The 137,494-nt window shown below is 39.5% G+C and overlaps 6 protein-coding genes across 10 annotated transcripts in view; 3 read left to right on the forward strand and 3 right to left on the reverse strand.

Annotated features, from left to right (window-relative positions):
• Window positions 1-6,340, reverse strand: part of LOC131233129 (protein LEAD-SENSITIVE 1) — a 9,496-nt gene extending 3,156 nt beyond the window's left edge. The window contains exon 1 of one of the 2 annotated variants that reach the window (XM_058229734.1): window positions 6,157-6,340. In XM_058229734.1, coding sequence (XP_058085717.1) covers window positions 6,157-6,188 — 32 coding nt within the window. In that variant the 5' untranslated portion in view covers window positions 6,189-6,340. The remainder of the gene's footprint in view (window positions 1-6,156) is intronic. The other variant, XM_058229733.1, reaches the window with a different exon arrangement.
• A 31,758-nt stretch (window positions 6,341-38,098) lies between these two features.
• On the forward strand, window positions 38,099-43,646 carry LOC131232761 (probable serine/threonine-protein kinase WNK6). The gene is made up of 7 exons (XM_058229237.1): window positions 38,099-38,756; window positions 40,481-40,518; window positions 40,656-40,883; window positions 41,291-41,511; window positions 41,608-41,765; window positions 41,873-42,275; window positions 42,765-43,646. The coding sequence occupies exons 1-7, from the start codon at window positions 38,658-38,660 to the stop codon at window positions 43,526-43,528; spliced, it is 1,911 nt and encodes a 636-aa protein (XP_058085220.1). The 5' UTR covers window positions 38,099-38,657; the 3' UTR covers window positions 43,529-43,646.
• Window positions 43,647-51,402: 7,756 nt separating this feature from the next.
• Window positions 51,403-53,752, reverse strand: LOC131233510 (protein yippee-like At4g27745). Of its 4 annotated transcripts, none has more exons than XM_058230244.1 (4): window positions 53,657-53,752; window positions 52,757-52,818; window positions 52,333-52,455; window positions 51,403-51,880 (listed from the first exon to the last, which is right to left on the reverse strand). In XM_058230244.1, exons 3-4 carry the CDS (start codon window positions 52,423-52,425, stop codon window positions 51,653-51,655), a joined length of 321 nt encoding a protein of 106 aa, XP_058086227.1. In that variant the 5' UTR covers window positions 52,426-52,455; window positions 52,757-52,818; window positions 53,657-53,752; the 3' UTR covers window positions 51,403-51,652. The 4 variants fall into 4 exon arrangements, with proteins under 4 accessions (XP_058086227.1, XP_058086228.1, XP_058086229.1 ...); XM_058230245.1 differs by lacking the exon at window positions 53,657-53,752 and adding an exon at window positions 53,064-53,099; XM_058230246.1 differs by lacking the exon at window positions 53,657-53,752 and having other exon boundaries at window positions 52,333-52,450; window positions 52,757-52,958.
• Window positions 53,753-74,631: 20,879 nt separating this feature from the next.
• LOC131232626 (calcium-binding protein KIC-like) lies at window positions 74,632-75,164 on the forward strand. The gene has a single exon (XM_058228995.1). It carries the CDS (start codon window positions 74,724-74,726, stop codon window positions 75,108-75,110), a length of 387 nt encoding a protein of 128 aa, XP_058084978.1. The 5' UTR covers window positions 74,632-74,723; the 3' UTR covers window positions 75,111-75,164.
• A 1,418-nt stretch (window positions 75,165-76,582) lies between these two features.
• LOC131232524 (serine/arginine-rich splicing factor RS31-like) lies at window positions 76,583-83,558 on the reverse strand. Its single transcript, XM_058228816.1, has 5 exons — window positions 83,301-83,558; window positions 80,577-80,689; window positions 79,694-79,926; window positions 76,943-77,209; window positions 76,583-76,808 (listed from the first exon to the last, which is right to left on the reverse strand). The coding sequence occupies exons 1-5, from the start codon at window positions 83,404-83,406 to the stop codon at window positions 76,778-76,780; spliced, it is 750 nt and encodes a 249-aa protein (XP_058084799.1). The 5' UTR covers window positions 83,407-83,558; the 3' UTR covers window positions 76,583-76,777.
• Window positions 83,559-101,025: 17,467 nt separating this feature from the next.
• Window positions 101,026-109,511, forward strand: LOC131232967 (oligopeptide transporter 7-like). The gene is made up of 7 exons (XM_058229508.1): window positions 101,026-101,163; window positions 101,243-101,748; window positions 101,848-101,945; window positions 105,634-106,203; window positions 107,088-107,343; window positions 107,734-107,916; window positions 108,665-109,511. The coding sequence occupies exons 1-7, from the start codon at window positions 101,127-101,129 to the stop codon at window positions 109,277-109,279; spliced, it is 2,265 nt and encodes a 754-aa protein (XP_058085491.1). The 5' UTR covers window positions 101,026-101,126; the 3' UTR covers window positions 109,280-109,511.
• Window positions 109,512-137,494: the final 27,983 nt, after the last annotated feature.

The following is a 137,494-nucleotide window of genomic DNA, read 5'->3' on the forward strand; positions in this document are numbered from 1 at the left end:
TCGTGCCGATCCGACCATTGGATCTTGTCGATTAGGCTATCGGGTCACCAGATCTTTTAAATCTGGACCCTTTGGATTCTGATCTTGCATTCTTTATATTTTTTGTTATTTTTAGGAGTTATTTGATGGATGAGATTGATAATATATATTTCAGTTTTCTTATTTTGGATGATGAGCCACTTTACTTTAGTGAGTGGCATAGTTGTAATTATGCTGGATTTTAATTTCAAATTTTTAATTATAAAAACATATGGAGGACGGAGTTCAAACCCTAGTGGTGTTATTGAGAAGAAAAAAGAAAAGAAAAGAGTGGAGCTCCCTTGTGTGAAGGAATTTTCCTCCTTATTTTCTAGCGTTTTTTTTTTTTTTTTTTGGTTAAAAAAAAAACCCTCCCTTCCAATTAAATTGTGGAAGGATAGAAGCTTGTTTGGTGGTGGATTCCAAAGTATATCCTTCCTCTTCCTCTTCTTCAAAAGGTATTCTTCGTTTTACATCCTTCCTCTCTCCTCTTCGAAAGATATTCTCTTCTTCTCTTGTCTTCTTCTTTTCCCTTCCATTACAACCTTCTAAACCCTAGATCTTTAATTTCTTATTTTTCCCAATTTCTAAAAACCTTAATTCCAAAATCCTCAATTCCTAGGAACCCTAATTCTCCATATTTTAGATTTTTCCCTTCCTAACCCTAATCATAAAACCTACTAGTAATTCCCTTGAGTGTGAAACGTGCCTACGCTAGATTGGAAGTCCCTACTTCCAACTGAGCCACTCTTGAACTATTTTATATTTTCATACACCACGTATGTGAAAACCTAGGATCTTCATGTTATAAATCTGAATTTTTGAATATATTATGAGGATATGTTTGATTTTACATGTTGATTGTTGAAATTAATGTGTAATTGATCTCTCATCATGCATCATAGGATAGTTTCTATCATCCTGCATCAAATTTGGTATCAAAGCCCATAGGTTTAGCATAGGATGTTTGTGTTGCATCTAGGTTAGAGTCACATCTACGGTTAGTAGAGCATTCGTTGCATATAGGATCATATTGCTGAATTTTTGTTGGAGTATCCTATTGTTGAATTTTCAGCTAGCATTACCCCTTATACCATTGCTGAAATTTCAGCATAGTAATCTCAAGTTGTCACATTGCTGAATTTTCAGTTTGTAATTTTCAGATACACTTTTGCTGAATTTTCAGTTTGGCACCGTCGGATTACTATCCTGCTGAATTTTTTCAACATATGATTTGAGGAGAGCAACTTGCTGAAATTTCTGGTTAGTGTGTCTAGCGTGATCTCTAGGTTAGTACTATCATTGTCATCACATTGTCCTAGGACCTAGGGTTTCCTTTAAAATGTCCTTATGTATGCCCACTCATTCAGGACGTGGTTTTGGCCTACATCCCACTATGAATCTAGAGCAAATTGACGAGGCCCTTAACGCTATCAACAACCGTCTGATGGCTATTGAAGCACACAATAGGACCACCACAACTTAATTGACCGTGATCAATGCACGTGTCAATTGACTTGAAGCCTCCCTTCAGGCAAACCCTGACACTCGGGAAGATGTCTAATCACAAGTCAGGGATCAAGTTGAGACGGTGTCACTTGCAATTATTAGCCGTGCCTTAAGCCAAATTGTAGAAAGTGATGATTAGCGCAGGGATTCAATTTTCCACACTTATGCCAAGTGTGGTGGCAAAAACTGCAAGGTGATCATTGACAGTGACCGTTGCATCAACGTGATGTTTGCTCGCACCGTGGACCGCTTAGGTATGTTAGTCGTTCCTCACCCTCAACTCTATCGAGTCTCATGGGTTGATGCATGGTTTCTCAGCGTTGTCCTATTCTCATCCAGTTTTGTTCCTATATGGACACGTTGCAGTATGATGTTTTGCCTACGGATATAGGCCACATCATTTTGGATAGGCCTTGGTTATATGACATGGACGCAACACTATTCGGTCGCCCAAATACGTGTTCGTATCTATATGGAGGTAAAAGGATTGTCTTGAAGTCTCTCCCATCCAAAAGCATCCCTTAAAAGGAGGACGTCAAAACATATGGTCCTGAAAATGTGACGAAACTCCAGCTTGAGTCTTTTCCTATAGTTAATGCCAAAGAGTCTGAAAGAGAGACTAAAACTGATTTGACGTTATATGCCCACGTGGCAAGTGAGGTCACACCTGAGGTTATTATGAAGATGCCACCTGAGGCTACACCTGGGGGTAGTGTAGAGTTACCATCTGAGATGAGTTCGGTATTGGAGGAGTCCGATGTTGTTATTCCAGAGGGCATACCGGATGAGTTTACACCCATGCGAGACATTCACGCATTGACTCTACCAAGCCTTCATCACGATCAAATGAGTACTGGAGAGGAAGTGGATTTGGAAAGACAAGTAGATGAGCCTAGGACCCCTATAGATTGCATAATATGTGTTCCATAGGCCTTCAGAGTTTGTATATGCAACTACACAACATACGCATGACTTGCATGTGAAGATTAGAAAAAGAATCAATATAAGTAATGAAACATACAAAATGATTGCTGACTCACACCATAGGTTTAAAGAGTTTGTTATGGGTGATGAAGTCATGATTAAAATATGTTCAAAAAGGTTTACACACAGAACCATAAAAAAATTACAAGCCCGCAGTGATGGACAATATAAAATCTTGAAAAGACTGAGTTCGAATGCTTACTTGATAGATCTTCCACCTAACATGGGTATCAGTTCCACATTTAATGTGGAAGATCTTGTACCATTTCATGGAGATTCCCCTAACCCTCACATGAACTTTGATGATGATACCCCTGACCTGTCCCAAAACCCATGGCCATTACTTGACCCCTCTTCTCAACCTTGACCATCCGTATCATCCATACCTATGAGAAGGGAGGAGATGGAGGATATCTTAGATGAAGAAGCGGTTTCCACACGACATGGCGGTTACCAGGAGTACTTTGTCAAGTGGAAGGACAGACCAAAATCATACAGTACGTGGATTACAGAGGCAAAGCTTCAGCAACAAGACCCGGATTTCCTCGAGCATCACTGCAATTTTATTTTGCCAGAGGCGAAATCTCCTCAGCCGAGGGGAATTGATGGGGGCATTGGAGGACCTACTCGGATGTACCAGAGATGGAAACGACCACCCACATTAGCGCAGCTTTCTTTGCGGATGGGAGACGAGTTCCAGATGAGGCCCGCTCGGCCATTTTGAAGACCCCACATGCATTGGACGTGCATCAGGAAGACCCCACCTTGGGATTATGCATGTGGGTTGCTTAGGAGATCATTTTAGTCATAGGATTTCTATTTCGTATCGATCCGACCGTTGGATCTTGTCGATCAGGCCATCGGGCTTTTGATCTGGACCCCTTGGACTCTAATCTTGCTTTCTTTATATTTTTAGTTATTTTTACGAGTTATTTGATGGTTGAGATTAATAATATATATTTTAGTTTTCTTATTTTGGATGATGGGCCACTTTACTTGAGTGACATAGTTATAATTATGCTAGATTTTAACTCCGAATTTTTAATTATAAAAGCATAGGGAGGGTGGAGTTCCAACCCTAGTGGTATTATTGAGAAGAAGAAGAAAAAAAAAGAGTGGAGTTCTCTTATGTGAAGGAATTTTTCTCCTTATTTTCTAGGATCTTTTTTTTTTTTTGTTTAAAAAAAAAAAACCCCCTCCATTCCAATTAAATTGTGGAAGGGTAGAAGCTTGTTTGATGGTGGATTCCAAGGTACATCCTTCCTCTTCCTCTTCTTCAAAAGGTATTCTTCGTCTTACATCCTTCCTCTCTCCTCTTCGAAAGGTATACTCTGCTTCTCTTGTTTTCTTGTTTTCTCTTCCATTACAACCTTCTAAACCCTAGATCTTCAATTACATATTTTCTCCAATTTCTAAAAACCCTAATTACAAAATCCTCAATTCCCAGGAACCCTAATTCTACATATTTCAGATTTTCCCCTTCCTAACCCTAATCATAAAACCTACTAGTCATTCCCTTGAGTGTGAAACGTGCATACACTAGATTAGAAGTCCCTACTTCCAACTGGGCCACTTTTGAACTATTTTATATTTTCATACACCGTGTATGTGAAAACCTAGGATCTTCATATTATAAATCTGAATTTTTGAATATATTATAAGGATATGTTTGATTTTACATGTTGATTGCTGAAATTAATGTGTAATTGATCTCTCATCATGCATCCTAGGATAGTTTCCATCATCCTGCATCAAATAATGAATGTCAAGGATAAATTAGTGTAGCAATTGAGGATGGCATTGCAATATCTGGATAGTCCTGAAACACGAGGGCTTCATTTGGATGTGCGAGTTGAATTGTGGACATTCAGTTTATTTAAGAGTAAATAACCAAAATAAAAAATGATGTTTCCTAGGCCTCAAAATTGCAAGTGCTGTAGTTGCATTTTGGAGTTCATACCCTCAACATGAATGCTGAGAAGAAAATCACCATTTGACTATTTCCATTTTATTAGACTAATAATTGCAATTCAATTCAATAGAGCATCCAAACACACCCTAGAAGATGGCGTATCAACCCTAAAAGGGTAGCTAATTCCCTGTGCATTTACATTGTTGTTTAGTTGACAATTCCCAACAACAAGTACAGGTAAGATTTCCAAGATCAGGTCTTAGACTACTTTTGAAACAACTCACAAATAGCTCCACTTGTACAAATAACAAAAATTCCCAATCATCACCCTGTCTCATGATCTGATCATGATGGCGAGGCAGTATGGCTGGGTGGTGAGAATACTATCCCACCAGCTAGAAACCCCTAAATGGGTGGCAAGAAAAAAAATTCTGCTGTTCAGGGACATCCTGCGATATTGTTTCAGATTTTTGGGAATGCGCAAGGGATAGTTTGGTCTTTTCCTTGTGTAATTAGCTAGGTAGTTGGGTGATTAGTTATTGTTCTCAAGGTTAGTTGAGAATTAATTTTGATTAACACACTAATCCCCAAGATTAGTTAGAGAGTAGTTTTTGTAACGAGTATTTGTTTTGGTTGTAATTTTAATTGAATTGAAGAAAAGAATGATTTCAAAGAAAGCTTTTCCCAAGCCACTTCTCCTCCTTGGGTGGGTTTTGGGAGAGGATTTTCCCTTAATTCCTGCAAAATTTCCCTAATTTCCCTTCCCCTCTTTGATCCCTTGGTCTGTGAAATTGAGTTTCCTGGCTTTCGTCATCAATCGATCCCGAATCTACATCAGATAAGTGAGATCAATGGCCGATTGTTTAATTTACAACAATATAAAAGTTCCCAATTAGCAATTCTAGATAAATCTCTATTGAGAAAAAAAAGAAAAGAAAAGAAAAGAGGAGCAATAAATCCAGCTGATCTACACATTTCTAAGCAGGGGCGGGCCCTCATATGGCACATGTCGCTTTCTGGCCAGCAGTGAATTTAACTTTAGAATTGCATCTGTTCAATAACAGTGTCGGTAAGATGGGAAATAGATCAAGATAGGTAACTGCCCCTTGACAATATTTACCTAATAATACGAAATTGACCCATTGGCGATATTTACCTAAACATTCCATTGGAATGTAACATAACCAAGTTATCCTTTCCCTCAAACACATAACCATGCAGGAAAAAAAAAAAAAAAAGAAAGAAAGAAAAAAGAATGTCTCAAATTTGAAGGAAACCCAAAACCCCATTGATCAGAAAAATTCCTATCTTGCGAGGACTGATCAAGGAATCAAAATTAACAGACTTGCAAGCAAGATAAGAAAGGCATCAACACCACCATCAGAACAATTAAAACAAAAAATAAAATTAAAAAATTAAAAATTAAAAGCCCAGAAAATCTCATCAACCCAAAACACAAATAGTTAAAAGGCATGCATTAAAAATAATAAATAAATAAATAAAACCCACTTGGTAAAATTCCGGCATTCGCTGACAGAAGCTAAATTCAGTCAATAGAGAAGACAAAACCAACATTTCCCAATCATTCCAAAACACAAAACCAACTACATTACATCTTAAATCCGTACAGTTAAAAAAAGGAAAACCCCAACAATTGAAAAAAAAAAAGAAGAAAACCACCGAGAAATGAAATTGAAAGGAGAGAAGGGAAATGTAAGGAACAGTAGAAATACCATGGTGAGAGTAAGTATAGACAGCTCTCCATGTGTAAATGTGGTCTCCTGCTCTGATTTCTCCTCTCTCTACCTTGTTTGACAGCAGACCCCTCATTCCATTCATTCTCTCTCTCTCTCTCTCTCTCTCTCTCTCAATCAAGAAATGAAGAAGAAGAGAGAATCCAAGAAGAAAACAGCATTTCCCAATCTGAATGTACACTTGTTCCACAACTACCTTGTCAAGTAGGTGAGGAATTTTTGCAAGTATATACACGCGTTTTCAGTTCTGACGACTTGGGTGCATTATTCCGTAATCCAGACCGTTGATTCTATTGCTCCCACCGTTGATGGAATATTGGTCAAAATATTTCTTCAGATAATGACCTTTATTAACAATCTTTGGAATCAAGATAAACAAACGGTTGATAAAATAGAGAGACTACAATGAACCGTAGTTGAAATGAAAATGGTCCCAGTACGGGTGGTCTAGATCATTGACGGATCTATGGTCTGGATTATCGATTATGGTTACCTATTGAAATAGAAACTCGTGTGATATGTGGAACGATGCACGACACGTGACATGTAAATTCACACTGGTGTGTTTGGTTGTGATGATTGGGATGCCTTTCTTTTTTTCGCTTTTTTAAGAGCGCGACTTCGCTGCGACCACGGAACCGGCTTCGTGGATGCGACCCTGAGCGTAGGGACCACCTGTATGTATGCATTTTATATCCACGCCGTCCATTGGCTTTTTCAGCTTATTTTAAGGTATTTTCTTAAATATCAAGTAGATAAAAATTCCAGTTGGACCACTTTAACGGAAACACTGTTTATTGAACGCTCACCATTAAAAGGAAGAAACAAATATCAGCTTGGTCCAAGACTAGTGGCCCAAAGGTTTTTTAATGGTTGATAACCACTGTTTCCTTGTGTTGTAGTCCACCTGACATTTTTATCCGCTGAATTTTAGGAAAATTCCTTTAAATAAGCTGAAAAAATCGATGGACGGCGTGGATATATAATTCGTACATCGAGGGTCGCTCCCACGTCGCCGATTCCGACTCGCTGTCAATAAGGAGCTATACGACATCTCGACGCATTGGGGAGCACTAACGCGACGCACCCAGTCTAGAGCCAATGTAAAAACGCCACGTGTTCGTGTAGAGGCTAGGACCAGCCGTTAAGAGTCGATTATTAGGTGTTACCTGGGTAAGGGCGCGTCTTCGGTGGATCCCTAACTGTAAGGCCCATTTTGATATATGTAACTTACATCCACGCCATAAATCTGTTTTGAAATCTCATTTTAATAAATCATCCAAAAAATGAAGCATAAAAAATCTCAAGTGGATCACACCACAGGAAACAGTGATTATTGATCGTTAAAAATTTCTTTTGGGCCACAGAAGTTTTGGATTAAGCTGATATTTGTGTGCTCCTTTTATCTAAGTCATTATTACTTTATCAACAGGTTGGATGGAAAATAAACATTCGGGTGGCCCCAAGAAGTTTTTAATGATGGTTTCTCAACCATCACTATTTACAGTGGGGTGATCCACCAAGATTTCGATATGCTTCGTTTCTCTGATCATGCCCATAAATTGAGATTTAGAAATGGATGGACGGCGTGGATGTAATTAACATACATCAAGGTAGGCCCCACAGTTAGGGATCCACTGAATGGATGGACCGTTGATTTGTGGACCATTCCTTAGAAAGTCTAAGATGTTCCGATCTTGAAGATTTTTGAGGCACCGACGCTCATCGTCTTCTTATATCAGATCAACAGTTGGGATCACTGAACGTTATCCTAGATCCAACGGCTATACTCCCGACATATCCTATTACGGGATGTATCTCTCTTTGACTAAATCCCTTGGACTTTTTATGGCCGACGCTGACAGGCATTTCAAAGTCCCGTTTCCTTGAACTGCACGGTAGGTATAGCCAAAAGGGGGTTTGCATGGCACCGATTCCACGCGAGTGGAAAGCTTCGTATGGATCACTCCCAATGATCTTAGGGCCCGTTTGGCCGGGTGGATTGGGAGGGATTGAATGGTATTAGGGTGGATGGTATGGATTTCTAGGTAATGATGGTGTTGTCATTGGATTGTCTGGAGATCCATGGGATTACTATATCCCTGGATTGCTATATCCAATCTGTTTGGCCCGCCCTGCCAATCCTGGGATTAAGCCTTCTCATCCCTTCCAATCTTTCAAACTAAACACATCCCAAGCAAATTTGAAAGAATTAGGTTGGATTGGATGGGATTTAAAGGTAATGATGATGCTGTTAATGGATTGTCTTAAGATCCATGGGATTGGGATCAGATTACTAACTTTGTTTGGCACTCCAGGCCAATCCCGAGATTTGACTTTCAATCCCTTCCAATACCATCCAAGCCCTTCCAATCGGACTGGCCAAACGTGCCTTAGGGCGTGTTTGGCCGGGCGCTGGATGTGGATTAGGTGGGATTAGGAGGGATGAGATCGGCAATATCCCGGGATCGGCATGACGAGCCAAACAGATCCGGTGAACTTTGTCCTGGGATACGAGCAATCCCATGGCTCTTAAGACAATCCACTGACAATCCACTGACATCACCATCATTACCTTAACAGTGATCCTAGCCCTTGGTTGAATGGATTGGAAGGTAAAATCCCAGGATAAGCAGGGCGTGCCAAACAGACCCGGTAAATTTCCGAAGGATATAAGCAATTGCATGGATCATGAGACAATCCACTGACACCATCATCATTACCTTAAAATTGATCCCATCCTACCAAATCCCATGGGATCGGTCCGGCCAAACACGCCCTTAGGGTATGTTTGGACGGGTTCATCCCATGGGATTAAGTTGTATCAAGGTGGATGGCAGGTTATAATGGCTGCGTCAGTGGATTGCTGGCAATCTCACGGGATCCTTATATTTAGGAATCTACTACCGGGTATATTTGGCTCTGGCTAATCCGGGATCAGGCCTGGCCAATCCCTTCTAATCCATTCACCCAAACATGTCCCATGATAAATGGGATTAGGAGGCATTGGATGGATTTCAAAGTAATGATATCGTGATGATTATTTCCTTTTCGCACTGTCCAATGTTTGATTTGATAGCTAACTTTTTGAAGGCCAAAATTAAAAGGTTGCAAAATAATTGTGAGTCCCACCGTGATGGATGTCGTTTATCCACACCGTTCATCTATTGTGCCAGCTGAATTTATGGCATGACCCAAAAAATGAGGGATATCCAAAGATGTGGCGGACCATGCTATAGAAAAAAGTGAATCAAACACTTACCCTTAAAAACTTCTAAGGGGCACTATTTCTTTTGGTGTGGGCAAGTTGAGTGTTGGATCTATATAACTTTTCATGTCATAATTCAAAATGTTGTGATAAAAAGGATGGACGAAATGGATATGTCATATACCTTACCGTGAGATTCAAATATTTTAACAAGCACTTTTGAACCGATATCCAAGCAGGAAGTCCAAAAATTTTCCTCATAATTACCCGTTGTACGTATTTACACATGCATTGAAAAATCAATCTCTAATCAAATAAAGATTTAGTATTTGTCAACGGCGCAGATTATTTAGGTGAGCCTACTAGGCCAACGGTTTGGATCAGTCCCATTTGTCTGGAATCTGGGACCAGGGTTGCCTGCGACAGGAAGCTATGTGGGGCCAACCATGTGATTTGTGAGAAATCCATTCCGTCCATCTGTTTCCCCTGATCATGTTAGGCAGTGGGCGCAAAATTGAAGCAACTGGGCCGCACAACAGAAAATGTGGGTGGGAAATGCCTACATTTAAACCTCCCTGTATCCAAGAATGAATTGAAAATACAAAAATATCAGCTTCATCCAAAGCTTCATTGTCCTTTGTGAATGTTTCAGCGGTAGACATTTCTTACCCTTTTTCCGGCGTGTGGCCTACTTATTTTTGGATTTGCCTCATTTTGTTTCTTTGCCCATCTCCTAACATGATTTGCCAAAACAGATAGACGGATGAATTTTTCACGAACATCACGGTGGGCCCACCTAACCTCGTTTGGCATGACCCTACTGCAAAAGTCTTTGGCAGGTAACGGGCGTCTCGTCCTGCTAAGAATATGAATGGTTAGGTCAACTTTTGAATGGTGAGAGATTTTTAATCATTAAATAGGATAGTTTTGTTTTTGTTTTTTTTTTTTTGAAATCCTACCTTTAGAACGAGGCTCATCTGATAGACGGTTTGGATCATTGAAAAGAACACCAATCCAACAGCTAAAATTTAATCTATCAAACCTTACAATAAATTACTCCCTGCCGTGAAGGGGGTTTGTTTACCTGAACAGATGATGTTTTACATAGACGGAATGATATAATATAATACAGCTGGGCCCTATTCCAGTTTGACACACAACCCCATGCCTCCACTTTAGTATTTGTTTAGCTTCGATCTTATGAATGGCATGGACCCCACATCCATGGGAGACGGTAGATTGGAGCCGTTTACCAAGTGGACCCAACCATATTGTTGGCTAATAGATTACAAAAAAATTAACACGTATTTGGCTGGAATCTGGTTGTCAGCGTCGTGTATGTGTGTACGGTGTGCAAAAGCTAAATATGGCTTAAATTGAACCAAACACCTTCTTACCCATGCGGTGTATTAAACTGATTAAAATTGAATATGTGAAAATCAGTCATCTATCCAGCCGGCGATTAGAGCTGGGCATTGAGTCGAGTCGGACCAAGTTGGGGCTGACTTGACTCGATCCGGTTTTGAAATAGGCTTGACCCGAACTCGATCCAATATGATACCGAGTCCAGCATGCCTGACTTGATCCGAGTTCGGTCTGGCCTAGACTGATCCGGACCGAGTCTAATCTAGTCAGAAGTACCGAGTCGGATTGAGAGATGAGGGAGGGAGGGAGTGGAGAGGAGAGAGAGGAGGAGGAGGAGGATCAGGGTGGTGGTGGTGATGGGTGGTTGCCGGGCTTGGAAGACGAGGATGAGGGAGGGAAAGAGAGAGGTCGGGATCGGGTCGGGGTAGGGTTAGAGAGTTGGGTTGAGTTGGGTTTCGGATCGAGTTTCGGGTCGAGTTATTGGGTAACTCGAACTCGACTCGGTTTGATTTCGAATTGGGCGAAGCTTACTCGGTTCGGACCGACTCACCCATTCAGTTCGGGTCGAGTCGGACGAGTTGAGTTAGCCAAATCGAGTCATCCCATGCCCACCTCTATCAGTTATTACAAAAAATCAGGTGATTTGTGGATGGAAGATTCATCTTTTTGATTTTAAAAAAAAAATAAAAAAATTGCCTTTTGAGTGAAAGGACTTTTAATTAAGCACATAATAACTTATATCATTCAACAATATAATAATACGGATAGAAGATGAGATAGGGCCGAAGCTGATAATATTAAATTATTAATAATATATGTGTAACTATAATCGACTGAAAGATATAACAAAAAAACAAGAAGGAGCACGAAAGCTGAATCATTTACTTAGCTGCTTTATGACAAGATAGACTGTCGCTGGGAACAAGTCTATTAGTCGCATGGTTAGGCTTTGTTATCCGAGATAATCGTAATTCATAATGAAGGGTGGACATTTATTCCTCACACGTGCGGCTAGCTTCATGACTAAGCAGTCGTGGTAGTGCCCGCCTATTTGTCATGCAAGTCCAAATTCTAGTGGATCTTTGACAATCCATTTATCGCACAACTGAATTTTATAGGTGAGACGGTCGTTAAGAACAATATCCCATTAGTCACCCAGCCGCGTACTTGTAGCCGAGAAGGTCAGTAGGGTGATAGCCTATTCATCACTTGGAACTAAACTATGCAAGTGAGATACTTGCAAAAACAATAATCCGTTCATTTTTCGGAACCTCTCTTCGTATACGAGGCTACCGTGATTAAATTAATTGTTCATTACTTTGTTAGGCTTCGTGTGAGTGATACATCCGTGGATAATGATAATCTGGTCATGGTAGAACTGAACTTCGTGCGTGAGGCAACCGATAATATCTTTCTATTGGTCATACATTCAAAATTTTTGCATTGGTCCGGTGGCGAATCCATATTTTCTGCAATGTTGCGCTAACTAGCAATGAAAGAGCTAGATGGAATATAAACTAAAATAGTTACACATGAGAAACGAAGGATAAGAAATGTACAGCTGAAAAATAGTATTTAATTGTATTAAAGTGGTGTGGGCTCGAAGCAACAAATGTCGCCAATTATATATTTCTCTTAAAAAGTGCTCTATATAATCTTCGCTTGATATACTCGGTTATGTGTGGAAGCGGATTGGCTGGTATACATCACACCAGTTATATAGCTACTCTATTTACGTAAGCAAGTTTTGTAGGTCTAATCATGAGGTATGTGTTATATCCAAATCATTCATCCATTTGGTGAGCTTGTCTCAAGGCTTGAAATGAAAAAATAAGATATATCTATCTATCTAGAGGACCACACTGCAAAAAGCAGTGGAGGATTGAACGCCTACTATTGAAACCCTTTTTGGGGTCAATGTAGTTTTGGATCAATATGAAATTTATTTTCCTCTTCATTCAGCTCTTTGTGACCATATGAATGGATGGAATGGAAAATAAATGGTACGGTGGGCCCTATGAATTTATTAACGTTGAAAATCATTATCTCAACTGCTATTTGTGGTGTGGTCTAGATGATCTTTGGATATGATTCATTGTTTGAATAATACTCTGAAATGATCTCTAAAAATAGAAAAACGGTGTAGATACGATGAATACAACACTGTGAGGCTCATATAACTTAGATCTCCTTTGAACCGTTCGTTAAACTCGGAGCCCGAGGTGTGTCAGTGCTCGTCTTTGCAGGACAGGTACGCAGCTAGCTGCTGTGTGGGAAACCAGTCAATCGGCTTCCGTTATGCTTCTATCTTCGGGGCAGTTTCTCATCCCTGGGCAATTGGCCAATAATCAGCTCGAGGTATCATTTCACAGCCTGTCATTCAACTCCTTAATGGTAGGGCCTTTACACGTAACCATGGTCTCTTGTCCATCACATCACGTATCAGCTTTTCTAACATTTGGTCGAAAGCGTCACATCAGGTGCAAACAAATGTAGTTGGGCTGCGCATACAGATTCAAGGAAGCGGATTGGCTGGTGTAGCAAGCACCGGCAGTATAGCTGTGTATTGACGCCAGTAAATTTCGTAGGTCTCATCGTAAGGTATGTGTTATATGCTTGATACGAAAAATAAGACAGATAAGCAGCGAGGGATTGAACGTCTACCATTGAAGCCCTTTTAGGGCTCATTTGGCCAAGGTGGATTGTAAGGGATTGAATGGTACTATGGTGGATGGCATGGATTTTTAAGTAATGATGGTGTTGTTAGTAGATTGTCTTGAGATCCATGGGATTGTTCTATCCCTGGATTGCTACGCCCGGCCAATCCCGGGATTAAACCTTCCCATCCCTTTTAATCCCTCTAACCAAGCACATCCAAGGCAAATTTAAATGGATTAGGGTGGATTGGATGGGATTTAATGGTAATGATGGTATTGTCAATGGATTGTCATAAGTCCATGGGATTGGGATCAGATCACCGACTATATTTGGCATGCCCTACCAATCCCAGGATTTAACTTCCAATCCCTTCCAATACCATCCAATCCCACTGGCCAAATGGGCCCTTAAGGGTTATAGAAGTTTTGGATCAATATGAAATTTGTTTTTCCTCCTCATCTAGGTCTTTGTGACCTTACGAGCAGATTGGATGGAAAATAAACTTTATGGTGGGCCTATGACTTTTTAAACGGTGAAAATTATTATCCCGCTTCTATTTATGGTGTGGTCCAGTTGATCTTTGTAAACGATACTTGTTTTTAGATAATTCTCTAAAATGGATGAACAGTGTGGATGTAATAAATACATCCTTATGGGGGCCATGTAACTTTAATCTCCTTTGAACCATTGGTACAACTCGGAGCTCGAGGAGCGCCATCGCACGTCTTCGCACGACACGTACCTACACCAGCCATATAGCTAGTGTGTGGTACACCAGCCAATCCGCTTCCCAGATTCAATGGGTGGATTTTAAATGGATGGTGACAAAAAATATTAGTTAATGGTTGAAAATCATACCTAAAAAGTAGTGGAAAGAAATAGCTAGGTTTTTCAATTTTGAGTGGTTTTGGAACCATGGGCCACCCAAAGAAGATCCCACCAGGTGGACGGCCCGATTCTACTCTCTCCAGCTATGTGTATGATGGAAGGGGTCACTCTCATATTATGGTAGACTTCGCTGTCATTTCATTTCCTACCCTTATGGCGAGATCAAACGGATCATACGATAGATCTGATTGATCGGATGGAAGGTTAACATTTCAAAATGACAGGAGAATCCGAACCTCTCCATTTGTGGCCTATAAATACGTTGTGAAGAATAGAAGTACAGCAACGGTCCACTTTCAGCTGAAAAGGTCCCAAGATTACTGGCTAAGATCTTCCAGAGTAAGATTTTCTGGAGCATGGTCAGTCCGTGGAGGTATGCAGCGGAGGGCTGGTTTGGATTTACTTCGCCCTACTTGCCAGAAATGACAACCCAAGAACAGGGTGCGAGGCCTCTAGTCCAGGACATGTGGTTTCTCTTTTTTATCAATCGGGCGGGTCTTATTTCAATTTATTTGAATCATAAGAAGAATAGAGGTAATATCTATCTCTAAATATTAATCCAACTCTTCCATGAATCTTCAGACCAGTGGGGGTATGTGGTGGTCATTCCCTCCATCAGCACCGGAGATCATGACCATAGTGACCAGTTACAGGTGAGGATTTGCTTAATGGGTTCCAGCCCTCTATAACGTGGCAGGTACATGTTGATGATTGCTATCAACAGGCCAGGCAAGGCTCATCCATGCCGAACCTGCAAGATGAAACCTAGGCCCATGAAATATTCCTGAGCACGGGTGCAAATGGGGGCAGATCAACAAGCAGGTTATTAGACTGACAATTACTGGTCCTTGTCTAAAATCAAAGATTCATGGGCAGGTTTGGGTTCAAAATTTCAACCTCAGGTACTAAGTCGATCAGTGTTGGGTCATTATTCTTTCATCAGTGGTAGACCCAAAAGAGTTTCAACATGAGGTCATGAGGTCATGGGTTCTAAGTACCATTGTAGAGAAAATCCCCTTCTCCTTTATTTATTTATTTTTTATTATTATTATTTTTTATTACACATGCACACATACCCCACAGACTTACGCCGTAGTGGAATTTCACCATCTATAGGTACTCAAACCCTTGACCAGGTGTTGAAACTCCTAAAAGTCTACCACCAGAGGAAGTGTAAGGACCCCTGTGAAAATCCACTGAGTATGGGCGTGAGTGTGTGAAAAAAAAAGAAAAAAAAGAAAAAAAAAGATCTTAATCCTCTTAAAATCAACCCGCATAGGACTTTGTTTTTAAATGCATTCAATTGGGTCATATGAACCTTTCCCAAACCAAATAAAAAGTAGTTAATAAGTTTTTTTATTCATTTGAGTTGAGAGTACAATAATTGTTCACAGCTTCTTTTTTTTTTTCGTGAGATGTGACTACTCACCCTCTATTTGTGATAATCAGGACTATGAAAATTGTGGGCTTGTTGTCAATGAAAAAGAAGACACCAACAGTCATACTAATTGGACAACCTTAATTGTCCCATTATACTTACTAAATTTGGATAGTTAAATATTTTATTCTTTATCATCAAAATTGACAACTACCATCATTTGGATTCTTTGAAACACTATGAAACTCAATTGGAATTTCTAAAATCGAGCTAGCTCAACCCAAACCTTAATCATGGGCTGAATGAGACAAGTGTGGGTCCTCCTCTACTAGACCTGACCCCTTAAATAAATGGGTTATCTACTTTTGACTTGGAACTAACTCAAACAAAACCCAAATTTAATGAGTTGGGTTCAGATCCAAAATTCTAACCTGATTCTTAAGTGGGTCAGATAACCTGACCAATTTCCACCCTTGTAGCAGTTTTGTACAATCCGGGCCTAACCCTGGCACCCCACTTTTGAGCATTAAGTATGCCCACCATGAATTATATATGATAAAATGCCCTTACACCTATATGGGCTAGGTGACTCTTAGTCATAGCCTTAGCCTGCCCTATTAATTAAACAGGCTTAAAGTCAGGCCTAGGCCCAGGCCCAGACCAAAACCCCAATAGTCTTTTTTTTTTTTACACACGCACACACACCTCACACACTCATGCTGGTGGAATTTCACCACCTATGGGTACTCGAACCCTTGACCGGGTGTTGAAACTCCCGAGAGTCTACCACCCGGGCAAGAGTAAGGACCCAAAACCCCAATAGTCTAGTCGAGCCGTGTGATAGTCTATCAGTAGGGCTATCAATGGGCCTGGCCGGCTTTAGACTTTTGGGTTGGGCAAGTAATTAAGTTATGTTTAAGCACGTGATTTTAAGCCCATGGGATTGGATCATGCTTAAAAATAAAAGCCAAATGGTTTTAGGCTAGCTTGGCCTACTCTGGTCTGGCCAATGCCCTCGTATCTCTAACATATATTATACGCATTTGTTATATATTACACATTGTTGGTTTGGAATTCAACCATGTGGTACATGTATGAGATTTGCAGATATGTTAGAATTGATTTGCAATTCAAATTAAACCGAATGTCATTGACCCTTGGTGTCGAGATAGAGTAGTGCTTGATTGATTGGTTAAAAGGTTATCTATTCAACCAATTGCTAAGTGCATTAATTAGGCGATTTGTGGAGGTTGGGGTGCTTCCCATGAGTTCCCCCCCACCCCAAAAAAAATAAAAATTTAAGAACTTTCAAATGTGCAACAATTAGATAATTGAGCAAAAATAAGTCGAAGATAAATGTGGAAAAATGAGACTTATCATTAAAACGTGATCACCAACTTGACTAAGAGTAGTGGGGCACTTTGTTGAGCAGCACGCTGATGAGCAAGGAAGATGCAACACTAAGAATTACAAGCTACTGTCAACCTAATATATGAGCATAGATGGACAATTCCCAGGACTATTATCTTCCTTTAAATTTGATACACAAGCGCATATAAAAGAAAATTCTTACTACTAGTCATAGCTACTGGTTATTATTAAGTTGGTCCTGCTTAATGTAGAGATGGACTAAGCCAATCCTAGAGATTAAAGGTTCCACAACTGTTGAGAGGTAGAGAAAGCTATATGTCCCAAAGGATTGGATAAACCACATTGTGCTTGATTGATTCTTGAGCTACTGTGTTTTGGATTGACGATAGGATCATTTACTTGTATTCTCCTATGTTATTCATAGACTACTTAATAAGTCATGAGAATAATCATTGCCTGTATGTCAACTCCCTCGTATTGTCATTGTAAGCAAACAGTTACCTCCACTCATTCATGCCAGAATTTTTGCCAAGTGCATTCTTAATTATCTTGTCAATAGTTTTTTATATGTGCTTTAATGTTGACATAGCATTAACAATTACAAGCCCTTATCTCCAAATCACATAAGTAGTGTGATTCTTTGTCAATCGGCTCAGTTATGAGTTATCTTTCATATATTTGGCACATAACATGAAGATATCATATATGCCATGTGGCAATATCTGCACCATTAATTTGAAACTGTCGAATCTTGTCCTAATACACATGAAGATCGTCAAAGAATCATCAAATAATATATATCATAAGTTATATTTACTATATATGTTATTGATGGGGCTCATATGTGAGTTCTAGCCAGTAGTTCAATTAAAATGAATGGTTAAGAGGCATGGATCTTGCTCAAGTTTTAATGTCTCTATTTTATTTGAGTTTAAATTAAGTCTCTATTTTATCTTTACATATTTGGCAGGACTAAGTCGTCATGGACTCGGCTGTGCTGATCATGGGCAGCTAAACAGTCATGAGGACTGAGAATAGCAACGCTTTAAATGTATTTGGACATGGACTGGGCTCGGGCCAGCCTAGAGAATTTTGGGCTGGGATTGGGGAGCATGGAGTCTAACCCAGCCCGGCTGGTTGATTTTATTTTATTTTTTTGAAAGATGCCCGGCTGGTTGACATCTGTACCTATCAACTATCGATAGATTACCATTTCACCGAACGCCTGGAAGGTGGGTTTTCATCTTCATCATACAGATTTCTAATGCGATTCCCACAAGGAAAGACTGAAGAGCTTATCATGGCACACACGCCAACTTGCCTCATGTATGCCAGATCCAGGCCATTCATTAGATGGGTCTCATGGTGAACATGCTCTGGTACAATGATCAGATGCGTCCGCTTATCAGCTTTTCAACACGTGTATGGAATGGTGGAGCACTGGAACAGGAATTACCTCCCTCTAATATAATATACGTGGCAAGGTGACATTTCCATCCGAACCGTCCATTAGTTACCCCTGCTGTGGATGGAAAGCAGTTCAAATGATCCTGGCCATACAATCAGAGGCCTCCAAAGCGATGGTAGAAAACGAAGAAGACCGACGTTTATGCAGAAATTACTGTTTAGGATTGTCGAAAAAATGTGGTTTTCTTTTTAATACCCTAGTCCATCGATGATAGGTCCCATTGGGTGGATGGTCATATCGATTGTGAGAAAGAAAGTGTGATAATTTGTTTCGACCATCCCATCATGTGGAGCTTACCATAGATCGTCCATCCTTCTCAAAAGTCACTCTAAATAGATTATTCCATGCAACTGATCAATGGCTACAAAAATAGGCAGTGCACATTTATCTTAATAGAACTCATCTGTTTGGACCATCCAAGATGTACAACACACATATGCAAGATGTGGAACGCACCTATGATATATGCTCAATCATTTATTTAGATTGTCCATCCAAAATCCCTGGCCTTTGATTGTACATCCTCTCATTAAAAAAATAAAATAAAATACTTTGATTTGATGATTCCAGCTAAATGATGGATATAAAATGAACTCATGAGCTTGTTTGGATATCTCTAGGTAAATTACTTTTTCCACTTATGACAGTAGATAAGTAATTTATTTCAGATAAGTAAGTTCGGTTTATAATTAATTATAAATAATTTTTTAGTATTTAAAGTTGCTTAATCACTTTAGTTTAATAAGTAAAAATCAAGATAAATTACTTACCATCCAAACACCCCATACTACTTGTCCAATCTCAAATATAATTAATTAATTAATTATTTATTTAGAATTAATTAATAAGTAGGAATTAAGATAAGCTACTTGAGGCATAAGTAACTTTTGATCCAAATGCCCTTATATTAATTCATCCTGTTTCTAATATAAATAATTATTTTATTATTTAAAATTATTTGATTCTTTTAGTTTAATAAATAAAAATCAAAATAAGCTACTTAAGGCATAAGTAACTTATGATCCAAATGCCCTTATATTAATTCGTCCTGTTTCTAATATAAATAATTATTTTATTATTTAAAATTATTTAATTCTTTTAGTTTAATAAGTAGAAATCAAAATAAGCTACTTAAGGCATAAATAACTTATAATCCAGACACCCTCATACTAACCCATCCAACTCCGGTCTATTCACAAGTCACTCGAGTCGGGGTGAATCAGCCCCTCACGGCCAAATTTGGATTGACCTAGCCCTCTCACTCTATGGTATTAAACTAGATTGATTCTAACTCGATCAACTTGGACGAGTTAAATGGGACTTGGCTTAAAACCATGGCCATGCCATCTTTGCACAGCTAACTTGCCACATGTGTTGAATCCCTGTTATGAAAACGGTATACCCAATTAAATACGTAAGTCGTGAACTCCTTAGTTCAAAAAATGATATTTTTCCATTTAAGAAAATTGAGCAAATAATCATACTGAAGATTTAATGCAAAAATGCAGTCCTTATATTTTTAGAAAGGTGGAGTTGAGCATTGTGGGCCCATATGGTGTGTGTATTCTATCTAACCCGTCCAAAAAGTGCACCCCACAATGATGAGCATTCAACCCGAAGATCAGACTGATCCAATGATCCAGTGGACCACACATGAAATTGTATTGGGAAGTGTATATTGTTTTCCATGATGTGGGCTAGCTGGTGATTGGATCTACAGGATTTTTGGATGGTATGATAATCATGGTGGGATGAATCTATTGGTTCGGTTGGATGTTATATACACACAACGTGGACCCCACAATTCTCGATTCCACCCAAAAAAAAAGAGGCAAATTTGTGGTGCTCATCCCAACAGTCCCTCAGCTTTCGCTCCTAGTTTTAATTTCATGAACTTCCCAGTTCATTCCGAAATGAACATGTGACTACTCAATTTTGGATGTGAACCGTTCAGTTGGTGGCCCCTTCTATGGATGGCCCATGAAACAAAAACCACTCTTTTTGAATCATAACATCATCTTATTAATAAAAGTTTTCCTTGGATGTGGACCATTGACCATTTTGCTTTTCATCAAGGCCATAAATTGACAGGTTTTTCTTTCTTCCGTTTGATTCATCTCATTCCCAACATCTAATAATGCATGAGAAAAACGTGAACTTAAAAACCCTTCTTATTCTTCTCTCTCTGTAGGTGCATCGAACTTACTTTGCTACGTTGTACATACGGTCACTTGGTTGGTGAATCAGGACAGGTGACCCTTTTTACTGTCCATTTGAAGGTTGTGAAGCGCAAGGCTAGGATTGTGTTCCGAGTAACTTTTCTATCTTGTAGCCATCAACAGAAGCGCCCACAAGAGGAACGGCTCAGATTCAACAACCGTACTGCTAGGATTACGGTGAAGGGCTGGAGTCAGCGGACGGGGATTGCGTGGTGACCCTGACTCCACTACCCTCCGTCGTGGACCTAGCCCACCAGATTTGAATAGGTCGCATGCTGATGTCAGAGATTGGTGAGGATATGGATGGCGTGCAACTCGCTTCCGGTAATCGGATGCTGTGAGGAGCTCACAGAGATACCCGTGACAAATCCACTCCGTCCAACAGTTTTGCTATACATAATAGATATGACTGGAAACTAAAAACCAGGCAGATCCAAAACTTGTAGGCCATACCAAACGAAACAGAATAAGGATTGAACACCCACCATCGGAAACTTTGCGGGGGCCTCAGAAGTTTTGCATCAGTATTATATTTATGTCTACAGCTTATCTGAGTGGTAATAACCGTATGGACGGCTTGGATGTCCCTATCACCATATAATTCATATCCAAATCCAATTTAATGTCGAAGTTTTAACAATTGTCAAACATGCTTTAAAAAAGGATATGGATTAAATGGGAGTTAGATTAGGCGGCATGATATTGTCAAAAATAGCCCAATCCTTTGTGTGGACCACTATCCTCACCTAACGCATTGGAATTAGTTTAGAAAAGGGTCATATTTGAAAGTTATTTTAATAAATACAGGCATCACTGACGAAATTCTATCTTTTGACAATAACCTATCACCCAATTAAGCAATCAAATTCTATCACATTGGATCACCATACAATGGCATCCCAAGTTAGCGTCCTTGTCACAATATATTGGTTTAAAGAAATTGTACAATCCTCAGCTGAAGCATGGGTTTAGTATCCTGGAACTTCAGCTTGTACCCATATGGAGCCATGGCTCAGTAATTCAGATCATTGATCTGATGGGCTCCATGATGGATAGACCACGACCCAAAAATATTCCAGATAAAACCATCCTAGCCCTTCCATCAATGAACTGCACACGTAGAGGGTTTTTTTTTTTTTTTTTTAAAGCGTAAGTTCATATAAGTGGAAAAAGAAATCAAAACTTTGGCATGCCAAGATCTACCAATCAAGGAGATTTTCGTTCAATGATCTTCCACGATGGGGCCCATGGAGCACGAGCCTGTCCGACTGGACTCTGGATTCACAGGTCAAATGAAGGCTCTCTATGATATCATAAAAATAAACTGCTTGGAAATTTGAAAGCCGTCCGGATTCTAAAACGTTTCTCATCTCTGGTTAATTCAGCTATGTTTGCTGTCAATTGACATCGTACTAGTAATGGAAAAAAAATAATAATAATAACAATTCATGGATCATGACAACTTCATTAGCAGTTTGGATGCGTGACGTCACACGTACCTTAGTTGACATCCAAGATTATGCTATGGATAGCACATAACTCAAAAGTCCTGCGAATGGGCTAATATTAAATATCTAATTAATTAGCTATTTGGACCATTGTCTACTGTTGACTAGATAATATCTAAATATCTGCATCCTATGGGCTGATATGCTCATATCTTATCAGTATTTGGCTGGTATTATAAACTATACAGATTGCATTGGCCCAATCTAATAAAATTGCATCGTATTAACCTATATCATACAGGCCTATATGAGTTATATGGGCCCCAATATTTAGTGACTTATGGGATCCTCAAGATTCCCATTTCCATCTGGGTTCGAGTTTTTCTCTCTCTTTTTTTTTTTTTTTTTTTTTTTTTTTTTTTTTTTTTTTTTTAAAAAAAGAACCATTTGGGGCAATTTCCAATCAAATCCTTGTTAGAATTGAAGATAAAAACAGCTCATTTTAGATCAAATTGACAAATCAAAGCCTCCGTTTCAATTTCAGGAGAATCAGGAAAAAAAAATGTAAAAATTGTTTTTTTTTTTTTTCTCTTCTAATAAATCTAACTGTGTAAAGGTGTCGAATCAAGCTCATAACTCAAAATTGACCATTTCATGTTTGATTTAAGTTTGATTGCAAATTTTTTTTTTTTTTTTTCATTTTTCATACTTTTTTTTATTTCAACGTTTTTCCTTAAATATTTTAATCTTTCTTTATAATTTTTTAATTTACAAATCAAACATGAATAACATGTTGTAAATCTAGATATAAAGATTCTTGTGTATGAATAATTGTTTTGAAAATTTTTTTTTTAATGTATTTTGAGCCTTTTTTTATCATTTATCATGCATCTTTGTTTTCTCTTTCTTTTTTTCTTGGGAGAATGATAAATTTATACATTCTACAATTTACAAATCTACAATTTATATGCTTCAATTTTATTTTTAATATATTTTCAGTCACTTTTGTCATTTTCGATATCTTTTTCTTTTCTTTTTAATCAGTTTAGGAAAATGATAATTTATTTTATTTGAACACAGATTTATATTCTTTGAACATGGATTTACTATCCTATGTACCATAATTTTTTTTTAATGCATTTTCAGCTATTTTTATAACGTTTAGGGCATTTTTATTTTTTTCAAAAACTAGTTTGGGAATAGTGGAATCATAGTTGGTACTGTCTTGCTAATTTCTATACAGTATTACTCTCCCATTCTTCCTTTGTCTCTTAATCTTAAGTCTATGCATCTCTACCTAATTATTGAATTGCGTATATCATTTTTTTCTCATAAAATTTATACACACATTAATGAAAAATACAATATATTAATTAATAACTAATTATATTATCAATATATCATATTAATTTTTAATATATATTAATAATTTCTCACCCAAAGACTAAGTGACCGATCAAGACAACATTCTTTCCAAAAAATCTAATATAACATTATTTAAAACACACAAAACATTTTAGATTTTTATATATTTTATTTTTATCGATATAGTCCAATATCAATTCACAACAATGTATTTTGTCAGTGTTTTCGGGCCCATGTGTTGTATTTCATGTCTTAAATCGAGTCAGATAGAGGGTCTATTAATGCCATCGACAATCTGTTCGATGTCACCTTCAATGGCATCGAACAATGCTCGATTTTATCGATATTTTTCGAATTTTCTTCAATTGGTCGCTGGACTAACTAGGCATTTTTTCGATGCCATCAATGAGTATTCGATACTATCGACGGGATTAGTTCGATGCTATCGAGAATTTCTAGAAAATCATGTTTTGTTTCTGAATAGTTGAGATGTTAGTTCGATGCCATCGAATAATTAGTTTTGATGCCATCTATAAGTGTTTGATGGCATCAACAGATTCTGCGCAGATTTTTCACAAAGCTGCGAATTTGCAGGATTTGTTTATGATTTCGTTTGAGATTCTTTTCAAGGCTATATATATGTGTGTAAACATGATTGGGAGGTATTCTAAGCATTCCTAAATCGTCATAAGGTTTTAAAGGGTATAACAAGGGGGAGATTTGTGGTTGTTTGAATCAGGTAAGTTCTTTCTCTTTGTAATTTCTGCTTTCATAGTGATCATTTGTCGCTTTGTGCCGTGGTTTTTTTCCAAAAGAATTTTTCTACATTATATCTACGTGTTCTTCTTCCTTTTGCTTGGTGTTATTGGATAACTATCCTTGATTCTTCTGTGTGCTTCCACGGTCCCTTAACAAGTGGTATCAGAGCTAACGTTAAGGCACATGCTTGAATATGAAGGATCAGTATCAATGAGAAACATTAAGTATGATATTGAGAAATACTCGGGTAAAAATAATTTTGAGTTATGAAATATTAAGATGATTAGCCTATTAACTAAGTAAGGCGAAGATGGGGCTCTTGAGGAGCAACAACCATTATGAGTGATGAAAACTAAAATACTCTTGATAAGAAGGCCTTATCCTTTATCCGATTGTGTCATATGGATGAGGTTCTCTACAATGTTTTGAGGGAGAAAATCACAGCAAGTTTAAGTTTATGGGCGAAGTTAGAAGACGTTTATGTAAAAAAGTCCCTTGAGAATCACCTACACTTGAAGCTAAAGTTGTTCAAATTCAAAATGGCAGAGGGTAGAGATGTGGAGGCCCACGTTAGTAGTCTTAATAAGTTAATTTGCAAATTGTTAAACATGGAAGAAGTGGTTAAAGATGAAGATCAGGTATGTATTTTGTTGAATTCTCTTCTAGTATTGAATGAGTTATTCAATGACTCATTGTGCACCGATAAATCTTCCCTAAGTGTGGACACCGTTATTTCATCCCTTCAAGGGAAGGCTATGAGAAAGATAAACGGTAGCATATGAATCTCTTATGATGCACTGCTTACGAGAGGCATGAATACTGAACAAGATATAGGATCTTTAAGGTCTAGATTCAAATCCAAGGGCAAGGGCAAGGACAAGTTAAAGTTTTGGAATTGTGGGATAACTGGACACATGAAAAAGGATTGTACAAATCCTAAGTAAAATAAAGAAAACTCAGAGGCTTCTTTCAGGGAGGTCGATATTGTCACATTTGATGAAGAGACAAACACATATGAGGTGTTGTCTGTGTCTATGATCGGACAGTTGTATGATGATCGTAAAGACGATTAGATTCTTAACATAGGAGCGTCATATCACATGACTCCTTATCAAAGTTGGTTCGCCAGTTACAGAGAGTGCAATGGTGGATATGTCTTTATGGGCAATGACAATGCCTTTAATATTGTGGTTATTGGTATGGTATGCATCAAGATATTTCATGGGATGGAGCGTACCTTGATTGATGTCAGGCACGTTCTTAATTTGAAGAAGAATTTGATTTCTTTCGATATACTTAAGCCTATAGGGTGTAAGTTCACCGGTTTTAATGATGTCCTTAAAGTTTCAAAGGCACACGTGGTTATGAGAGAACAAAGGCATAGAAACCTTTACAGGTTGATTAGGAGTACTTCAATAGGTGGAGCGGCAACGGCTGTTATGAATTTCACGTCTGCATATATGTGTCATGTTCGTCTGGGCCACATGAGCGAGCGGGGCATGGAGGTACTTTCTGATTGTTATTTGATTCCAGTTTTTAAGAAATCTGATTTAGATATATGCGAGCATTATATATATATATATATATATGGTAAACAATTTATATTATCTTTTAAATCGAAAAACATGTATGTAAGAGAGTACTTGATTGAGTGCACTGATGTATGGAAGTCACCACTAGAGGTTTCCATTGGAAGGTCATCATAGTTTTTCGCATTCATTGACTACTACTCTCGGAAAGTTTGAGTTTACTTCATGAAACGTAAATTCGAAATTTTTACCATATTTAGAAATGGAAGACAATTATGAAAAAACATTTAGAGTGAAAATAAAGGTTTTGAGGACTGACCATGAAAGTGAGTTTACTTCCGCTGAATTCAATGAATATTGTAAAGATGAAGGGATCACCAAATACAACATAGTGCGCCACACGGCCGAACAAGATTGTATGGCTGAACAGATGAATTTGACTCTCTTGGAGAGGGTTCGATGCATGTTAAGTAATGCTGGGTTAGGCAATGGCCTATACACTGAGGTCGTTAACATGACTTGCTATTTGGTGAATCGGTCCCCTTCTACGACAATTAATTGTAAGATCCTAGAGGAAGTATAGAATAGTTATAAGATGGACCACTCAGATTTGTGTATATTTGGTTGTGAGGCTTACTCTCATGTACGATCAGTTGAGAGAGATAAGCTAGACTATAGAGCTAAAAAGTATATCTTTGTTTGTTATAGTATCGGTGTAAAATATTATAGGTTATTCGATAAGGTCACACATAAGGTCATCAGTAGATGTGATGTCAGATTCGATGAAAGTTACATATTTCGTAAGAATGATTAAGAGGAGTAAGAGAAATCACAAAAGTTGATTGTAGACGTCCAGATTGATACAAATGATACTCAGGCAGAGACAGATGCGCAAACAGAGGTAATGAGCAGGTGGAGTAGCCACTTGTAAGAAGAAACCCACCGCGTGATCGCAAGTTACCAACAAAATATATAGACGACTCTAATATTATGTATGCCCCCATTACAGATGAGGAGGACTCGTCTACTATTTAGGAGGCTCTTTGTGAAGCTGATGCAAAAAAATGGAAGTCGGTTATGGATGATGAGATGAACTCTTTGTACAAGAACCACACATGGGAGATAATGGAGCTTTCAGTGGGTCAAAAAGTGATCAGATGCAAGTGGTTACTCAAAAGGAAATATAATAAATACAAAGCGAAGCTGGTGGCGAATTGTTATGCTCAAAGAGAATGAATCGACTTGACAAATATATTCGTGTCAATGGTTAAGCAGGTGTCTATCAGATTTGTATTGGTGCTGGTTGCCCAATACGATATCGAGTTGGAACAGATAGATATGAAGACTGTATTCCTGTACAGGGAAATGGAAGAGAAGATCTACATGAAGAACCAGATGGCTATGAAGTTAAAGGGGCAGAGAACAAAGTTTGTAGGTTAATGAGGTTATTGTTCGGCCTGAAACAGTAGCCTAGGCAATAATATAAAAATTTTGATTCTTTCATGTTGAGTAAGAAATCTATCAAAAGTGAATATGATCACTGTGTCTACTACAAGATACTGAGTGATGACAAATTTATCATCCTAATATTGTATATTGATTGACAGTCATGATATGTCTGAAATCGACATACTGAAGACTCAGTTCTTAGGGACATTCGAGACGCAAGATCTTAGTGTTGTAAAAAGATTTTTCGGCATAGATATTCATAGAAATATAAAGAAGAGCAAGCTTTGATTATCACAGGCAGAATTGTAATACTCTGAATTTTCAGGGGCCGTGCAGGAACTCGGCTCCCGAATTCCCAGGTGCCACGGGTGCCCTAATGGGCTTCAAATTTTAATTACATTTGGATGATCTCATAAACAATAGAGAGTTTAGCAAGGCATGAAATATAAGTACGTCATAAAGCAGTATCAAGTACAACTAAATATAAAAATATCCAAAACACGAATCCAAATCATCTAAATAGGGAACTAGTCACACCCATACATGGCCCAAAGTGACTAGAGGCTTGGCCCATACCCTGCGGTAGCCAAACCCAAACTAGAAGGATCCGTCGAAAGTCTGGGAGTAGGGAAGCTCCTCTTCCCTATCCATGTTCACCTCGCTCGGCTCGTCGAGCACCGTCTCACCTGCATCTAGTAAATGGTCTGGTTGGTGTTTTAAAATACCGCCTCAAAGTAGGAGTGAGTAGCTAACTTAGTGGTTACTATTGGCCTTAAGTTACAACAAGCATCAATTATATGATGAATTTAATGAAAGACATGCATTCATATATCCCTAACTAGTCTTATTAATGCATATGCATGTATTATAATATGATGTATGACCTTACAACAACACTCCCTCGAGCAACTTCATCCACTATCGCGCATGACCAACATTCCCTCATTGCGACCTCAATTGCCAAGTCGTCAAATCCAGCTAATGTAATGCATGAATAATGTTAGCCGAGTATTTAATTAATTCTGTTCATCTAACAGATTGAGGAAACTGGTACACCCCACGTATCATTGCCCTCAACTGGCTGCGAGACCAAGGCCCCTCAATGTGCGAGGTCAGGACCCCACGATCCTTGATCCCATTGGGTTTTCCATCCTCGATTTCAAGCACATGGGGAGTGCTGAGAAGAGGGATCGCTTGCGATCACTACAGGGAGGCTCGTCACCCTAACGTAGGCTGACAACTCAGACACAGTATCCCATTCCACCATGTCCGACTCTCGAGTCAGTGGATCGGTTTCAAATAATTATCAATAGGCTTCAGTGGTTGAAGGGTGTTCTAAGTTCCATACAGGCATGAGCAAACATGGTTAACAAATATGGTTAGTCAGTAAGTGAACTAGACCGTGCGAGTTCAGGCGAGTACGTGACAGATGACATTGAGTACAAGTAACTCATGTAGTCCAACTACTGTCGCCCACTTGCATCCGCCCAAATTCGCTAGTCTAGCCATAAGATAGTCCTACCAACGGGACCACCTTCTCCCACCCCAGTTCCCTGACCAACCCAGTGGTTTGTGACATTCAATAACACCCCCAACGAATCAGAATTTATCATTTAACACAAGTGATGTCATGCACTCATACATTGAACATATAAATTCAGATTTTTCTACAATTGCAACTATTAACAATAATATGAAATAAATGTGTATGTGTGTTGTGTGAGGTTAACGAAGAGAACAAGAGTTACACATCATTCATAAAACAAACATATAACAAGGATTTATGCAATCATGCATGCCACAAGAAAGGTTATACTAGAATCGCATACGAGATGAATATATTATACCAAATCAAGCCTAATCATGTTGAAGAGCAAATAAACAACACTCAATTATGTCATAGAATTTAGTAAAATCATATATGGGATGAACATGCCACACCAAATCAACCCAATCATGTTGAAGAACAAATAAACCACACTCATTCATTTCATGGAATTTAGAGGGACCTATCATGTAGGGTCTTGGCTAGGCTCTCTCTAGATTACTCAAACACTTCATCCTAATATTAATAATCATTAAGCTCATAGTAAAATTGGTGTTAGGCCACCTAAGGATAATAGTCTGTACCTTATGACAAAACGCTCGATTCACAGCGCCCGTAGGGTTATGGTGTTAGGAAATCATCATTGAAATGCCTAATTAAGCATACAAGCTTATAAGAATTAGAAAGAATTAAACATAAGACCTAAACTTACAAATATAACTCAATACTTACCTTCAATCGTCGCCAAATCGACACTAATGAGGGATAAGGTTGCTATAGAGGAGATGAGAGGTGAAGGTGCACAAACCCTCATGCTTCCAAGCTTTTCCTCTCTCTTTCTCCTATTTTCTCATCTTTCTCTCTTTCTCCCTTTCTTTCTTCTAGGACAAATTCGTATGGGGAGAGGGGGTGCTCAAATGAGGCCATTTTATAATGTCAGATTTGGTGTAAATGGCCCTAAGGGTTGGGTTTTTATTATACTAGCCCTATAGGAGGGTTTTTCTAGCCTTTAGGGCCACTACGGGGTGTACATATTGATATTCACCATAGGATAATTAGCCCTAATGATGATCTACGTATGGACATGTTCGACCCGTCATTTGGATGTGTCGATCGATAGATATGATTAGAAGTCTGCTCAACGGTCACCAATAGTCAATCGGGGCCGCGATTATACAGATATGAGCAGAAAAATATCCTTACTCCACTTGTGAAGTTTGGTCATAAATCGATGGTCCGAAATCCTCAACTTTGCATAAGAGTGGACAACCCAATTCACTTAAGTTTCAGCTTTTTTCCTTTAGGGTATTTGCACTTCTCATGCACTCGTCCTTTGGCTCAAGTTGAGTGGTTCTAGACATTACCCAAGTTTGACTCCCACGATGGACGTTAAGCCCAGTGAGATAGACATTATTCTATAGCTTTGGAATAAGTGGCCCACCAATGAGCGATCTAGAGCTTGTTCAAAAAATCGAGGCGTTTCTAGAATGAATTAGGTATTGAGATTTCTCGTGGGCAATGATTAGGGTTTGGATTAACTATGTTCATAGTTTGACCTATTTATAACTAGTGAAAGTGGAGATTTGGTCATGATTACTCTAAACCGTAGGTTTTAGGCTAAAAGAGTAACGGGGTTGATTTGGTTTATTAGTCAAGATTCGAGTCTTATCTGACTCGGCTTTGGTTAGATCTTTAATCTAGTTATAATTGTTTTGATTAGTTAGCGACGGGTTGGTTAGATTTGGGCCTTATGTGAGTAAATCATGGGGCTAAACTTGATGTTCAAGTGATCGGGCGGATTCGTTGGCTTCATACGATTGATTAATCGGACTTGTGCAGTTCTTTACTGGTACCACCCGTGTATAAACTAACATTGAGTGCTAATGGTCAGTAAATGATAATATAAGTAAATTACATAAAAAAATTTAAGAATTTTTGAAAATCCAAAACAGTGAAAAGCTAGGACGTTACAAAAATACTTTGAAAAGGTGTTGATCGAGTATGGGATGGATCAGGCAAAGCCAGTGAGCTTTTTTCACGCGGCTTAATTCAAGCTTTCCTCAGAACAATGTCCCAAAACAGATGAGGAAAAGTAAGATATATCTCATGTGCCTTATTCGAATGCGGTTGACAGTTTAATGTATAATATAGTCTGTATGAGACTGGATATTTTCCAGGCAGTCGGTGTTGTAAGCAAATACGTGATGGCGTAAAAGGAAGACAGAGTGTGCACGAGAAGCATTGATGGAGTTATGTTGCAAGACTTAGATAAGAGAAAAGGACAAGAAGCTACATGTTTGATTATTGAAGATATGATAGAAATTGTTGTATTTGATGTTTTAAATCGAGTCAGATATAGGGACTGTCGATGCCATCGACAGTCTGCTCGATGTCACCTTCGATGGCATCGAACAATGCTCTATCCCATCGATATTTTTTGAATTTCTTCAGTTGGTCGCTGGACTAACCGGACACTTTTTCGATGTCATCGATGAGTGTACGATGCCATCGACATGATTAGTTAGATGCCATTGATGAGCGTTTAATGCCATCGAGAATTTTCAGAAAATCATATTTTGTCTTTAGACAGTTGAGGTGTTAGTTCGATGCCATCAAATGATTAGTTTCGATGCCATTTATGAGTGTTCGATAGAATCGACAAATTCTACGTAGATTTTTTGCAAAGCTACGAATTTACGAAATTTGTTTTTGATTTCGTTTGGAATTCTTTCCGAGGCTATATATATGAGTGTAAATGGGATTGTGAGACATTCTAAGCGTTTCTAAATCATCCTATGGTTTCAAAGGGTGTAACAAAGGAGAGATTCGAGGTTGTTCGAATCGGGTAAGCTCTTTCTCTTTGTAATTTCTACTTTCATAGTAATTATTTATCGCTTTGTGCTGTGGTTTTTTCGCAAAAGAGTTTTTTCACGTTAAATCTTTGTATTCTCCTTCCTTTTGATTGGTGTTATTGGATAGCTATCCTTGATTATTCTATATGTGCTTCGACAGTCCCCTAACATCATGCGACCATCGATACTGATATTTGGAACCACGTGTAGGATCATGGAAACGATATGTTTTTTGGGCTATGGCCCATCAATGGTGGGGACCACAATGTGGATAGCATAGATCCATGTACATGTTGATAGTGGCATAGATGCACCCAGGTATCAACATGACAAGACATGGAAATGCCCATAGATGTGGCTTGTGGCCATTGTTAAAAGAAACGAGCTGCATGTTCACATCAGCCGGCATCCAATGGCATCAAATGCATGGTACAAATTGCAACCGAGCATCTAAAATGATGCTTTATACAGTGACCCATCTATGCTGATCAAGTGGCCCCAATTGCATCTGGTATGCCGCAAAGTGCATCCAATCATCTTCAACTCCACGTTGAATCTTTTGGGTATACCTACAACAACCTTATCCCATGAATATTCAAATTTCAGACTACTTTATATATTGAAACTATGTAGGTGTCATCTCGACCATCCCACATGTGACCATGCTCACTGATCCAAACCATCCAACTAATAGTTGTGGAATGACCAAAACAAAAAATCACACCACTGAATGGTTCCATGGGTTTTTATTAGATGATTGATCATAGTTCATGCAAGTGACGGGATCTAACTTACTAGCGATCACTAACCTTACAAGGCAATGGCCCATAAAAGAGGTGGATGATTCTTTTGGACGGTCCAGATTTGTCGGCGTATTCACCGATCAAATGATAAGAACGAACATACACCGAATCTAGTTCTATAAAAAGTCATGATTCTGCTACGATCCGTCCGGACATATTGCCTTCTTGTCGACGTCGGGACCATAGCCTTTGGATCGGGTTCGTGTTTCACTTATCCAAACGGTTTACATGATGGGTCCCACTCCTGTGAATGGACAAGGAACAACCGTTGAAAGAGACAGCCATAATAATCAAGGAATTCATTATCATATATTGGGAGTGGGTTGGGTGAGGCCTGGTAAACAGCTTAGTAGGTGAGGCCCTAACCGTGGGGCCCACCTTGATATATCTGTTGTATATCCACACCATCCACCAGTTTTTCCTTCGTATTTTAGAGTGTGGTCACAAAAATGAAGCAGATCCAAATCTCAAGTGGACCACAGAACATGAAAAAGTGGTTATTAAACAATCACCGTTAAAAAATTGATAGGACCCACTGTGATGTTTATTTGCTATCCAACCTTTTGATAATGTCATGCAGATCTGGATGAAGAGCTTGATCCAGAACTTTTTAGCTGCTAAGAAGTTTTTAATGGCAGGCATTCAATCCCTATTATTTGGTCCAATTTAGATTAGGATCTACTTCATTTTTGGGATCAGGCCTTAAATGATCTAAAAAAGCTGATGGACGGCGTGGATATACAACACCTACCTCAATGTGGGCCCCACGGTTAGGGCCTCACCCGGTAAGCTGTTACCCGGCCTGACCTAATCCGCTCCCTATAAAGTTGGGATCACACTCCGGATCCAACGGCTGTAGTCCCGACCTAAAAATAGCAATTCGTCGGGACGCGTCGAAGCGAATCTCTTGAATCATTCCGTAGTTTAGGAATCTCGTGACTACGAAGTAGGAGAGGCCATGGTGGAACCATCTCTGTATAGCACACGGTAGTCTGATCTATTAATCGCAGCCGTCCATCTAGTGGGTTTTAACATGGATGGGATATGTTTAAAAAATCACACCTGTTTAACATCCAATCTATGAGCTACTTTCACATTCCCTTACCGACTATCTTGACGGTCTACAATTTTGTTTGGTACCGTTACTTCAAGGGAAACTGATCAGATAGTCAAGATCATTAGATAAATATCTATTTTGGACCATATTCCATCAATAGGAAGGAAACCAAGATGGACGGTATAAAATGTTAGGAAACATTATCACTTATGCTGTGAGTAGATGGATCTACCATATTCCGGGTTTTGGCCGGCTCTGTGGACCCCTAAATTCCGGATCCATGGGACCAAAATATATGGACGCGGATTTCCCGGGAAAGCCTTTCGCAGGACGTTCCTGCGCTGGATGCTGGTGGGTCCACCTTGATGTTGATGAGAAATCCACACCGTGCATCCGTTTTGAAAGATCGTTTTAAGGCATGCGACTAAAAACGAGGTGGATTCAAAACTCAAGTGGGCCGCACGGGAGGAAATAGTGGGGATTCAGTGATCGCCATTTGAAACAATCGTAAGGCCACGAAGTTTGATATTTGGCTTTTTTTTTTTTATTATTATTTTATCCCAGTGGTAATGACCCTATAATATAAACGGTTTGAATGGCATATAAACATCAAGGTAGTCCTGTATGGCCCACTTAAGTTTTGGATCCACCTCTAGGATGATCTAAAATGAGCTCTCAAGATGGATGGACGGTGTGGATTTCTCCCAAACATCACTGTGGCCTCGCATAGCATTCCAGAGCCGTAACTTACTGCGAAAGGCTTTCTCATGAAATCCGGGTATCGAGAGAATATCCCACGCGCTGTCACAATAGTACCGTATTCTGGCGCAGCAGGTAAAGTCGTACTCATGCACACCCGTGGACACCGGAAGCGGATTCCATCTGCTTGGTGGCCGGCGCCGTGGAGCCCACCTTGATGTATGTATTTTATATCCACGGCGTCCTTCTGTTTTTCTATCTCATTTTAGTGGATGAGCTAAAAAAAAATAAAGTAGATAAGTGTTAAAGAGGACTATGTCACGGGAAATAATACGGATAATGACTCCCACCGCTTAAACCTTTCTAGGATCATCGTGATTTTTATTTACCATTTAATCTGTTCACAAGGTCATACAAAAAAAAAACTTAAATACCAGCTTGAATCAAATATTATGTAGCTCGTAAGAAGTTTTAATGATGGGCATCTAATCACAACTGTTTTCCCTGGTGTGGAAACTTGACCATTGGATATGGTTAATTTTTTTGTCTTATGCCCTGAAATGATCAGGAAAAACGGTTAGACGGTGTCCGCAAAACAAATACATCACGGTTGGCCCCACAGTGGGATATCCCTGCCCCACGGCGGACGGAAACGGATTGGCTACTCCCCCTGACATCAGCCAATGGCAGGTGGCCGGTGCTCTGTGGGCTCACCATGATGTATGTGTTTCATCCATGCTGTCAATCTATTTTTACATATCACTTTAAGGTTTGAGACCAAAAATGAGGTATATCCCGATCTCAATTGGATCACATTATAGGAAACAGTGTTGAATGAGCCTCGGCCATTAAAAACATTTTGCAGGCCATAAAAGTTTTGTATCAAACTGATTTTTGTTTTTTCCCTTCATCTGGGCCTGTATGATCTAATAAACAGATTGGATGTCAAATAAACAGTACAGTGAGCCTTAGGAGGATTTTAATGGTGGATATCCAATTACTATTGTTTTCATGTGGTGTGATCCATCTAAGATTTATATACCTCTCATTTTTAGGTTCAAGCACTAAAATGATCTTTAAAAATGGATGAACGGAATGGATAAAAGACGTACATCATGGTGGGGCCCACAGAGCACCGACCACCAGCGACGGGGCTGGTGTCTGGGGGAGTAGCCAATCCGTTTCCGCGGCGGACGCTATCCTCTAGCCTTGAATACGTAAATGTGAGGTCCACGCATGCAGGTTTGTAGTTTGTACAAGTGACTCCCAAAAGATAGCCATCCAATTTTTGGCCTTCTTCATTCTGGACGTTGTACTTTGTTCTTCACGATCAACGGGCTAGAATGGTTTGATTGGGTCCCCGGTCACATGGGCGCCCATCAGATCAACGGTCTGGATCACTGAGCCAAAGTGTCCCATGTCCACATCTTCAAGGTTCTAAACACACGATGTATATGTTGAATACCAAATATACAGATCGTATGAGTAACGGTCGATGAAATACAACCCAATAACCACGTTGCTTGGACCATCCGGATCACACGATCAGTGGACATCTACTTGCTGGATTTAATCAGTGGTTTGGATCTTCTTCCCAGTATGATTTTTGTCTTAGATTCTATACAAAATGGACGCGGATTGCCTACTGACGCTGCCAGAAGGGAGGTGGCTGCTAGACAATGCTGCGTGGCCTTACCATGTTTTATCTACTCCGTCCCTCAATTTTTCCATATCATTTTAGGCCATTATCCCAAAAATGACACAACTTTAGTGATTGAATGCCTATCATTAAAAACTTCCTAAGCCCACTGTAATGTTAAATTTCCATCCAACTTGCTGATTATGTCACAAAAACATGGATGAAGGAAAACACAAATATTGCCTTCATCCAAAACTTGTGGCCCCTCGAGAAGTTTTTAAGGGTGGGCATTCAATCACTATTGGTGTGGTCGACATGAGATTTAGATCTAACTCTTTTTTGGCTCAATCCCGAAAAATGATCCGGAAAATGGATGGACGGAGTGGATAAAACACATACATCATGGTAGGGCCCACAGAGCACCGTCCAGTAGGGCAATCCGCTTCTATCCAAAATGGGACACGCAATCTGGTGAGTTTGTAGCAATGTGCATGCATTTTACAATTTACACGTGTATAGTTGGTATGTTTCGTATCCTTCCATCAGCGTGAATTCCAATCTAAACAAGGCCCACACAATTTGGATAGTCCAATCTCTATACACGTGTGTCACGGGTACGCTAGACATCTCACCACCATTTTCGATGAAGATTGCCGCTGAATCACCGTATTCCGCGCTCTGCATTGATTAATGACAACAGAGATATAGTTTTGGTAGAATACTTCCTGACGTATTGCAATGAGACACGTCCGCCTTTAGAATTTTAAGTTATTGTCATCTTACAATGATCCAGACCGTTTATAATATGAAAATGGCTTGGATGGGTGTCATAAGAAACTTCGAGCTACTCTATTGGAATATTTTTTACTTTTTACTCATCTACTATTTCTCCTTCAATATGGACCGTCTCATTGACATTTTAAAATCATCGTAAAAAATATCTTTTCTCGAGACTTATCTTCATTATCCATCATCCAATGTGAGGAAAATCACATGAACAGCTTAGATCATTGAAAAGATATCAAATCCAATGGTTAATGTCTCAACGTATTCTTTTGCAGTAAGTCCGGACGTATCTTAGCAAATCTCACTGAGATATTTCATCGTACCATACGAGGAATTATAATAGGATCCTCGACGTACTCGGGTTTTCTAGTTGGGACGTGATTCCACGAGTGCCTTTCGTGTGAAACGGCGGGGCACGTTTCAGAGATCCAGGGGCACACGATTCAGAGATCCGGGCCGTTTATCTAGGGCGCATTGTGAACAGACTACATGCAAAAAGAAATAAAATTAGGAAGTCCCAAGTTAATCACACGTGTAAGTTGAATTTGAACCGGTGGTTTTTTAATCGTAGCCATCCAATTTCTCGTACTAGTTTGACTTGTCTGATCTGCGGACCAACATTATTTAGTTCGTTAGATGAACGGCCAGAATCTTTGACACGTGTACCATTCACTTTGATGTCTAACACCCTCTCACATGAGGGCCCTCATTGAATGATGACCCTCTCACCTTGGCCATTGATCTTAGATATCTGTGGATAAGATTAATGTGAATCGTTCGAATTCTACAACTTTAAAGTAAGAATTATCCCATGGATTAGATTTTTGAGACATCCTAGATCAACGGTGTGGATGCGGGTTTCGGATCACCCAACTTAAGTATTACTTGTCAGAATTCAAGGCTCGAGTATACCTGTAGAAGGTCGAGGACCTATGACTCCCATGCATGCCCACTCCTTTTATATTTCGGGGTCCTATGTTTAATCCCTCACCATTCAGGAGACCCTTTCTGGCACAAAACCGCTGATAAGGAATTATTTAATACAATGTTATAGTATAGAAATCCATACACCTACACGTATATACTGTATGATTATCAAATTTTTTCACCAATCCAATCCGTTAAAATGGTGGACCCTACCTATAATAGAAAAAATTTATTAAAATTGATTTGAAATTGAACATCCTTATTTAAAATTTGAACTGTTTCCGTCAAATTTATTGACACAATCGGTAAAGTTTTTCTCTTTATTTTAACGTGAAATTTTGTTAATGAATGATCCATGATGGGCCCCACTATTTTGATGGCTGGGATTAAAAAATGTAGGCCATGTGTAGATGCATGCGTGCGTATGGAAACCAGGTCAGGCGCATCGTGTGTCTTTTTCTCCTATTAGAACTTTCCCATATGAGGAGACCTCTCACCGTACAACTGTTTGTCTTTTCCTTGTTTTTCTCGCATCTGCATCCCACAATCACCCAATCACCCAAACAACCTTCTCATCTCCACCAAATCTTCCATATTTTCTACCCCATTTCATCTCCCTCCTTCAATTTGGTTTTCTGAGCATTTCGCAGAAACCCTCTCTCAATTCCCCCGCCCCCCTTTATTTTTTTGGCTTTCTTCTTTTTCTTCTTGAAAGATGAATTAGGACTAGGCCTTGGATTCTTTGGTTTCCATGTCCTGAAATCTCTCTTCCTGCTTTTGGGTTTCTTGAAGAAATGATTTTCAAGATCTGGGTCTTGGGTTTGGTCTGAGTATGAGAGGATTCCAATCGATGGAAGGTGGGGTTATGGATTTGGGGCCACTGGGGATCTCAGCCGTCGAATGCCGGTTCCGTCTTCGGTCGGCGTTCGATCCATTCTCAATTGCGTCAGAGACGTTTTCTGAAACGGGTCGTCTGATTCCGGTTAGAGGAGTCTGTGGGCGGCTTTGAAGCCGGGGAGATTTGAGCTTGATTTCTTCTGTTGGGGGAGCTGTTTGGATTGCCAGGATGAAGGGGTTGTTATTTCCGGAGAATGGTTTTCCGGGAAAACCGGAATCTTCCGATCTTGAATACGTTGAGACGGATCCGACCGGGCGGTATGTTCGGGTATGTTTTCCTTCGAAATTCCTGTTTTGGGGTCTTCCTTCTTTTATTTCTTTGGAATTGCTAACATGATGAATTTTCTTCATTGAGATGAATATGGCGAGCACAAGGCTTTCTAAGCCTCTGTTACAATCTGCATGTATCTGCCTAATATATTCCGGTCGTCATAGTATATGATAGGCGGTGTAGTTGATAACTATCTAAAACATCACAATGCAATGACTGATATATCGTTTTACATAATTAAGCTATTAAACTGTTTAATTTGAATATAATTACATTTAGTGATTTATGTATTTTAATTTTGTAAAACATCAGTCGATGATAATGGAAAATACATTTTCTTGAAATACAATCTCTTTATCATTTGGGTTTCATTTGAATGCTACTAGATTTTCTTTTTGTCGAATAGGCATTCTTTGATTGCTAGCCACCATTCAAGTATAAGTCTCTTGCAATTTTGGCTGGTTTGATGTATTTTCTATTTAGTGGGCTGCTAAATTGAGTTTCCGCACCTTCTGTAAATTTGCTCATTGTTGTTTTCTCTTGATTGGTAAAACTTAATTTTTTGTTTTTTTCAATGATTGTATAGTTGATTTAATCATGATAGAATGTGTATAATAGCTTGTTTGGATGTCCATCTAATTTCGTTTTCTCCTGTAGTATAATATGGATTATCGTATGAGACAAGCTTTGATATGATGGCAGTGTGATGGATGATGATACACGGCACCTAAAAATTAGGTAGATATTGTTTATGTGGCATATGGTTAATTCAAATTAATCTGTGCCAATTGTGGTTCCAAGATTAGATGAATCATGAACGAAAAATACACTTGTTCGATAATCTGACTATCGAATTGGTGGACTTTGATTGGATGGTTAAATATGAAAACATCCACTCGTCCCATTTCAAGAAGCAAGTAGCAAGTGTCCGTGAGTCAGAAGTTCGGATTGTTCAACAAATTTGATTTCAGGACTAACTTATCAACAGTGGTTTTCCCAGTTTAGTTGATTTAACTTGAATTAATGTATATGCTGAATGCATAATTTCTGGCTGCCAGAGTATCAAGCATCATAAAACATGAGTATTGTTTAATTCTCCTTGTAATAAATGCTTTATTGTTTTTGCAATCACATTATCTATTCGCACAACACTTGTTATGATCTTCTTCCAATTCCTTTGCTTCTTTAATGGAAAACTTTGTTTCTCTTTTCTTTTCTTTTTTCTTTTTTGGTTATTATTGTCATATACGAAATGTAATGCTACATTCTTTTATAATTAAATTCATTGATTGAGTTATATATTTTTTATTGGCTTTGTAATCACTCTTGACCTTTTGTTGAGCATGTGTTAATTTTCTACAACTTTGTATCTAGAAATTTTGTTGTCTTTGAAAAATGTAATTCTCTGTTTCTTTTTTCAAAATTAATTCCATGATCAGGTTTTTATGTTGTTTTTTACTCTATAATCACTTGACTGTTGTTGAGTGTAAGTGTATCCTAGATATATTCGTCATTTTACTTCACAAAAATCTAGGATACAATATTCATCATCATATGTGGATCTTTTTTCTGTTTGCAAGTGGGCTACTCATGATCTGGATTATCTTTGTTTTGCATTAATGTACACTTGTATTTGTTTCTCAATGCAAGAGTGCTTTGGTCGTTTTTTGCTTTCTAGTATTGTTATGTTGCAACTGATCATCTTGTCTATTTCTGATCAGTATACAGAAGTTTTGGGCAAAGGAGCATTCAAGACTGTGTATGCTTCAAAGCCTCTTCCTTGTGGTTTATTTGTTTTTGTCATAAGAAATTTTATTTATTTTACGAGAAGCATGCTGGTAAGATGTTTCTTCCATTTTGCTTATCAACTTACTAGTTCCCATAATCAATATGTAGTTATAAGGCATTTGATGAAGTGGACGGGATCGAAGTCGCTTGGAACCAAGTGAATGTTGATGATGTGTTGCAGTCACCAGAAAACCTAGAACGATTATATTCAGAAGTTCACCTGCTGAAATCTTTAAAGCATGAAAACATTATCAGGTTCTTTAACTCATGGGTGGATGATAAGAACAAGACTGTTAACATCATCACTGAGTTATTCACTTCTGGGAGTCTAAGGCAGTAAGTTTCATTCATCCTTTTGCAGTTCTTATGTTTCCTTTGGTAAACAAGAATGGCAATAGCAGCATGGCATGTGAGTGTAGCATCCAAGCCGCTACCCATCAGTTTTCCCATTGTCTTGATGCCCCTGATAAAAGATCAGGTTGGTCTCATCTGCTGGGTACATTGTTCTGTGGACCTTTGTTATATTTTTATAAATCATCCACTTCTTTTCTGGACATGTGGCCCACTTGATGTTTGGATTCACCTTTTTCCCGCTAGGGCATCAACGCCGTGGGCCCTTTCCAATGAGCCACTTGAATCTCACACATACCCGTGCACTTCTGTGAGTCCCGTCAGGGTAGCCCTTTTTTTTTTTGGTAAAGCTTGCTAGCGATTTATGTATAATTTTTACACTCTGTCATTAGATACCGTAGGAAGCACAAAAATGTTGATATGAAGGCTGTGAAGAGCTGGGCAAGGCAAATTCTTCGAGGCTTGCAGTACCTTCATGGTCACAACCCACCTATTCTTCACCGAGATTTAAAATGTGACAACATTTTTGTTAATGGAAACCATGGGGAGGTCAAAATAGGAGATCTTGGGTTGGCCATCATTATGCAGCAACCTACTGCTCGTAGTGTCATTGGTAAGGATAGAACTTGTCCTGTAGTTTGAATGCACTAGTAATGCTAACGCACTAATTTGTGTCATACCCATTTTGGTCTTACACTTGTTTTCACAGGTACACCTGAATTCATGGCTCCAGAGCTTTATGAAGAGGAATACAATGAACTTGTTGACATATATTCTTTTGGCATGTGCATGTTAGAGATGGTGACATCTGAATACCCATACAACGAATGCAAAAACCCTGCACAGATATATAAGAAGGTTTCCTCTGTAAGTTAATTTATTGGTAGCTCGAATTGGATATCTGTTGGTGATGGATGGTTTAGATATCTCTTGGGCTGTATTGATTTTTCTCTTACTTGTACATTTGTTTGCAGGGAATAAAACCTGCTTCACTTGGAAAGGTACAAGATCCCCAAGTAAAACAATTTATTGAGAAATGCCTTCTTCCAGCTGCTGAAAGATTGCCTGCAAAGGAGCTCTTAAAAGACCCGTTTCTCCAATCTAACAATCCAAAAGAGCCTGTTCGGGATCCAGTGCAGCTACCCAATGTTGTGCCTAGAACAGTGAATTTACCCAAGTCTGGGCCTCTCTCCATGGAAATAGATTCTGACTACAAGCAGGTTTCTATTAGCACTAGTACGGAAACCAGCAATGGAACTGCACATGTTCCATGTTTGGAGTTTCAGAGGATCAACAGGAATAACAAATTCAGCTTGAAGGGGGAGAAAAATGATGACAACTCAATATCATTGACCTTGCGAATAGCTGATGAGCATGGTAAGAAATTTTATTTGTACCTCTATTTATTTATGGGCTTGCTGCAAAATTTGCACTTATAATTATTCCCCTGTTGTGGAATGCAAGTGCTCCAAAGCATTTAGCAAGGCAGACGTGTGTGCGACCCAGTACATGCATCAGCTAGGGCTTAGGTGATTGTTATCTAGCCTAAAAATCTGGCCAGTCCACTCATCATGTGGGCCACATAATATGTTGGATGTGAACCATTATATTTCTTTCGACCATTAATACATGTGTAATTCACTTGATGAGTGAAGTGACAACATTCTTTGGCCAAAAAACATTTACCATGTGCAATGGGGCTTGTTGGGATGAACTACTGAATTTGAATTTGAGGTCATGGAACCTTTATTTAGCATTCCTCTAGCTTAGTTGTTTTATGGTCTAAATTTCTGTATTTGGGTTTTCCTAGCATTCTTGTAGCTTGGTTATTTTATGATCTAAAATTTTGAATTTGGGTTTTGACAGGTAAAGTGAGGAACATTCACTTTCTATTTTACCTTGATACTGATACTGCAATCTCTGTGGCTGGTGAGATGGTCGAGCAACTTGATTTGTCTAATCATGACTTGACATTTATATCAGCGTTCATTGATTTCTTGATTCTGAAGCTTGTACCTGGTTGGAAAGCCTCAGTCAACCATGCTTTGAGCGAGCCGAATCATGATGGTCTCTCTCAATTTAATGTTGGGAGTTTAGTCAAAGGTTCTGTAAAACATGATGGTGAAGTTCATATGCATAAAAAATCATATGTGGTTATGTCTCATGGTAATTCTCCTCCAAGTTCAGCTAATGGGGAAGATCAATATTCTCAAGCCTCAGAGGTCTCGGCAGAATATGATGGAATCATAGAATGTGGAGATTACGGGATCGCTGAATGCCTGGGTGGATATGTCTCAGAGATTGACTTGGGAATTGTAGATTATTCCAGATTTAAGATGGAAAGAAACATTAGTAATGTTGGTGAGAGTCTGTCTCCAAATGGATCTACAAAGAACATGGAGAGACCTGTCTTTATTCAAAGTGATCTTTCGTGCTTTCCGAGCATGGCAAGCAATTCCTCATGTCTATCTTTAGCAGACAAAGATCAAGACGATGAGCTGAAGTTGGAGCTTGATGCAATTGAGTCACAATATCAGCAGTGGTTCCGTGAGCTGTCGACGATGCGAGAGGAAGCGGTAGAGGGTGCAAGGAAAAGGTGGTTGGTTAAGAATAAGTTAGCCAATGCTTGATTATTTGGGATTTGGGTGATCAATTTTCTGACATTTACTTGAATTATTGTTTCTTACTCTTATAACATTCCATTGTTGCTTTGTACTTTTGAGATCTTCCCCAATTATGAGTGTGTTTGGTTGTCTTGACTATGCCTGTTAATGGGGTTATTTTACTCCAAGCTATAGGAAAAGAGCCTGAATTCCCATTTCAGGAAAAGGGCAGAATTCCCTCTTCAATAGTGGTCAGCCCGCCTATTTCATGGCTGAGAGTGCTCTTCCAAATATTACTCTTAGTTACTTGATGATCTTTTTCATTGACCATCATGAACCTATCTGATACGCAATATTAGCTTGTGTAATACGTGACCATGAACATTGACTAAAAGCATTTTGATGTGAAAAGTTGCAATTGTCCTGCCTGATTGTGGTCTATCTACAATGTTAGGCGGGCTAGACAGTTTAAATCCTGAATTCTCCTACCTGACTTGGATAATAAGGAAATTGGTCCCTTGTATAATCAATCAAGGTTTAAAGAATTGTCTGAAATTGTTGCCCAGTCCATAGACTGACATATTTGTGTTTGGCTGTATTGGCTGTGTATGATATGATAATCATCGATGCACTGATTTTAAACCTCTTTAATCAAGTTGGCTTTCCCCCTAATACCCCTCTGGGATCAAGGAAATGAAATTCATAGATTTGCCTCCAACTTGGATTCAGAAAACTATTAAGGTCCAAGCTTTTGTAATCCAGCTTTAAATCCATGGAGAGGGATGGCTTCCCAAACAGAGAAATCTCGTAGTCTCACTGTTTTGGTAATCAGGCATTAAATCCATTGGTGGGCAATGGCTTCCCAAACGGTCTTTTCTGAGATGGGTACTTTCTTTTTCTCTTCCAATTTTTGGCCCTGTTTGGTATACGCCTGCGTAAGCCCATGTTTGCCTCTAGTTGCATGAACCATGTTGTATTTGAATGGCTGACCGAATGAATTAGATTAGTGCCATTTCTTCTCCTTTTGTTCCACTTTTACGTTCCGGTCAACACCAATCTGTCAATGTTTAGTTTCATAAATACTGGATTTGGTGGCCCCTATTTGATGTGTTTGGGAAAATGGCCACTTAGGTGGTGCCTTGGATGTGACATTTTCTAAAGTGATCCGCATGCCAGGTTTGAAATGCCACGTCATTTCTTTTACTTTTAATTTTGGAATTTTTACCAAAAAGACCCAATGCATTTACAATGCAAGAGAATAGCCGCCCATTTCATTTTCTACTTTTTTAAGGTGCTCATCATGTGGTAATTCAGCCTACTTTGTTCATTTTCTTCCTTGGCCTACTATTTCAATTTCAATGGAAATACATTAACTTCAGCTTGATGCAAACTCTTTGTGGCCTAAATAACTGATAATGGTAGTCATTTACTCTTAATTGTCTCCTTGTGATGTGGTTCACCTGTTCTATGAACATGGCTCATTCTTTAGCCCATAGCCTTCTATGAAATACCGACTCCAATGAACAGAATGGATTCAACACATACCTGATGGTAGGCTCCACAGACAACATCCTTGTGGTGTTAAGGGTTAGAGCCGTGATTGTCATGTGTTAAGGGTATAAGTTCTTATGGGTTAAGGGTTCAGGTTCTTATATGTTAAGAGCCTGTTTGGGAGCATAAATTTGGAATCCCCTTGATTCGGAATTTGAAATCCTCATGTTGTATTTGGCATCCTAGATTCAGAATCCCCTAATCCAAAAGTAGCTATGCATGGTATATTTACAGAGGTTTGAATTTAATTATTAAATCAACACTAATATATCTAATTAGTGTATGTAATGCTTGACACAATGGTTATAATAAGTTCATTGAAATATATGCTTTGCCTGAAAATGATGAAATTCCAAGTCTCGAATGGTCATAAGCACAAGATCACATTCGAGTGACTAACCAATGATTTTTAACTGTTGATTTACATGGACAATGTTTGGATGATATAGATCATCTTATTAAAGTAATTATAGTGATGCAATTGATAATCTAATTGTTTTGGGATATCATCAATAGAGGTGTACACGAGTCGAGCTTGTGCCAAGCTCGACTTAGCTCGGCCACTAGTTGACCCCAGCTCGAACTCAGCTCAGCTCGGTCCTCGAACTTGACTAGCCAGCTCGGCTTAGTTCGGTTAGTAGCTTGGGCCAATTTGAGCTTAGTTCGAGCCAAGATCGAACCGAGTTCGCCTGTGTAGCATTTTCACAAACACATGGACTGCACATTCAAATTCTCACCGTATGTAAAACAACAGCAACAGTTTTATAGGTATTTCATCAAACACCTTGTAGGCAACGTCAAAATAAAGAAAAAAAGGGTATTTCTTTCATATACATACCTTCCTTGCACCAGCCGACACTTCATTGAGTCATTTCATCAAACACTTGGTGAGCAACATCAATATCAAAGTAACCTAGTCATTGAACTGGTTCAATCTGAGTTCAATTCGAGTCGAGTCGAGCTTGGCCAAGCTTGAACTCGGTTCGAAATTTTTTCGAGCTCAAAAAATCAGGTCGATTCATCTTGAACTCAGTTTCAAACTGAGTTCATGTACAACCTTAATCATTAGTAGGCCAGGTGCCCAATAGATTAATAGTATAGTGACACTTATGTTACACATGCAAGAGCTCTTGGAAGGATTTTAAACTCTTTTTAAGGGAATTTGAAAAATCTCATTTACTTTGTGGTGCCAATCATCCCAAGGGGTTTGAAATCCCTTCAAACCCTCCCAAAACGGCAGCAAGGGTGGTAGGGTTTTGGACAACATCCGTGGGGTCCACCATGAGGTATGTGCCAAATCCACTCTGTTCATTTTCGTTGGAAGTTCATGAAAGGAAATAGTCTAAAAAATGAGCCACATCCGCCGATCATGTGAACCACACCTCAACGAAATAGTTGGCAGTGAACAACTACCGTTATCAGTTGTCGGGTTATATGAGTCAGAGAGAGATTGTATCAGCGTAAGGTTAGTGTCTTCCCAAAGAAATGGTAGGCGACAACGGAATGAATGGATTCGATTTGTCTTTTAGTAAGCCCAATGATGAAGTGGTGGCCAAGGGATTGAAACTACGAAGTTTCTCCCTTACTCAACCTGTACAAGCGTTGGACTCCAAGCAGGACATTTTTAACTTTTCAAATTTCAAGTAACCGTCAGAGGGTTAAGAAAAGACTTTGAAAAGGAGAGCTAAAAACGTAACTTAGGATCATTTTGGTAAAAAAATCTTTTATTTTTAAAATAACTCGGGTGTCCCCACCTCGGAGAGCAGAAATGCTGAAATGCTCCAGTCTCCATCTACACCTAATCGGGCTATTGAAATCTTGATTTTTCTTCCTTCTTTTTATGCCAGCCGCCCATATTCTTATTCTTTTTAGGATGTACATCAACAACCAATTTCTACCATTGTTATGATCTGTACACGTTATCTCCTGGATACTTCTGATCTAAATAGTGAATACTTCCTCACCTTCGTATACTTGGCTAACGGACAGTCTGATTCAAACACTAGCCTATCATTGGCGAAAGTGGAAGTACATCAGATTTTATTTGTCATGTACTTCAACAATAAAAGGATACAATGCAACATATTACTCTACATAAATCCAAACAGGCCCCAAGAACATCCATATGTCTATGGATTATACAAGGATCATCACACTCCATACCACAGCAGGTCTTGGTCTGGCCATTAAAGAAAAAAAAAAGAAAAAAAAAAGATGACGTGGACTAATATAGGGGAAGATAGCTTTCGCTCAGTTCTGTGCAACTCGGCAAGCGAATGGTGGGAAGCCAGTTCACCTACCCGTGGGGCCCATGGTGATGCCTGTATGGTATCCAACCCGTCCAGCGGGGTCACCCCATCAAGTGGACCATTGCGTGAATTTAGACTTTGTTGGGTGGCTGTCCATTGCTTTATGTGGTATGACCCACCTGGTGATTAGATCGCTTGATTTTCATGGCGTCTCATTCTCATGCTAAATGACTGTTTTGGACGGTTGGATGCCACACAGACACAGCTGCAGGCACCACACTGTAGTTGCACGAATTTCTTATCTACAACACTTGAAGGAGAAATGCAATTTTCAAGAATCCATTTTAGGGATATGGTCGCTATTTTACCTTAGAATCTACACCAATGGCATCCAATTTGGGCGGAGCAGATCCAACCTGAGGTCAGCCCACTACGATGGGTCCCACCACGGTCAGACCACTGAAATAGTGGGGATAGGAGGAATGTACCTATCTCATTGGGAAACCTTTTGCTGTCCAATCCCAACCTTGGCCAATATTTTTTTTTTGACTGTCCATTTGGAGCTCCCTCTTCAGATGATTAAAACCATCCAATTATGAGAATTGTTTTTATAACCATCCATTTTCCTTGTACAAGTGTGGCCCACATGATGAGCGGACTGGCCTGGTCTATGGGTCAGGACATGTTAACGGTCAACCTTACCGAATGAATTGGCCCAGATGTGGCATAGATTCCATATGGAGGAATTCACCTCTTCAATCTCTTCTAACAATTCTCACGGCTTAGATACGTAAATTACAAAATGACATAGTCAGATGTTTGTGGATAAGGATAAAACATCAAAGGTAATACCAGATGGGGCCCATGTGATGGGGCATTCTTACCCGTTCTACATTCATTAATCCCTTTTGGCGGCCATGTCTTTGAAAGATGGGAGCCAGTGAAGAATACACTTCTTTGTGGAATGAGAGGTTGCTGGCCAAAAAACCCACGGTTAAAAGACTGACTCGGACCGGCTCGTCTGGTCTTGAGTTTAGTACTCCTGAGTTGGGGGTGAATCGAGCCAACTCGGCTAAGTGGGGGTGACTCGTTGTAACGAACCAGATTGGGTTCGTCCAAGTCAAGGTCGTCTTGGATGAGTGACTTGGGACTTGGCCAAGTCTTAAAACCATGATTAGACCACAGCTACGGTCTATTGATCCGCGTGCTAGTGAAACTCACCCAAAGGTTGCATTGGAAGTGTGATCCTAACTAGCCTACTTTTGGACATATAATGTACTCAATAGTCCAATTTCTACAAATAAACATCGGTTAATCGGAAGTCGGGGTTGTCTAATGACTCTAATTTTGCAGATGTGACCAATTTACAATGGGTAATTATCCTATCCAATCTCATCTGTTATCTCTCCATCCTTCGTTTTATAAATTGAGAAAAATATCCTTGGAGGAATGTAAGTGATTACGAATACAAGAGACCCTAAGAAGAGAAGATTGTGTCCATCTAGCCTGTTTCTTAAACGATCTAAACCGTAGATCGAAATTCAGGACCATTTATACTGAAGAATCAAAGGGGTGATTAGACTCACCTGCTCCAGTAATGGTTAGGTAGACCTTTGGAGCTGTGCCGTTCATCCTTAGCTTTGTGGAAGTCCCATATCATGTAGACCGTTGGATCCTGACAGCTCACTCTTCCGCACCAACTTTCACACCCCACCTATTTTTTGTGACTCTGATTCAGAGATGCAATCTCCTGAGCTTGGGAATTATGATTTTAGCCTCAAAGGATGAAAAACCTCTAAACCTACCCGATAAATCTGACCAGCTTGCCAACATCTAAAATCCAAGTAGGTCTAATCATCCCTAAAAGCATTCCTTCAGTCTACCCCTTCCTAGCGCCAGCCTCAATAACACACAAAATCACTAGCCAAGGATCACCATGACATCAATGTCTGGGCCACCCACATGAACATCTTCCTCCTAGAAATGCCTCAATCATACCATTCTCTCTTGTATGTTTAATCTGGATAATGACAGTAAGCTAATCAGCAAGCCATACATCTGTGTACCAGATTGTTTTCCTAGTCAAGGCATTTCCAATACCAGCCCATCAGCCGTTGCCTATAGTATTCAGGTACTTCAACAAGCTAAAATACCCATCCCTAAGGGTTAGGAATGCCCCCCTCTTCCAGTTTTGAATTCCAAACTAGCGAAATGGTGAACTCTAGAACTGGTAGTTACCTAAAGCTAGTAGATGTGGCATGTGCAATGAACATGGAGAGAAAATGTTTGCAAGATGCAGGAAAAAAAGGAGTGGAGTGGACTGGAGTGAAATGAAATGGTTTGCAGGCGTGGGAGAGGGAAGGATAAACAGTTTTATGAAGGTAATGGAGAGCTTCACTTTGTAAATTACCTAAACGCTCCTTTATTTTGGTTTAAAACCCTTCCCATGTCCTTCAATAACCTATAATTTTATGAAATCGAAAACTATATCCATGAAAATTTTTGCCCCTTGCCCATTGCAACTGTCATTATACATAGTATAGATTTATAACCAATCATAGTAAGTTCCAATATCTGCTTCAAATCAACTCCTGCTATTTTATGCCCTCTTTTGAATGAATGCCAATAGCTTCTATTGGATAGTATGAGATTTCAAATTTCAAGGGTGTGTTCAATATCATATAATTGGAAACTCCACTTGAAAGTATCACGTCAGCTCGTCCTAAACCTGTCAGGAGTTGAGTTGATATTAGATGGGCTGCAGGATATAGATCTTGTTTGCCGAGCAATCATGACAATTCCTACCTGGAACATGAGAGGCGTCAGTATGCTAAAGCTGACCCAAATAGCTAGGATTAGGCCAAGATGATGATGATGATGATGCTATGAATTGAGCAAAAATACAACTTCAATATTGTTAGGGAATGAATTAACATGACAATAACCCTCCATTTCCATACACATATCCTGAGAATTTGGATTTGATGACCCACCCAACCCAATCCTTCCCATACTCAGACAACCATATCCATATTCGTCATGGAATCAAATTCTAGAGTATCAGTCTTAGATGAGAGTAACTTAGTACAGATACATGGACTTTCAAACAGAAACATTTAGAATAGAATGAAAATTGAAATGGAAGAAAAGAACACAACCAGAGCATGTTTAGAGCAATTGCACTATTTTCGATAGACAAACAAATTCATGTCAAACATAAAAGTCAGGAATTTCGCAATGAAAAAATAGGTGTTGGGAGGAGAGTAAAATTCACAGTTTTACACTAGCTATTACTATGAGAAACAGCTCCACAGTATCAAAGTCCTAGAAGCAACCGGTCTACAATGTTTCTGAAAGAAATTTCTATTGCCATCTTTTTCATCATCAAATGCATCAGAGAATCATATCAACTTGGAAAATGGCATACATGTTCCTATGAGAGAGTGGTATATTTCTCATCTTTCATAAAACACTTCAAATGTGTAAGCAACTGAACTGAAAGCTGGACAGTTTTTCATAAAAGTATGACAAATAGACTATTCGCATTTAAATTGAAAAAAGAAAAAGATCAAGTGCCGACCAAATACTATGACTTACTGTGCTTCTAGTTGCATAGGGGCAATTGGGAAGTTCAATCAGTTGATCTTGGCTGTTCATTTGGTCCAACCCATTCTTCATTGGCCATAGAGGAAAACTCGCAAGGATTGGAGAGTTCTCGCTCTGATTAAGAACCAATAAAATGGAGGGTCAAGATTGTTTATGGAAGTAGGTGCAATCAACAATTGGAACCACCTGTTACTTGGGACCCATTATGGATTGCTTACAGTAACAAAACTTTGATCAGATGATTGAAAGCATCACATCCATGGCAGGGAAAACTGATGGCTACAAAAGGTGGATAAATGGACAGGATCATCTTATCAGTGTGATTTTTGCATGGTGGCCATTGAAGCACAGCAGAGACCCAGTGGACAGTCAACATCAATTGATTGGACAATACACATCCACATGCAACCAGGAGCACTATAGCTTATATTGCTCTCAAAGCACTCAAATGATTCTCATCTATGTTCACGGGCAAGAGAAGTAAACACACTAAAGTACACAAATTCATAACTTTCTTCGATAGCAATACCCCCAACTTCATTCACATAGAAACCAATGATGTCTCCACTACACAACTTCCAAATTTGCCATGGCAACAACCATGCACAATCAGCAACAGCTGAATCTTTCAATTGATTGAGATGTATGTACAAGATGAAAATATGGATCCATCGACACACTTACATCAATAAGGAACCAAGCACTTTAGAATTCAAAAGGTTTGCCGCCGCCAGGTATGGAGGAGCTACCAATTTTCCTTGACGATCTTCGACTTCTCGAGTATGAACTTTCCTTCTTTGTACTTCTGTGTTTCCTCATAAGCTCTTTCATACTTCCAACCCAACACCTCGCGGCAATCACAACAATATACATCAGCAACTGTGTGCAGTCCAGTCATGAGGTGCCTGTCTTCTTTTGGCCCTATAACTATGTTCATTGCATGCGAAAACAGAAAGGCTCGTCCGTTCCTCCCCTGGAAAAAATCCAGAAAGCAATTGCAATGTCAATGGCAATCTTTGACAGAGCACAAGAGCAACCAAAAAGGACCCATGCTTGATTGAAGCAAAATACAAATAAAACAAACATGAATATGATTGCCAACCAACAAATAGCATTTTCTTTGAAAGCACATCAAATTTATGTTGAATCCGTTTTAATCATAATTTTTTTTTTTTTTTTGGAGGCATGAAAGTTTTATCGAAGTGTAAGAGAGTATCAAACTGTTTCTTGCTTTCTTTCTATATTGAACTTAGACTTTCTGCTTTTCCTCATTAATTCAATGTGTTTGGATGCCCTATCAAATTGAATTGAAAAGGAAAAAGGAAAAAGGAAAAAGGAAAAAAATCTAGGAACAGTCCATGACAGAAGATATAAAACAATTCAACATATTATCAGAACGATGTAAGAAGTGAGTAAGATCCTCACCTGAAATGCTTTTGAAATGACATCATCGTGAAGCGAAACATTGTTTCGGCAATTGCAGCAACTATACAATCGAGGTCCCACCAATTCCGCCATTAAATTCCCAAATTCAATCCGTTCTCTGTTCTGAAAATCAACCTCGCACAAACACAAGCAATCACCAAACCAAACAACACCACCCAAAACAATAATTAAAAGAAAAAAAAAACAAAAAGAAAAGAAAAGAAAAGAAGAGAGGACACAATTGAAAATCTCTCTTAAAATCACTTTGAGAAAGGGGGAAAAGAGATCACATCTTCCTTCTCTCACAGCAATAACAGAAACCAAATGACAGCCAATAAAAGAATAAGAAACCCAATTCAAAAAACTCTCTACGCAACAAAATTCAGCTAAAAATGCTTTAATAATAATAATAATAATAAATCACATCCTCCTTTATGTGCTACCAAATGAAAACCGACTGCCCGTTAACCGATCTTCACCCCAATTCTGCTTGCAGAGATCAAACGCAAAGACATCAAGTGAATGATTAGAGAAAGGAATAAACATAATATACAGCATTTATATGATTGAGTAAAGGCTCTGTAATTTAGATATTAAAATAAATAAAAAAATGAAAGGTGATAATGACAGGTTGGGTAGAAGGAAAGTAAAAAATAAAAAGAAAAAAAAAAAAAAACACTTTTACCCCCAAAAAAAAGAGAGAAAAAAAGGATAATATAAACAGCCAAGACCTGAACAAAACCAATAAAACATTTCCAAATATTTTAATGGAAACGGATGAGGATCTGAGCTGTAAATAGATACATACACACATAAACATACATATATATAGGTCCAATGTTTTGTTTTTCTGTGGGCCACTATCCACACCCATTTTCTGAGAATGGAAATAGTGCAAAAGTGTACTATTCCAATCCAAAAAGTGGGAAATTTGTGTATGCATATCAGTCAGGTGGGTGGGTGTAAAAATATCAATACCCTTTTTTCTACTGTTGAAAAGGTTTCAGTAGAATTGAAGATAGGAAAATTGGAAATGAAAAGATTGAGAATTCAGGAATGCCCTTTATTCCTTGCTTGAATATAGGCAGTATCTACACCACCCTTTTCTGTTTTCCGTAAGCGCACTTTGCATTTGAGAATTGAAATACAACAAGTGTACTGTTTCAATTCCCAAAATCGGAATTGGGGCTGCGGAAATAACTTGAGGGGGTGTTCCTATCAGTCCCAATTTCCAAATATAAATATTTATTGTATAGAAATTAGAATATATAATAATACTGCAGTTTGATATTGTTTGCAATGCAGAGGGAGAAGTGTTTTCTACCGACGCTCGAAGAGGCGAGTGAGTCGCTACTGAGTCACTGACGATCAGCTCTTCATACATCGCCGTGGGGAGCTTATTAATAGGGCTGTAAACGGGTCGGACTTATCCGTATCCAATATCGGGCTTATTAGGAGCCGGGTATAAATTGGATAGTCGGGTAATCGGATATCCAACTATTAAATTAAAAACCTAAGAAAGAGATTTTTTTAATTGAGTAAAAATCCTATATTTGTATCTGATTTTTTTTAGTTAAATACGTGTGGTAATCAAGTAAATAAATATCCATTGTCAGCCGTAGGCATAAAGATCGGATGATTGCAACCGTCCATCTTTTTAGATTTATAGTATCTGAGACCTACTAGAGGGTGGAAATCCTCTGCAACATTGGTTTACATTGCACAAAAAATCTGAGCCCTACAAGGCCCACAAGTTGTATATGCATAGTACTCACCATCCATCGAATTCTACCTCTGATTCCTGGTCCTAATGGAAAACCAGTAATATGCACTTTTAAGGTGGGCCACATCACAAGGAACAAGGGAGATAGGATGTCAATCATAGGTTTGTGTGTGAACCCACCATAGTATGTGTCTTCCATTAACTCACCAGATTAAGTGAATATATAAAAATCAGCATAATCAAAATGTCAGGTGGGCCACACCATGTGAATATACAAGTTTTAAGAGAAATTTTACAGCCTGTTTAGTTTTTGAGGAATTCCGGTGATATTTTACACGGAAATATTAAATTTTGTTTGGTTGATATAGTATTATTATTTTTTATTTTTTTTAAAACTTGAGATAAGTTTAAAACTCTGATTTTATTGGCAATATTTTAGTTAAAAAACAGTTGGGGACTGGGAATCCCTAGGAACAAAAAACCAACTAAAATTTATGAAATCAATCTTAATTTTTATAAAAATTAGGAATTATTAAGCTGAAATATATAAAGAACAACAGCCAAACCTCCCTTTACATTGCTCCCATTGGTGTGACTCATCCAAGTTCTTTATCAGATTGATCTTTTCCATGTACGGTTTAAAAGGAGATCTGACCTGGTGGACAAAGTAGACATGTGCTGGCAAGTCCCGTGAAGCACAAGTGTTTTATGTTCTCTATAAAACAGGTGTTGTATGTTATTGCATGTGTCAAGATAAAATGGCTCTATGGTGGCAGCAAGCAGTTCTTAAAATTTTGTTATTTTTATCATCAAAGCCATTTATATGATTGAACTTGTCATGGATGGAAGGTAGGACTTGTCATGGATGGAAGGAATACCACTAGAGAGTTCTTAGATTTAGACTACTTCAAACCTGAGATTATGTTACTATTTTCCTCACATGGTTGTCCTACCTGAACTGGGCCAAGGCCTTCTTAGCCTGATTATGACCAGTCTAGGTCGGTCCACCTTGGTTGGGTGCCCTAGCCCATGGTGACTCCTGCCTCAACTTACTCTTTGTTATTTGTTTCCAATGAAGGAGGATTTTGAATAGTCCACGCGTCCATAATATATATGGCCATTCATCAAGAGGTTCGCTATTGGATCCCATTGACCTAAAAATTGGGTAATTATCGTAATTAAATAGGCTATGCATACATGAAAATGGATGGTTAGAAGGAAATGATTGGCAATCCACATTACCTAATTCATAGGCCACTAACTATTTACACCTAATCTGATTGTGCCATATTTAGCTAATCGGATGATGCCACATGGCAGCGATATTTTAATATGAGACAAGGGAAAGGTCTTTTTGGCTGCTTTGATGGACAAATTTGATTAGAATTCAAAAAATCAGGAGTAGCCTAAAAATAAAGTCCAGCTAGCAACTATCATGGGACGCATGTCTCATACCTAACTCATGTGGTACAGTTGACTACTTACTATAACGGTATTATAATCTACAATGGGTATCGATTGAAATATGATCCCAGCTAGTGACAGGCTTGAATAATGCACCATAACATTACATAAAAGAAGCCTATACAATTGAAACCGCTTAAGGAGCTACAACATAATAGCAATGCTAAGTTTGGATGAGTTTTATGACGCACTATACACTTTTAAGTGTAAAAATGGATAACAATCATCAATACATGGTTTCACAAGAAGTACTCCCATCTGCATAATAAGAACTCGATGTACGCACAACTAATGGCTAACGCACAATAAATGACTAAAATACGTGACATTTCAAAAACACTACAACTCTCTATATGCTCAAATAATTATTTCCACATTAGCAAACGCGAAGAGTAGTTACAAAGAACTATCTCAAGTTACTGCCTCAAAGTTTTATACATAGAAGAAAAATCAAAGAGATTCAAGCCCTTGCAATTCAACACAACTCCACAACGCAATGATACTTATCTTACTTTCTCCTGAATAGGAATAGTATAATCTAAATCGCCTGCACTGCTATGTTGGATCGGCTTTGGCCAAAGAGTAGTGTAATGCAATTTATCTACACAGCTATAGTAGATCGGCTAGTTTAGGAGTAATGTAATTTCCTTTGCCTATGCCCAACTTGTTAGATTAAGAAAGATTTTTTTTTTTTTTTTTTCCTTTTTTTTAGTAGGATAATTCTCTTCATTTATAGCCAAATTATTGTACCAAAAAGGACCTTCATTCTAGGATCTCACCATCTATGCTGCCGCAGATGCTAGATCCTCAAGAATTATCTTTTGTAAGTTTCTATTTTTCTTTTATTATTAAAATTTCAATTTTTTTACTCTCGCATTGCACGGATCATTTTATCCCTACTATTACGTCGATAAAAATCCTTTTGATTAAAAGGTAAAAAGAACTTATTAAAATAATGAACCATTCTATTCACCAATGACCTTATTTATTTTACAAGTGGTTAGATAAATGGCTGAGTTGTTTAATTCTCAACCATGGATGACTACTCACAATTTTTATATTTATCTTGGCATTTGATTTGGAATAGGTCCTACACATGCTAATGAATCAATTTCAAGCTAATAAATAATAAATCTTTTTACCCACCAAATGATTAACACCTACATCTTGCACGAACTTGTGAAAGCAACTCGTAGCTCGATTCATGTCGAGGAGGTGCCCCTTTTGCCAGGTACGCGTAGAGGTGTACACGAACCGAGCTAGCTCGGTTAGCTCGCTCGACTCGACTCGAAAAAGCTCGATTTGACTTCGCTCGAAGCTGAGTTTGAGCTGAGTCGAGCTGTTTTTTGAGCTTGAAAATGAGTTCGAGTTAGCCCTAGCTCAACTCGACTTGGATCGAACCCAGCTCAAATCGAACTCAGATTGAACCAGTTCAGTGATGCAGTTACTTTGATATTGATGTTGCTCACCAAGTGTTTGATGAAATGACTCAAAGAAATGTGGCTAGCGGCAAGGAAGGTATGTATATGAAACCAACACCCTTTTTTTTTTATTTTTATGTTGCTTAGAAGGTGTTTGATAAAATACCTGTAAAACTATTGCTGCTATCTCAAATCCAGTGAGATTTTGAAGGTGCAGTCTAGGTGTTTGTGAAAATGCTGCAATAGCGAACTTGGTTCGAACTGGTTGAGTTGCTAACTGAACCGAGCCAAGCTGGCCAGTCAGGCTCGAGGACCGAGTCAAGCTGAATTCGAGTTGAGGTCAGCTAGTGGCCAAGCTCAGTTTGACTCTATGTACACCCCCAGGTACGCGGTTTGGCCTGTGATGCTGTGAGTAGCCACCAGCAGTCAGTGTTCTTGGGCCCCATCATGATTTATGTGTTTTATCCACCCCATCCATCCAATTTTTCATATCACTAGTCTTGATCCAAAAAATGAGGTTGATCTAGGCCACACTATAAGAAAACAATAGTGATTGAATGTCCACGGTTGAAAACCTCCTAAGGCCACTGTAATGTTTATTTGACATGTAACTTGTTGATTGGGTGACACAGACCAGCATGGAAAAGTAAATATCAGCTTGATCCAAAACTTTTATGGCCATTAATAAGTTTTTAATGATGATGTTCAATCAATATTATTTCATATGATGTGGTCCATTTAAGATTTGGATCTAATTGTTTTTTGGCTTATGCCATGAAATGATACCAATAACAATAATAATAATAATAATGGACAGCTCATAGATGAAACACATGCATCATGGTGGGCCACAAAGCACCAGTGGCTAGTGGCAGCATCACTAGCCTAGCCGCGTCCCTTTCGTAGCATAAAATGGCTGTGGCTTCGATGATCGATCACGGCAACCCCATGATAACATTTACAAAGGCTTTCAAATCCAACCCGTTAGACTATAAATCACGGCCCAATCAGTAGATAACTTCCAATCCAATCCGTCCAATAGGTTTTTCCCATTATGAGGATTACCTTAGACAAAAATAAATAATCTTTATATGTCTATTAGTTCACACTTATATTTTATATTATCAATGGTTGGAAATTGTTTTTTATGGTGTAGGCCATATGATGAATAGATAAGAATTACTTTTTTTCCAAGTGATCCTTGTCATAGGAAAAACCTATTCGAAGGCTTAGATTTTACGTGCAATTAACAAGTTAGAGGTTATACACTGAGTGGACCGTTGGTTGTGATCCAACCGGTTGGACTTGAGATATTCTCCCCCATTTATGAGACATTGTTTATGGATATTGTCGCGTCTTTACGCTGTGTAATTATCACGACACGACCTCTCCTTGCATTTAAGAGCGAAAGTTATGGCACCGTTTTAGCATTAATCATTTCGGTAGGTTTAGATGTTTACTTAGAAATGCTGACAACTTTAAAGGGAAAAAAAAAAAAAAAAAATCATTTCTGCGGATGGATGGTCCAGATCATTCATAGGGAGGAATTTTGTGCCTTCATCAGGCCCATAACCTACGCATGTAGGGGTTAGTTTTAGATTGGGTTCAGGGACTTGGCTACGTGGAATGGCCAGTATATTGGGTTTTTCAGTTTGAACAAGTGCGACCCATGGTCTAGAGATCCAAACCGTTGGCTGATGTGACCCACGATGCACCATGCTCGAAAGATTTGATCTTGGGTCTTTTGCGTTTTCGTTTTTTTTTTTTTTTGTTTCTTAAAGTCAAGCTTGGACCGTGTGATAGCACGATTGTGAACCAACGGATGGCTTGAAAAATATTGTGGCCCACTAACATATATTTCACTTAACTCAGTATTTTTTTACTAAGGAAGAATTTGATCCCAAATATAATATTGGACTGTCAAAATATCATTGTGCAACGAAAGTGTTAATTCCATACCATTCAATCCCGCGTACCAAATAGGCCCGTCTTAGGCATGAGTTTACATTGTTCTGGCCCACCAGCCACACATTGTGAATGTAAGGATCTTAGGCGTGAGTTTACACTGTTCCCTGTGTTATGGCCCATCATGTTTTAAATAGCCCTGATTTTGGTTTCCATGGTTAGTAGGAGGGGAAGAACATGATGGAAGGTGTGGATCAGATGCATGGTTGGCGTGGGTTCCACAACTGTTACGGACTATATGAACACAAAGCTTAGAAAAGTGGGCCCTAACGCAAAAACAATGTAAAATCATGCCTACGACTCTTAAATTCACATGGTGCAGCCCTTATTATTATTATTATTTCGGTTAGTGGAGTCATTTCAGTTTGATTTGATTGGATGTGAATGCTGGTTTTTGTTTTGCTGTTGAAGTGGGACCGCTGTTTTGTATGGTTTCTTGCTTCTTCTTTTTTTCACTTTTTTTTTTTTTCAAAGAAAGGCAAAAACAGCCCAACTCCACGACCAAAACTATATCCAGAAACCTGAGAACAGGGCAGCCTAGCACCACAAGGCTAAAAGGAAAATATTAATAATAATAAAAAGCCTACGGGCCATCAACAAGATTACTATAGCTAGTTGTTGCTCCACATCTCATCTGAACTGTTACATTCTCCAACCACAGCAACAAGGAGAGCTTAACTCCGAAGCTGCTGAAAACTTATACTCCATTTGGATGGGAGTAAATGGAAGTGAATGAGTGGAACCGAGAGCAAATAAAGGTAAATAGCATTTGAGGTGTGTTTGGATGGAAATAAATACGTATAAATGAAATAAAATTAGCATAAATGTGCATGTAAATGAAATCCTCTCTATATGAGGATTTAAAAGTAAATGTGGAGAAATACATTTTTGAGCTCCCTTTGTGGGTCACACCTGTAAACAAAGGTGCTGCTATATACATGTCTATCACACGTGTGACGCTAATGCTTGCTAATGATACTCCAAAAGAATCCAATGATTGGCTACATTATTAAAATTACACTAAAAGAATGATTCAAACCATCCATAGGATAGCCATATAAATGGACGGTTAAAAATGTTAGCAAATTGCTCGTTTGTGATTCTTACATTTTTGTTCGTGATTCTTACATTTTTGTTCATAGGAGGCTAGAAATTTCTTTATTTTTTGCTCAACTATATATTTCAATAGGCTTATTATAATCATTCTATTGAATATCGCACATATACATATGATATTAAAGTTGATTTAGAATATCATATATATTTTGCGAATACATTGAAAAATTCAAATGCATTTCAATTCCTCTCCTTTATATCCATCCAAACATAATATTTGGATTTCAAACGCATTTCATTTACTCCCATCGAAACACAAATGTGTAAGCCATTTACTCTTAATTTGTTTACCTCCAATTTTATTTTTCATTTACCTCCATTTATAAGCTCTCAAACGGGCCCTAACTTCAAATGGTGCTGGCCCATCAGGGTTTTGGAAAGGCCTAATCTTAGATGTGTCCCTTCATCCTGATGGGAGTGTGTCTGCTAAATGGATTAGAATATGGAATATACACCACAAATAGTAATGATGATTCTATTCATCAGGCATCCCTTCCCAACTGTTCCTTGTGGTGACCCACTTGGGTTTTCGTTCAGGCTGATTGTGGGCCCTATGACCTAACATTTGAAGGGCACATCCAATGGACTAGATGGATAGATGTGCAGTTGACATGGCCCCCACAATAGCCTAATATAATCGAAAGTTGTGGTGGTACCTGAACCTTATGAGCAAACCTTAAATAAGTGTTCTATGATATTTAGGCCCGTTTGGATAGTAAGTTGCTTAAGATAAGTTACAAGTTACTTATGATACAAGTAACTTATCATAGTTTCTACTTAATAAGAAGATAAGTATGTTTGGTAAACAATTTACTTGTCAGCTTGTTCTCTCTTTTGACTCTCTTGGTACCTCTCTTTACTAATGGAAAGTAGAAAAGCTTAAAAATTAACTAAAATGATTAATTACTTTTAAGTAAAAAAGTTACTTATAACTAATTAGAAACCAAATTAATTTAAAATAAGTTACTTATCTACTATTGTAAGTAGAAAAAAGTAACTTATTTGGTGATATCTAAATGGGCCCTTAGGCTTGTTTGGATACCACCACATAAGTTACTTTTTAACTTATTTTAAGTAGTTAAGTTATTTTTTTCCCTTACGTTAATTTGTTTATTCAACTTAAATAAGTTATAACAAAAGGTAACTTATTTTCGTAAATTATTTTACTTTGCTCTTACAAAAATTAACCTATAGTGGGTCACTGTGAGCACTATGTGCGTTGGAGCATGATGAATGGATATGCCACCTGGAAATACATCATGTGCTGTGTTTGATAAATCTACCCTGTCAACGATTTTATTCATATCATTTTGGGGGTGGCCTAAATATGAGGTAGATCTAATACTCAAGTGAGCCACACAACATACAACAATAATATTGAACACCCATTTCCAAAACATCGCACATTATTATGCAAGAAATCCACTACGTCAACCAGATTTTCTACCTTATTTTAATTGGCCTTTCCAAATAAAATGAAAATGAAAAAAAAAAAACTTAGGTAGGCCACACTGTTTGAAAAAGTATTATTAAACCTAGAGCTGGATAGAAACCGACCTAATTCAAACTGATCCGAAGGCTTGGATCGGTGCGGTTCGAGTAGGATCAGTTAGATCCAACCGTTCATCGGATCGAGTTCGGATCAATGTCAATTCGAACCGATCTGATCCGGAATCCGATCCGATCAAATCAGATCCGATCCAGTCATATAGTATGAAATTAAAATAGAGTCATTGGATGTTTGCATCTAACTGTTGAGAAATAAAAGGCCGAGGTTAAAACATTTCCCAAGATAGGTAACGTGAGAGTAGTGTGAGTGGCGCATTGATGAGGCTTGCGTTGGGCAGGTGTACCACCACCAGGCCTTGAAACCTGGTTCAGAAGCGGATGGGCTGGTGTAGAAGCAAATCTGAGTAAACTTTGTGGGCCCAAATGTCATTCATGCAATTTATCCACTCCGTTTATCTCTTTTAACAGACAATTTTAGGGCTTCATCTCAAAAATGGAGTGTATCCAATTCTCAAGTGGAGCACACCATCGAAAACAGTGTGAATTGAACATCCACCGTTGAAAAATTATTAGGGGCCAGAGAAGTTTCAGATCAAGCTGATATTTATTTTTTTCCTTTCATCCACATCTTTTTGATCTTATGAACAGGTTGGATGACAAATAAACATCACTGGGGCGATGGGGCCTTATAAAGTATTCAACGGTGGAAATCAGTACTTCTACTTTTTCCGATGGTATGGTCCACTTGAGCTTTGGATATGCATAAATTTTGGGTTCAACCCCTAAAATGATCTGGAAAAACGAATGGACAGTGTGGATCAACCACATGCATTCAAGGTGGGCCCACATGCATTCATGCTATATCAGACACCAACTATACAGCCGTGTGTGGCCTATGGATAAACTTCAATTTAATTTCTTGTCTCACACGCAAGCGGATGCGGATTAGATACTGACAGGTTGAGTAGCTAGCGAGACTCCCTACTGAAGTGACGTCACCAGGTTCTGTGGGACCCACCATGATGTATGTGTTGTATCCACACGGTTCATCAATTTGCAGAGATCATTTTAGGCCATGAGACAAAGAATGAGTCATATATAGATTTTGAGTGGACCCCACCACAGAAAACAGTGGGAAGAGTAACTCCTACTGTTGAAACCTTCCTAAGGTCCACTATGATGTTTATCTGAGATCCAACGTGTTCACAAGTTAAGCCAGACATGAAAGAAGGGAAAACACAAATTTTAGTTTGATCGAAACTTTTGTGGGCCTTAGAAAATTTGAATGGTGGGCGTCACTCTCTTCACTTTTTTCTGTGGCGGAGTCCATTTGAGCTTTGGATCGGACTCATTCTTTAGCTCCTGCCCTAAATTGATATCTCCAAATGAATGGATGGTGTGAATAAAACACATACATCATGGTGAGTCCCACAGAACTTGGTCACATCATTTTAGTAGGGAGTCTAGCTACTCAACCTATCAGTAGCTAATCCGCGTCTCACGCAAGCTATATAGCTGTTGTAGATACGTGTCGTGCGAAGATGAGCGCGTACGCTCCCCGAGCTCCGAGTTGTACGAACGGCTCAAATGATATCAAAGTTACATGGCCCCACCATAATGTTTATTTTCCATCTAATCTGTTAATAATGTTAAAAATACATGGATGAAGTGGAAAAACAAATTTCATATTGATCCGAAACTTCTGTGATCTTAAAAAGGGTTTCAATGGTAAACGTTCAATCCCCCACTATTTTTTGCAGTGTGGTCCAACTGATCTTTAGATCTGTCTTATTTTTCGGCTCAAGCCTTAAGACAAGCTCTCCAAATGGATGTACGGTTTGGATATAACACATACCTCATAGTTTGACCCAAGGAACTTGCTAACGTCAATACACCACCAGCCAATCCACTTCCAGTTTGGTATCACCCACTTCTCTCTTCCAATCCGAACGGTACCTAACTTGATCTGATTCGGTTTCCCTGACCGAGTCAGACTCAATTCGGGTCAGGCTAGTAGTGCATCGGATCGAATCGAGTCGACCTGGACTCCGTCCCGGATCGGATCGAGTTCGGATCAGTTACTAAAAAATTCGAATCAAGCCGAGTTGGACCCCCGATCCGACTCGACTCGATGCCCACCTCTAATTAAACCCCATCTTAGAATAGAGGAGCTCAAAAAATTAAAGTGTCCCTACATGACGTTTTTGAGAAATCCACTCTGTCCACCATTTTCATTGGCACATTTTAGGTGGTGGGCCCAAATAAGAGTTAGATCCAACGCTCAAGTGGGTCACATTACTTGAAAAAGTTTATTGAACCTCGACTGTCAAAATAAGCATGAGGCCCACATTTATTTTTTGGGAAATATCCACTTATTTCTTTATATGATCTTATGGAGTAGAAATGACCTTACGATTGGTTTGGATGGCATATAATCATCACAATGAGCCTAGGGAAGATTTCAATGGTGGTCATTCAACCTCTATTATTTCCTTCAATGTGGCCCACTTACACCTTGGATTTGCCTCATATTTGGGCCCACCTCCTAACATGATCCGGTAATTAAGATGGACATGGTGAATTTCTAAGAAACATTATGCTGGCCTTAGGCACATGGAGTTAGGTTCCCCCATTTCAGGTCCAACAATTCAGTCAAGTGGCAAGGGTGGATCCACTTTGATATATGTGTTGCATATTCATGCCATTTATCCATATTTCTTGCTTATTTTAGGGCATGAGCCCAAAAATAAAGCAGATCCAAATAGCAGGAGTAACATGCCGCAAGAAACATGGTGACTTCAGTAACATGCCGCAAGAAACATGGTGATTGAAGTCCTGCCATTAAAACACTTCCCTAGGGCTACAAAAGTTTTGGATCAAGCTGATATTTGTGCTTTCCTTTTATTTTTTGCCTATATTACGTTGTCAATAGGTTGGATGGCAAATAAATATTACTGAGTTTTTAATAATGTAAGTCCAATGACCACTGTTTCCTGCTGTGAGGTCAACCTGAGATTTGGATCTGGCCTATTTTTGGGCCAATACCTTAAAACCAGCTCGCAAAAAGGACAGACAGAGTGTGTGTATGGGAAAAGGTTCTATACGTCGACCTCATGGGAACTTCCCATGAGGTCGAGCTGTGTGGGCCCTACTATGATGTATGTCGAACATCAACACCATGCATTTGATGGGTCCCCTTTAAATTATGGGATATACCAAAAATCAGCCATATAAGGAACTCAGGTGGGCGATACCATCTAAAATCATGTGAAGACATGACTAAAACATATAAAATCACTTGGTGGGGCCCACCTGAAATTTGGATGCATCTGAAACTTGGTCTGACCCCTCATCCAAGAGGGACACACATAATGGATGAGCTGGATTTTTAAACCATTTCTCAGTGGGCCGAACAAATGATTTTGAATGTTTTAATGGAGGGTAACCCCTCTCAACTTTTGTATGTGGTGTGGCCCATACAAGTCACGGATTGACTTGATTTTTAAGCTGTAGGCTCTGTATGGAATGGTGCATCTAACTGATGAGGTAGATGTTCGATACGGATCATAGTGGGCCCCACACAGCTCGAACTCATGTGAAGTTTCCATGAGCTCCACGCATAGAACCTTTTCTATATATATATATATATATATATATATATATATATATATATATATATATTTATGTGTGTGTGTGTGTGGAAATGTTACTATGAGGTCGAACTCATGTTAATTTCCTATGAGGTAGAGCTGTGTGGGCCCACCGTGATGTGTGTCGAACATCAACACCAGTGTGCCACGTTAGCACGTGCAGTGAGGTAGGCAGTTGGGCTGATGTAGGCTGCGTTAGGCTAGCACGTGGGATAGTGTACCTGGGTCTAGTGGCCATGAATGCTACATGACCCATGATCCACACCGTCCATTGGGTCCCCCCCAATCTTGGCAAATCTAATGAAAATACAAAAGGCATGCATGAATGACACCCAATGGCCAAGGTTCACGTGACGCTCCTCCACTGCTATTATGCGCATGTGCAATGTGCGGTCCACGTGGAAATAGTATTTAACGATCCCGCCAATAGCAAATAGAATTGCTCCTTTTTCAGCAGATCTACCAAGACCCCACTTCGATCATGTTGGAGAACAGTCATTTGGAATTTAGGGCTTACGTGGATTATTCCAAGCGAGATTTGAAATGTAGAAAACTCAAATCAAGGGTCGCAAATGGACCATTCTGATTCGTTCTGGGTGCAGCTTTTTAATGGGCCCGTCGTTACCTAACCCTAACCTCTGCCCACTTGCCACCCCAGCTCAGGCCCGAAATTTCCGGGTTTGGGCCGGGGCCAGAGCCCATCTCATGGTCTGGATTGTAACTGGATATCGGATTCACCTAATTCTATAGATATAGAGCCCATGGTTTTAGTGGGCTGGGCTGGTCCTGTAGGATTTTGGGCTTTGGCCGTTTAATGAAAGCTTGAGCTGGAAACTAGACCCGAGGGCAGGCCTGGGCCTAAATTTTAAGCCCGTTTAGTCGGGCAAGCTTGACTTTTTCAAATAACCCCCGGTGAACGGGCTTAGAGTTTCAAAGTCATTTTGGTATTACGTCATGCATGACGGAGACACACTTAATGAATAACCCATCGCAGGACCAATCTCCCACAGAAATTTCTCACCTTGGAAAATATCTCGAGAGATTTTCATATGTTTTTATCGTGAGATAATTGAAAAGAATCCGGATACTCTTGCTTGACACGAGTAGAAAAATACTGCCTCTTGCAATTATCCACATCATCACATACTGCATTTAATGCAGCGGTAGTGACAAGGTCGGGGCCAATCATGAAGCAGGAACGTCCAGATTCTATTGGAAAAAACTTAGCTAAAATTAAATATAAAAATATTTATTATAGACTAATAAAAAAATTAACATTTTAAATAGACAAATACAAAATGAATTATTTTTAAAAGTTGATTTAAAATAGTGATGATTTCGTGATAAGTTGCAAAAAAAAATTTAAAAATTTTTTACCAGAAATTTCCTCCAATTACCAAAGAATTATCCACTAATAAATACTGTTTGATTAGAAAGTTACTAAATTATCCTCATATTTTTTTATTTGAAAATTTTGAGCCTACATGATATGCCCATGACATTCAAACTGTCAAACATATATATCCAATTATGCTAATCACATTAACCGATAACATATTTTTATAGAATTATGGGGTGGGCTACATTTGCATTTTGATGTTTTCAAGTAACATATATTTTTTTTTTATGGTGTCACCCATCTCATCTCTAAATTGATCAAACTATTGATTCTTTTGAACATCATGACAGATTGCAACTAATGGATGAGCGGTTAGAGCTGGGTATGGGAGGACTCAACTCGTCCGACTCATTTAGACACGACTCGATTCAAACCGAATGAGTAAGCCGCTATGAACTGAGTAGCCTTCGCCTAATCCGAACTCAAACCGAGTCGAGTTCGAGTTACCCAATAAATTGACCCGACTCGGATTCGTGTGTGTGTGTGTGTAATATATATATATATATATATATATATATATATATATATATATATATATATATATATATATATATATAAAACTCTAATTTCTAAGTATCTCTAACCCTACCTGTTGCACCCAACCCTGACCTAATCTTAAACTCTCTCTCTCCCTCACTCATCTTCCTCCTCTTCCAAGCCTGACAACCACCCACTACCATCACCACCCTACTCCTCTGTAACGCTCCGAAAATCGAGGGTCGAACAAACGCTCAACTCCCAAGATCCGATGTATCACTTATGCAACATAGATAATGATGTTTAAATGTTGTCCATGTTAATGCATTAAACATAAGTGAGATTATTCTAAAATAACATATCATACTCCAGGTGCAATTAAATTACGCAAGCGGAAGACTTAAGTACTTGAATTATAACATAAAAGTGTTTCACCATCTGGAGTATGAATCTGTTACAGGCTCTATATATATATATGTGTGTGTGTGTGTGTGTGTGTGTGTGCGTGTGTGTGTGTATTTATTCCAAAATTTACAAAATATCAAAATGCAACTGTTCATATAATCCAGGTAACCTTGTAACCCGTAGAATCAGAACAAGGTCTATAGAAATCCGCTTGATAGCTGAACATAAGAGAATTCATTTTCCTCATCCATGAAGTTTATCTCCGTCGCATAAGCCGCATTGAAACCTGCATCTAAATCAAAGTCTGGTTGGTGTTTTAAAACACCATCCTAGAGTGGGAGCAAGTGATCAACTCAGTGGTACTATAAAGCAAAGGTTAACATGTTATCAATTTAATCAAGCAGTAATAATAAAGCAGTACAACAATCATATCCTAAGTACTCTTGTTAACACAGGAATGATATGCTGTAATGATGCATGCCCTCGCCTGCACTCCCTCAGCGACATCATCTCACGATCGCACATGGCAAATTTTCTAAATGTACGTTTCCTTGCCAAAGCACATGCAATGCGATGCATGGTCGTGTTAGCCAATACTTAATTAGATTTATTCATACAGTAGATTCGGGAAGCTAAGGTACCTCCCTTTATATCATTTATCCAAACAAGGATCCATCTAGGGTCGTCAATACTAGTTAATCATATACGATAGGCAAGTTATCGGGCATCACCCCTGATGAAAACAGTGAATAGGTAAGTTCACGAGTTTACACTCGAGGTCACTATGGAGAGGCTTGTTACCGTCAACGTAGGCATATTTTATACTCGAGGTCACTACAGGAGGCTCGTCACCTAAACGTAGGCCGACAACTCGAATACAGTGTCTCATACCACCGTATTCGACTCACGAGTTTGGGTTGCTCACTGGTCACTACGGGGAGGCTCGTCACCCTAGCCTAAGCCGATAGCTCAACCACGGTATCCCATACCATCATGCCCGGCTCATGAGTCTTAGCGGATTGTGGTACCATGGTTGAAACGGGCTTTACTGTGGTAAGCGGTACCTTATATTCAAGCAGTAACGTCCATACATGGTAAACATACAATAAGCCAATCGGGTTACTTGACAAGTGCAATTGGTACAAGCGTACGTTAAATTGATCGACATAGAGCGCGGAAGCACTCCGTGTGGCCTGACCACTGTCGATAATTACCGTACGACTCGGATTCCTCGAACGTATCTAACGTAGCGAAACTAGTTTGGCCGCTCAAACGAAAATCGTTACCGATTGCCTGGACTACGAAGTAGTCCCACTCATACTCAAATGCAATAAGAAATCACATATGCTACTCATATCAGCATTTAACAAACAATACAAACATAAATCTCATTTGAGCATTTTATCAAACACATTAGACAAGTTGACCTACATATGCATTTCATCCATAAATCATATATTGACAGTTTACAATACATGAAGAAAACTATTCATATGACCAAGGAAACTAATAATCCTGTCTTAATACACTTAATAAGTACAATCCATCAACAAAATCTCATTCAGACATTTTAACAAATACTTAAGACTACACATTTCCAAATATATAGACTAGACTTATTACAACATGAATGATGGCAATTAATTTCAGAACATCGGTTTAAAGTATATAACATACATGTATCTAAGATTGGAACTTATTATAAGTACAAATCAGGATTTCACATTCTTTCAAACATTTCAACAAACACATAGGATGCATTTTTTATTTACATATTTCACACGTGTAGTTTATCAAAAGCGTCGTAACTAATATCATATAACAGCAATCAAGTCAGACATAAATCATTACTGACATTAAAAGCCTTAAAAACCATAACCTAAACATTTATAGTTCACGCCTTTTGTCGGCACGCCCGTTACGAACTCGGTTCGTACATTACGTCCCCGTCTACAGCACAACGGCTACCTAAATCACGAAATAGGTTAGCACTTACGTTGATTCCTCTATTTGGATTCCTAGAACGAGATTAGGGTTATGATTTCTTACCCAAATCGTATCTGAAATTGACGGTGTAACGATGGTGGGAGGTAGTTTAGTACGCGGAGCGGTGGGAGTAAATCCCAGTAACGATCTCTCTCTCTCTCTCTCTCTCTCTTCTCCTCACTCTTTCCTCCTCTTTTCTCTCCTAGGGTTAGAGAATTCGTATGGAATGAGAGGGGTGATCTAAGGGCCTTATGTAGGCTCAAAACTAATGTCAATGGCCCCAAGGCCATGGTATACTTAGGTTATAGCCAAAAAGTGTCTGTTTCAGGAAAACAGGACTTGTTTGGAGGCCCATTACTCACTTGCGTCATGGATTAAGTTCCCTGACCATGGATCTAAGCTAGGTTAAGGTTTCGGTCTGATTGGTTTTGTGGATCGACCATGGAGGACCTGTATCAATTCAACGGTCATCATCACTCGATCAGGATCATAAGTATACTAACCTGTGTAAGGAAATTTTCCTAATTTTGAGATTGCTCCTATGTTTTTAGGTAATGTAGAGTTAGCGATCCTAATGGTTTTGGGTCTTACAGTTCGTATAGATAATGGTTCAAGATAATTCACCGATTAATTTAGTTTAGTACTTAATTAATTTTCATCTAATTTCTATAGAATTCGATCCTTAGTAATTTTTGTCTGAGGTGATACTTGGGTCTTTATACGGATTTTTTCGAGACGTTACATCCTCTCTCTCTGTCCTCTCCACTCCCTCCCTCCCTCCCTCCTCTTCTAAGCCCCGCACCCACCTACCACTATCACTACCCTCCTCTCCTCCTCTCTCTCTCTCCTCTCCACTCCCTCCCTCCCTCACCTCTCGATTTAATTCAATGCCAACTTGACCCAACTCGGTACTTTTAATCGGGTCAAACTTGGTTTAGATTAGTCCAAGTTAAACTCGGATTGGGTCAGGCATGTTGGGCTCGGTACGGAGTCGGGCCGGGTTTGGGTCAGGCATGCTGGACCCAGTACCGAGTCAAATCGAGTTTGGGTCAGGCCTATTTCAAAACCAGATCGAGTCGAGTCAACCCTAACTCGGTCAACTCGACTCAATGCCCAGCTCTATAGGTGGTACATCTTATAAACTTCACGTACACCCTTAAAGAAACAGGTATACAATAACATTATGGTAATTTCACGGCTCAAAAGGCACATTTTGATCGGTGGAAGCATTATTTGATAAAATCCTGATTTATGAGGTGTTTCACCATAAAATTCCGAAATTAAAAACACCAGGATTGAAAATCTTGTGATATTGCCCTGCTAGTTTTAAAAAACTGATGATATTATTAAAAATGCAACCTAATCTTCCACTAAAGTGGGTGGCTGGGTTCAAGGCCGTGCATTATCATCTTGGACCTGATTTGGGGCCTTTTTCGGGCCTGTCATGTGCTTAGACTGGCGTCTAGTATTTATTGTGCTGGATAGGCTTGGAAATACCCGGATCTGAACCATTGAGCTGATGGGTCCACTTCGGATGGAGAAAGCCCCAAAAATCTTCCAGTTTTGTAGCTCTGAATAAACCATGAAAGGAAATTTTTACATTGACCGTCCACATGCAATGGTAGCTGCCTTTTGAGCTTGCAGCACTACTCCCACTGTAAACTAGGGCATCATTCCGTGGAAAACCTTTCCATCGGTGGCCCACAAATAGACGGTTAAGGAAACAAGTACAGAAATTTTATGAGTTCAATAGAAAATGGCAGGGATTTGATGGCTTAGATCTTCTAAACTAGGAGATGACTGCTTGTTGGTCAAAAGCTGTGGGGCCCAACAGATTGACTATTTGGATTTTAGAACCATCAGCCTGCTTAGAAAAATTCAAGGCTTGAGGATTCAATGATCTCGACTATTAATTTGATGGTACGGCACCATCTTTCCCGCTAATATGCAACTTGTGTAGGAAATCCGTACCGTTAAAACGGTAGGCCCCATCATGAAAAACACGTGGCATAAAAACCTGGCCGTCCACTAATCAAATAGGTCACACCGTTGGAATCCATGGACAACCAACGGTCTGTTTCAACATAGATATGCAATCCATCTAGTGAGTGGACCAGCATGATTTCTGAGAATGGGGATCTCTCGTGGGACCCACGTTTTTATGGTACGGATTTCCTACAAGTGTATTTTAGCGGGACAAAAAGGTATTCTACACAGGAAGTTATGGTGCGGTTGCCTGTACGTGATCAGTTCTCATTCCAGGAGGGGAGACTAACGAACCGAACAGTCTAATGGTCAGGATAACTGGACTGGACGCGGATTGCGTCCTACCCCCTCGTCTCTAGCCCCGAACCGGCAGTTCTGTGGGCGGGCCCACCATGATGTATCTGTTTATCCAATCCGTCCGTCCCTTTTCACATATCATTCTAAGGCATGTAAAAAAAATAGTCAGATCCAACGCTTAAGTCGACCACACCAAATAATAAGCTTGGTTGTATTAAATGCACAAAGTATTAAATGTTAGCTGCATTAAATGCAAGAGTCATCTTTGGTGTTGTCCACTTGGGAGTTGAATCTTAATCATTTTTGTGTACGTGCTTAAAATGACATAAGACAAGGGATGGACGGCATGGATAAACAGATACATCACGGTAGGCCCGCCCACAGAACCGCCCGATCGGGGCTACAGACTGGCGGGGGTGTAGGACGCAATCCGCGTCCAACTGGACTAAGGTCCCGAGTTTCGTGAAATCAAAACACGTGTAGATACTCATATCCTTGGCCGAAATATCATACACTGAGATTTTTCCATAGTTCATACCACCAAACGGACAGTTAGATTCCTCTATCATTGTGGTCCTTTTTCAGTTGTTGACCATCTAAATGACCACCATGAGATCAACGGTTCTGGTTACCACGCTTCAGCGATCCAAACCATTCATCTAGTGGACACCATCACGCATGAGTCATACCCGTAAACCGCTGCAAATAGATCATGATCCAGGATCAACCAAAAAAAAAAACTCCATCAACACTACTACTAAGATCGTTTGTTTGGGGAGATTTCTTACGCATGATCCATTGCCTCAATAAGCCGAATGGTGGACCCACGTACATAGCTCTATTGCATCATTCCTCGTATATTTCCTCAATTATATATTGTTTTATTAACATATTATCGTCGGTTAGGTAAGCTTTGCTATCGTCCATCCATTCTCAAATTCCATGCGCATTTTCTTCGACAACTGTCAGATTCTTGCCCGTCCATCTTTCATTAGTCTTGATTTATTGCTACTCCATTGTCTCCGTTGCCATATATACAGTGCATCCAGACCGTCCATCAGTTAGGTCCTGACAAGGATGGCCCACAGTATAAACTGCACGCTAAACGCGAAATCCTTTTACGTTCGATTTGTGGCATCGAACCAATGGCGAAAATAGGAAATGAAAAAGCAGTCCACGTACGGAAGTAAACAGTCGGACGACTAGGTTGTTTAATTACTGATCTTTTTTACCCTGGGGTATTAACAGCTTGAACCGTCAGATGGACGGTCCAGATTGCACCCACAGTGTAACCATGTGTGAATTGGTAGGGCGACGAATTAAGGTTATTTCGCTGCAAAATGAACCAAAATGCTCGTTAATAACCATACATTAATTAATATAACGGACGGCAAGGATATGTCAGAGACCAATTACAAGGGACGCGTATTGCGTCCTACCCCTGCCCGGACAGTAATCCGTCCGGGCAGGACTCTGTGGGTCCCACCGTGATGTAAGTATTTTATCCACGCCGTTCATAGATTTTCTCAGATCATTTTAAGATATGATTCTAAGAATGAAACATTTCCACAGATCCAGTGGACCACACCAAAGGAAGCTGCAGTGATAATGACACCCACCGTTGAAACCTTTCTAAGGGCCACCATGATGTTTGTTTTACCATCCAACCTATTCATAAGGTCATGTAGACGTGGATGAAGTGAAAAATAAAAATATCAGCTCGATCCGAAACTTCTCCACATCCAAAGAAGTTTTTAATGGTGAACATTCAATCCCTACTTTGTAGTCTACTTAAGATCTGTACCTGACTCATTTTTTGGTTCACATATTAAAATGAACTTAGAAAAACGATGAACGGCGTGGATAAAACACATACATCACGGTGGGCCCCATAGATCCCTGCCCGGACGGATTACCGTCCGGGCGGGGGTAGGACGCAATCTGCGTCCAATTACAAGATAGAGAATGAAGAAAAGACAAACAGAAGTTTCGAAGAAACCAACAGTCTATAAAAGAAAACAAGCGAGTCACCATCTCATGACGTTTGCATCTTTCCATGGATAAAGTCTACTGTCCTGTTCCTTGGCAGACGCAACGGGTAATCTAAACCGTTGATTTAACAGAGATGGGCGATTGGTCAAAATATTCAGATGGCACGTTCTCGATGGCCTATATTTTGATGGTTAAATATAAATTTATTAACGGCTCGGATTTAACGTAAAAGGTCCGATGATCAAAGGTTGAAATCTTCTAACGTAGATAGTTTTGAGGATGATCCCATACACAAAACATGGCCCATAGGATCAACGGCCTAAATCACCTAATTGTGATCCACGTGAACAAAAGATCGTACGTCAGAAAACTGTACATTTACAGACGAGCAACACCTTCGACGCAACTTCCTACAACCGTTAAAAGAAATGGAAAGAAAAAAATAATAGTCCGAGAGACTACGCAAAAAAGTACTCTTGCTGGCGGGGTCTTCACTGCACAACGACAAATCACGTTCTCAGCATATTCTCGGTGCGGATCGGGAGATATTTATATTTCGACGTTTTTCTCGCGATATTATCTGGAAGAACTCGCAGAAAATAAAATATTGAAAGATAGTTATTATGTATGTATTCATAAATAATTTTAAATTTTGGAATTAATTTAAACTTTTGAATATTTTTCGCTAAAATAGTGATATGTTAGAGCTGAAAACACGAAAAGATAAAAACCGCGGAGTTTTGAAAATCCCGCGATATTCACACGTAAATATCGTATGATGACTTTTCCATTCATATTAGTAGGACGGGACCTCCACTATCCATCACACAAGACGAACAGATGTGACTGAGGGGCGTGGACCCGGCGCTTGAGGAGTATAACATCAAGTAGTTCCGCGGACTACTGAAACAGTTTATGAACAACTACAGCCCCCATAAACGTTTTATAAAGGATTGTTTGTTGTGTTGAGAAGCAGCAACAAAAAAAAAAAGGAAAGAAAAATGGCTGATGGAGGAAGAAAGAAGAATGAAACAGAGTATGAGGATCTGTTGCCAGCAATGGCAGAGAAGCTGGAAGCAGACGCCTTCGTATCGGAGCTGTGTGGTGGTTTCAGGCTTCTGGCGGAGCCAGCGACTGGTTTGATAACATCAGAGAGCCTGAAGAGGAATTCAGCAGTTCTGGGGATGGAAGGGATGAGTAAAGAAGATGCAGAGGCGATGGTGAGAGAAGGCGATCTTGACGGCGATGGGGCACTCAACGAGACCGAATTCTGCATATTGATGGTGAGATTGAGCCCGGGCATGATGGAGGAGGCGGAGGCATGGCTCGAGAAGGCCATCCACCAGGAGCTGCAATCTTCTGTTAAGTGTACAAGAATTTCGAAATGAAAATGAAAATGGTCTCTGCTCTTCCTTCAACTATAAAATCCTATGGTTGTTTTACTCTCTCTCTCTCTCTCTCTCTCTCTCTCTCTCTCTCGCCAACATAAACATTTCTAACACGAAAACGGTAGGCACTGCCACCACATCCCATTAAAACAATGCAGAGCCGACGGTGTAGGTATATAGAGATGGTGGACCACCTGGTCAGTAGATCAGCCTGATTTTTGAAAAGGTTGACCTTTCACGGTGAGGCCTACCATTTTCATTGTAGGGATGATCTAATTCTACCAAGACCATCTACCAATCCAGCCCATGTACACCCCTAGTCGCAAAAACCATCTTGGAGGCTCGTCTCTCCTGCATCTCCACCATTCACACGGTGCATCGTATGCTGTTCACGGAATTGTAACCGTTCATCCGAGGAAATGACTTTCAGCCTTTCAAAAAAAAAAAAAAAAAGGGTTAGGGCACCACATGGGAGAAAGCAAGATATGAAACAGCCCATCCATCAGGTCCGCTGCCTCGCATTCACCATGGGGTAAATCCAAATTTCAGGTAGGAACAGTTGGAATGGAGAAACACCGATCATTATGTGGGGCTCCTGTAATTGGAACACCCTGGAATCTGAATCAGATGATTAATGGAATCAATGCAAAATTAGAATCCTGAATTGTGGTTGGATGCCTGCAATTAGTATGCATTAAGTAAATCAGTTTCAATACCCCAAATTAGTACGCGTGGCATTGGATATAATAATTGTAATAATCTCACAGCGTTTCTGGCTTCTGCATCGGATTGAGGATTCTAATTCATACTATTTTTGTTACATTCCATTCCACTTCACATTGATTTTACCATCAACCAAACGAACCCTAAATGTAATGCTAGTTGAAAATTCACGTCGGTTATCATAACACGTGAATTTAAACATTTAAGGAATGATTTCAACGATTCCCTGTGATGTGGCCCACCTGTGTTTCAATCTTCCATGTTTTTGGACTCCTGATAGGTGAGATGGATCACACTCATCAATTTGTAAGCCAGCATTAGGGGTAGGCACGCCCACCCTATACCAGGCGGGCCCACATTTTCAATTAAATAAATAAAGTTTAGACCGTTCATCAGTTATGCAAAAACAGCAAGCCCCGCAACATAAGAAATAAATAATAATAATAATAATAAAACCAGGTTTTTAGAATACTAGCCCTTTTAATGGGTGGCTCAAGAAATAGATAGCTAAGATAAAGCACGTGATACATGAGCAAACAGTATGGGGATGTTCAAGGTAAGTATTCTAATCCACGTTTTTCTCGGCGGTCCATGGCCCCAACAGGCCAAACAGTTATAAAATAAAAAGATAGTTAACCTAAAAAGAAGGAAAAAAAAAAAAAGGGCTGGGCACATGCCTCTCAAAATCCAAGATACTACTGCATTGACCAAATCAACAAGCTCACATACTGCTTTTTTTTTTTTGTTAATGGAAGTTAAATGCTCATATAGGCAAAACCAACTTAAAGAGCTCCATAAAAAGCCTAGTGTAGGCCCACAGAAAAGAGTCACCATGTACAAGTCCTCACTATCCACCTGACAAACCAAAAAAAAAAAAAAAACATTTTAAAAAAAAGACACATTTAGCTGCTTTGAGTCCTAGTACTGCGCCTTCAGAACCCATTTCACGACCTTGACCTTCGGGCAGGTGATCGGCTGTTCATCCAAAGAATCAGTAAGTAGCAGTCCACAAGAACAGAAGAAATCATTCACAATTGTCTGAATAAGATACAAGGGACTAATGACAATAGCATTGTAGGGTCGTTTATAGGGGTTCTCGCCTTCCTCACCTCCTGTATCTGCCATAGTCAGGACTGCGGTTCCGGTCATAAGCTGGTCCATTGTATCTATCATAAATAGGACTGCGGGCTCGCCCATAATCAGGACTGGGACGAGTAGGGCCTCTGCGGTAAACCGGACTTACAGAACGGCCATATGGACTATCCCCTCGCCTCCCATATCCTCCACCACCTCTTCGGGGGCTGTCACGCCTGTCACCACGCTCGCCATCATCCCTGAGAGCGTATTCAACAGACACCACCCTGTCTAGAATCTTGCTGTGAGATAAAGAAGGAAAACACTTCAGTTGATGCTAATACACTTCTCTATATACATCAAAACCAAACAATGAAGTGACATTTTTTGTTGTTAGCTTGTTAGTACACCCCACTGGGGAATCAATACCAAGACCTCAACGTTGAAGCAAGGTTATCTTCCTAAGTCTACCACTTGAGCAATGGCTGGGTATGTAACAACGAAGTGAGATGGGTATGTGCTCGTGCAACTAATTCAAAGCAACATATGGGCAGATTTTAGCCAATAAAGCAACCTATGCCATTTTTTAAAAAAAATAAAAAAAATATTAACTGTATGACACCCAACTCCAGAAAATTCAAAACAGCAAAATCTCCAACCGATTTTATAATAATAATAATAATGATGAGACAACAACAACAATAATAAATAGGATTTTGCTAATGTCCCCAAAGCTTGACTGAAATGTTGGACCCCCAATCATCAATCGGACTGTTCATTCAGTAGTACCATTGGGACAAGGGCACGGTGCAAGAATCATGCCAATCGGATTACCCCAACCTTACGAATTAGGCCAATTTGTTATGTCCATCTGTTCTTTACAGAGCCATCAATCACATTGTTATATCATCAAAAGGTGCTACTTTGGAATCATAATCATTATTATACAGTGGGATCCATAGGATGGATGGTTCAAGATGATGATTGGACATATTTTGTTTACCCACTCAATCTTGAGCACCATTTTCCGTGCTAATCAGATGCTTGTCCCCAGTTATATGAAAGAATGGACAGTTCAAACCAGTGATTGAGCATCTCCTGTGTCATTTAAAAGGTTTGGGGACATTGCTACCATTCCCATGAAGGAGTGAATGTTAGCAAAATACTAACAGTTCCACTATATTATAGTCCACCATGATGTTATGATGTGCACTCCAGCCACGTGGAACCAAAATTCAGGCTAATCCATGGCTCGAGTGGGCCACACGAACAGGAACAATTAATAGTGACTGACCACCCTGGATTCTCATACAAGACCCACCATGCTGTGTATATGCCAACCAATCCATTGACAAGAAACATCTGCAAAAGAAAATGGCACACAAAAAATCCCAGCTATTCTGAAGTTTGGAGGAGCCCCAGCACAACTCAATGCTGGGCATCCCCTCCCAACATTTCCTTAGATCATGGATTGGCTTATTTTTGGGGCCATGGCTAAATAAGGCACAACACACAACCCGTTTGCACTAAAATAATTATCGTGCAAAAGTGTGCCCTAGATAATATCCCATAAATTTTTATAGTGCAAATGTTTTTCATAATTATTATAGTGCAAACGGGTTGTGTGGGCCCCACCGTGATGCATTCATGACTTCTACTTCAACCATCATGCACACCATATTTCTTTTGGTCATGAGCGTTAGAGCTGGATTTTGACACCCTGCAAGCAGCTCACCGAAGGCTGAACAAAAATTCTTGGTAGCCATGACTTCTCAAGTGGAAAATCACAACTCCAGGAAACATACAGTCTAAGGTAAGTTTCAGAAATCCAAAAAGCTACCCCATTGCTAGACATGAGGGCCTACATTGAGGTTTTTTTAGAAACCCGATTACACAAGACTCTACTGCAATATCAATTCAACCAATAGGCTTCGAGACAATTTACACTATTCGATAAAAACTTACTACCCTATCAACAGCCAATAGAATTAGGAAAAACAGGCAGTGATGTGATCCTCTTTAATTAATTGCTATGCATGGATTCAACGATGATGTATTGGGATTAGGCCATCGGTTCCAATGCTCATCCAAACACTTCCCTGCCGCCAAGTCCCTTGGGATGATGGTCCACACGTGAGGACCGGCTTTGGTCATGGCTACTTGTAGTTGGCCTACCAATAGATCAAGTTTTGAATTAGGACCTGTTGGGCCCATCTTCCAGTGCATGCAGGACATCCACTCTGAATCGTTCAACAGTCTTGATTGGTGCATCAATTGGAACCATTTCTGTCCAGACCCATGTTCCAACGGGTAAATATAAGGCGAACCCACTCTGAAGTAGGCCTGTGGGGCCCACAGTTGACAGCTTTTTTAATCCACCAGGATCTTAGGCGGTGATCAGGCTTGGGATTCCATGTGAACTTGGGCTTCTGAATGATCCAATCACATGCCTTCGGAAAATCAAACGAAGAACTCAATCCAGATGCTGCCTGCATCAGAGTGCCATCTCAAGTGTTCCCTATGGTGTGGCCCATGTGCGTCATGAATTGGCATGAATTTTGGACCCATGGCCAAACATGGGAAGGCATGCATGATGGCCCATGGAGCGGATGTCAGCATCGCATAATCGTGGGGCCCACAGAGGCCATTTGCACTTTCATTATATAGTTGAAGTTGTGATCACTAGCAAAGAATCATTAATCCTATATCCCAATGGTTACAATCCAAATTTACAGCTGAATATTCATTTTTATTTTTTTAAAAAAGGGAGAATCATTGATACTAACCTCATGTGAGTGCACTCCAGGGCCTTTGTGGCCTCTTCTTGTGTTTCAAACTGGACAAATGCAAAGTTTCTCCGAATTCGTACGTGTAAAATCTTCCCAAAAGGTTCAAAGTGCCTCTCAATATCACGAATCCTTGTATGGATTGGATCAAAGTTTATCACAAACAGTGTTTTAGAAGGCCTCGTGTTTGCCACAGCCCTGGACCCCTCGCGACGCGACCCTCGGTCACCTTGCTGAAAGAGAACAGTCCATAAGAACAGATCAAAAACACATGATTTTAGACATTTAGCCAGTTGGTTAAGGCACAGGGTCACAACTTTCAACAAAGGCATAGGCTCGGTGCCAAAAGGGCACAACCAGTTGCACCAAACGAGAGAACCTACAGTGCAGCAACTTTTGTGACCCTTTCTTTGGACTCACTGACAGAAAAATCATTGATTTGCATATTTATCTAGTCCAACTCCAACCCACTCTTCAGGATGCATAGATTGCAAAGATCAGGAGCACCAGATACCCAATCAATTCATGAAAAAGAGGGAGTCTAAATCCGTTATAGGCACACCTTGGACTGCCAACTGAATCAGGAACACTTGCTCAAGGCCAACAACAGCTGGTTGTTGGCCATCAAATAAGTGTGAATTTTTGCATTATTACACATAAAGAAGACTGGACCAAACTGGATTGTCTGGATAGTTGATTAAACTGTCCACATCCAACAACAACTGTAACAGCATTAGCTGCACTATAAGTTCAGGTGCATTTAGTTGCAGTGGCTCGCGTGTAAACACAAGCACACAGAGATATCAACTACCAACTACGGTAGACAATATGTGCATGAAGGGGAAATGGAATTTAGTAATAAAGGCTGAACAAAGAAAGTTACCCTTGACCACTCCACCGAGAGCCTGCGTTTACCATAACCAAAAGGGGTATCATCAAGACCCCTAATGGCGTCTTCAGCATCACGCTCATCGTCAAAATAAACAAAGGCAAACCCTGCAACACCATTTACAAAACATAGGTAACAATAAAGGAAGTGCTCAACATCATTTCAATTGACCATGTATTAGTAATGACAGTCAAATCAGGCTTATTTTCTGGTGAGCTCAAGAATACAACACCTGCAGAAATTTGAAGGCCTGATGCACGTGACGATGGATGTGAAAAATGTAGGCCTTGAATGATGAACTAAATCATTATGTCACAAAAGATAAATCCAGAGCCAGAACAGAGAAGACAAGCATGCTTCACCCTTCATAGAGTAAACGTGTAGTACGCATGCCATGACGATTTGATTCCTCAATATGATACTTGCAGAATGGAAACTTGGGGCAGTGTAGAAATGAGTGACGGATCATCACATGGAGGAAATGGAGAATGCCTTTGGTCACCAAGCATGCTTCGCCATTCGCAGAGGACACGTGCAGTAGGCATGGCATGATGATTCGATTCCTCAATCTCATACTGCTAAATGGCAACTTTTGGACGATGCAGAGTGAGGAACGGATGTTGTGTGAAAAAATGAAGAATGCCATTTGTGACTGAGCATGCTTCGCTGTTCATAGAGCGACCTGGAGCAGGCACGACATGATAATTCGATTCCTCAATGTGATACTCTGTAAAATGGCAACTTTGGACAACGAAGGGATGATGGCGGTTGTTCTTGTGAAGGAAATGCAGAATGTCATTTTGGAATTGAAGGAGCAGGTGTTCTGGCAGGAAGGTTTCCTTTGACATGGAAGGTAATTGTACAGGAGTTGGTGAGCCCAGATAGACTCAGTCCTTTACTACTTCCTGCGTCAAAACAAACATTTAAATACAACGTTCTTCTTTTTCTTTTTCCTCGCTTATGCAGATATTGTAATTTTCTGTCACCATATTTTGTTCTACATCAGGAAACGGATAGAACAAAGTGTTGGTGATTTTCCTGCTGTGAAAACCAGAGACAAGTCAACTTGAGACTCAACCAGCTGAAGTTTAATTTTGTACATGTTTAAATGCAAGCCAGCTTCTTCTTCTTCTTTTCTTTTTCTTTTCTTTTCTTTTTTCTTTTTTTTTCTTTTTTTTTGGTTTTGGTTTGATAGCCAAGGTATTCCATAACAGTAACAGTGGCCATAACTGCCAATGCCATTAGCATCATGATACAGACCACAATGGCAATTTTTAACCACTGTTACATTATGTAACTGTTTTGGAATACCTTTACTAAACTTCATTAAAAACAAAGCATTAAGCTAGGGAAACAAACTCCCTCTACAACAAAAAAAACAGACAGCCAAAAAGCCTCATTTGCCAATGGTTGGCTACTGAATTAGCCTCTCTCCCAACTTGGATAAACAAATGCTTACCCCAGAAGTGAGAGAGCTAATTTGGCCAAGTTATTTAAAACATGTTCATTCAGACCATATCTTTTATAAGCAGGCAAACACAAGAACAGATCTTCACAAGTGAATTTCCTTTTCCTGCTATGGAGCATTCTCTTGGAATTGTAATAGAAGGTGCATCTGGAAGGGAGAGTGAGTTAAAAGTAGACCAATTTGAACAGACAACAACCTTGATAAATATGAAAATGATTACTCACCCCAAAATACCTCTACAAGTTAACTGTGGAAAATAGAAGTTTCAAGGCACATTTATTCAAAATTCATTTAAAGAAACAGAACTGGAATTAACCCAATTTAGAAATCATTCACCAGTTACCAACTCATTCGGTACAAGGGGCTTACCAGCCACATATAAAGATCAGTCAGTTCAATGTGGTTGATGCACCACCATCGAATTGACTTGCAATAATTAATTCAATATGGATCAAGGAAAAAAACAATTTCAGTTCACCATCACCACCGAAACCGGGTTGTATCACCCCCGATCATGCCGTTTCGATCCAATACAGGCTGATCCAACTGTATGGTTGATGGATGAAACTGGTATGAATCGGGCTGCAACACATAATGGTTTCAGACGGTACTTTAAACCTTGGTATGGATGCTACGGATGTAAATCTCAATTTGGTCATTTCCATGATATTGAGATAAATTATTCCAATCCAACCCAACAGCACATCTAAACACAGCCTACTCAACCAATTCAACATTCAACAAAAGCATTCGTTTTAACTTGGAATAACGAAGCTAGAATCCAGAATTGACCCCTCCAGGAATGGCACACAGCCCCCCAAAATTGCCCTGATCGGATGGTAACAGCCATCCAATTTCCAAAATATAAAATCTGTATGGCCCACTTGCGAACATAACAGACCGCTGGACTTATGGTTCTAACTACAAACAAATGGGCTGAGAACAACCATCCAAGTAATGCTTAAATATAATAAGCACCCACTGCGCAGGCCCTTGATTGGGACAGCTAATAATAAAACGATGTGGGAAGGACTCCTCCTATTCAACAGTCATTGGTGATCATAGGTGGGCCCACATGGGCTCCACAGAGGAATAAAAAACGGATCATTGTCCCACTCTATACAATCTTTTCAATAAATGAAATTTACACTATCAGATTTCAATCCCATGGCTGAGAGAGAAAGAGAGGTAAAACAAATCCAAATATCAGACTAGATCGAAAAAGGGAATGGAGATAAAGAGAAAGATACCAGATTTCATGTCGATGCGGTCGACCCTGCCGTATCTGGAGAAGAGCCGCTCCAAATCGGAGTGGCGTGTCTCGCCATCGAAATTACCACAGAAAACTGGCTTCATCCTTCCAAAAGAAAAGGACGGAAAATCTGATTATTATACGAAGAAGATTGAAAAGTAACGGGTGGAAACCCTAACCCTAAGGCGAGGAAAAGGGAAGAAGCAGTTTCTTTGAAAACCCTAACTCATAAAAGGGAAATGGGCCAGAGGGCGGAACGGATGGGGCCGTTTAAATAGGAAGCGGATGGCCTATGACCTCGGACACATATACATATACCTGTGCCTGGGGCTATGTGGGACCCACAGATATGTCCGTGACAAATCCACTCCGTCCATCTGTTTTTAAAGATCACAATAGGAGTGCAATCTAAAAATCAGGCAGATCCAAAACTCAGGTGGGCCATACCAAAGAAACAGTGGGAACGGAAACGTCCACCATTGAAACCTTCCTGGAGCTGACCATGATGTTTATATTCCATCCAAACCGTTCATAAGGTTATTACTACTCAGATAAACTGTAGGCACCAGTATCATCCGGATACAAAATTTCCGTCACCCCTGGCCCACATGAGTCTTTGATCTGTCTGATTTTTAGATTCATGTGCTATTGTGATACTGCAAAACAGATGTACGGAATGGATTTATCATAGACATTTCTGTGAGCCCCACACATCTCTAGAGCATGAATATTTTTGTGCCCAGGATCACTGGAGATGAGATATATCTCTATCCGGGGCTGTGTATGGTCCACAGAGATGGACATGACAAAGTCACTCCGTCCATCTGTTTTGAACGACCATTATAAGACAGGATTTTAAAACTCAGGCAGATCCAAAACTTATGTGGGACTGAACAAAACGGTTAGAACAGCAACGCCCACCGTTGAAACCTATCTAGAGCTAACCATGATGTTTATATGCCATCCAAACCGCTCGTAGAATCATTACCACTTAGATAAACATCGTGAACAAATATCATCCTGATATAAAACTTCGGTTACCGTCGAGTGTCCAATCTCCACTGTTTCCTATGGTACGGATAATATGAGTTTTGGATTTGCCTAATTTTTTAAATCTTGTTGTAATGTGGTCTTTGAAAATAGATGGACGGAATGTATTTGTAACCGACATCTCTATGGCCCCGGGGCCTCGGGCAATCTGCTCCCATTTGCATAGCGCTGGTTACTTTGATGCTCTGGCGTAACATGGTCATACTCAGAGGCTATTGTATTTGCATCCGTATTACATTTATAATTCAAATTGAACTTTACAAATCATCATCGAAACAGAAAAAGATAAGTCCTAAACCCATAAATAAAACTTTGTTTGTTGAATTGTAGCCGTTGATTATTTTTGTGGACATTAGATATTAACTGATGATGGATTAAGATTTAATTCATCGCATCAGTATAATTATTTTCGTATATTATATGGACGTTTTCTTTTAGTTAGATATATGTCAGGAATATTTTGAGTGACATGCATATCACCTGTGAAATCTAATTGAAAGAATCAAAACCATTCATTAGGTTAAGGTTTCTTCATGTGCAAACAAATCTAATTGAAAGAATCATATTTTGAGTGACCTATCTAGAAGGGTTGCCCCACGATGAAGCTGGGATGCCTGAAAAGTCAAACAAATCCAAACACCATGTGGGCCGCTTTTAGATGGTTGTCCATTATTTTATACAATGTGCCAGCCTTTTTTTCCCAATTCAACATGAGCATAAGGTAAACCATTAACCAAAAATAGGCACCTACAATAATCTACTTAGCCATTTGATAGAAAACAATGGACATCTACCTAAAAATCTCTAAGTTCCCATGATGGGCCACATAGGTTAGATGGGTCTAAATTTTGAGGCATCCCACTTTAAAGGTTTGGTGACCTGTCTAGTTGGGTTCAATCTCATACATACACCATGGTAAAGGCCTATAACTTCATATGGTCTTGTATAATGATTGGAGGCAGTGTGATTTTTGAGACATCCTGCTATGAAGATAAGGTGCCGATGCCTCGTGTATATGTATACACATGGTAAAGAACTCTAGTTTTGTATGGTGGCTCACATGATGGTTGAATGGGTCTGATTTTTGGGGCATATTATTTTCAAGGTTTGGGGACCTTTTTGGAGAGGTTCAATGCCACACACCATTGTGGGCTCAGCCTGCAATCTTTGTAGAACAAGCTTATTCTATAAATGTGACACAGGAAAAGGCCTCATTACTAACTTCTTATATGAGGAAAGACCAAAATTCTTTTACTATGATCCAATATGGGGTATTTCTAGGCACCCACCATCCACTAATAGGCCATAAACATTAAGGACTGTTAGTGGTTGCTAGGACATGGATTGATTGCAACCTGTGGAGATTCTTATTGCCTTAAGCTCTATGAGGCCCACCATGATGTATATATATTTCTATACACTTGGTCAATTCATTTCATCGGCAAGATGACATGAGGTTTTAACCATAAGTGCCTTTATCCCCACTGTTTTGAATGGTGCGAGCCACTAGAGCTTTGGATCCACTTCATCTTTGGGCTCATGTCCTAAAATAATCCCGCCAAGCCATCTTTGTCCCCATTTCTAGTGACATGTGCATATCTCTCAATGTGTAACTTTATAAGCCACACGTCCCAACACACATGAGCCATGTATATTTCTATGAAGATAAATGTGTAAAAAGAGTTTTGATCTCCTCATACTTGGGGCCGTTTATTAGCATGTATTATACTGTAGAATTGTCTTATTAAAAGATTCAATCCGGCTTCATTCAGCCTGTTTTTATGTTCCATCGAAGTTGTAACTTATATAGATTTATTTATCAAACATTTGGGCAAAGATTCATTTCACATAATATAATTCTAAGTTGAGTGTTCATAATCCTCACTTTCCAACTTTAGGGAAAGTATTAGCATGTATTATATTATAGACTTCTATTAAAAAAAATAATTCATAACCATATATTTTTTTACTAAATTGTGGTTGACTGGACTAGTGGGTTGACCTAATTCTTGGTATAGGGAATCTACAAAGTGGTACCTCTTTGATGGACGGCTTGGATTAACTTCATCGCGAGTGGATCATTATGAGATGGGCAAGTTGAAACCATCTACCGTCTGTTTACAGGTCCACATCAAAAATGTCTTTCACGTGGGCATGTGGGTGATGAAGCTTTCTCCTTTCCTGCGCCCTCATTGGCGATCTTATACACGACCAGGGGTGTAATTTCAGAATCGTTTTTGCTTGGAAAGGGTTTAGGGAGGGCAGTTTAATTTTGACTTCAAAAGAGGGAGTAACGTGTAATTAAAATTTTCGTAGGGCGGTAGGAAGAGTTTTGAAAATTGGTAGGGAGCTTAGGTGAAAGCATATGATCCGATCCAATGGATCGATTTGTGCCACTTTGGTGATTGTGTGCTTGGGTGCCCATCAACGTGGCTCTTGGAAACCATGCTTGATTTAAGTCGGGGCCATGGATGGATGGCTATGATTCATTTTGATGGATCACGTTACGGTTGGCAATGCATTGGGTTGACCCACGAATCAATTGGCCCGACATGCTCCTAAGCTGGGTTCTGGCCAAGTTAAGTTGGGCTGTGGGTTGGGCTCGGATAAAAAACCTAGCCCATTTATCTAGATAGATTGGGATAAGGTTCAGCCCAACCTAACCCAACAGGTTTCTCAATTCAACATGGCATAATTTTTATCCATTTGAAGTCACGGGAGCACCGGAGCAGCCAATGCATGCCACCAAGGCAAAATTATGCATGAAGGGACGGGAACCACATATACTTAGAATCCTAGGTCAGGTCGGGCTCGACTCAACCCAATTGCAATAAATAGGGATGATTGGATCATGCTTAGGCTTTAACTGGGTCAGGTTGGGTTATAAGAAAATGGGCTGCAGGTTAGGTTAGGGCTAGACTTCTCAGCATGTTTATTAAATGAGTTGAAATTAAGCTGGTTGTTAGAGTAAATCGGCTCTATATTACACCACGACGATGTAAACTTGAGACAACTAACTCAGATCAAAAGATATTCAGATCTAAACTATCGCCAATCTGTACGCTCTTCCGAAGCATAATAAATAAAGATAGAACAATAAAATAAACATATAACCAAACCAAACTCGAGACAACTAACTCAGATCAAAAGATATTCAGATCTAAACTATCGCCAATTTGTACACTCTTCCGAAGCATAATAAATAAAGATAGAACAATAAAATAAACATATAACCAAACCAAAAGCGAGCAATCACAAACACAATAATTTTTTACATGAAAACCCTAGCAGGGAAAAATCATGGCACAAAACAACAAAGATCTCAACTATAATCAAAACTTTAGAGTACATCACTCACATTCTTTGATTACAGGATTGATTGATCTCCCTTGGACACTAAAGATCCATTAAGAATATCCCTTCTCAAGCCCTTACAAGTAGGGTGGTACACGAGCTAAATTAGATCGAAAAGCTCCCTCAACTTGGCTCGATCTAGCTTGGCTTGAACAACAACTCGAGGCAAACTAAGCTTCATATGACTCAGTTCATTTTGAAAATGTGCTGATTTCGAGCATAATAGAGCTTAACTCGGCTCAACTCGACTCGAATATTATATATATATATATATATATATATATATATATATATAAAACTTAAACCTACCCTACCTGCCCGTCCATTTGTTATCCTTTTCCTTCCTCATCCAACCCTCCGCTCCTCTCTCCCTCTCTTGCGCCTGAGCTCCACACTCTCTCTCTCTCTCTCTCTCTCTCTCTCTCTCTCTCTCTCTCTCTCTCTGCACCAACAACAAGGTACTTATATAACTCTATCTAATATTATATATATTATTAATTGAATATCTGATTTTGGGGTTGGGTTGGGTGTGAGTTGGGTGAGATGGGTGTTGAAGGTCAAATATTGCATATTAGACCCCAGTTATTACCTGATTTTACGAACATGATAATGTTTAACACCTTATTTTAGTCGTATTTGTGTTACAAGGTGAATTTAGGAGCCTAAACTGAAAAAATGGTACTAAAAGTATAGATTTAACGCTCATAAATCACCAAGGCAAGGGACGGACTCTAGGGGGGCTGAGATCAAATAATTTACATGTCAGGGATCCGAGAAAATCACGTCACTCACGTTAAACGAGCCTGAAAATCATCCAGAATGCAATATCATAGGGTTCCCACCATCCGTTCAGTTCGGAACTTTATATTTGACCTGAGGACCATAAATTAACCATACACGTCGAATTTCAGCCATTGGATCCCTATGGAAGTAGTCCAACGGACAGATCAGCTACCAAAATCTTATTTTGGGGCCCGCCTGATATCTAGAGATGCTTCAAATTCGGTCTTAACCAATTAAACAGGGTGACAAAATGGATGGACGGAGCGGATTCCTCATTTGCATCACAATGGACCCCACTTAAGGGAGTGCACGTGCATAGTGTGCATCCTCCAGCCAAGCACCAAAATTTAAGAAATCGGTCAGCGTGTGCTAACCAATACTTCTTTAAAAAAAATTTTAAATGCTCCAGCGTCTTTACACCAATTGGCCAGTTTTGGCCAGTGGGCCCCACTCGTTGCCCATAGTGATGATCAAAGTCGTCCATTGTGTCCAGAAGGGGGGGGAGGGCGTGACCATCGCCAAGGTAGAATTTTGACCCCATGCAAACGTACACACGTGGATTGCCACAAAACATAAAATGAATGACGAGTTGGTTTGATACAGTGGACCGCACCAAAACTCGATAAAAACTACTCCTTCCCGACTGGTTTTTCGTCAGGAATCCAATGAACTGGGTGAATTTTTCCTAAAACACCACTGTGGGGCCCACCAATCATCAGCACAAGCTGATTTTTGCACACCCTGCATCCGTGAAATTCGGACGCTGTGGACCGTTCCATAATCGTGATCTTGGTCGGATGAGTGATCTAGATCATTCAAAACACTCCCAAGATGCGTCCACCCAATGCTAAGAAGGCCAAACAGAACAGATCACGCGCCCGGGCCGTGTGTTGTTGAAACTGGCTGCACTAGTCGGTTTTGCTGCGCACGTGAATTGCAGAGCTGCGTAAACGCTCTCCACCGACCGACCCAGCCACCGCCCATACTGCCTCTATAAAAGGAGACGTGAGAGAGAGAGTGGGGCATCCATTAGACGTGGGAGCATCTTGGACGAGTGGAGACGGCCGGACACTTCTTTTCCTTCTTCTTTCTTTGGTTCTTCTTTCCTTTAAACTTTAGTTAACCATGACTATGGCTAAGTAAACCTCTTAGTTAGGGTTAAGAGGTGAAGCTTGTAGTAAGATGGGAGACTTTTTGTTTATGCCTTTTAATTCATGTTTATTTTGAACTGATTTTGATCCTAGTTAGATTATAAAGAATGCCTTTAGTTTTTAATGGTTTGTTGTGACTTAAATTACAATAGATCTGCGATAGCTTTGAGCATATTCTTTTCATTATTATGATTATGAAGTTAGGAGGCCTTGTTATTCACCATCATCTCCTAGGCATGGTTGGATGATGGAACCCTTCCTAATGTTCATAACTCTCTCAGATAGATGTGCATTGGTTAGATTCTGTTGTTTGATTTGTCTCATGGGCATGGCCTTGTGATGGAATCAAGTCTAATTCTTATACCTCTTATCTATTGATGACTAGAGTAAAGGACATTCATAATTGTTTTTAATGAAGTATCTTCCATCTAGATGAGGATAAGACTCTGAATCCAATTGTGTTTGTGAATCAAGCATAAATCTCCCTAATTGCTACAAGTAAATCCTTGGCACCTTAGTTTCTCACCTTTGAATTTCACAAGTTTTAGTTAATTAAATTCACAATTATTCTCCTAAATTTTCTCTAGTTTAGATTACATCTTCGTCTAGTTCTAGTTCTGGTTACTTAGAGATTACGTACAAGGTTCAGTCCATGTGGATTCGACCTTGGTCTTACCGAGATTATTACTACATCACAACCCTATACTTGGGGTGTGAACATTGGGTCGGGTGGATGGGTTGAGTCAGGTGTGAGTTGGGTCGAGTTGCTGGGTTAAGTCGGGTGTGGGTTGAGAGTAGGCTTGACTCGACTCAACTCGATCCACTAGCTCACCTTGAGCTTGACTTGAAGGGTTTAGCAAATAAGCCAAGCTCCAATGGTAAGCTCGACGCCGAGCTCCAGCTGGAGGAGAGCACAAACAAGTAAGCCAAGCTTGCCCTACCTCGACTCGACTCGACTTAATGTATAGCCCTACTTACAGGTGTAGAACCCCTCTCCCTTAGTAAAACCCTTACCCCTTGAGAAAAAACACTCATACTAAGAAAGCCATAATATAAATCGAACTTAAATACCTTGATTTGCGCAAAATCGCTTAATTTGACGATCGCACCTTCGGTTGACTGACCTTTCAACAGAGAGTCATAGTTGACTGTTAATATTCCTCGGTCGACCGTGAATATCACAATGAGTTCTGGTCGACCCTAGAATTCAACGGTTGACTGAAATTTCCCTGTAAAATATAAGGCATCTTGCACATAATCTCCACCTTAATTTGCATTCTGCCAAGTCATCTTGAAAATTTTCCGTACAACCTCCACATAGAGTGTAGATTGCTCCTTACATCCCACCTAAAATCTGGTCGATCCTGCTTCACCTCTTGTGAGCCGCTAAGTACTTGCAATTAATGGAGAATAAGAGAATGCACTGTGGGCACCGATTAAGGCTAGAGACCCTCCGATGCCTAAGTTACTCTTATTGACTCACAATAGGTATAGTAGAACCGAGATATTTGTTGTGTACCTTTATCCATGACTGCGGGTGTATTTATAAGCTTTCTAGGTGGTCTGCGTATCTGAGTTGATTTGAGGGGCCCGTACTGGAGTCGGACTCTAACTTCAAGAATATCCTCAATCGGCATGATCCTCGACGAAGATCTTAGAGGGTAATCCTATCTTTAGATATTGTAAAGATATTTATATTCCGAGCTGGTGGTCGATATCCGAGGTCGAGATTAGTACCCAGGCTAATGTCGGTATTTGAGGTCAAGGTTGGTACCCGAGGCCGAGGTCGGTATCCGAGGTTGAGGTTGATACCTGAGGCCGAGGTCGTTATTTGAGGTTGAGGTTGGTACCCTAGGCTGATGCCGGTATTCAAGGTCAAGGTCATACCTGAGGTCGAGGTCATCTCTTGAAGTCAGCAAACAAGAACAACCTCCAAAGTCATTGGTTGGCACAAAAGAATGGAGTGATTTTCTTGCCCTCAAGTAATCCATAGTTATCGAGTATGGCTGCTCAGCTCATCTATCTCATACATTTGTTTTAGCATCATTTTACTTATAATAATGACCTATTTACTATATGGTATGTCATGTTAACCGCTTCAGCTTAAAAGCTCTTAGGCCGCCCTGTACGCAACCACATACTTCTCACCCTCTCCAATATTGTTTTGTTCATCCCCTCTGCTACTCCGTTCTATGGGGTTCATGGAGTTAAGAAGTACCTTGTGATGCATTGATATTTGTGAAATTCCATGAATCCTGCCTCTTTACAGTCCATACCATTGTCTAACCTGAGACACTTAACATGTCTTTCGATTTACTTCTCAACTTCCATCTTCCATTACTTGAACTTTACGAACACCTCAAACTTGTGTTTTATGAAGTAGACCCAAACCTTTCTCGAATAATCATCTATGAAGCTCATGAAGTATAGTGCACCTCTCTTAGACGGTACTATCACTGGCCCCCCAGACATCAAAATGAAAATAGTCAAGTGCCCCGCTACTAGTGTGTGTAGTAATATTGAACCTTCTCCTACACTGCTTGTCTAGGATGCAATGCTCACAAATATCTACCTTATATGCCTTAACTTCCTATAACAATTTTCGTTTATAGAATTCCAATGCCTCTCTTGCTCAGATGCCCTGACTGCATATGTCACACATTTGTATCATCTGTGCCGAATTTTGTGTGTGAGGTGGTAGCAGCCTTACCCATAACTATACTCCTAACTAACTTGTACATATTTTTAACCTTATATCCCTTCATCAACACCATTGCACTTCTGGTGACCTTTAATACACTGCATATTGTGGTGAATATGCAACCGTATGTATTTAGAACCCCTAAGGATATTAAGTTTTTCTTTAGCTCTAAAACATGCTTGACATAACCTAGAGTTTGAATGACTTAGTCAAACATCATTACCTTGATGGTCCCTATTTCGATGGCCTTACATGCTGCATCATTCTCCATTAGAACACTTCCACCAGTATAAGACTTGTAGGAATTGAATCAAATTCTGTCTAAACACAGGTAATATGAACATCCTGAATCTAAAATCTAAGTATCTGAGAGACGACTCGTACCTGAAGAGACCGAGAGGAGGCCTCCTTCTAAGTTCTCTTTTGCTACACTCACCAATTCACATGTGTTCCATTTTTCTTTACTTTCCAGCTCATCCATTTCTTTCTGGTAGTCTCTCTGGAAGTGCCCCTTAATGCTGTAATAGAAGCATACGTTATTTTCCTTCGACTTCAATGTAAACTTTTTCTTCTTGTCAAACCAAGATTGCCCCACAGATCGTCCAAATCCCTAACCTCTTTTTGCAACTAACCATTCCACCTAAGGGCCTGTTTGTTTTTTCAAAGTCAATGTAAATGGCTAATTATTACAGTTTACCATGTTTGAAAATTCGTAGGGTTTTGTGGCATTAAAACTAGTTCAAAAGAGATAATTTTAATTTTTTGAATGGTACAATAATGTATATGATATATCCGTTCCGTCCATCTATTTTCCTACAATATTTTAAAGCATGTGACAAAAAATGAAGCAGATACAACACTCAAGTGGCCCACACCAAAAGAAACAGTGGCCTCACAAAGTTTTTAACGGTAAGTATTCGACTCCCTTTTTCACATGGTGTGGTCCACTTGAGTTTTGGATATACCCCATTTGTTTTTTTGCTCATATTATAAATTTAAATGGCATAATCGATGAACGGTGTGGATAAGCGAAATGTATCACAGTGGGACCCATATATATTTTGTAATGTTTCTAATTTCCGTGTCAAAAAAGTAAGTAGCCAAATCAAGTATGTTGTAAATATACGGAAAATAATTATTACTCTTTTACCTGGTATTTACCAGTGAACTGGAAAATCAAACAGGCCCTAAGAGTTCTCATCCACCGATTTCTTCCTCATTTCTTTGGAAATGAATGCTATAGTGATATCTTCAAGCTTCACTGCATTCTTCCCATACAATAGAATAATGACAAGATATTTATATGATAAGGGAAGCAATGCTAGAAGTAGCATATATTTTTCTTCTTTGACTGTCTCACCAAACCTTACTAATTCGCTACATAGCTTTGTAAACAAGTTCATGTGCTTCAAGAGATCTGATTTTTCCATTAATTTTAGCCTGAAAAGTTGTCTATTCACAAACAACTTATTCATTAGGGACTTCAACATGTAAATATTTTCTAGCTTTTCCATATCTTTAGGGAGATTTTTTATCTAGGGCGTTATATATAACCTCATCCGATAAATACAAACGGATGGTGCTCATAACTTTCTCCCCAAGATCACTCCAATAATCATCCGACATCTTTCTCAAGTTTTCTTTCTAACAACGTCTTGCTCAACACTTGTGAAACTAGAATATCATTGACATTCAACTGCCACAAATTAAAATTATTCTCCCAATCAAATTTTTTGTATATTGAATTTTGATCTTGATATCTTCACCGAATTTTCAAATGTCCAACCTGACGCTTTGATACCACTTTGTTGGAGTAAATCGACTATATATCACACTACAACAATGTAAACCCAAGCCACAACAAATTTGGATCAAACCCTATGTATTACAAAATCAAATTTAACACCATCGTCAATCTATGTGCTTTATGAAAGCACAATAAACGAAGATATAACAATATAGTAAAGTAGATAATCAAACCAAAAGCAAATAACCACAAACACAACAATATTTTACGTGAAAGACTCTTGAAAAAAAAAAAAACACTACAGCACAGCATAAAGCAATAAGGATCTCAACTATAATCAAAACCTTAGGGTACACCACTCACCTTCTTCGATTACAAGATCAATCGATCTCCCTTTGCAATACACAACTCTAGGAAACCCTATATCTCTTGAGAAAATCCCTTCTCAAGCCCTTACGATTGTAGAAACCATCTCTCTTAGCAAAACCCTTACCCCTGAGAGAAATCACTTGTATTAAGAAAAAGCCTTAATCTAAATCGGATTTAAATACCCTGATTTGTGCAAAACCGTACAATTCGACGGTTATACCTTTAGTCGACTGAACAAAGCGATAAAGATCTCAACTATAATCAAAACCTTAAAGTACACTACTCACAATTTTCGATTACTGGATCGCCCGATCTCCCTTTGCGATACACAACTCTAGGAAACCCTATATCTCTTGAAAAAAATCCCTTCTCAAGTCCTTACGAGTGTAGAAACCCTCCCTTAGTAAAACTCTTACCCCTTGAAAAAAAACACTTGTATTAAGAAAAAGCCTTAATCTAAATCGGACTTAAATACACTAATTTGTGCAAAATCACGCAATTCGATGGTTGCACCTTTGGTCGATCGAGCTTTCAACAGATAGTCACAATCGACTGTCAATATCCCTCGGTCGACTGTAAACATCACAGTGAATTCCGATCGACTTCGGAATTCCACGGTTGACCAAACTTCTCCGGCAGAATGTAAGGCATCCTACACAACATTGACCTTGGCCTAGACCTAACCCAACCTATTGCCAAGCCTAATCACAGTTAGGATGAAACTACCATGATCTTGCTAACATGTCCAATACATTTGGACAGGGTAGTACTATAACATGAGAACGGCGTTGTTGGATAAGACTCATAAGAGTTTGGACTAGGCCTGATTATGAGCCTTGGGCTGGCTTATGTGTAGCCCAACATGGCTATCACATGCTAATATTTTAATAAAAAATAAATATAGGAGTTCTGGTAATTCCCGTCGTGACGGGTTGATTTCCAGTCATTGAATCTTGCATATATTTTACAAATGAGGGCCAACTGTTGGATCTATATAACTGAAACTCATATTGAAGATAATAAGTCCAAGCCTAAAGCCAACAAAACTTGATAGTCCCGAGCTAATGCCACATGAGCCAAAAAGGGCTATTGGGGTTTTATACTAGAGGTGGACCCACTAGAACTCCATGTCTATTTGGCACCATATTAAGGTATGATAGGGTCGTACTAGATCATATTTCTTTGTGGGATCTAAAAATGTAAGGACTTCTCCACACGTCAGTGGACTGGTCTTAAATTCACCCGGAGCTTTGTCAGTTCATTTGGTTTTTTTTAATTCTTTCTTTCTCTGTTAGCTTGTTAGTACACCCCATTGTCAGTTCACAATTCACTGTTAGCCTCCCCACCTGGGAATCGATATACCAAGACCTCAGTGTTGAAACAAGGTATCTTTCACTCAGTCTACTACTTGAGCTATGGATCAAGGTGTTTGGTTAAAAATTCAACCATTGGTACACGTACCTGATGTTGGACATGCCAAGGCCTAACGTGGTTCAATCCGAACTAAGTGCCTTTGACCCCAAGTGCTGAAACAAATAGAGAGACCATGGGTAGTTATTTTTTTTACTGAGAACTTAACATTTCGACCATTTATTTGTGACCTATAAAGGAGACCAATCAATTTGCAAATAGGAGAATTTGTGCTTTTAATAAGCTATTTTTGTCTTTCAGTGAAAATAAAATTTTCTCACCATGATAGAAAAAATTAATCAATAAAAATAATGTAGGAGTAGAATGAAAGAAAGTGCATTTATAAATGATAAATACCTAGAAATTATAGATAATTGATCAATGATCCAATGACTATGGCGTATATGGTGAGGTCTAAGAGCGTCTTCTCTAATCCATCAACTTAGGGGTAGATGAAGGGAATTATATAAAAAAAAAAAAGAGAAAAAGTCTTATTTGGTCTGGAGACATGGATGTAAACAAAGGAAATTATACTACTCTTAAGCTAAGTTGATCTAGCATAGAAATATATATATAAAATAATTGTACAATATTGCCAGTACAATTGTGTTCAATTGGGTTAACAAAGGTCCAAAGCTCTTCAATCTTCCTCCCATTTATAGAAATTTCAAACGATACTTTGATAGAAAACTTCATAGCCAATCCTTACATTTGTTGATATAGAAATAACTATCTAGGCTCGTAAACAACCATGGTTTATTACACAACACTGCATGTGTTAGTCATCTATTATGGGTTACATATTGTGAAGCACACATCTTGCATCCACTGTGCGGATGAAAGATCATTATTATTTTCTTCTCCTTAAATATAAGTAGTGTCGTGTCGATCAACTTACCATTGTAGTTGCGTTGCTTCGTGACTCCTAGAACGGTTTTTATCCTAAAGAGATCTTACATGCGATGCTACCCTACATCAACCCATTTTGTCACTAATCATGATAGTATTTTGATTGATATTAATTGTCGATCGGGAGGCCACTATGGTAAGTAATTGACATGTGGGTGAGATATGTAACACAAGTCTTGTAATAGTGTAGCTAGGTAGACTTATTATCATTATTATTTCGTTACTCATGACTTTTGAGATGCTTATTAAATTCAAGTGATCTTGTTTGTCTCTTATCCGAACCTTACTGTCACTTGGCATCATTTGAGCTGCGGACTTGAAGTGATGATCAAAACATTGAAAATCTGATGATGGATTAGGGCCTGTTTGGCCGGCTGGATTAGATGGGCTTAGGTGGGATGGAATTGCATCAGGTCCTGTGCCAATTCCACTCCATGGTTGGGAAGAGTGGAAAAGCTGGGAAGTAGGCTAGATGGAATCGTATCGGTCCCGTGCTAATATCACTCAATGTTAGCAAGTTGTGTAGGTCCCACCATGATATGTGGGCTATATCCACACCGTCCACCTATTTTTAGAGATCATTTTAGAGCATGGACCAAAAAATCAGATAGATATAAAGCTCAAGTGGATCCCACCATAGAAAGCAATGGGGATTGAAAACTTACTGTTGAAAACTTCTTTGAGGCTACATAAGTTTTGGATCTGCCTCATTTTTAGGCCCATTCCATAAAATGAGGCTACAAAACAAATGAACGGCTTAGATATAACACACGTATGTTATTGTCAATAGTTTCAAATAATGGTGGGTATATCCTTTCAATGTACCACTATATTACAAATAAAAAAGTGAATTAAGCTTATCCCAGGGTAACAGGGAACAGTCCCTGCCATGGGTAATAATGATATTTTTTGAATCCCATCCCACCTAATACCGTGGGATCGGTCCGGCCAAACAGGCCCTTAGGGTGATCTGTATAATGCAAGGTGAGATCCGGCAGTAATGGGACAATGCCGGCCACCCAATCCATGGACATATCTTTGATGAATGTGAAACGTTGACTCGGTCTCTTTGCTCAGCGCAATTTCACGACTCAGGCTCAACTGCAGTAGGGTCCATCAGATGGGCGGTTTGAGATCATTACACCACGACGCCATGCGTGCCTTTCATGGCGAGCGCATGGTAAAGTGCAATTGACCTACCACGACAAACTCACGTATTAATGGCTGCAGGGTCACGGGTTTATTGACAGTAACTTTACAGTAGCCATATGCATTCGTACGAAAATTGCGCAGCCCAAAATAATTCAGTATTTGAAAATTGTGTATGTAGATCGTGCACGTGTCCCAAATAAACTATTCCCCCAAATCAGATTTATTATTTGATTATTGCTTCAGATTATCCGACACTTTTTACTCATTTTGTATCCTTAAAAAGTTCCTTTTAACCGTCCATTTCATGTCCATTAATTAGCCAGTTAATAACTTATATTCAATTTATTTTCGGCTCATGACCCAGTATACTTTTACATGATCTGAACGGTTTAGTTTTAGTTACTTGTATCCCACGCATATGATTTCTGTGCGCATGTGTATGGATTATCATACTCTGGCAGATCATGAAGTTTTCCATCACCTGACTGCCTCCCTAAAGTCCACGTGGAGCAGCTCAACCGTCATCCAAGATCTGGAAAATACTTTGATACTCTGGCAGAGTGTGACGGATGATACGCAGGCAGGTAGAAATTACTCACGTGGCATACAAATAATCCATTCAGATTATGGTAACCAGCTTAGATATATCATGGACAAAAATTTACTCTTATTTTATTACCTAAATTTTAGATTTACCAACATTTGCTAGCCGGTTAGAACTTAGAAATGAAAAATATCCCATGATCTTATTTCAAAAATTAACTGTCCACAGATCAGAGGTTAGGATAGTCCAAGGAATCCAACCTGATTTTCATATTTAAACTTAAATACGGTGGCATCCACAACTAAACCGGTTTAATTTGGGTTGGTATACGCCAAAGTTTACCATTTCTAAGTGCCTGCCTATCAAGCGTCATAGGCAGCCGGAGTATCAAATAACTCGCCATCCAAACCAGGTATCGACTGTAAAAACGAACGGTAGACTTTCCTCTACGTGGGCTGATCTTGTCCCGCCTATAATAGACTGAGATCCAAAAGAATCTTCATGGCGACTATGACTGTTAGGTAGAAACAGCTGGCAGAATCAAAAACTCGGCTGAATCTCGACCTGAAATTACCAAACTGTCCAGTCTTAAGTTTGGAAAGATTAACCTCAGCAAAACAAGTGCATCTCGTCTGCCGACCTGTACGCACGGCTATCGATCCAAACCATCCAATTCATGGGCCACCTCTTGATGGACTAAGATAGTCAGATTTCAAATTAATCTAAACCGATTGGTGTGATCTACTGGCCATGGCCCATAAGTTTGTCGCCCTGGATCAACGGACCATAAGTCCCGGAATCGTTATCATGCGCGTTTTAAAAAAACAATACTATACTGCAACAAGCTTTCACACCGTCTATAAATAACAAAGATCGTATATCCTTTCATTTGATGGTCTGGCGTAGTGCCTTGGTTTCATGAGAGCGGATTAGGTGCGGTCCTTACTGTGGGGCCCACCTTGATGTATGTATTGTATATCCACACCGTCCATCCGTTTTACCAGCTCATTTTAGGGCATTAACACGAAATGAAGCAGATCCAAATTTCAAGTGTACCATATTAGAGGAAACAGTGGTGATTGGATGCCTACCATTAAAACTTCCTAAGGCCCACGTAATGTTTATTTTTCATCCAACCAGTTGCTAATGTCACACAGACATGGGCGAAGGTAAAGAACAAATATCACACAGCTTGATCCAAAACTTTTGTAATCCTGAAGAAGTTTTTAATGGTCTATCACCACCGTTTCATGTGGTGTGGTCCACCTGAGGTTTGGATCTCATGCAATTTCGGGCTCATGCCCTAAAATTAACCAACCAGTGCTCCACCTTGATGTGTGTGTTTTAGGCCTGTACGTTTATTCTGCTAGCTATTTTTAAGCCATGAACCAAAAAATAAAGTAGATCTGAAGCTCAAGTGGACCAAGCCCACCGTTGAAAACTCCATGGGGCCCACAAATAAGTTGGAAAAACGACTGTAGAGCATGGATATAAAGCACGTACATCAAGGTGGGCCCTACAGCGCCCAACACATCACCAAACCACTTAATGCTCATCTATTAGAAACTGCACACATGGCATACATAATTATCTAACATTCTAACCTTCTCCTAAATTGAGACCGTTCGTTATTCTTCATCTAACCATCCACTGGGTATTCACCAATCGGCCCCTTAAGTAGGTCAGCTGGGCTTAGTTTTGGGCCGATCATCCATCTAGAGTTGGGCCACTATTTGGACGGTTTATATTGAGTAACATGCATGTCTTTTTCTTCATGCGCGTGAACAATCACATCATTTTTCTTAAACATTGAAGGGCATGTTATTATCATGCTGTCACGCACGCTGAAAATGTTTGTTCAAGATCCATCCAAAAGGACGCCAGCCACTGTTCACATGGACATGAGAACAAAACAAATAAACAAACGTACATGACCAGGTAGAACCATCTCTCTGCATTACACGTGTCTAAGTTATCCATCAATCTGAACTGTCCCAACTAATGGGCCTCATCAAGAATGCCCACGTTTCAAAAATCATACTTATCTTAAGACCGTACGCATCACTTCTCTTTAATTTCCAGCACCTTAACATTGACCAGTTCTAATTTTCTTCCTGCCACCGATTTTTAAGTCATTGTTTAGATGGCTAGGATCATTTGATCTAAGCATATCTTGAATTAATTTCTATCTATGGTTGGTCCCAATCGATAGTCAGTCCTAATTGAAAGATAACCTTGTTACGTGCAACATAGCAATATGGCTGTATCACGTTTCTGTTGTCTAGGTCCACCTTATCATGCTATAATTTCATGTGAATAAATAATAAATCGGTAATTGTAAATTTCCCCCTCCTGTTTAGATTATTGCAAGCAAGTCCACCTCGCTAGAGGTTTAATAGGAATTTACAGTAAATGACAGAAATACCCTATAATAGAAGAGGGGGTGTTTACAATTATCCCAATAATAGAAGGGTAGTTTGGTACTTTCTCGAATTTCCCACTTGTTTGGGGATACGTGTGTAATGAATATAAAATAACCAGCACTGTCCGCATTAAAGAAAGGATGCCAAACACATGCCTCTTTGCAGATCTTACACTCTCGTCTGAGAATTTCATTTCTCTCCATTTGAATTTCCAAGAATCTATCCAAAACAATGGAGGAATCCACGTCTCAAATCACAACTCCTCTGAGTAAGCCCTCTCTCTACTTCCTTTTCTTGTGTTCTAACTCACACTTTCATCATATTCACACATTCCTGCATGTATGCAGTTCAGAAAGATGGCAACGACGACGGGCCATCTTCATCAACGGCTGGGAACATCTTATCAGAAGATCCACTAGAGATGGAGAGTTCACCGATTGAGCAGGTCGCTTTGACAGTACCAGTCACAGATGACCCCTCGCTACCCGTCTTAACGTTCCGCATGTGGGTCCTCGGCACCTTTTCTTGTATCCTCCTCTCTTTCCTTAATCAGTTCTTTTGGTATCGAAAGGAACCGCTGTCGATCACATCGATCTCTGCTCAAATTGCGGTCGTGCCGCTGGGGCATCTCATGGCGTCGACGATTACTAAGCGGGTCTTCTTCAAGGGTAGCCGGTGGGAGTTCACGCTCAATCCCGGCCCATTCAACACAAAAGAGCACGTCCTAATCACCATATTTGCAAATTCAGGAGCCGGCACGGTTTATGCAATCCATATAGTCACGGCAGTTAAGATCTTTTATAAGAAAACCATGACATTCTTTGTAGCGTTCCTTGTGGTATTGACTACTCAGGTGAAGTCTTGTGATATTGGAACACTTTTTAATTTAAATGATTTTGTTTTTTTTTAATTTTAAATTAAAATTAATTTTTTTTTCATTTGAAATTTATAGGTTTTGGGATTCGGGTGGGCTGGAATCTTCCGACGATACTTGGTTGAACCTGCCGCGATGTGGTGGCCGTACAATCTGGTTCAAGTCTCCCTCTTCAGGTATGCAACGATTCTTTCTCCGGTGAGGAATGTAACTAGATCTTGAGAATGGCGGTGAGCCATTAGTTTTTAAGATATTTCAGCCAATCGTCATAACATATGTTTGTATTTTTATGAATGGGGGGAGCTTTCAACCAGTGGTCCATCTCAAATTTCTGTATATGTTTTGGTAATTAATTGCATGAGGGGAGGTTCTAACGTGCGCTGGCACGACACGGAACGAAACTAGATATTTGACTTTTGAGGCCTTCGTTTCCCCTGCACGCTAGCTAGTAGCTGGAAGGTTATGCACGTGGGGAGTGTACGAGACGGATAGCTGAGGGGAGTAGGTAAGCACATGGTAAGTTGCCATGGAGTCAGAGAGGGTTCGGTTACCAACTAACAAACAGTTTGCGGACCATGCAATACTTCTTACATGTGGGGTCATGATTCGGAGATCCAATCCGTTGATCCGGTGATAAACACATCTGATGTGGTTTGCCTCATAATTCTTTAAGATTGGAAGATCCCAACCTTTTGATCTGTGGCACACGAAATGACGGTACATATTGAAAGAAAATCAATTCCATGGTCAAAAAGGGTTGAAATATTCTAATGCGGAAGGTCGTCTGGGTATCCCAGCCAAGATGATACTTAACTCAAATACCGTGCATGTGGCAGCTGCCTGTGCAAGATCTGGATCGTTCATCTTGCCTGATCAGATGGGGTTTTCGCGTTGAATGTGGAATTCTGTTCTTTTTATATCTGACCGTCATTTTGTATAGAGATGGTTAGAACAACCACTTCGGACCAATTAATGGGCTGCGAACCGCTACAGAAGAGTGCATCAAACGACCGGTCTAGATTCCATACATTAGCACATGCATATTATAACTGGTCAGAGAGAAGTGGGAATAGCTTATCTGATTTTTATCACGTTGGATTCCCAAACCACATGTTTTACGATCACGTTGGATTCCCAAACCATATCACGTGGAGACGTTTACCATCACTTTTTCCCACAGGTAAATTAATGACCTGTCCTCAGATTGCCCTGCATCACAGGAGAAATGATCGATCACCTGCAGGAAAGGTCCCACGACTCGATTTTCAGTACATCTTTTCCATCAACATACCACTTTTCGTGAACATCAGTATCATGAAAACGGTAGGCCCACCATCAACTTTACTTTTGACAAAAATCAGTCCAGTCCGGTCATCAGGTGGGCACAATGTTGGTATAAGTAGCCAACATACAGGATGTCTCAACGTAAGGTGTGGCCCACCTAGTCAGCAAATTGGGCTGATTTCCAAGAATGGCATTTTTATCGTGGGAGGTGTGGTGTGGACCACCGAGTCAGCAAATTGGGCTGATTTTCAAGAATGTTATATTTATTTATTTATTTATTTATTATGGGACTTATCATTTTCTTGGTACTGATTTCCTACAAACGTGGGATGTTGGCTGAAATGTTGGTACTGTACAGCAAATTCTGGTACACGTTGTTCGCATGTGACAGGAAGCTCTTTTTACTGAAGTGCGCGAGCTCGAGTGAGATAAAAAAAGTGCGGTCTCGTCACGGGTCCCACGTGAAAAACGTGTAAGATCAGACCGCCTCCTCAGGCTAGCTTACTTGGGCAAATATGACAAATAGGTGGCCTACACGTGTGCACTAACCATTGGTCAATTTCTATCGGCCCACCTCATGATCACGGAGGGGTGGTCTTTGGGAAAAAAAATCCTCTCTCTAGGATGATGGGAAAGGAATGGCATATATCAGTCGGTACACGTCGTTGCGGGGCTGATCGGCACCATATCATACCGGTACAAATGAATTAGGAGGGACGATCCACTGGACCCCTGCTCAGACAGGTGCACGGAAGTACACGTGGCATATGTAACGCAACTTAAACTGTCCAAAATGCAGGACCCACTATAGATAGTTCATTTCCTTGAAATCAGATTAATTGAACGATTGTAACCTTTAATTAGCTAACATTTGTTCATTGAATTTTGGACTTTGAATATTTTCTTCTCAGCTGTCCATTGTATATCTTCCAATCGGCTATTCAGGATATTTGATCAGTGTTAGGTTTACGATCCAGCTAGACCGTGGCTTATGATTTGAATGGTTTAGTTTAAGCTATTTTGAAAGATTTAGGCTCTTTAATCATAGGGTGGAATAAGTTTAGTTGCGAATAATCATGTGTTTAGGTTCGTTTGGGTCGTTTGGGGGTGAGCATTGAGCAATGCAGGTTGCATTCAAGGGTTGCAGGTTAGGTCCTCATCAGGTCAGGTGCGAACGGGGTTGACCCTCAGCTCAACCAACCAGCCCATGGTTGTACTCTGAATGTATGGTATGCACTGTTCTTTTAATGCTAGAGTATTATTAGTTTTTCTCTTTTGTTTTATAGTTTTTGTTAGTTAATTGTCTATCTTGACTCTCATTACGCACAAATAAAGTGTTTGGATAGGTGATGGTAATAAATTATAAACATGCAATAATTATAAATTATAATATTCACTTTTGATTAACCCTACTTTGATATTTTCATATTTTATATGCGAAAAAGGTTCAACGATAATACCTTTACAATATAAAAATGTTAAATCAATAGAAAGAATATACATGCTTCTATATTTAGAGAGAGCGATCCAGTGAAACCCTGGCCTCATCGAATACGGTACCGCCCTGCCGGAGAGGTCCACCTTAGTATTTGTATTTTATATCAACCTCATTCATATGTTTTTCCAACTAATTTTAGGGTATATTTCGAAAAATGAAAAAGATCAAATTATTAGTTAGATCATACTCTATAAAACAATGGTGATTAAACACCCTATCATTAAAAACTTCTTATTATGCACCTTAATGTTTCCGTAGTGTTTATTAGCCATCCAATCTGTTGATAAGGTCACATAAGTCTAGATGAAGGGAAAAAAAACTATCAACTCATCCAAAACTTTTGTCACCCAATAACGGTCAATCACCACTGCTTCTTAGAGTATGATCCACCTGATTATTGAATCTTCTTCATTTTTGAGATCATAATCTAAAATGATCCACAAAAAGGATGGACGGGTGGAAATAGAATACACAATTTAAGGTGGCCCCACGGTAAGGACCGCAACCTCTTGGGTGAGGCCGGGGTCTCCCAAATGAGAGATGGATAAGACACTTCTAATGTCCTATAAAATTTATAATGGTTATTATTTTCTTTATCCATCTCTTATTATATCTCATCTTGATCTGACCTCCCAATTACATGCTGAATTATGTGTTATTATCATGTATTTGTAAAATATATTACAAACATTGGTATACTTAAACAAACATTGAAAAATCATAATAATGATGCTTTTATGTTACAATACCTTTGTATTGGGCTATATTCAAACAGGCCCTTAGTGACATGACAAGTTTATGTACACGTCAGAGATCCTGACCACTCATTAAGTGGGCCCCTGTGAAGATGCCCAGGCACAAAGTTCACACGGACCCATTCATCACATCAGCAACACTTTTACGAAAAACATGGTCAGCTCTAACTAAAAGAATATCCAATTGTCTACATCCAGTGTACAGTTGTGGCCCACCTGATGAATGGATCAATCCCATTTTCAGCAAGGGCATACCCGATCAAAGTGTTTTTGTTTCTGCTGCTGCTCGTGTTGCAGTCATTACAGTTACTAACATTAAGATTGCAGGGCCCTTCATGAGAAGGAAGTGAGACTCAAAGGCGGATTAACACGGACCCAGTTCTTCCTCATCGCATTCCTCTGCAGTTTTGCTTACTACGTCTTCCCTGGCTACCTCTTCCCAATGCTAACCTCCCTTTCATGGATCTGTTGGATCTTCCCACATTCCATCCTCGCCCAACAACTAGGCTCGGGACTCTACGGGATGGGTCTCGGAGCTGTGGGCATTGACTGGTCCACCATCTCTTCTTATCTTGGTAGCCCACTTGCCAGCCCATGGTTCGCGACGGCCAATGTAGCTGTCGGATTCGTCATTGTCATGTATGTCGTGACGCCGACTGCGTACTGGCTCAATGTCTACAAGGCCAAGACATTCCCCATATTCTCCGATGAGCTCTTCACAGCATCCGGCCAAGAGTACAACATTTCAAGCATCATCAACTCCAACTTCCAGCTCGACATTGAGGCCTACGACAGGGAAGGGCCTCTTTACCTCAGCACCTTCTTCGCCATGACTTATGGTATTGGGTTCGCCGCGCTCACTGCGACCATTGTCCATGTCAGCCTCTTTCATGGACGGTACACTCTGATACTGCTCATGGGAAAACCTCCAATGCTCTAATATCATGTTTTTGATTGAATACAATTGCAATTCACCCTGGCGTGTTTGGATTATGGGAAAAGAAAACAAAAGGTGTAGTCATTATAAAATGATTGATTTAGATGGGCACTATTGAAACATGGATTCCATTTTTGGGTCATGTTTGGATAGCCAGTGGAAATCTCATAATCCTCTCATTCGCATTAGGATATGACTATGGAAAAGGCTTTAATCCTATTTCCGATCTGACTATTTCCTTTCTTGTCCAAACAATGGAGAATGTCAAAATAGTGGAAAACCCTTTTTGAGTTTTTTTCTTTTCTTTTCTTTTCTTTTCCCACAATCTCAACCGGCCCTTAGGTTGCGCTTGGATGCAGTAGTTGATTGAATAATAGTGAGTATACCATGAATTGCAGCAACATTTCTTTAAAAGCTCGATTTGCAACTTGGAAGTAATGTAATTGCAATTTCGGGCATGAACACTCGACATGGATGGTGAGGAAACTTCAATGTATTCATTTCAACTCCATGGATATAATACAAATGGGCATCCAAATGCACGATCAATATGAATTCTAACGAAATTACAATTGGCTATTTCCACTTTGTTAGGCTAATAGCCATGTTTTGATTTGATAGTGCATCCAAACACACCCTAAAATAACATTAGCACGGTTGCTAGTTACAATCTGCTGCAACAGAGGTCTTATATTGAAATGCAACCGCAGGGCCATGACTCCAATGAAAAGAAAATATAGAACAGATGGAAGTAAAATAATATCTGCCCATTGATGATTTTGTCTTCTCAGCACTTCCAAGACTGAAAATGGCTAACCATGTGGAATTTACTCGCCTGGTGCAGGGAGATATGGCAGTTGAGCAAATCGGCCTTCCAAGATAAGAAAATGGACGTCCACACAAGGCTCATGAGCAAATACAACCAAGTCCCGGAGTGGTGGTTCGCCAGCATCCTCGTCGCGAACATCGCTGTCACCCTCTTGGCATGCTGGTATTACAACTACCAACTTCAATTGCCATGGTGGGGTGTGCTGCTAGCATGCGCCATTGCCTTTATATTCACTCTCCCCATTGGAATCATCACCGCTACCACAAACCAAGTACGTTTTGTTCTCAACATTATTCTTTTTTAGAGGGTGCGTTTGGTTGCACCACTGATCTGAATTGCGATTATTAGTCTAATAGAGTGGAAATAACCAAATTGCGGATTCCTTGGTAGATTGAGGACATGGGTCAAATTGCAATTGCATTACTTCCAAGTAGGACTTGAAGTGTGTGAAATTGCAGCACTGCTTCCTCCTTGTGATTTATCAACACTTGTAAATATCATCACTCTTCTATCATTCTCTTGGGATTAAACTGAATTCTTGTGCATCCAAACGGGCCATGTTCTTCTGGTTTCTGGATTGAGTTGAATGTGGAAAATTCGAATGTTAGTAATTTCTTACATTTTGCCAAGCTTGTTACCTGATTTTGTGATTGGTACGCAGACGCCGGGATTGAATGTCATCACTGAATACATAATGGGTTACATATACCCTGGGTACCCCGTCGCTAACATGTGCTTCAAGGTGTACGGATACATCAGTATGTCACAGGCCATCACATTTCTTCAAGACTTCAAGCTTGGCCATTACATGAAGATCCCTCCCAGGACAATGTTCATGGCTCAGGTCAGTTTCTCTTCTTCTCTCCTCCTCTTTTGAGGGCCTTGCGATTCTGGTGTTATGCACATGCAAAACTCCTCACGTGGGGCACACCCACTAGGCCAATCATAGTGGCGGGACTGTTCGGTGGGCCCCACATTGCTGCAAGTGCCCAATCAGAGTGGCGCCAGATGTTTCTGCGCATGAACCGTGTTATGGTCCAATCGGTGCACGTGACAATTGAGCAGGAAGATCCAACCGATGGGCTATCTTCTTGATGGGCCATTGACTAAAAATTGGATGGCTGGATGTTCGTAATCATTGAACCCCTATTGACCCGTATGAAATGGAAAACCGTGGAATTCAACAGTTCTTCCACTGTTAGGTTTGGAGTGTTGTTTTTCTGGAAAAAATGTTAAAAAGTCAATTGCCCAACAGCAGTTACATTGGAGGAATTTGTACGCTTTTCCACAAGTTTCTCTCTAAGGCTGTGTTTGGATGCAGTACCGAATCGAACTGCAATTGGTTCAACAAAGTGGAAATGATCATGGGTTAGTTTCAAGTGGGCCTTGGAAGGGAATGTACATGCATTTGAGGCCTGCTACTTCATCATTTCCTCTTGTGGAATGAATTATTACAATCCAATTGAATACTGCATCCAAACACAACCTAAACCAACTAGCCCAAAAAGAAAAGAACTGCAGAAGTGTGTTGTTCTCCTATGCATGTAGTTAAGATTATGATGATAATGATGAATAAAATGGAACTTCTTTAGGTGGTCGGGACTCTTATAGCAGCAGTGGTGTACTTGGGAACTGCATGGTGGCTCATGGACAGCATTCCCAACATCTGCGAAACCGCTCTGCTTTCTTCGAACAGCCCATGGACCTGCCCAGGTGATCATGTTTTCTATGATGCCTCTGTCATATGGGGGTTGATCGGGCCGCGCAGAATCTTCGGTGACCTTGGCATGTACTCAAAAGTTAACTGGTTCTTCCTAGGCGGGGCCATTGCTCCTGCCCTCATCTGGATGGCCCACAAGTCCTTCCCAAAGCAAGAATGGATCCGCTTGATCAACATGCCCGTCCTTCTTGGGGCCACCGGACAAATGCCGCCAGCTACGGCCGTGAACTTCACTAGCTGGATCATCATTGGATTCATTTCAGGATTCGTCGTCTATAGGTACCGACGTGACTGGTGGCAGCGCCATAACTATGTGCTATCCGGCGCACTCGATGCAGGCCTCGCTTTCATGGGGGTGCTGCTGTATCTGTGTTTGGGGTTGGAGGACATCAGCCTCAGTTGGTGGGGAAGTAACTTGGATGGCTGTCCTTTGGCTACTTGCCCAACTGCCAAAGGCATTGTTGTTGAAGGCTGCCCAGTTTTTTGAGCAGGATGTGTTTGGATTCAATATCAAAATGAATTGAAATCGTGTCTTAAAATTGCCATTATGATACCTTCATGAGTTGGGACATGAAAGAAATCATTTTTTATTTTTAATTTTTGCTTTGCAATTCAAATCACGTATGCATCCAAACACAGCCAAAAGAAGACCAATCTGGTATCTTTTGCAACTTGGTGTGTAAATAATTTCATGAATGCTACTTGCTGGAGGTTGGTTATGAAGAGGTTTGATGGAATACATTTGAGGTATTGCAACGATACGTTGAGGCTTTGGCCATTGGATTTGGGTTCTTTTCAACGGCTCAAACCATTTATGTGATACGGTTCCCTTCGATGGGATGCCCTAGAAAGACTTCCAAATTGAATATTTTATCACTTTGATTATACAAAGGTTATGGTGACCGTTGAATATGGGATTTCAAATAATCTAGTTTAAATATTTCTTTTGTTATCTATGTTGACTATCCACGATACAAAGTGATTGTTGGAAGCAGGTCGGGTCAGCCAAGACCGACCCATTTACTAAACCCACAACCCATTACCCTATCTGACCCGGTCCAACCTGCTTAAATTCACCAAGCCTATTACAACCCGACCAAACCCTTTTCAATGCAAATGGGTCAAGCCCGACTGACCCAAGACCCAACACAAGTTTAAGAATAGAATATGAGGCTAAGGCTATGCACAACCTAACTCAATCAATTAACACACATATTCATCTGCAGTTTTCTTCTTTATCTTGGTTCGGGTTTTGGGTTAGGTTGGGTTGAGTAGGGTTCAAACTAAGCCGACTGATTTACTTAAATGGGTCACATTTGCAGCCCAAGCCCAATCTGCTACCCATTTAGCTGGCCCTTACCTTAAAATCAAGTTGGGCCACTTAACGTATGTGTGGTAAGAGGGTTGACATATTCAACCTGATAAGTTTTTTGGGCACCTCATTCAAGTGGAGACCAACCAAGTAACCTGTTTTGGTCATTGGAAAAAATCCCAATTCCAATGCTTAAAGTCCCAAGTCAAATCAAGCCGAGCTTGGCACAACTCGGCTCGGCCAACAGCCAACCTTAGCTCAAACTTGGCTTGGCTTGATCCTCGAGCCTGATTGGCCAGCTTAGCTCGGTTCGGTCAGCAGCTCAATCTAGCTCGAGCCGAGTTTGAGCCTATATAACATTTTCTCAAACACATATATTGCATCTTCAATATCTCACATTTCGAATGTAAATCAATAAGAGCACTTTGCAGGCAACACTCACCGAACAATATCAAGATAAAGATACGAGGCACAATATAAAGTTTTTTTTTTTTTTTTTAATGGGGATTTGTTTATTTAATCTTCCTGTGAATACCTATCTCAAGAATACCCCGATATGAGAGCAATCAAAGAAACAACACTTCGTTGAAGCATGTCATCAAACATTCGACGAGAAACATCAAGATCAAAATGACCAAGCCACCAAGCTGATTTGAGTCGGGGTTCGAGCCGATTCGAGTCGAGCTCGGGCAAGCTTGAATTGAAATTTTTTGGAGATCCAAAAACCAGCTCGACTCAATCTGAATCCAGTTTTGAGCCGAGGCGAGTCAAGTCGAGTCGAGCAAACTAACCGAGCTAACTCGACTCATGTACAGTAGTACCACACCACAGTATGTGGGGATGTACATTCGAGCAAACCTTAGCCTTAAGCTGTGGGCCCACTCGCCAATGCCTAAATAAAAGGCAGATCCAAAACTCAAATGAGCTGCACTACTGGAAACAGTGGGACGGAAATACCCACCATTGAAACCTTTGTGGGACTCATAGTCACATTTACGTATCATCCAAGCTGTTCATAAGGTGATTCCCACTGGAAATAAGGAAAAGATATCAGCCCGATTCGAGCCATATGTAGCCCCAAAAAAGTTTCAATGGGGGCGTTTAATACTTTCTATTTCTTGTAGTGCAGTCCAACATGGGCTGGCACAACTAATGGATAGAGTGGATATAACACAGACATTACTATTGGCCTCATAAATCTTAGGGTTACGTGGAATTCCTGTGATCGAGAGGGTTAAAGGCTGTAATCTCCTTAGTCCACAACACCTATTTTAGATGGTGCATAATGACCCTTATCTTCTCTGTGCTTACAAAAGATCATCCACACCATTGAAAACAAGGTAAAATATTTCCCATAAGAGGCAAACTCCAAACATCACTTGGATTTTTCAGTCATGGCATGACTGAATTCTAATAATTATTATTTTTAGGTGGGTCATATCCCATACTCCTTGAGAAAGGCCCTTAGATCTGGTTCTTAGATCTAGTGACCCATATGAACTGTGGATATAACTAATTTTTTGCCTCAAAAGCTATGAGTACACAAGTTAGACGGAGTAGATTTCACATGTACAATATGGTGGCCCCAAAAGAGCTCGAGTGTTTTAAGATTTGTAACTTATTGCAATACAACAAGTAAGGATTTCTTATCTGTTGAATCTGTGTCATCTTTGTATAATAAATTACCCTTTGCATAGGGAAAAATAAATAAAATAAGCCTAATTCAAAATTCATGCAGACCACATATTAAATACTACAGAGAAGAAACCACTAAAATGCTGAAATACTCTTGAAATATTTTGTACAATATTGTAGATGTAAACTGGGAATTGAAAATGGGTTCAAACTTCCTATTTTTATAGCAGTATAGCTGAGCAATTATCCTAACCGTTCTTTTTTTTTCTTTTTTTTGTAAAAACTAAAGTTGGTTGCAAGCCATTAGATTTCTCTTTTCATTTTTCTAAATTCATCTCTAATCATTGCGTTGCGTCTTTCAGCATGTGGACCGCAGCGGGCAGCAACACGAGCTGGATTCTGCAAGCAGGTGGGTGGATCCCTGACAGTGGGGCCCATCGTGATGTATTTGTCTTACATCCATGCGGTCCATCCATTTTTACAGCTCAGTTTAACACATGACCCCAAAATGAAGGAGATCCAAAACTTAGGTGGACCACACCACAGGAAACAGTGGTGATTGAATACCCACTGTTAAAAATTATTGGAGGCCACCGGAAATGTTTATTTGTCATCAAACCTTTTTTATTTTTTGTTTTTTAAAGCACAGAGAGCTGGATAGAGGGACTACACAAATATCAGCTTGGTACAAAACTTATGTGGCCATCGTCAGGATTATTTTTGTGGCGTAGTTCACTTGAGATTTGGATTGCTTCGGTTTTTAAGACAGGCCCTAAAATGAGGTGGGCCCCATAGGGTCCACCCATGGATTCAGGAATCCAGCGAAGCGACGCCCGAATTCTTTATCTCATACGGACCTCATTAATTTATAGGATATGCAGCATCCAACGGCCAACGTGCTGTGATGGGACGGTTTGGAATATGAGACATGTTGCAAAACCCTCCCTAGGTAAAACTGGTTTTGGTGTTTTTTATTATAGAGATTTTGACCAAAGTAGCTTTATGGTATTGCGCGTTAAACGTCCCAAAACTCAAAATGTTTAAACAAATGCCCTAGCTAACCTCCTAATACATTTTTAAAAATGTTTAGGATGAAACTGTTGTTCACCGAGGACTATTTTTATTCCTTTTCAAGCATGTCTTTCGAGGCCCCACCATCACCTCCTCATACTGTATTTTTTAGTGTATAGTCACCGTCATCAACTTCCTGAGCCCTAAAAAAGAGTGTTGTTTTTGCTCCGATGATTACATTTCTTAGAAACGGAAGCCAGTAATAGGTGGAATATATTTTGAATGGATTTATTATTATTATTTTTATATTTTTATTTTTTTCAAAATAACATTTTTTAAGAGATAAAATGCACTTTTGGTTTTGAATAGAGAGGGATGGTCATAGTTGTTGTCATAGGGAGAAGTGATTGTCAAAAGGAATTTAAGATATAGATGTTGTCATGTGGAAGACAATGAAAGAGATAAAATTTGGATATTATAATATATTACCTTGGAAGACAATAGACATATATCATTTGTCAATGGTTAAAGTTGTGTGTTAAGTGTCTGGGTCGTGTTCGTCATGTGTTAGGGGTTAAGGTTGTTATGTGTTAAAGGTCGAAGTTGTCAAAGTTTGAGTTGTGGTTGTCATGTGTTAAGGGTTGAAGTTGTCAAGATCTGAGTTGTGGTTGTCATGTGTTAAAGGTTGAGGTTATCATGTGCTAAGGGTCGAGGTTGTCATGTGTTAAGGGTTTAGGTTGTCATATACTAAGGGTCGAGGTTGTCATGTGTTAAGGGTTTAGGTCGTGGTTCTCATGTTATAAGAGTTAATGTTGTCATGTGTTAAGGGTCTAGGTTTTCATGTGTTAAGGGTTGTAGGGCCCACGTGTTATATGTGTCAAGTCCACTCCGTCCTTTGAATTCAGAATTTAATCTAACGTCATAGATTAAAAAATGAGTTACAAAAAAAAAAAAAAATTATAACCTCCAAGAAGTTTTCAATGGTAGGTTTTCAATCTCACTGCTTTCTATGGTGTGGCTCACTTGAGCTTTTGATATGTCTCATTTTTAGGCTCATGCCCTAAAATGATCTTTCAAAATGGATGGATAGTATGAATAAAATGCATACATCACAGTGGGCCTGACAAGACCATCCATCTCTATATAGGTCCTATTACTAAACTGCATTAGGTCACATCACATCACATCATGTTCACGTGAATTTCCTACAAAAACCTTTTGCAGGAAGTTCTTGCCACCGGAAGCTAGGTTGGGCCCACTATGATATTTGTGGGAAATCCACTCCATCCATCTGTTTTGGAAGATCATATTAAGACATGAGACAAAAAATTAGACATATTTGAAACTCATGTGAGCCACACAACTGGAAATGGTGGAAAGGGGTTGCCTACCATTCTAGGCTCCATTGTGATGTTTATATGCAATCCAAATTGTTCATAAAGTGACCCCAAACGCTCATAAAGTCCTTCCCAGCACTTTTGGGACCATAGCCCTTCCAAGAGATTGCTGGTTGAATGGATTATTCTAAATCGGTCATCTTCCCCAATTTGATGCCAGAGATGGTATATATGTTGAATTATGGTGAGAAAAGGATCATTCCTCTTTTCATCATGATAATCACAAAATACCAATAGTGCATGGTATTGTCTAACTTGTTCCACTTGAGGACTTTCTGTTTGTGGACATCTTTAATCCAAAGAGACTACACGAGGGGAACTGTAATATCATGTTTATTCATTGAAAATCGAGTGAATATTTAAAAGAGGTGAGAGGTACCAGATATCTATATACTTGGGGAGTGAACAATATGAATGCATTACATAACTATTTATAGTATGTATATCTGTACATATATAAGTATCCCAAACACTTACATACATGAAAAACCTCTACATAATCTTAATAAATTCCAATACTATGGAGTCTTAACTATAATTCAATTGTTTGGTTTAAAGTGTTATTTTCCATAAAAATGTAAAAAAGGTCAACCATCAAATATGATAAGCTCTCTCTCATAATCATGATAATCTACATTTAATATGTTCTTTGAGAAATAATTTTACTCATTTTTTGAAAAAAAAAAAAAGTTAGTCAACTTTCTAATCTTTTATTTTATTTCTTAAACATAAAAAACCTATCACACCAAATGAAGAAAATTTGTATTAGGGATCATTTGGATGCCTGTAAATGGTTTAAGTGATAAATGAATTACTGGTACTGTAAATCATTTACAGCCTGTCTTGTTTAGCTGTAAGCTATAAATGATTACCGGCAGTTGGATAGCTTGTAAATTGTTTAATCTGTAGATAGAGAGCTAATCTTTTCATTTATAGCTGTTAGGCTGTAAACGGAGAATCTGTAAATGAGATCCCAGCTTTTTCACTGTAAATCAAATGGGGTTGAAAGTTGGAAATGATGCCCCCAACCATGTCTATCAACTTCACTAGCTGGTGGCAGCGCTACAACTACATACTGTCCAGTGGGCTCGATGCTGGCCTGGCTTTTATGGGTGTACTTTTGTATCTGTGTTTGGGGTTGGAGAACATCAACCTCAATTGGTGGGGAAGTGACGGGGATAACTGCCCTTTGGCTAGCTGCCCAACTGCCAATGGCATTGTTCAGTCTTCTAAGCAGGACACGTTTGGATGTACTGTTGAAATCAATTGCAATCATGATCAATTCCTTTTATTTACTGGATAGCATTTGCATTGAGGTAATACTTGGAAATAATCAGTATTTTGCATCCAAACATGCAACCAACTTGTTACAGTTTGTACATAAATCTCGGTTACATTTCTAGTGTATATGACTTTGCGAATATTATTCATTGAAATCTAGAGTACTTCTATATATTAAGATTGAAACTTGTTTAAATGTAGCTTCTTCAAGCAATGAATGTTACAATCCCAATGGTTTAAAGAGCCTAGCTAACTTATTTATTGCAATGCACCCTATGCGGTTTAGTTCTTTATTCGGGTAGAGCATCATTGCCATGTCGTATATTCAGGATCTAAGAAGTAAGAACCAGCATGGCATTTCTAAACACCATATGTAGCATTCATCAGATGGGCTCCACCTTTTCTATACCCTGCCCAAGTGGGCCACCTATGATCACAGTGACCATGCATGGCATAAGAGGGACCCACAATGATTGAAAATATACCCAATAACACCTTGATCGGATGATAACATCCACTCATATAAGGGCCCTCAACATGGAAGGTTACACCACTTGTGTCTATTTTTCATGCTCTTGTTGTTGCCTTCGATGGTCTAATTTCGGTTATCTTTTGGTCACGTGAGATCCATAGTGGGTCTCCTCTATCCAACGGTCTTTGTTGATCGTTGGTGTGACCAGTTGGGCCGCCCACTTGATAAAATCATCCAATCTGTGAATAAAGTGGGACCCAAATGCATGACCATCCACTCAAGTTTTTCTGGATTGTCACTATTTTCTCAGACGTGTGGAGAAGTGCATGTGGAGCTAGCAAACCACACAGACCAGACCAAGCTCAATCTCAAGCTCAAGCTCAAGGTTAAGCTTGTATAATTTGGACCAAACCAAGCTTAAACAGTAGGGATAGGGTGGAAGCTCGGCGGCTCGTGTACGGAGACCGTATGCCAACATGCTCATTGCCTGTTTGGTTATGGCCCACCAAGCAAATATATATATCTCTGGCAAGTAACCGGGCCCACTAATCCATCGGCGTTCTATGAATATCATTTCCACCGCACATTAATAGCTATTGTACTCTGTTGCTTTTCTAAGTAGATTGTTTTTGTGCTTGGACCACCTGAAAATAATTAGAACTTCTCATTTGTGGACTCCCAGACTGCGAAAAAAAAAAAAAAACCTCACCAATCCACTGATCTTAGCAAATGGGTGATGCAATTTTCCCCGTTAGTTGTGAACCGTTGAGTATTTCTATTTTAACCATCAGTTGGCAGACCACTAATCAAAAAATATTGAATTAAATATGGCAAAGACGGCACAGAGCAATGAATAAAACTATTTATGTGTCTATTTGATTATGGCCAAAGAATGATTGTAGTTGCTAGTGGATGGCCTATAATATGAAAATCATCATCATCCAAGCCTTGTCTCAATTAATTGAGGTTAGCTACATAAATCTTGTACCACACCACACCATGGTATGCCGTGGGTACGCGAAGTTGTTCGCAAGGCATAGTTTTGCTTTCACCATAACTAAAGGGATTTAATATAAAGGTCTTCTCACCAATCTTTCTATCCAATGTGAGACTAAAACTCTACTGCAAGACAAAGCAAGAAAATCTAATTTTTCCTATTTTAAATTCTTTTTTTTTATTATTATTAACACACTCTGTCAAGGGCCAGACTTTTAATTAAACCATTGGTTGTGGACTCTTTTCTTAATACCTCAATCCATGTCTTTTTTAACCTTCCCCTTTACCTTTTGAAGCATTTAACATGCATCAACTCATCTCTCTAACCAGCGGTTCTTCGTCTCTGTTTCACATGACCAAACTAAGTCTACTTTCCCTTATCTTATTGCTTATCTATACCGATCATAAGTTTCCTTGTATAAATTTTTTCCTAGTTTTATAATTTTTTGTCTTCCCACTCATTCATCTCAAAATCTTCATTTCAACTGTACTTACCCTATGAACTTTTTTTTTAATTACCTAGTATTTTGTCCCATAAAACACAGTTCGTCTTATAGCTATCCTATTATATTTCCCTTTCTCCAAAGGCACATCTTCATTTCTTCTACCTAGATTAAATTCTATGGGGCAACATCCTTTTCAATCTGTCCACTCTCATGAGCTGTGGAACCAAAGTGTCAAAAATGGTCATTTTAGAAACTTCTTGGTTAATAATCTTAATAAATTCCTTATTTTCACTTCTATTATTACTAAAAATTGCACTCCATATACTCAGTTTTAATCCAACTAATTTTAAATGTTTTGGATTTATAAGGATCCCTCTATAAATTTATTTTTTAGTTTATGCCTTCTCTTGTCATGCCAATCAAAAGTATGCCATCCACAAATAACATATATCATGGGATCCTTTTTTGCAAATGCCTCTTTAACTCATCCATAACCAATGCAAAAAAGTACGGGTCCAATGTTGACCCCAAGCGTAAGCCTACAGTAATTAGGAACTCACTTATCTCTTCAATAGTGGTTCTCACTCTAAGAGCTCTTGAAAAAGCCTTTCGACATACCATTTATCAACACAGAACCAAGTTGATGCAATCTTTAATCCACTCTCTACTTAACACCAAACACAAATTGACCCAAAATATATAGAAGAAAATCACAATCGACATGATCATATAGAAAGCTTGAATCTCTAAGACTGGTGCCTTAGAGTTTGATAGGTGATTATTTATGCCTAAAGTTAGGGTGGACTATAGTCTAGTCTCAGTTCATATGTAAAGAATTTTTTAGTAAACTCTATACTCTTATCCGTGTTGTAAGTCGCTAAAGATTGATTGTCTTTTTGTTGCCTATAGGCTAAGAAGTGCATGTTATTGTGTGCATACTCAGCGTGTGATACCAAAGAGTCGTCATCAATGTCATCAGTTTTTGCTACTACCCTCACCGACTGGTAGTAATCCTCTTTCTTTTTTATGTTGGTTGAAGTTCCCAAAGGAGTTTTGACCATTTATCAAGAAGGGATTGTTTGAGGATTTCTACTTAAGCATTTGACCCCAAGATTTTCAAATGATTTAGTCAACTTGGATTGATACCGATCCCTCGTACATTCCTTGCAATGTCACTATATTCCCTTGAGAATCTTTTCTTTCCTAACGTTAATTAAATTAACTCTCTAAGAGCGTTGTTATACGCATTCTCTAAGCCAATAGAGACCATATGCAGATCCTTCATTATCTCCTTATAGTTTTCCATTAATTATCTAAGTAGGAATATGGCTTCAATAGCAGACCTCCCTGGCATAAAATCAAATTGAGTTTTTGATATATTTTTCTCATACCTTAGTTTTTTCTTAATCATTCTCCCAAAACTTTGAAAATATGGCTTATAAGTTAATTAATCCAATAATAGTTACTGCAACTTTGCATGTCTCATTTATTCTATAAATTGGTATCGTGGTATTTTTCCTCCATATTTTTGACATTTTCTTCAATCTTACAATTTTGTCGAACTACTTTGTCAACCAAAATAAGTTAATATATTGCGTACAATTTCAAACCCCTATTGGTATACCATTTAGTCCAAAGGTCATTTGGTATACCAGATCTAGTGTAGGAGTCTTTCCTATTTTCATCTTTCTCAAAGCTTCTTTCACTTTAGATATCCTTATTTCATGAAAATATCTATAAAATGCAGAGTCACTTGAATTTATAGTTCATTTTATCATAGTGGTTATTATTTAACAAATTCTAAAAATAGCTTTTCTACCTTTTATTGATCTCATTGTCTTTTATCAATACCTTCATTTTATCCATACTCTCTCCTGCTCATTTGTGCAAATTTGAAGATACATCTTTCTCACCTTTTCTCGTCTCCTATCTATTGTAAAGATCGTAAGTCTTATATTTCGTCTCACTTATTACTTTCCTAGCAGTCTTTTTGGCATTTTCATATTTTTCAAGATTTCCATCATTTCTAAACTCTTACCAAGGTTTCCAGATATAAACATTTCTTATGAATAACTTTTGTACTTTGTCATTCCACCACTAAGTTTCCTTACATGATTGGCTTTTCCCCTAAATACTCCCAAAACATCTTTTACCAATTTTATTTTATTTTTTTCGAAAGAGGGGCCATGCCCCTAGATCTTTGTTAATGAGGAACATACAATGTACAAGCTAGATTTCGGGCGGGCTCCACAACAAAAATAATTGGGCCTCACCTATCATATCAGCGAAAAACAAAAAAGGAATGGAAAACAGAGTAGAAAGATTGCCTATCCTCCCTGCTAAACTCTCGAAAAAACAAATTGCTGAACTTGGACTTCCCCATTTCCACGAAGAATTGCACCTTCCCCGAGTTGCTCGAAACCCCCAGACAGAGCAGAACACGCTGCCCGAATTGAGGTGGGGGAGGAGCTGCCTTGTCTAAGCCGGAAAACTGAGGACGCTTTGCACTTAGCAACTTGGAGTTGGAATTCTAAAACCCGTCGGCCTGAAAGGGGCTGGGTGGACTAGATGGGGCGATTACCCAACTCCTTTCTTGACTTTGCAATGTCGAACCCGTCCCATGCCAACTTTGTCCAAGATAAGGTGACTCTAATAAGACGGGGAAGATTTGATGGCCTGAGATAAAGATGGTCTGAGGAGCCACTGCTGGCCAGATTAGCAAGCCCATCAACCACAGAGTTCCCTTCGCGGAGTGTATGGGAGTAGCCGGTGTTCAGAGCCTGGGTTTGCTGGTGTATGTAGCCAAGGGAGTACCAGAGGTTCCAGCTGAAAGAAGAGGAGGGGGAAGAGGCCGCGTCAAATAGAATGCCGGAGTCCGTCTCAACAATAATGGAGGACAGCCCAATGACTTTGCATAGATGAATGCCATCAGCCATTTCACGGGCTTTTGCCACCATGTTGGAGACGTGACCAAACTGGTTGTGGAAGGCGAAGATTAAGTTTCTGTTGAGATGTGGAGCCACATCTGGATGGCCGCTCGACCAGTCGAGTAGCCCACTCGACCAGTCGTGGAAAGTCTAGCGAGCATCAGTTTTTTTGTTCCGCAGTACTTGACCGGTCAAAGCCCATGCTCGACCAGTCGAATTTCCTCTCGACCAGTCGAAGTTACGTAGATTCGTTTCCGAATTTGATGCAGACTGCGGATTTCTGAGTCGATTTTCGCAAAAGTGCGAAAGGGGAGTTGCCTAAACTATAAATAGGGGTCTCTAGGGCTTTTCTAGTATGTATGAAAGTTATTCCAAGGTGTGGGCAAAGGATTTTCTCTGTACTTCTAAGGGAGAGGTTAGTATATTGCCTTGTAATCTTCGTTTTTCGTCATAGTGGAAGTTTGCATCTGTAATTTTTTACCCTTGTTGGGGTTTTTCTACGTATATCTTATCTTGTGGTTTGTTCGGAATGTTTTAATTCTTTTCTAGTTTATATTTCTTCTTGTTTATTGTTTATGGGTGAGACCGAAGATTGGATCTTGGTTCATTGCGTTGTTGGTGTACTGCGTAATAACTGGTATCAGAGCTATTAGTTTAGTTCTATTGGGAGCAATGACGGAAGAAGGGAAGACTAGAATTGAAAACTTTGATAGTTCAAACTTTGTCTTTTGAAAGATGCAGATGGAGGATTATATGTATCAGAATGACCTCTATATTCCTCTGGGAGGAAAATAGAATAAACTAGAAAATATGCCAAATGATGAATGGTTTTTATTGGATCAGAAGGCTTTAGGAACGATCTGACTCTCTTTGTCTAAGAGCGTCGCCTTCAATATATCCAAGATGAAAACTACAAAAGAATTAATGGAAGCCCTAACCACCATGTATGAAAAACCCTCAACGTCCAACAAGGTTCATCTTATGAAACAACTATTCAACATGAAGATGTCAGATGGTGGAAACGTGGTGAACATCTAAACGAGTTCAATACAGTTACAAGCCCGTTAGAATCCATTGGCATTATTTTTAAGGATGAGGTCATGGCGTTATTGATCTTGTCTAGTTTGCCAGACAGTTGGGATGGTTTGGTGATTGCTGTGAGTAATTCTTTAGGGTCGACAAAGCTGAAATTTGATAATGTGGCCGGTCTAATTCTCAGCGAAGAATCTAGAAGAAATGCATCAGGAGTTTCAAGGAATACTCTAAACGTTGAAGAAAGAGGAAGATCGCTAAATAAAGGAAGCAATAAACACGGACGTTCTAAGTCGAGGAAGAAGTCCAAGGGACCGAAAGACAAAGAAGGGTGTTGGCATTGTGGCAAGAAGGGGTACATGAAACGTGATTGCAGGGCGCTCAAGAAACAAGAAGGAAGCTCTTAAGGTGGGAAAGATTCATTGAATCTATCTAAGGAGAGTGACAGAGAGGCATTGATCTTGTCTCTTGATGCGAGGAATGAGTCTTGAGTTATAGACCTGGGTGCTTCGCTTTATGCCACTTCATGTAAGGAAGTTCTGTGTAATTATGTATCAGGTAACTTCGGGAGAGTCTACTTGGGTGATGATGAGCCATGCAGTATTGTTGGAAATGGAGAAGTTGATGTAAATCAGAAAGATGGAACGACTTTGAAATTGAAGGATGTCAAACATATACTGAGTTTGAAAAGGAATTTGATCTCAGTGGGGCAATTGCCGATACAAGTTATGTGACGACACTCACCAGTGATTCCTAGAAGATCACAAAAGGTGCCTTGGTGATATCTCAAGGCAAGAAGGAAGATACTTTGTACGTGACTTTGGGATTGTATAGTTCACTCGCAGTCACATCAACTAGAGTGAATGGGTAGTTATGACATCAGAGGATGGGACATATGAGTGAGAAGGGGATGAAAGTGTTATTATCAAAAGGGAAGCTACCAGGATGAAGTCTATTGACTTAAAATTCTATGAGGACTGCGTATATGACAAGCAGAAGAGGGTAAGTTTCAAGAAGACAGGACGTGCTCTAAAGACGCATCTGTTGGACATTGTACACACTGATGTGTGGGGACCGGCACAGGTATCATCTCTTGGTGGCTCACATTATTTTATTTTCTTTATTGATGATCCCAGTAGAAAACTGTGGGTTTATTTCTTAAAGCACAAATCTGATGTATATATTTAAGAAAAGGAAAGTTATGGTAGAAAATGAGATAGGTAAAACAGTAAAATATCTCAAATCTGATAATGGGAGAGAATACTGTGATAAGAGATTTGAGGAGTATTGTGCAGCAAATGGAATCAAACATCAGAAAATGATTCCAAGGACACCGTAGCAGAATGGTGTGGTTGAGCGCATTAACAGGACTATCCTTGAGCGCGCTAGGAGCATGAGGTTACATGCAGGGTTGCCTAAGAAGTTTTAGGCAGATGCTGTAAATACCACCGTATATCTCATCAATAGAAGTCCCTCAACACCATTGGATGGTGGGCTACTAGAAGAAACGTAGATTGGGAAAGAAGTGAACCTTGCACATCTCAAAGTGTTCGGTTGCACTTGTTCACATTGATGCAGAGCACAAAAACAAGATGGATGTGAAATTCAGAAAGTGCACGCTTATAGGCTATGGGCATCATGATTTTGGCTATAGGTTTTGGAATGCAGAAAACAGGAAAATCATTAAAAGCAAAGACGTAGTCTTCAATGAAAAAGTGATGCATAAAGACAATGTGAAGGAAAATAAGGCCGAGGAGAAAGAATTCATAGAGTTGGAAGAGTTACCGGACATGGGTGTTACGGTGCCATAGGATGATAATGCATATGAGCATAATGAGGCAGAGCCACAGACACTAGTTGTGAGGAGGTCTACTCGGGAGAGGAGACTCACGGTCTGATACTCACCCTCCTTACATTATCTACTGCTGACAGATAATAGTGAACCAGAGTATTTTAAAGAAGCATTACAGTCAGATACACAGGTTAAGTGGGAGCAGGCCATAGATGATGAGATGGACTCTCTTGAGTTTAATCGTACATGAGAGTTAGTCACCCAACCTAAGGGTAAGAAAGTTATTCATAACAAGTGGGTTTACAGACTGAAGAAGGAACATAATGGTTCGAAATGATACAAGGTTAGATTGGTTGTGCAAGGGTTTCAACAAAAAGTAGGTATCGATTTCACTGAAATATTTTCACCTATGGTGAAAATGTCTACGATTCGCATGGTCTTGAGTATAGTGGCTACAGAGGACTTACATCTAAAGCAGATAGAAGTTAAGACATCCTTTCTTCATGGGGACCTTGAAAAAGAAATATATATGCATCAGCCAACAGGATATGTGGCACCAGGAAATGAGAATAATGTATGCAGACTGAAGAAGAGTTTATAAGGTCTGAAGCAGGCCCCGAGGCAGTGGTACAAGAAGTTCGAGAAAGCGGTTTTAGGAGATGTCATGCAGACCACTATTATTATTTGAAGAAGTTTGATACATTATACATTATCCTTCTTCTGTATGTTGATGATATACTTGTGGTCGGTTCAAGCATGAAGGACATCTCAGATCTCAAAAGACAACTATCTAGAGAATTTGCCATAAAGGATTTAAGAACTGAAAAAAAAAATCTTATGCATGAGGATAAAGCGTGACAGGGAAAACTAGAAACTAGCTTTATCACAGGCAGAGTACATAGCTGTAACACCCTAAAAATCGGGGATCGTGCATACACTCGACTCCTGAGTTCCTAAGTGTCACTGATAACCGATTTTCATTAATGCATTTGATCAGGTTCAAATGCGCAGCCTGAAATTTTCTGGAACATGAAGCACAACCACACAGGTCTACTGAAATGAAAGAAATCTATCATATATACAGGTCCAAAAGAATATAGATGGGTCGCCCAAGGCGTTGCCCAACAAAAATCATAAAGATATCATGCCCAAAGGAATAGGACTGAGTCTGCTACTCAGAAATCCAACGTCCCGCCTACTGACCCGATGAGATCCCACTCATCAGCTTGAAGTAGGAGAACTTGTCCTCGTCCTCGAGGCTCACCTCGCCAGGCTCCTCCAGCCCTGAGTCACCTGCATTTATGAACGGGTCTGGTTGGTGTTTTAAAACACCGTCCCAGAGTGGGAGTGAGTGATCAACTCAGTAAGTGTTATTACTCTTAAGTTATCACAGGCATCAATTATAATATGATCTTAATAAAAAGCAATCAATCATAAACGTCTAAATAGTCTTATTAATGTGCATGTATGCAGGATGATATGATGCATGCCCTCACCACAACGCTCCCTCGAGCGACTCCATCTAACGATCGCGTATGACAACACTCCCTCAGTATGACCTCAACTGTCGAGTCGCCACCCTAACTAGTGGGATGCAATGCGATCGTGTTAGCCGAGTTATTAGTTAGGTCCATTCATCTAGCAGATTGGGAAATCTGGTACACCCCACGTATTAATGCCCTAAACTGGGTGTGATGCCAAGACCCCCCAATGCATGAGGCCGAGACCCCGAGGTTCATGATCCTGTCGGGTTCCTCATCTCCGACTTCAAGCACATGAGGAGTACCGAGAGAAAGGGATCACTCGCGGTCACTACGGGGAGGCGTGGTACCCCAGCGTAGGGCAACAGCTCGGACACAGTGTCTCATTCCACCATGCCTCGCTCATGAGGCTGTGGACCAATTTCAAGTGGGCTATTGATGGGCTACAACGGTTGTAGGGTGTTTCAGGTTCCATACATATGTGAGTAAACATGGTTAACAAACAAGGTTGGTCAGATAAGAGGCTAGACCGCACGAGTCCAGGCAAGTACGTGGGAGAACGACATCGGATGCAAGTGACCCATGTAGTCTAACTACTGTCGCCCACCCACACTCAATCACATCCATGGGTTTAGCTTCAAGGCGGTCCTACCAACGGGGCCGCCTTTACTCTCCTCGTATTCCTGACCAACCCAAGGGTTTGGGTAGTGATTCATAACATGTCAACTATCAATGTATCATCTAGCATAAACAACATCATGTTCTCATACTTCTTAACATTCAATTCCAAATTTCTACTAACAAGTAAAGCTAATAATATCATGAACAAGGTACGTGTGTGTTGTGTGGATTGGTGAGGAAGTTAACCACTTCACACCTCCCTTAGAATAAAAAATGCACAAAAATCAATGAATCATAAATGTTATAGGGTACATCATATGAGAAAATCAAACAAGGCATAGCATGTAATCATTCATACACAAAATCATGTGAGAGGCAGGAACAACATCATATGAGAGTCAAACATACAATTTCATACAATCCCAACAAACATATCATTCCTAGGGTTTCTCTAGATTCTTCAAGTATAGCATCTAAGCAATCAAAATCATTAAACTCATATTATAATTGGTGCCAGGCTACCTAAGAATAATAGTCTGCACCTATGGATAGTTGAAGACTTGGAAAATGACCTAGAAGCACCGAACTCGGTATCGATCGGCCGAAATCTTAAAGCAATGTACTTGCATGTTAGGGTTACGTGCATTTCCTAGCTCAACCCCAAAGATTTCCAAAAAGGATGGGTGCTTACCTCTCCATTCGGATGAAAGTGGCTTATAGTTGTGGATATGGGAGGGGAAAGGTATTTCTCTAAGGTTCCAAGCTTCCTTAGGCCCCATTTCCTACCGCACACTCATTTCCTTCCTTCTTCCTCTCTCTTTCTCCTCCTTTCTCCTCTTTCTCTTCTCTCTTTTCTCTCTTCTCTCTTTCCTTCTCTAGGGAAAAATCGTATGGGGAGAGGGGTGCCCAAAAGAAGCCCCTTTTATAATGTCAGATTTGGTGCAAATGACCCCAAGTGTTGGGTTTTTACTATACTAGACCTATGGGAAGGTCTTTCTAAGATCTAGGGCCCAGTATGGGGTGTACAAGTCGATATACACCATAAGATGGTTAGCCTTAATGATGATCTTCGTATGGATACGATCGGCCCGCCATTTGCATGCGTCAATCAACAGATACGATTAGAAGTTTGTTCAACGGTCACCGATAGTCGATCGAGGCCGCGGCTATACGGATATGAGTAGGGAAATATTCTTACTCCACGGGTAAAGTTTGGTCGTAAACCGACGGTCCGAAATCCTCAACTTTGTATAAGAGTAGACGACCCAATTCACTTAAGTTTCAATTCATTCTTATAGGGTATTTGCACTTCTCATGCACTCGTCTTTTAGCTCAAGTTGAGCGGTTCTCGACAGCACCCAGATCCGACTCCCGTGATGGACGTCAAGCCCAGTAAGACGGATTTTATTCTATAGTTTTGGAACTAGTGGCCCACCAACGAGAGGTCTAGATCTTGTTCGGAAATTCAAGGCATTTCTGGAATGAATTAGGTATTGAGATTTCTCGAGGGCAATTATTAGGGTTTGGATTAAATATGTCTATAGTGTGGCCTATTTATAACTAGTGAAAGTGGAGATTTGGTCATGCTTACTCTAAACCGTCGGTTTTAGGCTAAAAGAGTAACGGTGTTGATTTAGTCTATTATTCAAGATCCGAGCCTTATCTGACTCGGCTTCGGCTAGATATTCAATTTAGTCATGATTTTCTTGATTAGTTAGTGATGGGTCGGTTAGATTTGGGTCCTATATGAGTAAATCATGGGGCTAAACTTGTTGTTCAAATGATCAGGCGGATTCGTTGGCTTCATACGGTTGATTAAACAAACTTGTACGGATCTTTACTGGTACCACTCCTGTATAAACTAACATTGAGTACCAATAGTCATTAAGTGGTATTATAAGTTAATTAATGAAAAAAATTCAAGGATTTGGAAATCCAAAACAGTGAAAATCTAGAATGTTACAATCTACCCCCCTTAAAAATAATTTCATCCCCGAAATTACCTAAGGATAGTAAGTAAAGGTTTCATTACTTCATTTGCCTAGGTTTGTTGATTTCAAGTTTATATGCATGGTAGGGTGTATAATATCTATGATAGGCTGGATCATTTTAGTCTACCCCCATTAAAACTTTTTCACCCTGATGGTTTACTAAAATTTATTTATAAAGATTTAGATTCATGGCGATGGTTTTCTTCTATCTAGAGTAAAAATATTTGTTTTCAATGGTAGACCAATACGGAGAGACGGTTTTAATGGGCTTTAACCTGATACGTCGATCATCTACCTGACCAGGGTAGAAGACTCATCGTATCCCTTCTTCGTCCTGGTGGATCTTGGTCTTCTGCTCGGTCAAAGCAGTGAGTCCATTGGTAGTCACCCAGGATTAAGAATTGAGTCAAGCCGCGAATGCTTCACAGGTGTATACTTCCGTAATTTCGTAGTCCAATCAATATAAATGTTTAGGGAACGACCATTATTGGTAAGTTTAAATCTCCTATTTATAAGGTTGTCTTTTGGGTCTTGGTCCGAGAGAGTTCTCATTTTAATTCTTGTCTAACTTAGTGATTTAAATCTCCCACGGTGCTTATGGTCAAATGATTATCCTAAAAAGGTTTCTAATAGTATAAAATCTTATATGTATATCACCATTTCGATCTCATGTCTAGTGGGTTAGGAGCAAACTGCACTTCAGCTTCCTAAACTTCGAGAGAAAAGGAATAATCGAAAGTTCTAAGGTATTTCAGAGGTTTGAAGTGCTAATAACGCTAAGAATGATGCAGAAAAGGAGAGACGAAGAATGTCGTCTTCTCAATGTGGTACAAACCTTAATTCTTTAATAGAATAGGAGAACTTGACATATTTTACCATAGTCCGCCTTTAATACGAACTTTCGAAGCCTTAAACTGTGAAACACAATCCTACTCAAGGGTCCTAATTCGATTGCGTTGAAAACTACTTAAAATAGAAAAACATATATAAAAATTAGTCTAACCATAAGATAATTCCTAGGATTATTAGAAATAAACATTCTTATCTTTCACTGCATATTTGATTTCTACTACAGACCTATTTAAATTCAATCCATTATAACCTATTTTTCGTTTGCAACAAAACCCATTAATAGATTCAGCTTGTTGTTTAGTTTTTGCTTCTAGAACTGTTTCCAACACCCATAGCCTATCCTGGAACTTGCTTATCAGCTCCTATTTTAGCAGAGTCTTCACCAGTCAACCATCTGTCTTCATGACTGATCTGTTTCCTAGCTACTTCACACCCAACATTGGTACCAAAATCTAGCATTAAATGTCCATGGCTACAAAGTATCTTTAATTGTGGACAACACAATATCCAGATGGGGATGTATATATGGAATCACAGTTTATTTATTTTCATTTAGAGCAACCTCACCTATCTGTGATGAGGAACATTAGATGAATGGATTGGATGGCAGATAAAGACCATGGTAGGCCTCGTATATAACTAACAGTGGATGTTCCTTCTCAACTATTCTATGAGGTGGCCCATTTGAGTTTCAGATGATCATATTCTAGTTCAATTGTTGCCTTTAGAAGAAAGAAAAGAAGAAGAAAGGATTGAAGTAATGGGTTTTTGATGATGGGTTTGGAGAAGAAGAAAAGAAGAAGGAGGAGGAGATGGGTTTAAGTATGGGAGAGTGAGAGTGATGGAGTGGGAGTAGAGGGAAATGGGTTTAGGAGACAGGTTTGGGAAAGGATTTAAGAATGGGATTGAGAAATGTGGGTTGGATATGAATTTGAAATGGGGTTTGAAGTTTGGGTTTTAAGATGGGTGTTGGGAATGTATTTTGAATTGGGTTTAACAATGAGTTTAGAGAAGATGAAGAGGAATGGGTAGAGGCTGGATGCTCTTGGATGATTCTCTTGAAAATGGGTTTGAGGTCAGTTTTCATGAATGAGTTTAGAAAAGAAAGTTGAGAATAGGATGGAAATAAATATTGGGAGTGGGTTTTAGGAGAGGAAAGATGAAAAGAATGAAGGAGTGTTGAAGGTGAGGAGGTTTGGAGAGAGGGTGTAGAAAATGAGGGTGGTTTGGAGAGAGCTAATGGAGTCAATCAAGACTCAACTTCTGCTACAGCTTCAACATGACAACAAAGGCAACTTATTGGATGAAATACCTAGCCCAAGCTGTTGAAGGGTCAGATCACACCATCCAGGTCGATGTGTTGGATCCTAGAGGCAACTTAAATCCCATTGATTAGGTGGACTACATAGCATCCTTAGCAGCTTTCTTTGTCTGGAAAACTTGGAAGAATGGAAAGAAATTAAGGTCTGTGGCCGCAAAACTCAAAGGGTGTGCTCGTTTGGTGGTAACAACACCAATTGACTTATAAAAGGAAGGGAATAGAAAAGATTAATAATTGGGCTAAAATTAAGTTGAAAATGGACAGTAAATTGTTGCCTCTTAATTATTATCAAACCTTATATAAAAATTTTCAATTGCAACAATCTAATGATTAATGTATGCTAAAGTATATAAAATCAATTTTTACAAATCGTTGGGTTTTGTGAATGAGCTTATGAAAGTGAATGAGTGGATAGTTTTGAATGGGTTTTGTTGAAGGAGTTTTGGAAAATGAGAATGTAATGGGTTTTGGGAGTTTGTTTTAGGAATGAGTTTTGAAAGTGAGATTGGAATGGGGGTCGGAAAATGAAGTTGAGGATGGTCTTGCAATGGGAAGGAATGGGTTGAATGTGGATGGTTGAGGTTGGGTTTTGTGAATGAGGGATTTAGGTGGAAATGGATCTTGGGTGTTAGAGGGGATTTTTGGAAATGAGAGAGTGGAGATGGGAGTGAAAATGGGGGAAGGATGGTTTTTTTTTTTTTTTAAGGAAGATGGACTTTAAAGATGTGGTTTGGGGGAAATGGGTTGAGTGTGGGCTTGAAGAAATGAACTTGAAGATGGGTTGAAGGTATAGGATTTGAGAAGGGTTTTGAGATGGGTTTTATGAGAAATGGAGTTGGAGAATGGGAGTTGAATTGTGGGTTTGAAGAAATGACTAAGAAGGGTTTTGAGATGGATTTTGGGAAATGAAATTTTGAAATGGGGAAGAAGAGAGTGAAAGGAGTGGGGTTTTGGTGAATGAGTATTGAAAAAAATATGGGTGGTGAGAGAGGATGGGAAATGTGCAAGAGATGAAGGTGGGTTTGATGTTGAATGGGTGGAACAAGAAGGAATGGGTTTTGTGAAAGAGAAGAAAATGGTTTGGAGGAATGGGTTTTGGGAATGGAGTTTGGAGATGAGGGAGGGGACAGGGTTTTTTTCCAAGTGTTTGGGAGCAATGGAGAGGAAGGAAATGGAAGGAAATGAAGTGATTTGAGTCCTATTTGCAAGGAGAGGGGACCCCACTCGTGTGTACATTGAAAGGGAGGAGAGGACCTATCTTGTAATGTTTCTTATACATTGGTAACTGAATTATTTTTAAAATTTTTATAATGTTTTGTTATTAAGTTTAAATTTATACCACAAAATTTTATCTCATTTGAAGTTGTAGATAAATTATTAAAATTCTAGGAGCGACAGTCGTCAGAAATTAATAATTTTTGGACAGTTGGTCAAACATTCTAAGTTTAAATATATTATAATTTTTATTTTATTTTTTCTTATTTTTATACAAAACTAGACTCATCAAGCTTAAATCTATCTTTCGAATCACCTAAATCGGACTTGTAACGAAGGATTTATGAATTTTTGAAATCGATCAAATTTTGCAGAAAATTCTGGCGTGGGCACGCCGGTTAGGCGTGGCCATGCCGGGCCCCTGGAGATTTGGACAAACTTGGCCTTGGGAAATGATCTTATACAAGCCTTAATTGTCTCAAGTTAGGATGTTGGAATTAGAAATTTGAACTTAGGTGAATTTCCCTTAGACTTAGAAGAACAGTTGCGAACGTAGAAACCCAAACATAGGTCCCCTTAGTAATTACCAGAACATCGTTTGAATTTGTGTGAAATTCCCTTACAGTAAAGGGAAATTTGAGAAGATAGAGACTTCAACCTTATGCTCCCTTGAAAATTTTAGGCTTATACCTTTAAACTTAGAAGTAAAAACTTGGTTCCCATGTTAACCACCAAAACTACTATTTGAACTTAGAATTAAACGTAGGTTCCCTTGAGAGATTTTAGGTTTAGTCATTTGAAATTAGAAACTAAACTTAAGTATTGTGGATGTACAAATTCCCACTATGACGTATAAAAGGACCAAACCAGAACATTTTTATACTTAACTTCCAAATGAAAATTTGCTAGAAATTCGGGATATGAAATTTCTTAAGATTTCATGGTTAGGGATAACGTCATCGTAGTAATCAATCAAATGGATTGAATTTAGGCTTCGTAGGAAACTCCTTATCTACCACATTGTACATTAGGTTGGACATAAGCACTCCCTAAACTTAAGGAATCGCAATGGGAAATGTAATTTGAATTCTTTGACACATACCTCTACCTAGAAATAGTATTTCCTACAAATTCTAGCACATGAAATTAATTAGAGGTAAAGTTATGGGACTTTGGGTAAATTTTCAACCCTAGGATACGCATGTTGGGATTAGATTTGAAATTCTAAGTGATTTTAGAAATTTTTGACTCAAACTTCATGTAAAAATATTGATTCTGGAATTTTCAATTAGTGCATTAAGGAATCAGAGTGCGCATTGGAAGCATAATGGGCCATGTAGTCTTATCCATTATCGATGTAGGAAAATCAGATAATATTTCCCATGACTCTAGAACAATCAGGATCTCGGATTGATGGAACCATATTTAAGCGAAGCTTACGCAGTTTGGGCTCAAGTTCTAAGTCCTAGCAAATCTTGATGATCTCAATGCCCTGATCAGGTAGAAGATCGAGATTTAACAAGATTGTGAATTGATACCAAAATCCTCTGTCCTGCAGGCAGACGACTAATGTATCGGGCTCAAACCTAATACAACCATCTATTCGTGTTGGCTTGAGCGTGAAAGTAGAAAATTGCAATGTACTTTAGTCAGTAGTGAAACCATCATTAAAAGAAAGAGAAAATAAAGAGAAAGATGTAAAATATTATTAGTGGCCACCTAAATGAACTTTTAATCTTTGTAGATACTATGGGAAATTTTAAACGTTGACAAGCGATAGGATAACCCTGTTACTTGTACCATTAAAAAAAATTGAAAAGAGTATCATAAGAATCTCGGGGACGAGATTCTTCTTTAAGGGGGGTAGATTGTAACAGCCCCAGTCCTTTAGTCAAACATGAACGCTTATTCATACAAACATGCTTCACGGGGGAAAATAGTGAATAGTTAGAGACAGGGAAAATAAATTTTCCTCGACCCATTTAAGGTAGAAGTATTGAATTTCGGAGACGAAATTCTCTTTAAGGGGGGTAGATTGTAACACCCCATACTTTTCAGTACTCGGGTGTTACCAGGAAGACCAAATAATTCATTTTAAATGGGATATAATTGTATGTATATATTATAATACAAAATAATTTTACTATTATTTGTAATAATATATATGTTACTTAAATCATTTGTAATAATATATATGTTACTTAAATTATTCAAATTAGGTATACTATTTAATTCACATTATTTAAACTATATATAAAATAAATTGTATGTCAACACATTGTCATAAAATTTACGTATATTGACTAATATTTACATTTTTAAATTTAAACTACGTATTATTGTATTATATCATATATATAAAATATACATCACTTAAAATAATTAATGTTTATATATATTTGTAAAAGAAAAATACATACATACATACACACACACACACACACATATATATGTACTTATAGGTAATTATAACAAAAATTAAATTTAATATACTATTCAAATAGTAAGATGTGATGGAGTCCTTAGACACACAAATGATCCCTTTGGGCGTTTTGACTGTTGATGGTCGAGATGGAACTAATCCGACCGCTGATTGACGCAATCGACAATAAAGGCCTAAATTCTATTAGTATGGCCCACCTAAGTCTTGGATCGGCCTCATTCTTTGGGCCGGGCCCTAATTTAACCCGTCAAGGCAAATGAATGGGATGGATTGCTGTTGGACCAACTCTGTGGGCCCCACTTTCGATGTGCGTACTCGGCCCATGTGTGCACTCGCCGTGCACTGGTCCAAGAGACCCAGTCAAATCGGGTCTGACCGATATTCCATAATAGGAGAGATTTCTCCCTCCCTTCTCCCGCGCCAGGCGCGTGTTTGAACGAACGCAGGACCGTCCGTTTGCAACCGTTGTGGCCCACCATCTTAGACCCCACACTCAATCCAAACCGTCCATGTTGTAGAGGACCCAAACTCGTGCAACCCTGCCTAGTTTCATGTGATTCCTCACACACGTGCGAGCACAAATGCCGGCGAAAACGGACTGATTGTGTTTCTTTTCCTTCCGAAAACGGAAAGTCTCCACGTTGGCGATCCGTGTGAGCTAGCAAGGGCTCATCTCGACCGTCCCAAATGGGGCAATCTCAACCACCCATTTACCGTTCACGTGAGTTAGGGTTCTCTGTGGGAAACCGGCGCCCAAAACCTCCCTTCCGCCAACTGTTTTCCAGAAAACCAGATGGCGGGATTGCATCCGAGCCTTTCGATCCAATCCGACGGTCCCGAGGGTGCTGAAATCCCTACAAAAGAAAGAGAAACACCCTATTACCACCATTCCTGCGGCAACCCGAGAAAACGGTTGTTTCCGTTCTACCTTCGAACCCACCGACCTAATCACCTCCAACCTTCGAAGAAGATCATCTACAAGCTTCGTAGGGTCCATATGGACCGTCTGAAAGAAGCAGATCGAAGGAAGAAGCTCTCATTTGCAAAACACCATTAATGGTTGTCTTCTTCTCCACCAAGAAACAGGAGGTTGCTGTTGGTTTTAGCCTTCGTCCGGCCTCATCCAGGCCTAGTGGGATAGGTCTAAAAAGAAAAGAAGAAAAGAGAAGAAGGAAGAAGTAGGTGCGTGGGTGCGGTTCGCCGCACTGCCTCAGCCCAACCGAGTTGCTGGCCATGTGCACGGGTTGCAGCCAACCTCGGACTGAGTTGGGGGTTGCTGTTCGACCTCCCGCTGCACCAGCTCGAGTCGGGATGACTCACTCCAGGCATTTCTGGAAGCAGACAGTAGAAAAGAAGAGAAAATAGAGTAGAAAGAGAGAGGAGGTGGGTGCAGCCGTTGCACCACTTCACGCTACTCGCTGGTGCGAGTTGGTGTCTGGGTTTTGGCCCAGCGATCTCGCTGAGGTGAGGAAATGAGAAAGAAAAAGAGAGAGATAGGAGGAGAAGAAAAGAAAAGGGCAAAGAGGAGACAGAGAGGGTGAGATGGGGCTGAGTTATGGTCTAACTCATTGCCGAGTCAACTGGGTCGAGTTCGGCCTAAGTAGGCCTATTTCAGTTGAGTTGTGCTGGTTCACTCCAGCAACCTTGTTGGACGCATGGGTCTATGTAGGGGCAAAAGTAGAAGAGAGAAGAAGAAGAAAGGAAAAGATAGGAAAGAGAGTAGAGGACGAAAGAGAGAGTCTAGGTCTAAGCTATGGGTTGACTCGCTGAGTCAGCTGGGACGAGTTGACCAGGGGACTGGTCTAGGTCTAGCTGGGTTCTAGTAGGAAGAGAGGGAAGAAGAAAGCAGAAAAAGAAAAGATAGGGAAGAAGAAGAAAAAGAGAGAGAGAGGAAAGATGAGAAACTTGAAGAAGGGCCGAGTCGACTCGGTTGGAACCGAGTTAGGGCCGAGTTCAGCTGGCCTAGATAATGCTTGGGCCTGGTCCTGGCCTTACTGAGGTCGAGTTGGGTCGACTCAGCTGAGTCGAGTCACGGAGCGGGTCTATGGCTCAAATGGAGGACGAGTTGAACTACCAAGTCAATTTATGTGAGTAAACTTCCTCTCCCTAAGTAAGCTCCATGATTTATCATCTTCATTAGCATTACTACAATTATTGCAATATGATTAACTGCTAGTAGGATAACTTTGCTAATAATAAATTACAAAAGCTTGATATTAACAATTATCGTTATTAATGCTATTCTTATTTTGTCATTGATTATAATGTTAGTATTGTTAGTATATATAAGTGGACAATTACTGATTATTTTACTTCATTCTAATATTATTACCATTAATTATATAAGTTAGATTTCAAACCCTAAACCTAGATAGAGTGCTATGTCTGGATCTAGCTATGGAAGCTCGTAATTCATGGTAGACCATAATACTTACTATTATGACTAGACTCACTGTGGATAGCCTAGGGCTATTAGCATTAGAAACTATTTGTCATTGTCCTTTTGGGATTAGTATAATACTCATTCACATAATTATTAAGTATTAATCCCTATTATAGTATCATTAGTAAATATTCTAATATTATTACTTGAATTATTTGAGAGATTATCAGTAACCATAAGAATATTAGGTAATTTCGGTACATTTGAACATGAACTCACGAACCATCGTTAATATTGCTGAATTAATACTCCTATTATACCCAATAATTAATCTATTGTACCATAATAATAATAATGATAATCTAGGATTCAAACCTTAGAATCTAAAGCCTACGATTAAACCCCGGTGTGAAGCCCTAATTCTATACTAAAACCCTAAAAGTAATTCACACCCTACGTTGTATAAATCTTGAACATAGACACTTGATAGAACATTAATCTCATGTACAACTTCACAATCCATGGTAGGACTCAACTCTGAGGATGCACGCGCTTCCTAGCAACGTCAGTTAGCAATTCAAGTAAAAGGTGATGATTCTTCCCCTTGAGCTTTCCATCTTCTCATTAGCTTAAGTTATAGTTTTTATTAAAAATTATAATTGATATCTCTCTCTTATAATCACATGTATTAGCTGGTGGAAATTGAATTGCTATATTGCCTGCTTAATGTTCATCCTGTATATTTGTTCATGCTTGTGAATTATTTGTGTATTGCTTATGGACTTTAAACTGGTACATTAGTGGGAAACCCCCACCTATAAATGTACACCCATACTTGGGATGTAACCCGACTGGTTGTGATTAAAATGGACCTTTGACCTAGTGGTTATTGAGTAGTGGTCTAAATGGATCATTGATGTGGGCCTACCATCCAGGGTTATTGTGTCCAAATGATTTTCAAGGATGGTCTTTTATCGCATGGTTTTCACACTCGCCCTATGAGGCCTATTTTGATAATTGCCCTATGTGGCTTGTTTGATATCGCCCTATGTGGCTTTGTTCTGATATTTTTTCTATATGGGTTCGATGTTTTATACTGTGTAACCATGCGATGGTAAGCCCCATATACTGTAATATGATTGGCCACTAGTCGACGGGTTTCCATTAAACATCCTAAGATGGTAGCCTCATGAGCCGGGGATGGTGGTAATGGGACACTATGCCCGAGCTGTCGGCCTACGCTGGGCCATGTGCTCCCCGTAGTGACCTTTGAGCTTATCTAAATTGGCTGGTTGTAAATGGACTAATAATGACTTGGCTAATCATGCATGCATGGCATACTACGACGGCTTGGATCATTATGCCCATGCGATTACGCTGCGAGTTGCGCTAATGACCAGCCAATCGATTTATGATGATGACTTGGATCACTCATGCCCATACGATTATGCTGCGTGTTGCGCTGATGACCACTCACATCTTTGGGTGACGACCCCATTGCCTGTCTGGATGTTTTTCCTGGGGCTCCGACCGTTCGGATGATTTACTCGGGTCGATGATTGCATTCATGCATCCATGCACCTAATAAGACTGCATTTACTCTGTTTTGGTTGTCTGGATGTTTTATACTATTTCTTACCTAATGCGGCGGTGTGTAATCTTGAGGGGAATTCACACTGAGTTGGCCACTCATCCATCAAATATAAAACCGTACAAGTAGTACAGGTGGCTTAAGTGATATATATGTTCAGACTTGATAAGAAGCAGGGTACGATCACCAGGAATGCTTGACTGTATGCTTGGAGGAGTTGTGTGATCTTGCGGCTTATATTTATATGCTTTCTATTATTTCTCATGTATTAGATCATGTAATTCTTTTATTTGTTAATTTTGGAGACATTGGTTTGTATAAGTCATTATGGGCAGCTTCTTGTAAATTTGAATGATAATAAAATTTTCCTTTATGTCAATTTATCCACACTACGCTCAGTTGCTTACTCTGATGAAGGAAAAAAAATACATTCGAATTCGACCATCCTTTAAAGCTAACACTCGGGTTTTTGGGACACGGGTCATATACTCGGGTCCTGAAAA

Source organism: Magnolia sinica, chromosome 18 (genome assembly GCF_029962835.1).
Source record: "Magnolia sinica isolate HGM2019 chromosome 18, MsV1, whole genome shotgun sequence".
Taxonomy (NCBI): domain Eukaryota; kingdom Viridiplantae; phylum Streptophyta; class Magnoliopsida; order Magnoliales; family Magnoliaceae; genus Magnolia; species Magnolia sinica.

Coding starts and splice junctions, on each gene's coding strand:
- LOC131232761 (XM_058229237.1), top strand. CDS start 38,658: ATGAAGGGGTTGTTATTTCCGGAGAATGGTTTTCCGGGAAAACCGGAA. Junction 40,519..40,655: donor AAAGGAGCATTCAAGACTGT/GTATGCTTCAAA, acceptor ATCAATATGTAG/TTATAAGGCATTTGATGAAG. Junction 41,766..41,872: donor TATATAAGAAGGTTTCCTCT/GTAAGTTAATTT, acceptor ATTTGTTTGCAG/GGAATAAAACCTGCTTCACT.
- LOC131233510 (XM_058230244.1), bottom strand. CDS start 52,425: ATGGCGGAATTGGTGGGACCTCGATTGTATAGTTGCTGCAATTGCCGA. Junction 51,881..52,332: donor TCATTTCAAAAGCATTTCAG/GTGAGGATCTTA, acceptor GATTTTTTCCAG/GGGAGGAACGGACGAGCCTT.
- LOC131232626 (XM_058228995.1), top strand. CDS start 74,724: ATGGCTGATGGAGGAAGAAAGAAGAATGAAACAGAGTATGAGGATCTG.
- LOC131232524 (XM_058228816.1), bottom strand. CDS start 83,406: ATGAAGCCAGTTTTCTGTGGTAATTTCGATGGCGAGACACGCCACTCC. Junction 80,690..83,300: donor CCGCATCGACATGAAATCTG/GTATCTTTCTCT, acceptor ATGGTGTTGCAG/GGTTTGCCTTTGTTTATTTT. Junction 79,927..80,576: donor TCTCGGTGGAGTGGTCAAGG/GTAACTTTCTTT, acceptor GTTCTCTTTCAG/CAAGGTGACCGAGGGTCGCG.
- LOC131232967 (XM_058229508.1), top strand. CDS start 101,127: ATGGAGGAATCCACGTCTCAAATCACAACTCCTCTGA. Junction 101,164..101,242: donor TCAAATCACAACTCCTCTGA/GTAAGCCCTCTC, acceptor GCATGTATGCAG/TTCAGAAAGATGGCAACGAC. Junction 106,204..107,087: donor GTCAGCCTCTTTCATGGACG/GTACACTCTGAT, acceptor CGCCTGGTGCAG/GGAGATATGGCAGTTGAGCA.